The sequence below is a fragment of the Perca fluviatilis genome, chromosome 16, assembly GCF_010015445.1.
Source record: "Perca fluviatilis chromosome 16, GENO_Pfluv_1.0, whole genome shotgun sequence".
Classification (NCBI taxonomy): domain Eukaryota; kingdom Metazoa; phylum Chordata; class Actinopteri; order Perciformes; family Percidae; genus Perca; species Perca fluviatilis.
This window is the reverse complement of record NC_053127.1, coordinates 34,658,215-34,794,112: the sequence shown is the minus strand read 5'-3', so window position 1 is coordinate 34,794,112 and position 135,898 is coordinate 34,658,215. Positions and strand designations below refer to the sequence as shown.

The 135,898-nt window shown below is 40.0% G+C and overlaps 3 protein-coding genes across 38 annotated transcripts in view; all 3 read left to right on the top strand.

Moving 5' to 3' along the window:
* Positions 1 to 31,797: 31,797 nt before the first annotated feature.
* picalma (phosphatidylinositol binding clathrin assembly protein a) lies at positions 31,798 to 93,482 on the top strand. Of its 16 annotated transcripts, none has more exons than XM_039777176.1 (23): positions 31,798 to 31,928; positions 32,117 to 32,361; positions 65,607 to 65,749; positions 66,025 to 66,100; positions 66,217 to 66,319; positions 67,871 to 67,964; positions 70,823 to 70,934; positions 71,799 to 71,905; positions 72,013 to 72,054; positions 73,741 to 73,752; positions 73,924 to 74,009; positions 74,301 to 74,424; positions 75,108 to 75,241; positions 79,226 to 79,311; positions 80,398 to 80,526; positions 82,416 to 82,496; positions 82,999 to 83,109; positions 84,239 to 84,367; positions 84,580 to 84,610; positions 84,700 to 84,799; positions 87,343 to 87,402; positions 87,895 to 87,996; positions 92,059 to 93,482. In XM_039777176.1, the coding sequence occupies exons 2-23, from the start codon at positions 32,232 to 32,234 to the stop codon at positions 92,071 to 92,073; spliced, it is 2,007 nt and encodes a 668-aa protein (XP_039633110.1). In that variant the 5' UTR covers positions 31,798 to 31,928; positions 32,117 to 32,231; the 3' UTR covers positions 92,074 to 93,482. The 16 variants fall into 16 exon arrangements, with proteins under 16 accessions (XP_039633110.1, XP_039633113.1, XP_039633111.1 ...); XM_039777179.1 differs by having other exon boundaries at positions 80,395 to 80,526; positions 84,269 to 84,367; XM_039777177.1 differs by having other exon boundaries at positions 80,395 to 80,526; positions 84,248 to 84,367.
* An 8,379-nt stretch (positions 93,483 to 101,861) lies between these two features.
* sytl2a (synaptotagmin-like 2a) lies at positions 101,862 to 122,333 on the top strand. Its single transcript, XM_039776750.1, has 20 exons — positions 101,862 to 102,054; positions 105,821 to 106,191; positions 106,527 to 106,681; positions 107,271 to 107,373; positions 109,303 to 109,372; positions 109,465 to 109,582; positions 111,613 to 112,185; positions 113,047 to 113,443; positions 113,703 to 114,694; positions 116,516 to 116,617; positions 116,771 to 116,827; positions 116,983 to 117,071; positions 117,272 to 117,376; positions 119,002 to 119,171; positions 119,419 to 119,521; positions 119,631 to 119,792; positions 120,246 to 120,342; positions 120,422 to 120,527; positions 121,194 to 121,399; positions 121,818 to 122,333. The coding sequence occupies exons 2-20, from the start codon at positions 106,091 to 106,093 to the stop codon at positions 121,964 to 121,966; spliced, it is 3,855 nt and encodes a 1,284-aa protein (XP_039632684.1). The 5' UTR covers positions 101,862 to 102,054; positions 105,821 to 106,090; the 3' UTR covers positions 121,967 to 122,333.
* Positions 122,334 to 124,297: 1,964 nt separating this feature from the next.
* dlg2 (discs, large homolog 2 (Drosophila)) overlaps positions 124,298 to 135,898 on the top strand; it is a 245,639-nt gene continuing 234,038 nt past the window's right edge. For 11 of the 21 annotated variants that reach the window (XM_039778367.1, XM_039778361.1, XM_039778359.1 and 8 more), the window contains exons 1-2: positions 124,306 to 125,738; positions 126,438 to 126,569. In XM_039778367.1, the coding sequence (XP_039634301.1) occupies positions 125,720 to 125,738; positions 126,438 to 126,569 (151 nt within the window). In that variant the 5' untranslated portion in view covers positions 124,306 to 125,719. Of the gene's footprint in view, positions 125,739 to 126,437; positions 126,570 to 135,898 lie in introns of all 21 variants that reach the window. The other 10 variants (XM_039778365.1, XM_039778362.1, XM_039778358.1 and 7 more) reach the window with 4 other exon arrangements.

The following is a 135,898-nucleotide window of genomic DNA, read 5'->3' as shown; positions in this document are numbered from 1 at the left end:
AAAGAATAAATTCTGAAGTATTTCAGTGCAATTGTAGACATTCTGATTATTATTATTTTTTTTTAAATAGATTAGTTTTTTGTGACGAAATCAATGTTGCATTTCACAATCACTATGCCACGTTGGCACCCCAGAGACTAGCTAAATTGAATCCTGATATTGCATTTATTGTTTATTATATTAATACAGGTTGAACTGTATCCATTTATATAGACAACAAACCCATTGAGCACTTTGTTTTCACTGTTCAAACTATATATGCATTGTATGTACAAAGTAATGAGTGTCCTTGTCCTTGTGTCTTGATCTCATGACAACTCATCAGAGTGACAGTAAGTTTGTCAATTAAGATGACAATAACTCAAATCCATCCATGATGATATATTACAGTTTTTCTTGATTGCTTTGACCTGCTTAAGGAAACTGGGATCCACTCGGTTTTCATCATCACTGTCTCAGCAGAGCAGAAGACACCTCTCGGAAATGTATTAACCCTTTCTCATTGGATTGACACATTTTCCCCACCCTTTTACAGAACAGTTAACACGGATGTCATTCAAGCAGTCCAAACTCCATTGTTTTAGATATGGTAACCAAACAGAAACCATCTGTTCCTGACTATTAGAAACTACTTACATCAGTATGACATCACTGAAGCACCTGTTTGACACTCTTCACACAAATCTTCAATTAGAAATCAGTCTGCAGGGTTAGGCCATGTGGCCCCATAGATCAGTGTGCAGGGTTAGGCCATGTGGCCCCATAGATCAGTGTGCAGGGTTAGGCCATGTGGTCCCATAGATCAGTGTGCAGGGTTAGGCCATGTGGCCCCATAGATCAGTGTGCAGGGTTAGGCCATGTGGCCCATCGTCAAGACACAAGAGACAAGTATCAATAATGGCTATTTCTTATACTCTACAGTAATAGATGGTTATACTTTACTGTAATAGATTTGTTTTTGGTTTACATGTATTTTGTGTAATATTTACAGTATTTCAGTTTTCAGCCTCAGTTTGAAAATAAGAATCAATGGCATCCATAAAATTTACATCAAAGAATTTCTGATTCTGGATCCAATTCTTTGCAAGAAGGCAAATTTGTCAACAAATGGCACTTGCATGAAAGTTACGTACAGTAATAGCCAGATACAATTGAGGATCACTTGGTTTTTCTCATCCTGCAGGTGATGCGTCTGACACTGAGTTTTAAAGTGCCTGATGAGTAAAATCAAGTGCATCTGATATGCTTAGTGTTTTTTTATTTTGTACAATGGTGCACTGATTCTCACTGAGTGCTGTATTTAGTATTTTGTTGTCCACTGTGTAATGGTTGATTGGAAGAGCTCATACACTTGTTTGCAAGTTGTGTTTGAAGTTGTCATTTTGACCATGAGCGCCACTATTTCGGCCTGTGTGTTAACTGTTTTGAAAATGTGGAGTTTGAGTTCAAAGCAATCAAGAAAAACTGTAATAACCTCAGTTTTGGCAATATCCACTACCGCTACCACTTAGGTTTTTCCGTTCGCTATGACAACTTTTTAAATACTTTTAACAACTTTCCTAAACTCTTAACGCACCAACACACCTTGATGCAGCAGTCAACTCAAACTCCACATTTTCAAAACAGTTTTTCTCATTTGCTAAGACACACTAAATGAAACTGGGATCCGCTTTATCTTCATCATCACATTATTAGCACAGCAGAAGTCTTCTCTTGCAAATGTTTTAACACTTTTTCACACCCTTTGTCAAAACAGTTACCACAGATCTCATTGAAAGACCCCGAACTCTATTGGATTCACTGTGTTGAACAAAAGGAAAACATCTATTCACAGCTGATATAAAGTACTTGCATAATTATAAAACTCTATGTACCTGTGTGAAACTCATTTGCACAACTCTTCAATCAACAATCAGTCCTCATCCATCTATAAAAGATGCCACCTCTGTGTTGCTATTTGCAAGCATGGATCAAAGAGGCCACAGAGTAAGAGGCCATGGCAGAGGGGCCAGAGGAAGAGGAGCCCGTATGCGTGGTGGAGGAGCTGCAGCAGCAAGAGGACAAAATCGAGCTCAAGTTTCAAATGAAATTCGGGCAACAATTATTGACCATGTCATCAATCATGGCTTGTCCTTTAGAGAGGCTGGACAAAGGGTCCAGCCCATTCTGACTCGGAGCACTGTGGCATCTATTGTCAGGCTTTTTCGGAATGAGAACAGGTAATTCACAGTGTTACTGTAATGTATACCACTGGGTATTTCAGCTTTACTGTATTGCCCTGTTAGCAGAACAAACTGTGTCTACAGTAATGCAGATGTTTTATCAATCCCATTTATGTGACTGTCATACAGTAATGTCAATTTTGACATGCTTTTTGCTTTTACTTTATAGGATCCACACATTACCACACAAATGTGGCAGAGGAAAGATATTTAGTATTGAACAGGAGTCTGCCATTGTAGATATGGTAGTGGCAAACAATGCAATCAGACTGCGTGAAATCCAGGCAGCAGTAATTGCAGATCAGAGAGCATTTAGAAATATAAACAGTGTGAGTTTGGCAGCTATAGATTGAGTCCTTAAACGACACCATGTCAGAATGAAGCAGCTGTACCGAGTTCCATTTCAAAGAAACTCTGACATCGTAAAGGAGGCACGATTCCAGTATGTGCAGGTACAGATTTTATTGTAATACCTTGTTTACCATAGTTACATGCGACTGGAATACTGTAATTTGCTTTATGAATTTGCTCTTTTTCTTAGAGAATGGAGCTTGAAGCTGAAGGGGCACATCACAAATTCATTTTTGTGGATGAAGCCGGCTTCAACCTCTGCAAAGTGAGGAGACGCGGGAGGAACATCATTGGGCAGAGGGCCACCGTCACAGTGCCAGGTGAGAGGGGGGCGAATATCACCATGTGTGCTGCCATCTCCAATGATGGGGTCCTTTGCCACATACCAACCATTGGCCCATACAATACAGAACGCCTCATCACATTTCTTGATTCATTGAAAGAAATACTGATTCCACCCGAAGAGAGAGGGCTGTTGAGGCCTGGCATGACTCTGTATGTCATAATTTGGGACAATGTGGCTTTCCATCACTCTCGCCTTGTGAACGAATGGTTTGCAGCACAGCCTCGTATTATGATGCAATTCCTTCCTGCATACTCCCCTTTTCTGAACCCAATCAAGGAGTTCTTTTCTGCTTGGAGGTGGAAGGTGTATGATCACCGGCCATATGAGCAGATGCCCCTCCTGGAGGCAATGAATGCTGGTTGCCTGGCAATAGGTGCAGAGGACTGCCAGGGATGGATGCGCCATGCAAGGAGGTATTTCCCTCGGTGCATTGCAAGGGAATACATTCAATGCGATGTTGATGAGAATCTGTGGCATAATCGTCAAGAACGAATGGACTAAATGTGAAAGATAAAATGTATCTTTTTCTTTTTTTTTTTAAAGGTATTTCCACCCATAAGTTTCCTTTGATAGCTTTTTTCTTCTTTTTTTTCAGTATCCATTTGAGTTTGTAAAGTGTCATATTTCATATTGATGGCTGTATTTTGTATTTTGTTGTCCATTGTGTAATGATTGATTGAAAGAATAAATTAATTTGACCACAAGTGGTGGTGTTTGATGGAAATATTTGCTTATGTTGCATGCTTTTAATGTTTTGTGAGTGTTAGAGCATTTTGCTAACAAAATGAGTCATTTTGGCCATTGAGCTTCAGTTTTATCCTGTGTGTTTTGAAAATGTGATGTCAGAGTGGGCAAATGTGTTTAAGCAATTGAGAAAAACTGTAACACACAGGCCGAAACAGTGGCACTCATGGTCAAAAAACATTTTGTTTGCAAAAGGCTCTAATCGTGCCTTTAAAATATGCAACAAAAGAAACATTTTGCCTTCAAGCAACACAACTTGCAAACAAGTGTATGAGCTCTTCCAATCAACCATTACACAGTGGACAGCTAAATACAGAAAACAGCACCCAGTGAGAATCAGTGCACCATTGGTTGTCATTGTAGCCTATTACTGGACGTAGCATTCATGCCAGTGCCATTTGTTGACAAATTTGCCTTCTTGCAAAGAATTGGATCCAGAATCAGAAATGCTTTGATGCAAATTTTATTGATTCCATTGATTCTTATTTTGAAACTGTGGCTGAAAACTGAAATATTGTAAATATTACACAAAATACATGTATACCAAAATAAAATATATTAGAGAATAAATTAAGAAAATAAAATCTATTACAGTAAAGTATAACCATATATTACTGTAGAGTATAAGAAATAGCCACTATTGATACTCGGTCTCTTGTGTCTTAGACCTCTTCCATCCATGTTGGCAGAGAACAACACAGACGCTGCACCTTTAAGGCCTGCACACTGATTGCTAATTGAAGATTTGTGTGAAGAGTGTCAAACAGGTGCTTCAGTGATGTCATACTGATGTAAGTAGTTTCTAATAGTCAGGAACAGATGGTTTCTGTTTGGTTACCATAGCTAAAACAATGGAGTTTGGACTGCTTGAATGACATCCGTGTTAACTGTTCTGTAAAAGGGTGGGGAAAATGTGTCAATCCAATGAGAAAGGGTTAATACATTTCCGAGAGGTGTCTTCTGCTCTGCTGAGACAGTGATGATGAAAACCGAGTGGATCCCAGTTTCCTTAAGCAGGTCAAAGCAATCAAGAATAACTGTAATTTCATGCTCAAAATCACACATTGTAAACTAAACTAAAACTAAATTTCAAAATACACTAATACAATGCCAAAACAATGCAATCATGTCTCAAAATCAAATAATTCTTCCAAAACACTAACACATGTTCTCTTCCAACAGGAACATTTAGTCAATCATAGCCCAATGTCATACAAAACACTAACATCCCATGGAATTACAGAAACTGCATTATTTTACATGTGTCAGGTCTGCCCTTATATAACAGACAATAGTATATTGTATTGATCATAGATTGTGTTTTGCACTGCAGTTTCTCTTGAAGCCTCTCTACATTTTTGTTTTGTTGGTTTTAGTAAATGCATGCATATTTTTTTTCAAAGATAATTTTTTGGGCTTTTCCGCCTTTATTTGACAGGACAGCTGGTTGAGAAAAGGGAGAGAGAGAGGGGGGGAAGACATGCAGGAAATCGTCACAAGTCAGATTTGAACCCTGGACCTCTGCGTCAAGGTATAAACCTCCAAATAAATTTGCGCCTGCTCTACCCACTGAACCCACCTGGCCACCATTTTGTTTCTTTTGCTGCAGAGATTCAATACAAAAAATGATTGACCCATCTCAGAGTAGCTTTATAGAATGTACGGTTTATGAAAAAAAGGAGACAGAGACAGAATTGTCCTGGTACTCCTCTTCCTCTTCCTCGTGAAGGCATTGTTCTTATTTTCTGTGTTCATCTACAGTATATTGTTCAAATAGGTCCTCTTTTACTGTACTACCATATGATCATGGGATTGGAAGAACCTCAACACCTGAGTGTGTTTCCTAGAAGGGAATCAGCTGTGATCGATCTATTTGCATAACTTCAATCAGCTGTTTCTCAATAAATGCATGTATAAAATCCAGGGGATATATTTGAGTTTCAATTTACAATATGAACAGCTGTTCACTTTGACTTTAGCCTATGAGTTAGGTTTAGAACATGTTATCTGTTTAGACATACAGTGTGAAAGCATTTGTAAATTTGGCAATAAAAATCCATTGTTTTGGTCTTGGTTGAGATTGTGTGTAAAAGAAGTTCAAGCATTTTAAATTTGTGTTAACTGTATGCATTTTGTGTCAAAGCAACAAGAAATGTGTTAATTGTATAGCATACACAGACGGATGTTGTGCTAACTGTGTTAAGAGTTTAGGAAAGTTGTTAAAAGTATTGAAAAAAGTGTCATAGTGATCGTAAAAAACTGTAATAAGGTCACAGAAGACAGTGAATCATCTTATTTTTCCAAACTCTGGTATGAGATTTAAACTGTGATAAAACTTGTGATGATCTCTCTCAACAGAAAAAGATCTAAGGATCCTTTATCTGGAGTGGAATCAATCTAGACTGGGTGCCTTTACACTGATCTCTCTTTGACAGTTTGATTGGCAGATAAATCATTTTGCGTGTTTGAGAAAATGAAAGGGCAAGTCTCAGCTTTTGTTGGCTAAAATGTCATCACTTGGCATGCATACAAGTAGCCAAGTCTTAGCATCATTTTCAGTGTCCCTCAGAGAGTATCGCTGTATAAGCTTGTAGTCCCTTTTGAAATAGCCATTATATACATGACAAATACATTCTTCAGAGTAAGATGTATTGTCTGCCTGAACAATATAGCTGTCGCAGGACAGGAAAAGCAGTGTTAGAATGAACTAAAACATGGGCATCTTTTGATCAATTTGTATGGAATCCATTTATTCAATATTAAATAAATAAATACTAGGGCTGTCAAAATGAACGTGATAATAATGAGTTAACGCAAATTCCTCTTTACGCCACTCATTACTTTGACGTGTGATGAATGCACGCCTCAGGCCGCACCGTAGTTTGGGAAATCAGAAAGCTATGCAGCAGTAACAGCAGAAACTGTAAATTGCTCTGTGATAACATCCAGGGTATCACCAAACCCGCCATCTTTCTTGTGGCCCGCCAAGGCGGAGTGAAGCGAATCTCCGGTCTGATCCAAGAGGAGACCCAAGGTGTGCTGAAGGTGTTCCTGGAGAACATGATCCATGATGCCGTCACTTAACACCGAGCACGCCAAGAGGAAGACAGTAAGCGCCATGGATGGTAAACACTCTGAAGAGGCAGGCTTTGGAGGTTAAACCTGATCCTAAATCACAAATAAAAGAGCCATACACTTCATCTAAAGAGAGACTTCAGAGTGTTCTGAGTAATGACTGTAAAAAGAGTGGACAGAGCATCCACTGGTTTATGGATTGTCGCTTTGAGGCCTTGAGTTTGGCGATACGGTCGTCGCCATCCTGGTTGCATTACAACCGGATGTGATGATTTTATGGACGAGATGGTTGAGCTGGGGAGGAGCGAGGGAGGTATCTGACTGAAGCTGAGAACACTGTACACACCCACTTGCATCGCAACCTGGCTGCAGCTGCTGCTAAGAAAGCTAGCTGTAAGCTAAGTGTTAAAGTTATCTTAGTAGCTCATTGCATACATGTCAACAGTTATACATAGCTACAAAGGGTGACCAGACATCCCCGGTTTCCGTGCACAGTCCCCAGTTTTGGTGACCTGTCCCTAGCTGGAGCTGTCCCCGGAAATGTCCCTGGTTTTCACTGTGACTGACAGACCCAAAATTGGAATGAAAGAGAGAAAACATTGACCAAACTTATCATCGCGCACCCTACATGCGCAGGCTCAAGACAGCCAGAGGAAGCGTTGCTCAGAGCTCAACTTCGGTAAAGTTAGAAAGATATTTACAGATTCAAACTTCTGGGATCAATTACTCTACAGCGAAATGTTATAAAATCAAAAATGACACATATTTCCTACCGTAGTAAGGTTAACAACGAGTTACAAACTAATTTTCATCAAAATGAGCTGTCCTCCAACCTGGAGAAACAAAATTGGTCTCTACGAGCACCCGGCGGTGAGACGCATAGACTGTATAATATTAAGTGACAACGCATCCAGTTCGGCGAAGTGCTGCAAATGCAGAGTGCCTTAAAACTGAATTCTATCTGAATTCCAGCAGGGGGCGACACGTGCGGCTGCAAAAGGAGGTCGGTTTCTGTAGAAGTCTATGAGAAAGTGACCCACTTCTCACTTGATTTATTACCTCAGTAAACATTTTCATAATGAAAATTGCTAGTTTTAAGTCTTCTGCAACACAGAATGATGTTCATTTTTTGAATTATGGTCTCGAGTTTTTAAAATCGGCGATAAAGCAGGGGGTGTTTTAGGGCGTGGCTATGATGTGTGTTGCCAGTGAAAGTGTGTAACGTGGCTCCTCCCTCACTCCTCCCTCTCATCTAAAATCGTCACATCCGCAACCAGGACGGCAAACTCGACGACTCATAGCAGATCTCCACAAACCAATGGGTGACGTCACACGTGCTCTGTCCATTAATATTATACAGTCTATGGTGAGACGGCAGTAAGACTAGTGCTTAGGGACTGTCTACAAACTACAACACCAGAAAGAGATACAACAATATTTATTAATTTAATGATTAAATAAGGTAGTGTCTCCAAACTTACCTCAATTATAACTTGTCTTCTGCTAGTTGTACTACAGCACTTACTTTAAAAAAATAAGCATATTCATAATTTTGGGGAATATTTTGTTGGCAAAAACATTTAGTATTTTAATAATTAAATAGAGTTGTGTCTTTAAACTTACCTCACACATAATTAGTGTTCTGCTGGTTGTACTACAGCACTTACTTTTCAAAAATAGGCATATGCATAATTTTGGGGAATATGTTTTGCCATAAAAAAAATTTAATATATGTCATTATTAAAAAGAGGCATGTCTCCAAAACTACTCCACACATAGAAGCACCCCTGCTGGTTGTCTGAATTTCTTTTCAAAGTGCACCAGATTGATCCATTTAAACGTTAAAATAGACAACATTTTCTTACAGGGGAGCATTCCCATGGACCCCTCTAGGGGGGCTTGTGCCCCAGTGCAGCTCTAGGTTTAGTGACGCCCCTGGGGCAGTGTCCCCGTTTTAAGTTTACAAAGATAAAAACATTACCTGTTTTGGAGGTATTAACGCTTATGAGCTGAAAATGTCCCCGGATTTTGTCTCAGAAATCTGCTCACCTTATACAAATATGGGGAGTAATATTGTAAAGTACATTTATCAGAAGTTACAGTGTAAACTGTCTGTAACGTTAGCCACTTATGGTAAAACATGCTAACCTTAATTTTGTTTTAAAATTTGTTCTGCAAATCCAGGTTTACATTTCCTAACTTTAACTTTGTGTCAGCAAAATGCGGTTACAGTTTTTTCAGATCGCTATGACAATTTTTTCAATACTTTTAACAACTTTCCTAAACTCTTAACGCAACAACACACCTACAACACACAATTGACAAAACAATTAATTTCATACTCAAAATCACACATTGTAAACTAAACTCTAACACTAAATTTCAAAATACAACAATTCACTAACACAATACACTATTTACCAAAATAATGCAAACATGTCTCAAAATCAAATAATTCTTCCAAAACACTAACACATGTTCTCTTCCAACAGGAACATTTAGTCAATCATAGCCCAATGTCATACAAAACACTAACATCCCATGGAATTACAGAAATTGCATTATTATATATGTCAGGTCTACCCTTATACAATAGACAATAGTATATTTTATTGATCATATATTGTGTTTTACACTGCAGTTTCTCTTGAAGCCTCTCTACATTTTTGTTTTGTTGGGTTTAGTAAATACATGCATTTTGATTATTTTGCTGCAGAAATTCAATACAAAAAATGAATGACCCATCTCAGAGTAGCTTTATAGAATGTAAGGTTTCCTCTATGAAAAAAAGAAGACAGAGACAGAATTGTCCTGGTACTCGTCTTTCTCTCCCTCGTGCAGGAATTTTTCTTACTTTCTTTGTGTTCATCTTTTCCACACAAAATCAGCCCAAATAGTATGGGCTGAAATATGTGCCACCAGAAACTGAATTTGAATCATTTATATTTGAATTTGAATTGCTAAACTTGAATAATTGCATTGAAAAACTGAATTTGAATCACATAATTTGAAATTGTATTGTTTAATTTGAATCATTGCATTGAAAAATTGAATCTGAATTGTATAATTTGAAATTGAATTTATTCGTTTGTAACTGAAGTCTAATAAAATTTGATCTTCACTGAAAATTCAACTCTCTATATATCCTCACATTTAGTTCTCACAATTCAGATTCAGATCAGCATTTCAATTTCAAGTTACTGAGACAGACATCCGGGTACTTGGAGGATGAAGGAAGAGCAATCGAGCGCAGATCGATAGGTAGAGTTCAGTGGCGCAGGATTAGCTCTAAAGATGCCAAACTGTTTTTGGATGTTGGAACAAAAGAAATGACAAAAACCAAACAGCAAGGGATAACAGTTCACAGGTGAGAATGTGTTTTATGATATATATGCCGCCTTGGACCTGCAATCTGAGCTCCGGCGGCAGCGGGAGGTGGAGAGTTCCATGCCCGCTGTTCTAGCCCTGCTGGTTTCTACACTAACTGGTTTCCTGTATGTGATAAGCCGTCACATAATCACAAACATATTACTGGTGATTTTCAAATCGTTTCCCAGATCTACTGTCGCAAAAATGTTTGTCTAAGTAATCGCCACATCACAGCCACCTACAACAACAAAAAAAGATCTAAAAACAATATAATCATTTAAGTTCGGGTCGAGCTGGTTTCAATCTTGTGGCATAAATATAATAGTTAACAGCTAAGTTGGCAGCTCTACACAGTGAGCTACCAAAGCTCTGAATGAAGCTGCTTCCAGTCACCTATCTATTAGCTACGTCATCACCCAGGTAACAGTTTGATTTGAGCTGATCTAAAACAACTGGTTACCTGGGCTTAGTTGAGGAAATACCCGATGGTAGTTTTCACGTTTCTTTCCTCACATCTACGGCCATATGGACTACTACTACTTCATCACAGCCACCTACTAAGCTACACATTGGGACTGATACATATGTTTTAACTGTAACGATAACTCGTGGTCTAATATTGTCGATATAGGCTACACAATTGTTACCACCGACTCACAGAAAAGTGGTAGTAGGCTGCATGACTCAGTTTGAATGCATGGTCTTCATGATTTACAGTCATCGTCTCTCTTTCTGTGTAACCTATATGGTATGGCATATAGTAGCCTAATATATACCTCAGAATTTGCAAAATAACGGCTTGTAGGCTAATACAGTGTTAACCTACTTGAGTTTGGCCGCGAATTAACCAAGCATGTTAATGTGTCTCTAATCGAATCATTCATCCAAACTGATGTAAAGTTGTTCTGAAATCTAACTCCGACACAGCAAAGTAGCGATTAGTATTTTTTAATGAGCTTATTCATCTTTAGTGATAGGAGTTTCTCTCTGGGTTTAACCCAGTGCGCCCCTTGTGGACAAAATAAAACACCAGCATATTACAACATGAGAAACATCACATTCATAGCCTTAATTATTACAAGCCACACATGAAGTAGTAGTAGTCCATATGGCCGTAGATGTGAGGAAAGAAACGTGAAAACTACCATCGGGTATTTCCTCAACTAAGCCCAGGTAACCAATTGTTTTAGATCAGCTCAAATATAGATAGGTGACTGGAAGCAGCTTCATTCAGAGCTTTGGTAGCTCACTGTGTAGAGCTGCCAACTTAGCTGTTAACTATTATATTTATGCCACAAGATCGAAACCAGCTCGACCCGAACTTAAATGATTATATTGTTTTTAGATCTTTTTTTTTTGTTGTAGGTGGCTGTGATGTGGCGATTACTTAGACAAACATTTTTGCGACAGTAGATCTGGGAAACGATTTGAAAATCACCAGTAATATGGGTCAGGGCCCTAAAGTATAATCCGTTTTTCGTTTTAAACCAAAAACGAAAAAACAAAAAAACGGGTCGATATTTCGTTTTTCGTTTAAATCCAAAAACCAAAAAACGGAAATATGAGCTCCGTTTTCCCGTTTTTTCAATGTCCATGCAATTTGAAAATTAAGTGGAAAATTGCTCGTTTTTCAACTGTTGCTTTTTTGTTATTCATCTTTCCGTTTCAACCCAAGAGCGAGAATACGGGCTCATTTTTATAATGTGCATAATCATTGAAAATCTGATGGAACACAGGTCTCGTTTATAATGTTATTTTGGTCTTACGTCTTAAGATCAAAGTTGACTAAAAGAAATCCGCTCTGGACAGGAAGTAACATTAACGTGTCAAAATAAAAGTATAAGAGCTTTAATAACTGCCAGAAGAACAATGTACTTTAGCTTTAGCCTGTAGCTTGTCAGATTAAGCTACAGTTAATTATTTAGGGTTATATAAAGTATTTAATTGAGCAACATTCATTAATATAAGCCACAAAGGGAGTAAGAATGGATATTGTTTTAAAATAGAAATAGGATTATAATATTTTTTGCCAGAAGAATGAGGCACTTTATGAATACATTGTTTGCCTGTAGCTTGTCAGATTAGGCTAAAGTTAGCTATTTAGGGTGATATAAAGTATTTAATTATTAAATAATAATTTTTAAATCACATGAAATATGCATTCATATATTATTAGCCTATGTGTGGCAGTTATTGACTAGTTACTCTAATCTTACACCAGCCAGTAAAAAGGCATCTAACACTTGTGTTGTCTTCGGGTTAAATTTGTTGTGTTTTCAAAGTTTCTTATAAGAAATTTGGGTTTCTTACAACCAAATTAAGTAAGAATGGATATTGTTTTAAAATAGAAATAGGATTATAATAATTTTTAAATCACATTTTAAATAAAATCTGCATTCCCCTAGCATTATGTGTGGCGTTATTGACTAGTTTAGTCTTACATCAGCCAGTAAAAAAAAAGGCAAAAAATATAAGGGCTTTTATAAATTGCTCTGCAGAATATTGTATGTGACATGGTTGACCACATTAGTTACCAGTGAACATGTCAATGTGATGAAGAACATTTTTTAAATAAACAATTTAAAGTGTACTGGAGACTCTCTCATCCTCGTCTGGTCCCCTCAAGCCCTGCAGACTGGACCAGAGTTCATGGTGAGCATGGTAGACCTCCACACTGCTGGACCTGTGCCTGGATCATCCTGCTCGTTAGATGTTCACTGCTCATACTAAGCCCTTGAAACAGTAGTTGGCCAATATTGGATAATAAAATATAATTCATGATAGGTATTGTGTGGTTGAATTACAATAAGGAATGGTCAATGGTAAGCACTGTGGCCTCACAGCAAGAAGCTACTGGGTTGGAACCCTGGTGGCCCGGGGCCTTTCTGCTTGGAGTTTGCATGTTCTTCCCATGTCTGCATGGGGTTTTCTCCAGGTGCTCCGATTTCCCTCTCCCTTTTACTTAATTGTAAGTCGCTTTGGATAAAAGCACCAGCTAAATGACATGTCATTTAATGTAATGTAATAGAAATAAACAAGTGAACTAAAGCACATATAATAAGACTTAGAACATAACACCGTAATAACATAAAACTCAAAGAACTAAATAACAAAAATGATGTGCTGCTGTTTGCTTATGTGCTTTTGTGTGTTGTAAATTAAATAATTGGTACCAATCCTGACTTTGCAATGCATTATTTTTCTGATCAAGATAACTGACATCTCCTCGTAAGCAACATAAATATTTACTGCCATTGTATTGTTGGAGGAGAAGCAGATGGCACAGAATCATGCAAATGTTTAATGTTACAACCGAGCTCTCTCTCTCTCTCTCTCTCTCTCTCTCTCTCTCTCTCTCTCTCTCTCTCTCTCTCTCAGAACATACACTTTCACAAAGGCTGGTGCATGTTTATCATATATTGTATGGTGCTGTGGACTCAAGTGGCAAATCTGAATCAGCAAAGTGGCCTACTGTAATATTCTAGAAGTAAACCACAAGTGTGGTCCAGTCTGCAGGGCCTGATGAGAGAAGCAACATGGCAGCTTCCTCACTAATATGTTGAGAAGTTTGCAATGTGGCCCAGTTGTATCTGCAGGAGTTCTTCATCACACTCAAATTACAGTTTTTCACAATCACTAATTTCAGAACCATGATGTCATTTTTCAAAACTCTAGACACAAAACTCAAAATGGTCATCACTTGTAACACAGACTGTCCAATGTTCAAAACATTGCATTGTGCATTCATATATTTAAAGAAATATTGCACTTGCACAATCATCTGTTCAAAAAACTAATTGATTGTGAAATACCGTTGAAACGTTACTTTAGATCACCCACACACAAGCTACTCATAGTTTCACTGGGTCATCGTTTGTACAATCATCACAGCTTTTTACAATCACTTTGGCACTAATTTCAGAACCTTGACGTAATTTTTCAAAACTCTAGACACAAAACTCACAACCAATGATCAAAATGCACATTTTTCAAAACTCTTAACACTTTTTCAATTGCTTGGATACAACACACATAAAGCTGAGATCATTTGTTCATTTAACAAAGATCACCTGTTCATTATGACACAACATAACATCAAAGTATTTCAAAAAGCACTTCACACATTACAGTTCAGATGATTATCTATTCATTTCCTTACAATCATCTAACTATCAATTCATACAACTACACAAAATGATAAGTAACTGTTGCATTACTCTTAATGCATAGTTGTATGGAAACAGACAAACAATATTCCATTTTTAGATCATGAAAGTTTCTAGATAACAAGATTTATTGTCACCACTTAACGTGGAGCATGAACCAATTAGACTACATTATTTATGGATGTAAATTTTCATCATCCTTCTTTACTGTAATATACTACTGTTTATCAGACACTGTTGCTATGCTCCCATGTACCACCTTTAAGACTATTGACTGTATTGACAGTACTGCACTGTATGGATGCAGGCCCTTGGAATTGCTGGTCCAATTCCGCCAACTTGTTACTGATGATTGAGATATATAATTTATATATACTTTATATATAAAGTACTGTATGTGTGTGTGTGTATATATATATATATATATATATACATACTTGTACCACATTGGTCTGTAGTATTCTCTCTACTACTGCAGTACTTTTACTTGTAGTACCATAATGAAACATGTATCACCTATTTTGTACTACAATATTTAATGATTGTACGAACGATGACCCAGTGAAACTATGGGTAGCTTGTGTGTGGGTGATCTAAAGTAATGTTTCAATGGTATTTCACAATATATAATTTTTTTGAACCAGTGATTGTGCAAGTGCAATATTTCTTTAAAGATATGAATGCACAATGCAGTGTTTTGAACATTGGACAGCCTGTGTTACAAGTGATGATCGTTTTGAGTTTTGTGTCTAGAGTTTTGAAAAATGACATCCAGGTTCTGAAATTAGTAGCAAAGTGATTGTAAAAAACTGTAATGATAATTAAACAGTTACTTATCATTTTGAGTAGTTGTATCAATTGATAGTTAGATGATTGTAATGGAATGAATAGACAATCATCTGAACTGTAATGTGTGAATTGCTTTTTGAAATAGTAGTACTTTGATGTTAAGTTGTGTCATATTGAACAGATGATCTTTGTTAAATGAACAAATGATCTTTGGTTTATGTGTATTGTATGGAAGCAATTGAAACAAGTGTTAGAGTTTTGAAAAATTATCATTGGTTTTGAGTTTTGTGTCTAGAGTGACGTCAAGGTTCTGAAATTAGTGCCAAAGTGATTGTAAAAAACTGTAATGGCAGTTAAGTTGGTCAACCATGTCACATGAATATTCTGCAGAGTTGCAAAAAGAAGCCTTTTCATTTAAGTGGTCAAGTGGTTTAGCCCTTGTGTTGTCTTATAAATTGGGTCATTATAAATGTTATTGGCATAACTAAATTGACCATTTCATAAAGCATGAAGTAATTTATCACTCAATTCTGGGTTACCCCTTTTATCCAACTTCATTCCACTCATTAGTTTTACACTTATTTTTTGCATTCATGGTCAACAGACCTCATTTACATGAATTATACCTAATTTCTAAGTAAGATGAGGATATACTATTAGTTGTTTTGGATTATAACAGACTGGTATATTCAATTCACTTTTATTTATAGTATCAAATCATAACAAGAGTTATCTCAGGACACTTTACAGATAGAGTAGGTCTAGACCACACTCTATAATTTACAAAGACCCAACAATTTTGTGTATGTGTGTGTGTGTGTGTGTGTGTGTGTGTCTGTCTGTGTCTTGTATCTTGTAAATATATCTTCTGTAAAGCTCAATAGTGCCTTATTGCACTACCAGGTCAAAATTCACCCGGGAAGACCATAACTACTATAAATTTGAATAAAACACCCAAAATGTTATGAAAGTTGTGAATATTAATTTACTTGCAAAGAGCATTGGAAGGGAACAATGCATGTTATTTTTGGTTAATTTGGTTGAAAGAAACCCAAATTTCTTATAAGAAACTTTGAAAACACGACAAAGTTAACCCGAAGACAACACAAGTGTTAGATGCCTTTTTACTGGCTGGTGTAAGATTAGAGTAACTAGTCAATAACTGCCACACATAGGCTAATAATATATGAATGCATATTTCATGTGATTTAAAAATTATTATTTAATAATTAAATACTTTATATCACCCTAAATAGCTAACTTTAGCCTAATCTGACAAGCTACAGGCAAACAATGTATTCATAAAGTGCCTCATTCTTCTGGCAAAAAATATTATAATCCTATTTCTATTTTAAAACAATATCCATTCTTACTCCCTTTGTGGCTTATATTAATGAATGTTGCTCAATTAAATACTTTATATAACCCTAAATAATTAACTGTAGCTTAATCTGACAAGCTACAGGCTAAAGCTAAAGTACATTGTTCTTCTGGCAGTTATTAAAGCTCTTATACTTTTATTTTGACACGTTAATGTTACTTCCTGTCCAGAGCGGATTTCTTTTAGTCAACTTTGATCTTAAGACGTAAGACCAAAATAACATTATAAACGAGACCTGTGTTCCATCAGATTTTCAATGATTATGCACATTATAAAAATGAGCCCGTATTCTCGCTCTTGGGTTGAAACGGAAAGATGAATAACAAAAAAGCAACAGTTGAAAAACGAGCAATTTTCCACTTAATTTTCAAATTGCATGGACATTGAAAAAACGGGAAAACGGAGCTCATATTTCCGTTTTTTGGTTTTTGGATTTAAACGAAAAACGAAATATCGACCCGTTTTTTTGTTTTTTCGTTTTTGGTTTAAAACGAAAAACGGATATGTTTGTGATTATGTGACGAATCTGGTGACACAGGCGGACCACATCGGCAGCTGTAAACACAACATACGGAAACCAGTTAGTGTAGAAACCAGTAGGGCTAGAACACCGGCGGCCGGTGGACGGAGAGAAGCTAAAACGGGGCAGCAGAGTCCGTTTCCGGCTGCAGGATCTGGAGCTCACTGCCCGCTTCCTGGAAGCCAAAACCGACACCACGCTGCTGGAGGCCCGGGCCGTACTGCTGGGACGGCTGGAGGGAAGGGAAGCCCGGGAGAACTAGAACCAGGACTCAGCGGAGCAGACTGTCACAGCTTGCTGAAGTTTAAATCACAGGTCTCCTAAAGGGAGTCTGGCGGGACTCGGACTGTGGACGACGAAACCTGATTTTAAGTCTCGTTAAATAAATAACTACATGCAGAACTAAATGAATGAATAGTGGAGGAGTGAGCCTGGACATTTCAGTCTGTTTAAACTTCACTTTGAAGCAGAACCTCTTAGTTCAGAAGGGTGAAGTTTCTGTTTGGACTCAGATCTGTGAACTGATTATAATAAATATTCATTCATAGATATAATACATTACATTCACAGCTTCTAAATTGTACAACTTAACCAATACCCTAGCATTGTGTATTATCAGGCCAATAGCAACCACAACAATTAGTAGTTAGCTGGAAAATAATTTTTCCTAATAGACCATAATATAGCTACGTTATAACCTAAGGTTACCTGGGAGAGCATCGTATCTCTGCTCGGGTCCTGCAGGTCTCTACAGAGAGAAGACGATAATTAATACAGCTCCATTGAGTAAGGCCTCACGAAGAATACATGATTCCCATGGTAAATTATTAGCTCAGTAAGGTAGCCGGTGGCTACAAGTTTTAGATAACGTTAGCAGTATAGCTAACGTTAAATGCTAACTTAAACAGCTTTACTAGCTAGCTAGTAACTTAACACAACGAAACAACAAATGTCTAGTAACCATACTTGCAACGTAGATCACAGATAATATATATATATATATATATATGATCAATACTTACACTTTATTAATCTTATAGGAATCCCCTGTGGAGTGGCTTGTGTGTCCTCCAGACCAGACTCTGAGTCTCTAACGTTAGTTTACCTGCACTGAGGCTGAGCTGTCACTCAAACCTTCCCTTAACACTCATTAGCCAATGGGGACGCACCCCTGTAAGACCCGCCCACGCGAGATTTCTGTGTCAGAATCACAAACAAAAACTCAGAGGGCTAGATTTATCAAGCCGTTTGCGCCTGTTTCCAGGCGCTAATTGGTCGCAAAGACGGACGTAACCGATGCGGGCAATTTACAAACAGGGCGCACTTGGGTAAAATCGCAGATTGTTGCCACATGAGCGAGAAGAGACAAGTTGCGCTTTCAATATGTGTTCGTGGGAGGGTCGTGGGGAAAGTGGGAGTTCCACCCAAAAAGGTGGGAGGATAAGCGCAAAGTGCCCCTAATTATATATTCCGTGGTATTTACAAAGACTGTCAGTAAGAGCGCGCCTCTATTCTGCGGGGGAAATTCTCCGCCTCTTAAAAGCAGGTCTAAACCAGCCGCAGTCGAGTTTCCTCGTAGACCTTTATGCCGCTGGTGAAATGGCAACAGTAATTTGAGCTAGACGAAGACATAGGCGAGGCTGAAAATATTTTTAACACAAGAATCACACTTTGTCAGTGAACACAACATCATTTAGCATTACAGATCAAGCAGCCGTGCAATATTAGAGTTACTGGAAGAAATCAAAGATGAAACTGAATCTCCCACTCAGCGTTCACATCCCATTCCAGCAGTTGTTAAACTCCTCGCTACATTACAAATATTGGCATCAGGATCATTCAAACAGTCATAGCATCAGCAGTGGGAATATGGCAGTCTGCACTCAGCCGTATCATAGCACCAGTACCGCTTTGCTACAGCGCAATCTACAGTCTAGTGGGCGGAGAAAGATGCTGATTGCCTGATGGGTGTCAGGGTTGATAAATACTACGCAAAATGTGGAAGCATAGCGTGCGCTATTACCGAACTCGCATAAACAGACGCAGCGCAAACTGCGCTAGTGTTAGTAAATCAGGCCCAGGGAGCGCAAAGGAGAAAGCTGGGAGCATGACTGCAAACGTGATGGAGAGAGCAAAAGACTGATCATTGAGAAAGAAGCAGAGGGAACTGTAAACAAAAGGACAAAATATCAAACAAATAAAAGACCAATAGTTTACAACTACACAAATGTTTTGTTTGCACGTTTTAAGTTTTACCTTTGAGGTGACAATTTTTTTGCTTGAGTTGGTGTTTTTTGTTTGATACTTGAGAAGTTTTGCTTGGAATTAAAGTCACAAAACTAATCCCATAGCCGAAGAGGAGTCCTGTGTATCTGCGCCACTGAACTCTACCTATCGATCTGCGCTCGATTGCTCTTCCTTCATCCTCCAAGTACCCGGATGTCTGTCTCAGTAACTTGAAATTGAATTTGCTGATCTGAATCTGAATAGTGAGAACTGAATTTGAGGATATATAGAGAGTTGAATTTTCAGTGAAGATCAAATTTTATTGGACTTCAGTTACAAACAAATAAATTCAATTTCAAATTATACTATTCAGATTCAGTTTTTCAATGCAATGATTCAAATTAAACAATACAATTTCAAATTATGTGATTCAAATTCAATTTTTCAATGCAATTATTCGAGTTTAGCAATTCAAATTCAAATATGAATGATTCAAATTCAGTTTCTGGTGGCACATATTTCAGCCCATAAAATAGGTCCTCTTTTACTGTATGTACTACAATAACTGATCATGCGATTGAAAGAACCTCAACACCTGAGTGTGTTTCCTAGATGGGAATCAGTGGTGATTGATCTATTTGCATAACTTCAGCTGTTTCTCAGTAGCAATGGAATAAAATGGAGGGGGTATATTTGTGTTTATTTGTGAACAGCTGTTGACTTTCACTTTAGCCTATACGTTAGGTTTAGAACATGATGTTATCTGTTCTGACATACAGTGTTAAAGCATTTGCAAATTAGTCAGTAAAAAGTTATTTTGTTTTGGTCTTGGTTGAGCTTGTGTGTAGAAGTTCAAGAATTTTAAATTTGTGTTAACTGTATGCATTTTGTGTCAAAGCAACAACAGATGTGTTAAATGTATAGCCTACACAGACAGATGTGCTAAGAGTTTAGGAAAGTTGTTAAAAGTATTGAAAAAATTCGGTCTTCATTTCTATCATTTTACACGGGCTCGGGCTTGCGCTCCCGGGTTGCGCACCCAGTTGCGCTCCAGGTTGTGCTCCAGGTTGCGTGGTAAATGAGCGGTCAGGTGACGTGTTTCGATTAGCGCGAAAATGGATGTTGAGGAGGTGAAACGGAGGCTGGCCTCTGGAGGACTTATTTTATTTTTTTGTTCCAACTTCCAAGTAGCCTATAGCCGATGTTAGTCATGAATAAATGACGTTAAAAAATTTATAAATGACTCCTTCTTGACAAAAGGAAAAAGAGCTGTGTGCATGCGCAGCGCATATTTGAATAATGTCGGGCTGTAAACGGGTTTAGGCTTTTAAAAAGCTGTCAATCAAAATGTACTTGTCGGGCTCGGGCCTTGTCGGGCTCGGGCCTTGTCAGGCGTAACTTTTAAGGCCCGATTACAGATCTAACCAGAAGTAATAGTTACTTTTCTATTGCAATTTAATGTAAAACATGAACGTTTTAGCACACTTTTTGTACAACTAAGTATAAAAGTTTGAAACAGAGTTCATATTTCTTAATTATTATATGTAATATCAGTGTGCTGTTCCAAGAGCATTACATAGAGTGGTAGTTACTGGGACCAATTTAAATTCAAATACTTAGTCAGGTTGCCTTTTTTGTCCCTTGCACAGTGCCCCAAGTAAACCAAGAAATTGTTAGCATAAATAGACTTCAGAACAGTTTCTTCCCCCAATCTGTAAGCCTGCTACATGTAAAATGTCTCATAGTATAGTACATTTGGAGAGAAAATACAGGAAAGAGTGTCTTGTAGTCAATTGAAAATGTAAATTCAAATTCATTATAACAGAAAAGTATGATCACAAATATTAAAAAGGCATGTTAAAAAACTTATTCAATTACCATAACGGTTATGATTAAATTTAATTCATGAGCTTTACTGGGGGCCAGTGCCAGCTATTGAAGACTGTTTTTATGTGAATTTGGAAAACATTCTTTCACCTGTGAAGGTGGTGACTGCTAGAGTAGATTCATTTCTGCAGAAGAAGCTGAACTAAAAATGGTTTTCTGGCATCGTCATCACAACAAGTTTGAAAAACTAAGGATGTGGTCCATGCAGTCTGTTTTCCACAACCAGGTGAATGGCACCAAATATGCCTCTATACACGAGGTCTTCCTTCTGTAGGCACTGGTCATTCAGTTTTCAGTGTGGATACCTTTGTTATTACAGTAAAAGACAAACATGTAGTTAAGACATGGTGGATCACAGTGAATCAGAAACATATGAGCCTGTGAATGTATGCTTCAGTTGAGGACTTGCAATATTAAGTGAACAAACTCCTACATCAAATCTTATTCTAGACATTGTGTATTGTACACAAGAACACACTTTTTTGTGACATGTACATTTTGGGGAAAAACAGCATTTGTAAATAGATTGTAACGTGTATGTGACTCATCTTAAAACAGACTTCTGTGCTGACAGAAGGTTCTCATTTTGAATAGCAGACACAACTAAGTGGAAGAAAGACATTAGTGTAACAGCATCAACAGTGGTTAATAACTGCTGCAACAGTAGCCTATGCATGTTAGGTACATTAACAGTCATTAATGTATTTTGAGAAAATATCTTACATAGTGACACTCCAACATTGAACCTGGTGCTTCATACAGACATTTGGCTGCAGGACAATTGAAGATCTATCAAAGCACATCCCCATTTCCTGAAAAACACCCAAAGGTTGGTTGAACACTTTGCAAACTGTTACTCAAAGTGGTCTTGGTTTTAAGCCCACTCACCACGACAAGGTGCAGGCCAAGAGTGGGAAAACAAGACTGGAAATAAATGGCAAAATAAAAATAAAATAACATTACACATCAAGCACTCTAAACACACAATAACACATACTGCATTACTATTAACACAAAATATAAACTATATAATTAAACGCATCATTGAGACATTATTGAGGGTCACTGATGCCTCACCATAAATATTGCTATCCACACATTCCGATTAATATTTAATGTAAAGTTACCCCATTTTATGTTTTGTATTTCAGCCACTTTCACCACTAAGTATTGGTACATTTATAAAATTAAACTGTCATTAGTGCATGAAAATGAATGTCTACCTGCTTGTCTGTAAAGAAACTTACACTCAAAGTGTAAACTGCACAGACGTGACTTATTAGGGATCCAAATGCAGTTCTCGCTCCTCACGAGGCATCATCAGAAGGAAATCTGTTTGGAAAGAGAAGTGGTTAATGGTGTGCATTTAGAACTTACATCCAGAATTATGTATATATTGACAGTTTACACTAACAAGGCACCACATCTGCTATACTGTATCATCTGCAATGAAAATTACTGAAATGTATATTTATTAGATTTATTTAAGATGGGACAATAATGCATAAAAGAGCTTGGTCCATTGTGTAAATGTGCCAGATTTAGCCATACAGGCTATTTTCATCTGAAGTTGTTGGCAGGTTGATAACATTACGCAATAACAAACACTAACATAAAAATATGTTATGCTGAACTATAGCATGTCATTGAAAGTTTTATTAACAAAATGTATATTAATAGAGCACCAAAAACACCAAAACGAAACGCTTAACAAACATTAGCTTAACGGTGGTTAATTTGAACTATATATCAGGCTTTGATATGAAGAAAACGTTACCATTACATAAGCATCGATTACCAACACCACAACATATGATTAAAAACAGGTTAACGTAACCAGCCCGGGGGACCGTTTCGCATAAATAGACTGTAAATATAATTTGAATAATCCCTTTTTACAGTCTATGTTTGCATATCCACATGGGTGGCAGTCAAGGTCAGGGGTCTCGACGGATCAGACCCGGGCAGGAGACGCTGGCTCTGGGGACATGCAATGTCACCTCTCTGTGAGCCGGAACTGGCTCACCTCCCGGAACTGGTGCGGGAGGTGGAGCGCTACCGGTTAGATCTGGTGGGGCTTACCTCTACCTCTAGTCTCGGTTCTGGAACCGTACTCCTGGATAGGGGTTGGACTCTTTTCTTCTCCGGAGTTGCCCAGGGTGTGAGGCGCCGGGCGGGTGTGGGGATACTCACAAGCCCCCAGCTGAGCGCCGCTACGTTGGAGTTTACCCCGGTGGACGAGAGGGTCGCCTCCCTACGCCTTCTTGGAGACCTTGAGTGGAGTACTGCATGGGGCTCCAGTGGGGGACTCCATTGTTCTGCCAGGGGACTTCAACGCGCACGTGGGCAATGATGGAGACACATGGAGAGGCGTGATTGGGAGGAACGGCCTCCCTGATCTAAACCAGAGTGGTTGTTGTTGGACTTCTGTGCTAGTCATGGATTGTCTATAACAAACACCATGTTCGAACATAGGGAAGCTCATAAGTGTACTTGGTACCAGAGCACCCTAGGCCAAAGGTCAATGATCGATTTTATAATCGTTTCATCTGATCTGAGGCCGTAGCTGTCAACCGATCACCATCTGGTGGTGAGTTTGGAGGAGGCCCCTGTCAGACAGACTTTCAACTCACACCTCCGGCGGAGCTTTTCGTGCATCCCTGTGGAGGCTGGGGGCATTGAACCCGAGTGGACAATGTTCAAAGTTTCCATTGCTGAAGCTGCGACAAGGAGCTGTGGTCTTAGGGTCTTAGGTGCCTCAAGGGGCAGTAACCCACGAACACCGTGGTGGACACCGGTGGTCAGGGAAGCCGTCCGACTGAAGAAGGAGTCTTTCCGGGATATGTTATCCCAGAGGACTCCGGAGGCAGTTGCAGGGTACGGAAGGGCTGCAGCTTCTGCCGTGAAAGACGCAAAGCAGCGGGTGTGGGAGAAGTTTGGAGAAGACATGGAGAAGGACTTTTGGTCGGCACCAAGGTGCTTCTGGAAAACCGTACGCCACCTCAGGAGGGGAAGCGGAAAACCATCCAAGCTGTGTACAGTAAGGATGGGACACTGTTGACCTCAAATGAGGAGGTAATAGGGCGGTGGAAGGAGCACTTTGAGGAACTCCTGAATCCGACTAATACGCCCTCTATGTTAGAGGCAGAGCTGGAGGATGATGGGGGATTGTTTGTCAATTTCCCAGGCGGAAGTCACTGATGTAGTCAAACAACTCCACAGTGGCAAAGCCCCTGGGATTGATTCAATTTATCGCACCGTTGTGACGAAAAGAGAGCTGAGCCAGAAGGCAAAGCTCTCAATCTACCGGTCAGTTTTTGTTCCTACCCTCACCTATGGTCATGAAGTCTGGGTCATGACCGAAAGAACAAGATCCAGGGTACAAGCGGCCGAAATGGGTGTCCTCAGGAGGGTGGCTGGCGTCTCCCTTAGAGATAGGGTGAGAAGCTTAGTCATCTGTGAGGAGCTCGGAGTAGAGCGCTGCTCCTCTCGCCGAAAAGGAGCCAGTTGAGGTGGTTCGGGCATCTGGTGAGGATGCCCCTGGCGCCTCCCTAGGGAGGTGTTCCAGGCACGTCCAGCTGGGAGGAGGCCTCGGGGAAGACCCAGGACTAGGTGGAGGGATTATATCTCCAACCTGGCCTGGGAACGCCTCGGGATCCCCCAGTCGGAGCTGGTTAATGTGGCTCGGGAAAGGGAAGTTTGGGGTCCCCTGCTGGAGCTGCTCCCCCCGCGACCCGACACCGGATAAGCGGACGAAGATGGATGGATGGATGTTTGCATAGCAAAAGTTATTAATTAGCCCGCTAGCTTTGGTAGCAAGGTGCAACCGTAATTCACTTTAAGAGAGTCAAAGTTTAAGACGAGAACATGGACAACACCCAAAAACAAGTTCACGTGCCATGGATACGCTTTGCTAAGCGTCTTCAAAAAATTAACATCCTTCTTAATTGAACAACAGTTGAAACTAACGATTGAGACCATAAACCCATTACAAGTCTATGGTTCTGAGTAACAAGCAATTTTTAACTAAATCCATGATTATTAAAATGCAGCTTACTGTAAGACCCCAAAAATAGAAGAAAAATGTATAGCTGATCCGCAGCAATGATCAGGGCCGAGCTTTTTGACGAAGAAAAGGAAAAAGCAGTGGATGGAAAAGAGAAAGGAGAAAAATGGCAATGAGAGTTCTATCAGCAGAAGTGCTAAACAGAGACATTCCTGCTCATCACGTTGAGTATGCCCAAAGAACAGGCCTACTGTTTAAGCGAGGGTTGGTAAGTGATAAGTAGGTGATTTGAACTCCGAACTTCTCACTCTGAAAACCTTGATGAGCTACAGCTCCTCTAAGAAAACTACGGTAAGTCTCCAATCCCCACAGCATAATGCCAGAGTACACAGTGGAATGTAAACGTAGGACACAAACCAATAAGATGATCATTTCAGATAGGTGTGTTGATGCAGAGACGCATCTAAAACAAGCAGGGAAGGTGTCCACAGCACAATGCTTGATTAGGTGTAAGATGGGCATTTTGTAAGACTGGGGGCTGAAACTCACAACCTTTGGGTTTGAAGGCAAATGCTGATCTCAGTGAGTTATTGGTTGGGGAGTTACAAAACTAGTTTCATGACATTGAAAAGACAATGGACAGGACTGCATAAAAATGCAAGATTTTAAACTACCGCCAAAAATTCATTTAAAAATGTATTCATCATTGGAAATTTCTGAGAATTTGTGTACTTTGTCGAGACAACATATAGATGCCTGTACTTTATTTTTATTCTGGAACTGAACTAATGTTAATTTGAGTAGTCTTGTTCCCATCTCCAGCCCCCAGTGTACATACCAAACGAGAATCAAACCACTTATATCAGGAAAATGTCGCCGACATGTGCGCGCCAGTATGAGTGTTGTCTGTAGGGGCCCGCAGATCTGGAACGGGATTGATGATGGCCTCAAGGTGTTGCCCTCTATCTCCAACTTCAAAAGACAACTAAAAAATTATTTCTTATTAACCTTTATCTAATATAAAACTGTTCTTTCATGGACTACTGGGATGTATGTGTATGATTGTATGTGTATGTAATGTTATGTATGTACTGGTGCACTTTTTGCATGCATTTACTCATCATCATCTGGATACCGGTGGTAACTGTGTATTCTATCGTCTGTACCACTACCCTTTCATGAATCATGGGCCCCCACCTATAAGCTTTCCTAGCTTTTTTGGGGGACCCATTCACTCTACCCAATTTATCTTGTACCCCAACTGTATTATTGTAATGTTTGAAGTGGTATTGTGAATAAAAATAAACAAAAAAATCAGGTGTGTTGACGCAGAGACACATATATAACACACAGGGCAGTTAGTTAATTAGGTAATATGATTATTTTGCAACACTAGGGGATTGAACTCAGAACCTTTCACACTGTAGGTAGGTGCTGATCTCAGGTAGCTATTACCTGGGTGATGAAACAATTGGCTTCACAACATTTAGTAGACAATGGGCAGGACGTTTTAAACTACTGCCAAAAATGTATTTCTCACTAGAAAATTCAGAGAAATTGTGTACTTTGTTTAGACAACATTACAACGTTATTTCACAATGATCAATTAGTGACAAACTGCTGTTTAAAAAAGCTCTATTTTGCATTGACTGCAATGGTGTAGATGAGGACACAATTCAAACATTTTTTTTTATAATTCACTTTTTGAGATAAACTTCTGAAATGTTGTGATTTGTTTCCATGAACATGATTTGCAGTATTTCTTTACACAAAAAATGTGGGAGGAGATAGGCTTAAGACTTTTTGCAGTTTTTGAAAAAGGAGAGTGATGGACTTCAAAATTGCTACTGGGTAAAAGCAGGGGTAAATTTCTGCTTTATTGGGGCAGCAGTTTGACATAAGTTGCAACATTGTAGTATATATGGTTGATTTGTTATGAATTTTTAAAGTTTAGAATTTTAGATGGCTGCTGTAGCGCCACCATCAGGACTATTAGTATACAAATTGGACTGATTAAGTTTGGCACAGGACTGGACTTGTGTGCAAAGTCTGGTGAGTTTTCATGCATGGAAACATGGATTTCTTAGGAAGAAGAAGAATACCGGCAAAAACAATAGGGTCCCTGCAGCTTCGCTGCTATGTGACACAATCGTTAGCCTATTTTTACAAAAACGTCTGCTACGGAGCCATAACGTGAGGTACAAGGTAATGGAGCCTTTCATACATTGTCGTCTTTCTTTAGAAATAAACAATGTCGTCCATCTTTATGTACAGTCTATGGGATCAGACAATAGGGATCATGGGGATCAGACCATGGGGATCATGGGAATCATACCATGGGGATCATGGGGATCAGACCATGGGGATCTTGGGGATCAGACCCCAGCGATGGGTCTAATGTTAGCTGCTGCTGTTTTCTTCAGGTAGTAGCTAGCTAGCAGCTAGTTAGCTGCTGTGCTAGCGCTTCCGTTGGCCACCAGCCAACTGGGAACCTGGCCCAGGCGCTGGGGTTTCTGCTGGCTGAATTTGAGTTGCTACAGCCGTGAACTGATGGTCCATCTCATAGATTGTATAAAGAGGTCCATCTCTGGAGCTGGCATCCTCTCTTCCCTGCAAAGTTGTCTTGCGGGGGCGAGAGATGAAGTGAGGCGGGGAGCACAGCTTAGCTAGTTGCCTTGGTCTGAATCTGTGAGATAACCACGCCCCCTTCATTTGAATATATAAAATGTAAATAAAACCAGAGGGAAATAAATAAATGTGGACTTGAATAAAAGTCCTTTGAAATAAATAAAAGTAGTCAATTGAAAAACATAATTTTTTACATAAAAAATTTAACTATATTGACTCATTTATATATTTATATTTACATGTATTTATTTATTGCCTCCTTTGTTCATTTCATTGTATTTATTTATTTATTGAATATTGAATATAATGGCATACATAAATTTGATGGATGGGTCAGGTTAACATTTTCTTCATGATTGTACTGGTGAATTGGTGTCCTAATTATCACTAGCCTCACATATCTGTAAATGTCCCTTAATTATTGACTCTCTGATCAAATGTTGGAATGTAGCGGCACAATGATGAATTTAAAAAAGAAATATACATTTATATGAATTTATCTAATACATAATAATGTCAGTAGAACAAAATGTAGAAATGCTATATTGTAAACCTACATTAAACGTATATAAATACTTTTTGTATTTATATCTTTACTATGAAGAAAACTACGCTTTACTATCTTATTTTTGACTTATGTTCAATTATGCCATCTGTTTAGGATAATATTAATTGTAATGCAAAATATAGATTGAAGGTTTTTTTTAACCTGAAAACGGACTTTGCAAATATGTTTTTCAGCCCTGAGTAAAGTCTGCCCCAACAAACTTCACCAACAAGGTAGGCCAGGCTATCCTGAGAGGCAAGAACCTTTGTTGAGATTGTGTTTGTTTTTGGTATTGATCATGCCAACTTGGCAAAGTAGACAAAGTGGGCAACGGCCTCAGACTTTCAGGGGCCCTAGGTTCACTGTGCGGCATATAGTTTGTGGTAATTGAATTCATTTAGAAATTAACTGAAATGAAAAGCTCAACTTGTGTATTTGAAATCTCACAGCCATGTCAGTAGATTTTTAATCAATTTGCATTTAATCAATGTGTGACTAAACTAAGCTGGTGAACAGGTAGTGGTAGCAGGTTTATCAGCCATGGATTGTGCCTAAATGTCAGGGAAGTTTGTTTTCAGACAAAATCAAACACTTTGATTCATTCTAAAGAAACAGCTATAAGTGATGGTTGTTGCATTCCTAGGTCAATACACAGGTGCTGCAGTTTTCATGTTGACAGATTCCCAGCTCAGTTAGTGTCCTTTAGTTTCTAGACAAAATATTTCAGCAGACTAAAACACAACAGTAAATATTAGTCTCCCTGAAATCAAGGAGCAAGAGCCTCTTTCTACTGTAGATTCACTATTTTGTACCAATATACAACAGAGAAATTAATTACAGAAGAGGCTGTCCATGCAGTGCCGTAATTACAAATGTGTACCACTAGATGTCCTCAAAGTTATACCAAATGTTGTGATGTGGGCAATGTTCAATTGCTGTCAGACATATCATAACTAAATCTTTTAAGCAATAAGTAGCCAACACAGTGTTCACTGCTGCGGAGCTAAATGAGTTGTGATGTCATATTCATATCACTAACAAGTCATTATGGGAAGAGGGCACAGAGGCTAAGTCAATACTAAAAGTGATTCAACCATTGCTCTACCAGCTTCTTATGTGGCTCCCGATTTCAGGCCAAACAGGAAACATCCTGCAAGTCTTAATGCTTTATTCAGATTTTTTGCTCAGATCCGATTTTTTGTTTGGCTGTTCACATTATCTTTTAAAATGTGGCCTATATCAGACTCCAGTGTGAACTGTTTGCGGTTTCGAACTGACCTGCATGCACAAAAGAACAATAACAATGACATCAGACGCAGCACGCTGTTGCACTAAAGTTAAGGAGGTTATGGAGGAAGTCAGCATTTTCACTTTTATTTCAAAATGTTTGTGTAATTGCTGTAACATTAATGAGCAGGTGCAGAGGAGGAGAATAATGAAGAGAAAAAGAGCTTGATCCTTCTATTTTTGATTGAAGTATATATCTCCCCATACATTATTTAGGTCTAACACCTCCCTCTCCCTCCATTGACTTGCTCCATCACTGTTCTCCATTTTGTAAGCCTAGTCAAGTTTTTAATTTTACTGTCTGTGTCTAGGGCTAACTCCCGCCGGCGCATAATTGTGACAAATGTGGGTGTAGTAGGTAGGCAGCACGGTGGCTCAGTGGTTAGGGCTTCTACCTCACAGCAAGAAGGTTCTGGGTTTGAATCCAGGGCGTTTCGGGCCTTGTGTGGAGTTTGCATGTTCTCCCCATGTTTGCGTGGGTTTCCTCTGGTTTCTTCCCACCATAAAGACATGCATACTAGGACTAACACTGGTGCATTTACAGAAATGTTGATTAATGTGCATTGTCCTAATCCTTTGCAACGTTTCTTTAATCACTATGTAGTATAGCCTATGGTAGGCTGTAGAAATGAACATGTAGCCACGTCACTAAATATTTTCCATTGGATCCCAAAATAGCTCTGTACCACTTGACATATAAAACAGGCCAAATACAGCCCCAGAGCAAGGCTGTCTGACACAGGATCCTTTTGGTTACCTTGCATGGGATCAAAAAGCCCTAACAAAGTAGGTAATTTATGGAAGCAATCCACATTAGCGCTTCCTGTAGAAAACAAATGACTGACCCTACAGAATTGAAGTTTCATTTAATTTAAAGTGCTCATATTATGCTCATTTTCATTTTCAGGTTCAGAATTATATTTAGAGGTTATATCAGAATAGGTTTACATGGTTTAATTTTCATAAAACTACATATTTGTGTTTTACTGCACATTGCTGCAGCTCCTCTTTTCACCCTGTGTGTTGAGCTCTCTGTTTTGGTACCGAGTAAGGCATCACACTTCTGTTCCATCTTTATTGGGAGTCGCATAGGCATACTGCATTATACTGATATATGTTATAAGTTTAATAATAGTTGATACACTTCCAAATGGTTATGGGAATCCTGATACACGCAAACTGACCACTAGGGGCTATCAATCGCAAACGCACCTTTGATCTCAAATGATATGGATAATAAAGCACACACGTGACAAAACAGATGGGAAATGTAACAGAATTAGCCTTACTGTCACTAAAGCCAGGCCTATCCAATATTTTGCTAAAGGCATAATCTCAGATACACGCAGGGCAGAGGTGGAGGCACATCTGTATCATCTGTATGCAATTACAATGTGTAAACGTTATAAGAGGTTAAGATTGACCAGGAAATAGACCCGCCATTTTCCTTCAAAACCCTCAGTCCATTTAAACAATGATTTAAACCCAGCAGGGGGAGGCGCTGTAAAATACTGGACAGAGTTCAGCGTGGGAACCAAAGTAAGCGAGAACGAAAGTGTATCAAGGTAGACAGTTAATGGCGACATGACCGGAAGTGACATTAGTGTCCTCCAAAATAAAGCCTCGAGGGAACCCTAATCACACTGGTTTTAACATGAACCCATTACACTGACTAGCTTAATTCGTAGGAGCAGCCCACCAAGTGTGGGCTTGTGAAAAAATAGGCTACAAAAACACATTTTATTAATTCAGTTAAATTTGATTTATAGTGTCAAATCATAACTATGTTATCTCAAGACACTTTACAGATAGAGTAGGTCTAGACCACACTATAGAGTCAATTCAATTCTCCCGAGAGCATGCATTTGGTTGGACGGGTTCTATTCAAGGCAAAAACATCAAACCGAACAGTTTTTCTGCATTTTTTTTAGACAGGATGAAGGCTACCTTATTTTAGCAATTTTACACAGGTGAAAAAGGGCAGTTTGTTTTATGTGGGTGTTAAAGAATATATCCTGATCAAAGATAACTCAGGGCAATGCCATGCAGAGTATATATCTTAAGATAATGAGCTTCGGATGTCATAGTGGTTGTTCATTTTACATCACTTTTTTATTTTTCCACTTTCTAAATTGAAGATTACCTGCTATTTATATATGACTATAACATTGAAGGGGGAAAACATGCTAGTATAGTCATCTTTTCTTTTCCTCTTTTCTTGAATTTTCCTCAATTGAGCTTTTATTGTGGAAAACTGTGTCCGGAAGTAACATCTATTTTTATTCTATCTCTGCATTTACCGTTACGGTATGTGACTGAGAAAGGCTTGTACGTTACGGGAAGAGGAGAAGAGACTGTAGACGAGGGATCGATTATAAGACTGGGTTCGTATCTTTCAGTCATGGAGATTTTATGGATGGTTCTTACTGCAGATTCAGTCAGTGTCTTTAACTAAAGTCGGATGGAATTGTATCTCCCATCAGTTAGCTAGCCAGTTAACGTCAGCCTACAACGTAACGCCTGTGCTGCCGTCTCATTATTTCGTCTCTGTCGGTCTCTCTCTTGTCTCCAGTGTTTTCAGGTGGCACAAAGCCTTTGGAGATCGACACCGTCCACAAAACCCAAGTCATTCCGCTGGATTTGGAAACGTTTCTGTAACGGTGACCGTTTATTTGATCCGATACGGGATGTCTGGACAGAGCATTACAGACAGGATAACCGCCGCTCAGCACAGTGTCACCGGCTCGGCGATTTCCAAAACTGTGTGCAAGGCGACCACACATGAAATAATGGGACCAAAAAAGAAACATTTGGATTGTAAGTATCCGGTTTATTGGTTATTGATATAGCTGTTTTTAATTGCTTTTGTGATTTAACCTGAATCTGAATGATGTGTCTTGGTTATGAGGCCTGCACTTAAGTTACATGTAACTTAACGCTAACGTTACATCAGTGTAACCATTCTGAGGTAGTTAGTCTACTATTAAAACTAATATACGCGTTTCTGCAGACATTCAATAGATAGAAGTCGTTCATTTCATCTTAAATAGTAGCATGGCTAACCGTTTTGACAACTGACAAGCAGTTTGCCAATGACATTGTTAGCAGCTGGGGTCCTTCGTGCTGAGTCGTTTGTAACGGTACATTTTTTTTCTTTTAAATTATTAACCACATTCTCTAGACAGCCACATTATTTGCTTGGGCATACACAAATACTTTAATCCGAGTAGGAAACTGTGTTGGCTAGCTAGCTCTGGAGATATATGACTGATGGAAATACAAAATGTAGCAAGTTAACAAAAGAGTTAACTTACTTAGTTGGAAAGGGATCATAAGTTCAGCCTGAATTGTCATGAATCATACTTCGATTTGCCGTTAAGGTTCCACCTAACCACTCATATTTAAGTAATATTTCAGCTCTTAGAATGGCCAATAAGTCCAACTATCTTCTTCTGCTAAAACATGCAATGCAGCAGGTAGCAAGCCGAGTCTATTCTTAAGCTAGGCATTGACTTTAAAATAGTAGCTGCCTGATGCATAATTAACTTTGGCTTATTGAGTCGACTCCTATATTATAAAAGGCATACAAATTATGTTTTATGTATTTTGTTTGTGAGAATGACACATACTGAGGCATATGTGATTGTTTTGAGACTCTGATTACTTTGAAGTCAGTAGAATACTCTGTGTATGCCAGCAATTCTAGTGACTGTTGAGTATGTGCTTAGTGGCTGTGGGGTTGTGCACTTATACAGCTTTATCAAGAGCACACAAGCAAATAATCAGAAGGGTCATCAAGACCAGATTAATTGTTATCAACTTTAACAGTCATTCTCTTTCAGTGCATTTGGAGAGGTTTGACTGGTGGACAGTTGACACAGCCTTTGCACATCCTGACCTTTGGGTAGCGTTTGAGTCTGTATCTTTTCTCAGACCTGCATGGTGCTGTCAGGGGCTCCAAAGTCAAACAGATCTCATGTATACATTTCCCTGCTTATCTTTGGTATTATTAGTTCATACTCCGCATGCATAGGATCATGGAGCTTTTAAGTCCTAATACACATTGATGACTGGTTCCCCCATACATTTACTGTGAACCAGTATCGACAAGATTTGTCAATGAACTATCAGCTTAATTATAGTCAGAGCAGCTAAGTCAACCCTGTTTCCAATGTAAAAACAAGGACTCTCAGACAGCTGAATATGAATGTGCTGCTCCACTCTCTATAGTTCTAGTATACTTTTACCAAGTTGGTAGCACTTTGGTCCACAAACAGTAAAAGTGCAGTGCAACAACTATGCAAATTGCTCATCGCAGTTTAATTTGAGTAGCATCCATCAGTCAGCCTGTTGTATAAGGTTCTCAACTAATGCCTGTTCTACAGCCATATTTATATTTGAGTATTCTCATGTCAGTTGGTTGTAATTTGAAATGTGGTATTATCTATAAGCAAATATCGTGTTAGGATGATCATTGTGTAGGAATTGATGAATATATCATTTTTTTCATCACAGTGCTCTTTGCTGTTATATTAACTGCAGCCCCTTGGTACGATGTGGGATCCACCTCTATTTACCTTTTTATATGTTTAGGCCTAGCTTGAGCAAGGAGTGCCATGTTTGATGATGGAACATGGAACATGGGTGGGTTTTTGAATACCTCCACCGTTCAACTGATGGAGTATGCAGTAATGAGATCATGTCCCAGTGACCTTGCTGATTCCAGACAAGCAGGTGATGCATGGCTCCTCTGTGGAACTGCTGAACTGAAGCCTCTCCCTTAGGTTTGAGGTATTGAAAGAGGGCTGAGGGGTGCACTTGTGTTAGGAATGGCGGCTAGACACATCAGGGCTATACCTGGCTGCTCAGGAAACTCCAGTATTCCTCTTGTCTGGGTTGCAGGTGAGATATGGCCCTTAGCACAATCTTCGTTGAGTTTGCGCTGTACCACAGTTCACATTCTTTAACACTGGTATGCTAGATAAACTCAGTCACATAATGTCAGAGAGACTCTGCAGTTACCAGACAGGGGTAAGGGAAGGGTGAACAAATCATCCTCTGCTGCCAGCTTTAGCTTATTTACTTGCATCTTTGTTTAAAGTAAGTGTGACATTACTTGGACTAAGTGGGTTTAGTGCAGTTTATTCCCCCAGCAGTGTCTATGAAACTACAGACTTTTGGACATGTGTCTTTGTAGCTCTACCATTTTGTAATGTGTAGTATTTCCTACACTGAGAGTTTCTATTGGCTAGTGGGCAGCCCCAAGTGCATCGCAGCAATGTTTTTTTGTTCAGGTTAATTGCCATTATGTAAAGTTCATTACACACTGCTGTTAAAGTGCTCAAAGGTCTCTCATTGGGTAATGAATATATGAAGTCAGCAGTGGCTGATGACCTTTGGTACTGCCATAAACCTCTTCATTCAAGACAATTCCCACAGGATTTGTAGGCCATATGATGTCCTGTGGTCCGTGTTACATTATTTAGAAGCTGCAGGTACCCATGTGTTAATTGATATTGGTGTCACATGCTTTCCAATCTGATGTACAGTTGTAGTGGTCAGAGAGGCTGCCTAAAATGTTTTTTTCTGCTCTATACCCCAGAACTTAGCATTTCTTTCCCTCCTGCCTCCCTTCTCAGTTTAGTGGATATTATTAGAGGTAGACATCCAGAATAGTAGGTCATTTGTCAGTGTTTTAAAGTTTTGCAGCAGAAAAAAAACTCATGTTGGGACATTTGTTTAGGCAGATGTGAAACACCACTTCCTTTTGAATATTATGATTGGTTCACACACACACAAGCAGTAATGTCTCTAAGAACATTAGAGCGTTCTAAAGCTGTCCTGCTCATTATCGATTTGTGATGACTTTGTTTTCACTCGAGAGAAACAGCCTTGCAGTAGTGATACTTGCTAGCAGTTGTTTTAGATTTTAGTCAAAGAGTGCATGTGTGAAAGGGCTTGGTGATTGGAGGTTTATTACAGGCTATACACCTCCAACAAGACATTTGCACCACTTCCTGTTAAAGGTTACAGAGGGCTTGGCAAATTATGTATTCTGCTTACGTGGGTGGTTGAAATTTGTCATGCACATTGTTTCGTCCTATTTTTTTACATCAAGGGTCCATTAATGATTGAGACTATAACCAACTACTCAAACTGATCTGCTTTTGTATAAAATATATACATTCACTGACTAAACTTAACCTAGAAAAGCCCATGTATTAAAAGCAAGTAATGTTGAGAAAGCCTCACCTCTCCACCTTTGGGCGATCCATTTGTTTACTGTTTGACACACTTTGTAATCTATGAGGTTATTGAGTGAGGTGCTAGTCTAGATGTTCTGACAGTCCACACCCCAGGCCTACATGCAAATCTGTATGGAATGAAACTGCAGCGCTTTGAAAGCTCTCATTCATCTCTCACCTGTTTTGACTTTGATGGCTTGATTGTAGCCTTGGTTTCATCTGCTTCTCTGTTAGCTCCATTTAACTCTTGCCCACTAAAATTTGATGGCCAGTGAGGCAAGTTTACATGGCTGGCTGTGGTCTGACATTGTTGTTCTGTTAAACTACTTATAATAGGAATCTGGGTGTACTGAGTTTCTGAAATTGTGGTGGTAACCTAGGTTTAGGCCTACAGTGCAGTGCCAGATAATCTACTGGGAATGAAATGGTTAAATGTTTTGGCGAAGAATTTTAAAGGCATTACAAAAATGTTGACATGTTCTAGAAATAAAATGCAAAATCTCTAGTTTCTAGAGCAGGTTTATTTGAGGGGTCAGGAGTGACCGTTCATAATTGTAGTTTGGTGTTATTGCTTTACTTGGCAATTGTATTAGCACCTGCTTGTACAGCATGTAGTATTGTTAAATTAATGGAGGGTGCATGTGTTAAATCCCAGTATTGGGTAAATCATTAGCGAACAAGATGAGGGTGATAACAGTGCTTTGCAATTAAAAATGTTTCACCAGTTTCACATATCTTGGCCTCCCAACTGAGGTGACGGTGGTGGCCACTCTCTTTCTTCCCAAGTTTGTACTCCCTGGAACATCAGTCATGGCAGGCACACTAATATACATCTGTATGTGAGCACCCTCCCAGAGGCCCTACCCCCCAGCTTCACCCGCCCCACGCTAAATGCAGTGCCGCACAAGAAGCATGTGACTGCAGTGGCATCAAGTGACGGCCCTTAAAAAGAGTGCTGACACCCTGTCCACCAGGTGAGCTGAATGGAGCCCACTGTGAAAGGCCTGTGAGGTTCAATAGCATGACTGAAGCTAGCTGTCATGACGCGCTTGCTCCTGTATTCCACCAGAGCCCATTTATGTAGCGGAGCAGTTAACCGTAGTCGTCATAAATCCGCCGAATTTAAAATTCCATCACAAAGAAAGCGGAAGGAAACGGAAAAGACATGCATTCGGCAGAATATCCTGCAGCACCGGAGCAATCCTGGAATGGGAACACAAAGTATATAGACTAGTCAACATGTGACACATGTCTGTCATCTGATTCTATAATCTAAAATGTTTAAATTTCATACAGTATGTTTCAACACAGAATGCTTCATCACAAAATAATAGCTAGCGGGACACTGCCCGTCTTTAAAGTGGATTGCAGCACCTCGTTCGTTGGGTAGATTCGGTTTTCATTTTGGAATTTTGATATTCCTTTTTTGTTATCAATTCAGTAGAATAACATAATCCTTAAGTGTGTCCATTTCAGCTCAGTATGCTGTTGTGTACTGTCGCGTTTCTCTTCTCACACACTCATGCGCAGGTGTGGAGCTGAGAGAAAGGTGCAGTTATGACTCCATCGGCTGTCTGCTAACTAGTTGCTCTCACTACTATTATTAGCTGCTCTGTCTCAACAATGTCAAGCTGAAAAAAAGGTGCATACAGGCTGAAATTCGCTGTGGTATCGGGATTATGCTATGAGAAGAAGTGGGCTATCCCTTCCATCTCATCTGAGGAGAAATGTCTGGCTGAGTCGAGTTATAACTGAGCAGTCTGTGTGTAGAGGTCTGTATGATTATACTGAAGCAGCCAGATGTCATTTAATGAAGGTAGATGAGTATTTTTGGCGCATAGATTGTAAAAGAGAGCTTGCAAGCCCAGGGTTTTCTCTGGGATTTTAGAGCGCTTAGGTGCAGGTGACGTTGTAAGCTCATTTGCATATTTAGAGACGTCATCGCTCAATTATTTTTTGCACAAAGCTTAGTGCTTATCGGTTTCAGCAAGGGAGATATTTCTTTTTTTTAAGATTGTTTTTATTAATGTTTTTTGACAACATATGAACAAAAATATAAAAATCAACACCCAAAATACAAAGCAAGGGAGAGATTTCTAAAGCAAAATGTGGAGTAGGAGCTTGTCACTAAAATCAGTCCTTCCAGAAAAACGAGTTTTTTTGTGATTGTTGCGGGCAAAAATCCTTGATTATGTGGCACGTTTTCTTAAAAAATGCGATAGAATATGCGGGATATTTAAGCAATTTTATGCGATGAAATTGCGGGAACTTGCAAAAATTGCTGGAACTTGCAAAAACTGCGGTTTGATGAAAAAGAGAAAAAAGTGATTTCCCCAACACCCTGCTTTTTTTTTTTTTTAAACTTTATTTAAAAAAAATAGTTTACAGCTATTCAGTCATCACAATACGTAAACAAATAAGATACAAAAATATATACAATTAATATAATATGAAAGTAAAAATAAAAGTAATAGTCTAAACAGAGGGAAATAAAAGATACAAAAGAGACAGACTTTCAAAAATCGTTAATATAGACAGCAGGAGCACTTAAACAAAGAAATGTGAGTAGACCTCAGATATTAAGATAGCTTTCTGATACCAACTTAAGAGACTCAAAGTCAAATTCAACCTCCAACACCCCGCTTTTCGATGAAGTACACGTCGCATAATTACGTCACTTCATAACGTTCCCATGGCAACAGGGGAAAATGGCTGCTCTTGTGTGAAGTAAACGCAACATTTTTCAACTTTCTGCTAAGATATATGTGACTTTTGCAACAAAAATGCGGGGATTATGAAATCATGCAAGCACCGCATATTTAGCGTAGAAATCGGCAATTTATGTTGCGAAAGTGCAGCGTATTTGAAAAAATGCGGCCCCCGCATGAATATGCGGACATTGGCTGATTATGCATTGAATTATGCGATCGCATAATTGCGTTTTTCTGGTGGGACTGTAAAATGACAATAGTTTGTCCACCTTAAAGGTCAGCCCACCCTAAGTTACGGATAGTGTGTTCCATCAAAGATCCTCTATACTAAAGAGAGCGCATTTCAAGCAGCGCCAATGGTATGAAACGGTACACACTTCCTGTTCCCTAAAGGGGCGTGGCCTCGTTTGACCGTGTAGTGAATGTCGTGTGGATGAATAAAAAGCATTTGAATAATTTATTAATATGGTCTGTTGCTAATGTTAGATATTTACAGAGCTAAAAGACATATTTAGCATCACAGAGATTAGTTTTGTTAGGGCGTTCATAAACTTTAGCTGACGTTAGCTTCTCTGTGTTGCCGAGTCTCGCGAGAGTTTGATCCTGAGACAGAAACGGGTCTCAAACTAAGTTAATTTTCTCCTGATGTGTCCGTCTGAAAAATGCCATTTTAGTGTCAGAATGTTCTGGAGATATGTGGCTTGTGAGAAATGGGTCCAATATTTACTTTTGATCGCTCATAATCTGTGTTCACATTCACTTCTCCCATTGGAATCAACACACTCAGGACCTGCTGCTAGTCTCCTAAAGAGGCGTGGCAGTGGCGGAGCCCACGTGACAGATACAGAAAACTACCTCGAGTTGGGGCGTCTTGGTTCTAAACCGTCTCTGGTTCCATTTACTTCTGAAGTCAGAAGCTGGAGCTGGGAATGACGTCACACCCGAGTTGACTGTGTTCCATTTAACAAGTCTGAATTCACTGTAGGGTTAGCTCTAGCCAAGTTAGCCATTGTTAGCAATACCAGTTGATAACAACACATTAGGCTGTTTTGTGCATACAAACAGCATAATAGCATGTCCATGGATAGAAGTTGGACTGGACTGTGTGAACGAATGATTTAGTAAGACACAAATAAGACCGAAGTGCTAATAAACTGTATGTTACTACAGCTTTCACTACTGTTGATGCACGGAGCAGCCATGTTGGATTTTGAGTTTGGGGTACTGTGAGGTTGTCTGACTTTCCAACTCGGAATTCCGAGTTCAGGGGGCGCGTTTCAGACTTTGAACTAGGAAATTCCGACTTCCAAGTACAAATGGAACACACTATGAGCCTGGCTGGAGTTTTCGCTAGCTCAGTGGTTGCTATGCTATCCCCCTTCACTTCAACCAGCAGGTAGCAAGTAAGACACGGGAACTTGGCTTGGGTTTTAAGGAGTAGTAGCATTTATACAGATAAACTGTACACAGACTGCACTGCTACGTTCACAGCTATAGTGTCACTGCTAATGTCACTTATCAACACACACACTTTGCTCTCTCTCTTTCCCTCTCTCTCTCTAATGCACACTCACTAACGGGCTGAAGAGTGCACAGCCGTCCTGTTCATACCATTTTATACAGTCTATGGTTCATAGGCTTAGGCGGTGCGCAAAATTGCGTAGGCATCTATGGCGTCTATGCTGTATAATGACAACGAAAACCCTACAAAACTAAACTCACAGATAAAAACCCTGTTTTGGAGAACATCTTTTTATAGGTTATATTATTATATTATTACATAATGCAAAATATCAGAATTTTGCACTGATGTGGGTATAGTTTTAAGGGCTCAATGTGTGCTTTAGCCCACATTATGTTCAGAGTAACTGAATCATAATGATAGACGTTTCCTGAAGCTGAGAGTGTTCCTAAAGCAAGCCTTGGATTGCCAAGGCTAAACAGCCAACAGGAAGTCATTACATACCCCAACCCCTTTCCAGAGCAGGGGAGCAGAGCTGATCAAATGTGAGATTGGTTGGTATACGTTTGATGTATTTCCTGGCAATTATGCTGCTGATTACAAGCATACATAATTCCAGCAATCACACTTGGCCACTGGAATGCCTTAACTGTTATAATCATGTAAACATGTCATCATGCAAACATGTTATAATCATGTTATCTTGAAATTCCACAACATTTCCAATCTGAGCTGCATCTAGTTGAGAATTGCTTGGGCGTTATCCAAAAAGGAAGTACACACATTTCGCAAACCCGCTAAGTAAAAGCTTAATTTAAATGCTGACCTCTGTGTCATAAAGTGGCTTTTTGTACCACAGATCACTAATTAAAAGTCAGTGGGTCCTTGTATGGTCTTCTTTTCTGGTGCTTTGTATATTTTGCATGTGCTTCCTTAAACATGAAAAGCTTTGTCGCTGGTATCTAGCAAACATTTGTGAACCAACTTTGTTTGATGTGTTGTGGGCTCTGTTTAATAAAGCTTCTTATTTAGCAGATATGGTTGAGACTCAACACCACCTATAAAATCTGACTATTAAAGCCTTTAATGGAAGTTACTGGCAATATAGATTTATTTAGTTTCAAATGAAGGTATAACATCTGCTGTTTTGTTTCACCACTCAAGATCAAGATCAAAGTAAATGGAATTGGTTGATATTTTACAACAGTGCTGGTTTAATGTGGCCACTGTTTTGCATCATAATCAGAAGTCTATGGCAATGTCACTAACCCCCCTCCCCGACCCGTCTTTAAACACGGACCCTGTCTCGTTTACCATGCTTTGTAGGTGTCATCACTAGTGCTGCTCAATTATGGAAAAAATCATAATCACAATTATTTTGGTCAATACTGAAATCACGATTATTTAACACGATTAAGAGGTTGCATTTATTTCCATTTTATTTAATGTATCAAATCACAAATCACAAGAGTTATCTCAAGACACTTTACAGATAGAGTAGGTCTAGACCACACTCTATAATTTACAAAGATCCAACAATTTCAGTAATTTATAACTTTAAAAGCAGTAAAAACATCCAGAACTGTGCCCTTGATACTTTTCTCGTTTGAAAATTTTTCCTCATTCGCAACACAAGGCAATATAAGAGTTTACTTGCAAAACGTAATGTGCAAAATAATTGTTTTTTTCTGTTTCTGTGATCATTAGGAGCCAAAATCGTAATTGCGATTAAAATTTCAATTCATTGGACAGCCCTAGTCATCAGCATTCATATAAGTTAAAGGGGTGATAGAATGATTATATAGGGTATTTACGGTTTGAATTTCGTCACGCCACTTATAACATCATTCCCCAATGTCTTATAAAGCTAACCATTGTGTCCGATTTGATTTTAAGGCATTTTTACGGACGCGAGGCGTCTTTGTAGGACGAGCAGCTGCTTGTTATATGTCCCATTCATTACAATGGGGAAATACCGCAGCTAGCTAGCTACACTTTTGCCATAACTAAATTATATTTACAGTTTGAATTTCGTCACGCCACTTATATAACATCATTCCCCAATGTCTTATAAAGCTAACCGTTGTGTCCGATTTGATTTTAAGGCATTTTTATGAACGAAGGCGTCTTTGTAGGACCGAGCAGCTGCTTGCTATATGTCCCATTCATTACAATGGGGAAATATACCGCAGCTTGCTCACTTTCGCGAACTAAAGTATATTTACAGTTTGAATTCTCCCACGGCATGAATATTACAGGTTCCTCAAGGTCTTACAAAGCTTAGCTAACACTTGTCCGATTTCGGATTTCAATTGAATGTATTTTTGTGAATGTCAGAGTTAGGAGGAGGGTAGCTAGCTCTCATTGATGGACTCCATCTCACCGGGCTCTATCAATGAGACTTCGCGGACAAGAGGCGTTTATTTCCCGATTGTTTGTTTAAATAACTCAACACACATACCCATTATAAGATTAACTGGACGACCTCGCGGGGTAAGAGATTGCCGGGTAACAAGCTCGCTGACACACCGGTCAGGGGCGATGTTGCAACCCAGGCAGCACCAACACTGGCACTAAACTCCGACACACAGTCGGAGAAAATTTGCAATTAGCCATCCATTTTTCGTAAAGCGGCTCTTTTTGAGCTTTATATGGTTGATTTCTCGCATAAAAAAAATTTTCAGAAGTGAATTTTGTAATGGAATAGCAAAGATCTGCGTGATCTAGCTAGATTCAGAAGACTACCTGATCTCAGGTCAGTTCTGTAGCCTATGTAAATGTTGGGGCGTGACCGTTCTCTTAATACACCCATGGGCTGACAAAGGTTCCGGTTTTTGGGAGGTTGACGTCAACTTCCAGCTTTGTTGGGATTCGCCCGTTTTCAGCGGCAGTTTCAAAATATGAGATTTTCATAGTAAAGGGGTGTCAATGGGATTTTGAGCTTCTATGTATGTCCTATTTACCCACCGAACTGTCGTTATTCAACTATGACAGGGTAAAATCGGTTTTGCATTCTATCACCCCTTTAAGAACTTTATCATTAATTAACGCAATTCACTTGTTACAGCTCAACAGTAAAAAAAGCAAAGGAAAAAAGTGATTGAGTGGTAAATAAAAATTAAACAAGATAAGAATAAGTCAAATTTATACAACTTCACTTGCACAGGATATGTAAACAAATTGTTTACAAGAACCCGAGAAGCCGAGTTGCCCTTCTTGCTGTTGGACTAGTTAGTAATATTTGCTAGCTTGCTATGTTTTGGGTTGCACTTGCTTGGTGTTAGCTTGATCACTACTGCACAGACTTTGGCTCCAAAATTACAAGATGGCAGCGCCTGTATCCGGTATATTTTGGCTTAGCTAATGGATATTTAATAGAATTGTAGCCCTCCGTCCGCCTGAAGGGTCGACTCGTCGTTTTTTTTTGCAGCAGATCTTGGCTGTGCAGCCCCACTGTGAAGTGACGGACTCTTCTGCAGTTGGCGCAGACAAATGGAGAGGGGCCTGGTAGAGGAGTGGAGGCTGCTGCTCACAGTTTCCTCTTCTGTCTCTACTCCTGCAGTACGGAGGAGCGCCTCTCCAGTCTGCTTCCAAATGCTGCGCTCATTTGCGGCTTCCTCTAGTTGTTGGTGTCTGCCTGCCTACTTCATGTAGCGTATGCAGACATCTTTAAAGCACAGGCACGGGTGACCGACAGGCATGGAACCTGTCGGCAGCTCGCTGCCAGGGTGGCTCCAGCGAGCCAACCGGGGTCCATCCTGTGGACGTGGCCAAGCCAACTGAGACGACGCTGGCTCAGTTAGGTTCTTGTTGAACTACACTCTTTTTGACAGTGACAGGTTGCTGGAGACTTTGTACTCTAGATATGTGAAGGTGTTCACACAATCAAGAGTCCTGTTGTTAATGGAGATGGAGGGTGGGGTTTTGAAATCCTGGCAGATGACATTGGCCTTCTTAATGCTTCTTAATTTTTTTTTTAAAGCATGTGAGAGCAGTAGCACTTACTTCCTATATCCTATTTGGGAAAGAGTTTACTCATAGCTTCCTTTTCTCATGTTCTCAGTGGACAGTCAGCATGCTCTATCTGATAAAAGCAGCCATCCTCACTGGGCTACTTAAAGGGAAATTTCAGCTGAATATATCTTTAAATTGGGTCACTAATGTAGTAGAAATGTGAAAAGAAAATTGAAATTGGTGCCTTCTAGGCCGAGATAAGCCAGAAAATGTGTTTTTGGCTCATATGGGTGAAAGACACCAAATCCCAGAATGCACTTGCTTTGCTGCTGTATGAGGCCACTCCCAAGCCACGCCTACCCTTTACAGACAGACAGTGAGACGATCAACTCAACAAGTGTGTTTTATTGTCATTTCAACAATATACACGAAAAAACGTTTCACCGTGGCTCAAGTGGTGTTACACATTTAAAACATGCTTTTTTTTGGCCACAGCTGATACATTATCCGGACTTCTTTCAGCGGATTGATTGATAGCTCCAGAGTGAACCGAACTGTGTCCATGGCAACCCTCTGCTATGCATGGCAACGGTGTGTTATCCTTAGCAACGGTCTGTTATCAAGAAATAACAGACCGCATTCTACATTAGAATTCAACCAAGCCATGTAATAAAAGAAGACTAACACATAGCTACTAGCATTAGCTCTTGGTGGGCTGTGTTATAAACATTGAGTATAAACACAGCCGTACATTTGCGTGGGACTACATCCCACGAATTGCATCCCTAGAATTGTCGGGATTTTACAGTCACAAACTCCACCAGCAGTTAGCAGTTAGTTGGATACAAATCACCCCATTTCTGCAACAGGCAGTCCGTGGTAACACAGCCCACCTCCACTAGTAGTCTTACCCGGTGACCGAGCAGCAGGCTGGATTGTCCACAGCAATATTTCCACAACAACAAAAACACAGCACAGCAGTCTCTGAACTCGCGTTGGGAGTTTCGTTGAAGTTGGATGTAGTCCAGTTTGTTTAATGAGCGGACACTTGCAAGCAGGATTGGTGAACAGATGGCTGGCTAGCGTTAGCTTTCCACCGGCACACTCGTTCAACGCTCCCCGCTGATGAGGTCACTTTACCGGCCACAGGAATCGACCACCACCGCTGGTCTCCGTGCAGGCAAAGCTTGCGTAGTGTGTGGAGTATTGCGTCTGTAATAAAGTGTCCTGCATATTCTCCGATGTGTTCCAATGTATCCCGGTGGTACACGTGTGCAGTAGTTTGAATGCACATAATTGTTGTTCTAAAATTTCCGTCGGGATGAACAGTTTCTGCTCCTGCTGAGAAGCGACGATTCAAGATGGCTGACACCTTTGTTTTTTTTCTTTTTCCGCGGCAATTCCGAAAAAGGTCGCGGACCAACCCCTATGGGCTATGCGGAAGTGGATCCTAATACAGGCTGTAGTCTTCTGCCTCTGGGCAAAAAAAACTCAGATGATGCAAAAATCGTCATTTTGCGTCATCTGAGGCTTTTTTCCAGACCCACAATACAGAGATCTCCCCTCTCAGGTGGACATGAGGGAGGAAAGCATGGTCATTCAAAAATACTACCAGGTTTCTACTGCTACAAAGCTTAATGCTAATCGGTGAAGTTTCCCTTTAAATCCCCTATCTTGTCATGCTCTCCTGCATGAACACAAACCCTCCCAAAATCCTGAGAACCCTTCATTTCACAACGAAGCCCTTGTCGGAGTTCTACCAGCTGCCTTGTTTTACATTAACTTTCTGTTGTAGGTCATGTTTTCTCAACCTATCACATGTTGACCTTGCAACCAAAATCAGTTAAGCGATCTCGGAGATGTTGGCGGAGCTCATAATGGCCACCAAGATGCAGCCTACCATGAGCTTTCTTGCTGCAAAGTGCTGCATTAAATGTGCTACCATCCCCTTTGTTTAGGACTAGCTCTATTGTCGGGTTGCAAACACATGTTATCAGGATTTATTTCCCTCTTTCCCTTCTAGTTTAACTCCAGTTAAAAGTCCCCACTCTACAGTAAACCCAATAAGTTTATGAATTTCCAAATGCCTGTATATGGTATTACTAAAATTATAAATGATAATGAAAAATGTTCAGCTAATATATATATATATATATATATAGCTAAAATGAGCCTGCTGGCCAGCTAAAATGTATGCAGGCCATTCCAGCCCACAGGTTGTGTGTGGGTTCTATAAGCTTCTTGTTACAGTGCATTTGATTACTTTTTATTGTGTGCTTTTAGTGGCCTAGCCAACAAATGAAAGAGAGCAGGAAATAATGTTCTTTTTGTCTTATCTGGCACACTGTGTTTCAGGAATTTTTGCTGACAGAAGACTTTAAATGCCAAGAGCTATGTTAATGTTGTCTTTGGAAATAATTGCATAAGGATGATGATTTTTAGAAAAGCTGCCTTCAAAGAAAATGTGTTTTGCGTAGGCTTTTAACAATTTCACTTCTGTTTCAGTAAGCATACATTTTAGGGAAGTTGGTGGGTTCCACACAATGGCCATTTCACAACGTTAGTTTGACACATTCTCAGAATACCACAAGGTAGCTCAAGCCAGTCAGCGACATTTAGCAGCAGAGGCAATTATGAGAGACAGCCGTAGAAGAAACAAGCCGCTGCTCTCTCTAACCACACTCAATGCTGCAAAGTGGAGCTCTTCCTTTGGGTAGATAACTCTTTCAGACCTTGTTCAGCAGAGCATATTTGACCCATATGTCATTCACACTGCAGATTTCTGATGAACTTAAAGGTCCCATGACATGGTGCTCTTTGGATGCTTTTATATAGACCTTAGTGGTCCCCTAATACTGTATCTGAAGTCTCTTTTATATAGACCTTCGTGGTCCCCTAATACTGTATCTGATGGCTCTTTTATATAGGCCTTAGTGGTCCCCTAATACTGTATCTGAAGTCTCTTTTATATAGACCTTAGTGGTCCCCTAATACTGTATCTGAAGTCTCTTTTATATAGACCTTAGTGGTCCCCTAATACTGTATCTGAAGTCTCTTTTATATAGACCTTAGTGGTCCCTAATACTGTATCTGAAGTCTCTTTTATATAAAAATTAGTGGGCCCTTAAATATTATTTATAAATTTTTTTTTTAAATTTTTTTGTCCTTAAATATTTATTTAAATTTTTTATAAATTTTTAATTATTAATTTTAATCTGATGTCTCTTTTATATAGACCTTAGTGGTCCCCTAATACTGTATCTGAAGTCTCTTTTATATAGACCTTAGTGGTCCCCTAATACTGTATCTGAAGTCTCTTTTATATAGACCTTAGTGGTCCCCTAATACTGTATCTGAAGTCTCTTTTATATAGACCTTAGTGGTATCCTAATACTGTATCTGAAGTCTCTTTTATATAGGCCTTACTGGTCCCCTAATACTGTATCTGAAGTCTCTTTTATATAGGCCTTAGTGGTCCCCTAATACTGTATCTGAAGTCTCTTTTATATAGACCTTAGTGGTCCCCTAATACTGTATCTGAAGTCTCTTTTATATAGACCTTAGTGGTCCCCTAATACTGTATCTGAAGTCTCTTTTATATAGACCTTAGTGGTCCTCTAATACTGTATCTGAAGTCTCTTTTATATAGGCCTTAGTGGTCCCCTAATACTGTATCTGAAGTCTCTTTTATATAGACCTTAGTGGTCCCCTAATACTGTATCTGAAGTCTCTTTTATATAGACCTTAGTGGTCCCCTAATACTGTATCTGAAGTCTCTTTTATATAGACCTTAGTGGTCCCCTAATACTGTATCTGAAGTCTCTTTTATATAGACCTTAGTGGTCCCCTAATACTGTATCTGAAGTCTCTTTTATATAGGCCTCAGTGGTCCCAACACATACACGCACACTAGGGCTGACCCGAATGCTTCAACACTTCCATTGTTTTAAAATGTTCCTGTTATATATGCATTACCCCCTAAATCCTGAATTAGGCCTGTCGCTATAGTCAGTAAACCAATTAATCGCATGATAAATGAAAATGAGCTCCATAATTTTTCCAGCCGCGATAGTTTCCATTTGCATACGCACAACACGGTTTCCACTATGTACATGCAGGGCGCACCGCTGCTCCTTCAGCTGTTTATGAAAACTCATAAAGTCGTAATGACACGACTCTGCAGAGCAGTCTGCTCTACTGAACTCAAGCGAACTCATCCGCTCTCTCTCCCCTTTAGTGTGAGCAACTGGAACAGTGACAGGACGTCATCACTCGTGAAGTCATGGCAACCAAATAAACAACAGGGCGAGTACACTTGTCACTCAATCTTAGGCAAAGGGACAAACGGCGACGAAAGCTGCGACAAGAAATCCGCACTCACGCGATCCCTCTGCCTTTGACTCCCTGCTGCAGGAGGCTCTGTATTCCTCCGACATGCTGTATTAACGTTACTGTTTTAAGACCGGTTTCCAGGGTGGGAGTGGGGGTGCACACCGCTCAAAACCAACATGAAAAACGTAGCTAGTAATGTTCACTCAGCATTTTGTTTTGTTGTTAAACTGTGTGTAAAATGAGCGGTGACCTGAAATTACCGGTTTCAGGTAACGGCACCCTACGGACTATGGTACTGTCTATTTGCTTGATGGTTTCAAGCCAAAGGTCGGTGGCTAACAGCAACGTTATTGTTCATATTTTGGCACAATTTTTCTGACCGTTGTAGTGGTCATAGTGACTGAAAGTGTGATGTGAGATGCTAAAAAGAAACATATTTCAGGTAACATTAACGTTTTGATTGTGTTTGGCGTTTTAAAATGGTCTCTCAACGACAATATTATCGTTTATCGCAATAATTTCTGGGAGAATTTATCGTCCAGCAAAATTTGTTATTGTGACAGGCCTGTCCTGAATAGCCAATGAAATAAGGAATAGTAATCCCACATCATTCATTTATGTATAAACATTAATTAGAATTCAGATTTTTAGGCGGAGCGCTGTTTGTTGTGTCTGTGGGGGTTACCAGCACCGAAACTGAAAGTTTGACCATGTGAGGGCTAGCAACTCAGCTGCAACCATGTCTGGAATAATTTCAGAATTTGCAAAGGTGACGCCCAAAAAGCCGAGAGCCAGATATACCAAACGAAACTGGTATATCACAAATCTACAACGATTTTGGCAAATCACCAGGGGCCTCATATATAAAAGACTGCGCAGCTTTCATACTACAATATGGCGTACGCACAAAACTTGAAAAGTACGTTTGCACAGAAATGTTCACATGTCTAAAAGCGGGCATGTGCCAGGTCCTGCACACATTCATACATCTTCCTTCATACATCCCAATCAACATGAAATAGAGCGCACGTGAACAAAAAACTGGTGACAGGGCGGTAAATGCCGTGGGCTCAGAGAATCGAACTGCGGCAGAAATAAAAAAAGATGCTGTCTGATGTCAAAGTAGAAATCAGGAGAGTCCAGCAGTTGTCCACCTGTGAGCAGCGGGGTACGCACAATAGCTGTATACAGATGGTGACTCTATGCATTTCTTAAGTGGATTTTTTATTTATTTCATGTTTAACAGAAGTTATTGGCCTACAAATTAAACAGTTAATAGTATTTCCTGTTTGGGTTTTGGCCTTTTGATGTGAAACATTATCTACATGAATGATCAAACGTTTATGGTATATCAGGATGTAATTTTTTTTCATAGACGTATGACAGTAACTGTAGAGTAAACTTTATTTTGTAATATTTGGTGATTTTTGGCACTTGTCAGCTTGAATTTGCCCAGTTACAGAGCCAGACAAGGCTTTGCGGTCGGCCCCGCACATTTTTTTTAGGGCACGTTAACTTTTATATCCCACGTGTGTGCTTAAAAACCAGCGTACGTAACCTTTTCGTGCGTAGGCCCCAGAAAACTGTAAGTAACCGCTTAGCCTTCATAAAGTATTTTGAGTTATATTTATATTTTTTTTTATATAATTTGGTTGATGTGATTGTCCAATCCATACTGACTTATAAATACTTACCAAATACCAAATAGTTTTCATTTCAGCTCCATGGTAAGAAATCAACACTTCGAGTCGGAACACTTACATAACATAAGGTCACTTGGATACAGGAAAATAGGGAAATTTAGTTTCTACTTGTCTGTACATCAAAAGACTTTTCCTCTTGCCACTCTCATTTCAGTTTATCTGTGCATAATCAGTTCAGTGGCTTCAGTCTAGGGCTGGGCGATATGCAGAAAATCAAATATCACGATATTCTTGACCAAATACCTTGATGTCAATATTGCGACGATATGGTAGGATTGACAGTTGGTGCTTTTAACAAAATATTATTTGCACAATGAGATTTTTGCTAAATAATCATCAGAAATGTAGATTTAATGGGAGACACGTGACCTGCAGAGAGGATGGCTGCTTAGCTCTTTCGCTCCCGCTCCTATTCCCCCATTTCAATGAAAAATTACCTTTATATTTAACTTAACCTTTATTTTTGGGCGTGTTGTGGCATTTAAATGTCCACCCTGTGAGATGCCGAAACCAAAAAAGTCCGCCAAACCTCTTTACCCCAACCACGAGTCGTCTGATGAAGACGAAGGGGAGCAGGGTAACGAGCTGACTGCCATGCTAGAGACGGCCATGGAGAAACAGCGAGAGTTTATGGCGGCGCAGTTCGCTGGACTAAATGGAAGGCTCGACGAAATAAAAACAGAGATGTCTCGTTGCACTAAGGATATTGCCAAGCTGCGTACTGACTACAGCGACATTTGCAAAAGACTCGGCAAGACGGAGAACACCACCAAGAGCAACGAAGCTAAGCTAGCGGCCTATGAGGCTAAGCTGGCGCACAACGTGCGTATACTGGGCATTCCTGAGGGCGCGGAGGGACCCAACGCCACCCAATTCATCTCCACAAACCTCCTAAAATGGTTCCCTAACCTGGGTGACCAACGGATGGAAATCATGCGAGCCCACTGCGTCGGCCCTCCGGCTACTGGTAATCGAGGCCCCCGGACGCTAATATGCAAAATGCTACGTTTCACCGACCTGGACAAAATACTCCAAGCTTCGCGGAAAACACCTGTCAAGCTCCAGGACCGAGAGATTCGCTTCTCTGCCGACTTCAGCAGCTACACGGTAATGCGGCGACGGGCTTTCTCCACGGCCATAGGAGACGCCAGGAAGCGAGGGTTCCAAGCCTTTTTACTCTACCCGGCCAGACTGAAGCTCATCCACGGGCAAGATCAACACATTTTCGACTCAAGCACTGAGGCCGAGGATTTTCTCAATACGAAACAGGCGAATAGGAACGACTGAATGGCCGCTGGACAAGATCTAGCTGAATGAACATGCCCAGGACTGATGGCAGACCCTACATGTTCAACTTTAACTAAGCCCGTCTATCAGAGTGTAAGTTCATGGACGCTGACGTATGTTGCTCAACATATACATGCACTGTAAACCCGAACGTTCAAAGTAATTAAATAGATTAAGTAGTGTATACTCAAAGTTTTAGAACAAGTTCTACTAACTTAATTTTGTCAAGTTGGTGTAACATGTTCTTCCTTTTTGAGTATTGTTAACTAATATTTTTTGATTAAATGGAACTATTTTGTGTATAAGTAAGCATAACTTAAAAACATAACTTAAGTACAATGTAATAGAATTGAGTAATAACATACTAAGAATGATAAAGTCCTGTTATTTCTATTGTTTAAAATAGGGATGATTTAAAAATAAACTGAATTTATATAGCACATGTTAAAATACAATAAAATCTCAAAGTGCTTTACCAAATAAGTAAAATCGATCATAATAAATAAATTGCAATAGCAAATGGTCTGAAATGCATTAGACATTAGTGGAGGACAAAATGTTTTTATTTTATTTATTTTTTGCTTCATCAGTTTAATGTAGCCTATATATTCTTTTTATTTTTATTTAAGCAGCTGCAGGGATAATTTTGTATGGAGAGTTAATCTCTGATTCAACCTGCGAAGCAGAAGGTGGCGCTAATTTGCACACTACACTGATTCCTTACCGCTCTTTGGAAAAACACAGAAGAAGAAAAGTTTGAACAACGCAGCAAGGCGGGAAGCAGCAGACAGTAGGGTTGCAGAAACTACCTCGCGCAGCAGCAATCAGGCTCACTGGACTTACTGTAAGTTTTGAATGTTAATATTCATTGCCTTTTACTTCTTTTATACATTTTGTATGTGTTTGTCTCAGAGAGCGTAGACCTTCTCCAAGCCCCCGCCCTTCACTGGCTTATCAGGGAGTCTTGTAGGGATTGGCAACTTGTCAGATATAGGTTAGCTGCTAAAGAGCTAGCTAGCCACTTAGCCGCGACCAATAACGTTACCAGAGACTATTTAGAAGGACTTTGGCACGTTCACGCCTCCAGCAGCACAACTAGCGACCTAGCTACCACTAACCGACTCCCTGAAGAATTTGACGACGGATGAATCTAGTAATCACACGCTCATTCCCCGCTTAAAGGTGGTGTTAGAAAATTAGTTGTTAGTAGAAGCACTAACAGACACCTCATTATACGATAGTTAGTTTTTGTTGCTGGAAACTTTCAATAGTGCACAAAAGAGCATAAACGCCTCAAACTGAGTTCCTACACTGCAAGTCGCGCTTCTCTGTGTAGCTTCTAGGAGGCGCTAGTTTTAAATTCTGTGTGAGCAGACTGTCTGAGACACGGAGATTGCTGTTAACAGAACGAGTCAACTGCCCGTGCCTGCCTACTGTTGCCTCGGTTTTAAAACAAACGACCCTGCTGGAGGCAAGCTGCTTTTCATGACAAAGATGAATAAAGTAAAAACCCTTAACAGTAAAGCTTTGGTTTGTAGAAATGGTATTATTGTTGATTAACCATGCACTAAGGTTCAAGTGTGGCTGCTTTTCTTTACAGTAATGTTAATTTTGCTTGATGGCTTTAGTAACTTGACACTTATGGGGATTAAATGAAAAGATCATTAACAGGGAACATTTATAAATGGAAGTATTTATAATTTGACACTCTTTGAATCTTTTAATTGTTCAGTTTCAGATCAGTTTATGCCTTTGCATCTTGCTGTTCCAGTTTCAAGAAGTTAAGGAAGATAACTGGAGATGTGATAACGATACCAGGTAATCCAATGAATGTGAATTCTTCTATCACCCCCCCCCCGCCCTCTAAATACCAATAACTTGAATTGTTGTTTTTTTCTCAGACAAGGTTTTAGTGTGGTAACCCCAAATCATACGCACTCCCACATACACACATCATTGTTTTTTCTACTTGCCTGTTTGATCAAAATAAAGTGTTTTGCTGTATTTAAGTCAACAAATAATGAATGTGTTCTGTTCACGAATACTACTAATCATATTTTACTTAACTTTGTATTTGCTTGCAAAAATTGTTGAAGAAGACTGAGAAGAAACGGCCCTCATTAGAAAGATGATGGAGACCACATTTCCCCTCGCGCGACAGACCATAGTGATGTCCTGCCCACCAGTGAACGACCTCATGGACCTCTGGCTTGCTCTTAAAATAGAGTCTGAGGTAATATGGATCAGCTCTCTCTTTTTAAAAGTGAAAATTGTGATTCTTACTCATTTGGCTGATATTTTTGCTTTATGAATGTGTGCAAGATTCTTCAAATTGAACTGTTTTTTAATAAGTGTTGTTGCTGTATTCTCCTCTGGCTGTTATTTCTATGTAGTTGTATGCAGAGTTCCAGCCGGATTACAAATCAGAACCTGCCCAACACGTGCTATGCTGAGCTTGACCGCTATCTTCCTCGACTGATGACCTTATTCAGACGGAAGGCATCAAAAACTGGGAAGACAGCAGATGCTCTGGCTGAAATTTTAAAAATCCACGATGAACAGGTAAATAGATTTTTACACATTTCATAGGTTGAACCAGTAGAACATTGAACAGGTTCAATGATTGAAATGAGCTTTTGACTTTTGCAATTAGTCCACTTTGTTTTGCCATTTGTCTGATTGCATTAAAGATGTTAACAGGTTATTTGTGGACATATGTTCTGTTTGGACTGTTTAAAATCAGCTTTATGTAAACTCTTCAGTATATGCAATTCTGTTTTTATCTGAATAGGAAATCCATGACATACACACAACCGCACTACTGTTCTCCACGTCCTTCCTGTGTATCTGCGTAAGGACGTCTCTGGATGTTTAAGAACCTGCACAGTGAGTCTCCTTAAGTCACTAACAGATTCTGCTGTGTATTATCTAACCCGTAAATATTAACATTTTATTCAATGTTCAGTAAAACATTTTCTTGTAAATGTCCTTGGTTTCAGTCAGCACTTAGATTCTCTGGTATTTTGGCTGATTCATGTGTGCAGAACATGGATCTTATGTTTTCAACTCTTACAATGAGACCCAGGTCTCTTTTGTAAAAGTGGTATTGGATTTCAATGGGACTTGGTTAAGGAAAGACAAATTATGTCATCTGTTCTGTTCCATGTGTTAGTTTGTGATTAGTATCTCTTTTTCATTCATTCAGGATGAGTCTGATGAGCCAGAGCTTGATGGTGTTGCAGTGGGCCTCATTACTTTCATCGGTGACCATGACGCAAGTCCAGTTCACTACCACCCTGTGAGAATCACTGTCGTCATTGAAAGTGATGCCGTGGTCAGCCTTCCCAGACTTGGCGATGCCTTCCTGGTAATCTGTGGAGTGATCTATGCACTACACCTCAGCTATCCCAAAGCACTGACCAACACTTTTGAATTCACTCTAAAGATTTAACTTGGTCTAGAAAGTGGTAAACTATCCCCGAGGTTGCAGACCCTCAAGAATGAATTAATGATGTAGAAAGTCATCTGAAAAAAAGGCTGCAGGGTAAAGCATTATAAAAGGCTAGTTCAAAGTTATCTCCTTTTGTCTAAATAATGCCTCAAAAAGTTACTGCACTACTGCAGGTGTTCAGCCAATAGGCCCAAACTACTCAATATGCCTTTGTTCTTATTAATATAATGCAAAAGTAGCGCTAATGTTTTGTATGTTTTAATGTTTTTCTTAACCATTGTGGGCTGCGCAAGATGACTCACATTTCACTGTGCATTTGATATGGTTTGTAAAACCATTTAATTTACTTTAGAGTTTTAAGTGAAAATGTTCTTAAACTCTATAGAATATTTGAAATTTCATCCAAATTGCTGCCCTGTCGCCTTACTCAGGAATTAGCAAAGGAAGCCAAAAGCAGTGTTTTTTCTTTTATAGCTGTAACGAACGATAACTTCATTTTGGTATTATTGTTTTTGATTACTCCGATTATTTTCCTGACTATCTGATTAGTTGTCTGGTCAATATCAGAAATGTGTGGTAAATATTTATTTCCTAGGGCCTTAAAGAAACATGCCTACCGTATTTTCCGGACTATAAGTCGCTCCGAGTATAAGTGCATCAGTCAAAAAATGCGTCATGAAGAGGAAAAAACATATATAAATGCGCCCGGACTATAAAGTCGCATTTATTTAGAAATGTATTTCACAAAATCCAAAACTACACAATAGCACCCAGAACAACAGGCTGAATACGTTAGGTGTCCGGTATGTTAACGTAACACATTAACAGTTATTAAACTATACAATAGCACACAGAACAACTACCAGGCGTGGCGGCGTAGCAAGCTAACTGCACCGTTGACAAGCCTCTCCCAGCAGCACGTTGTTCAAGCACCCATGTGTGACTCGTTCCTCCAGCTCTGGCCATCTTGCTTTCAGCCCGCGATTAGCCGATTAGCTTTCTTTGTTTTCTTCATTGCATAAGAGTCACCTTTTCGCCAGTCCCTCACAAGTTTCTCCCTTGTTTCAAACTTTCTTTCTGCTGCTTTCGATTACCGTTTTCGGCTGCATATTTTACTACCTGCAGTTTATCTCTTTTCTCTTTCTCAGTTGTCTTTAGGAGCAGCATTCTAGTTGTCACAAGCATATAAAGCCCTCTTGCGGCTGTAGATGGTAATGTGTTCAGTATGAATTAACATTTAAAAACATGTTAAATTATATATATTTTTGATATACAAAGTCGCACAAGTCACAGGACCAGCCAAAGTAGGAAAAAAAGTGCGACTTATAGTCCGGAAAATACGGTACTTATTGGGATTTATTCACAGTATCCCCCAGAGTTAGATAAGTCCATACATACGCTTCTCATCTGTGCGTGTCGTATCTCTGTCTGGCCGCCCCATGCCTAGCTTAGCACAGATCCTGGAGGTATCTGGCTCCATCTATGCTCCTAATAAGTCACAAAATAACGCGCAACATTTTTCCTATTTACATGTTGTGATTTGTACAACATGTGCTAAGCTGACGCTAGCAGTGGGTGCGCCAGACAGAGTTACAACACACACTGAGATGAGAAGGGTATTTATGGACTTCTCTAACTCTGGAGGATACGGTGAATAAGACAAAGTCCCATTAAGTCGTGTGTTCGTTTAAGTGACCAGGAACACATTTGGAAGGATAGGATCAGAGAATTTTGAGTTTTTCTTCTTAAAAATCTCTCAAATGTATTTATTTATTTAATATACAATTAAAGTATATAAGTATATTTTAAAATTATTTTTTATTTTAATTTATAAATGTTTTTCTATTTAATTTTAACATGTAACTGTTCAAAAGCAGACGTTCACGACTTTAAGATATATTAAGTTAGTTAAACTTAATGTAAGTGAGGCAATCGGTTGCCTAAAAAATTTTAAGTTTTGAATCACATGTTTTTAAGTAAACAAACTCAACATATTTGACTAATGTGTACTTAAAACAATGACAAAACAAACTAATAAACATTGAGTTTTATTAACATAAAAATTGTGTGGTTGTGTACTTATTTTTTTAAGTTCTGTGAACTTATTCCTGTGGTTTGAAAACTCAAAACTGTAAGTCATAATAACTGAAAATAATTGAGTTCCCTTAACAGAAAACTAAGTCATATTAACTGCAAATATTTGAGTTGAGCTAAATGAGCACTTTTAATTTAACTGTTATCAAAAGGTACAAGTAGCAATTCAACCAACCTTTTAAGTTCGGAAAATTTTGACTTTTAAGTTAATCAACTTAAAAAAAGTGAGGCAACTGATTGCCTCACTTTTTTTGAGTTCTGGTAACTTATTCGGGTTTACAGTGTGTTAATGGATATACTCGTCTCTCTGCTGTGTCGTTTTTTCCTTTGTAATGGCCTAGCTTCCCTGCTCACTACCAATATACAGTGCATGCAGTGCGTTACCTTATTTCTATCTAACATTGTTATACATCTTGACTTTGAAGGTGAAGCTAACTCTTGCAACTAAGTTCATGGCCAACTTTGTGCGGCTCCTATGTTTTGTATAGCCTTTACAATCTAAGGTAATTCATTTTTAACTGCCAGTATCTGACAGCTATTTTCTTTAAGGGGGGATGGGCGGACCCGACAGACAATTGCCCGCTCTCTCAGTGCCAAGTGCCTGATGTTGTTAGGGAGAGATGTTTTTCTTTTTGTTTTTCTTTTTTGGTTCTTAACTCACCTGGTTCTCGGTGTGAGTTTTGGGGTTGTTGGCGATAGGGTATTGGGGGGGGCTAGATCTTCTTACCTTTATTGTAGCACAGCCTTCATCATCTCTATTTGTGTCCATGATACAGGCTTACATGTTCGTACTAAATTGCTTAATACATTGTATAATGCTCAGGTCATACTTGCCCCACAATTGAACCATGACAACTTTACAGTTAGCTAGTTGGAACACGAACGGATTGAATGGGCCAGTTAAGCGTGCGGCCTGTTTGGATTTACTCCGTAGAAATCACATTGACATCGCATTTATCCAAGAGTCCCATCTTAAAGCATCTGATGTACAGCGGTTTGCTAATAGACATTATTACGTGGCAGCATCAGCCTCTGTCGACTCTAAAACCCGTGGCTCTCTTATCGTTTTGAAACGCTCTCTGTCCATAACCATACTCGATAAATTTGGCAGTGTAGACGGCCGCATTTCTTACATAACAACTATAATAGCTGGGCGCAAGTTAGCATTCATGTCAGTATATGCACCTAACCAAGTCGACCCTATATTTTTCACCACACTAACTGAAATTATGTCCAACATGCATGATTTTGCTATAATCATGGGTGCGGATATGAATGCGGTTATAAACCCGGCCTTAGACTGCTCGAGCCCTGCGGGACACTGTTCTCACTCTCAAAGCTCTATTTCAGCTTCTCTGTCCAAATTTATATCTGACTTCAGCTTAATTGATGTATTTTGTGCGGTCAATCCTACGGTTAGGCAATATAGTTTCTATTCTAATAGGCATAAAACCTACTCCCGCATTGACTACATCTTAACCTCTAGCTTAATCTCAGAGATCCATAATGCAGTGCTTTCTCCTACTCCACTGTCTGACCATAGCATAATTTTAGTTAAACTTACATTACTAAACACACCTACCAGAGCAGCTCGCTGGCGATTTAACACGACTCTGCTCAAGAATGAAGAATATTGTGTCTATTTCCGAAGAGAGTTGGGCAGCTTTGTGGCTGAGAATACTGGTTCCGTCAATGACCCTCAAATATTGTGGTGCGCCCTGAAAGGATGTATCTGGACCACCTCGATAGCCTTTGCCTCACATCTTAGTAAGACTCGGCTGGCTAAAATAAATAATCTTGAATCTAAAGTTACTTCTTTAGAGCATCAACAGCAATTCTCTTTCTCTGAAGCCAGGAAACAAATCATCGATATGACAAAAATTGAACTGAATTCTTTGCTCAGACAAAGGGCGGAATTTTTAATCCACAAGACCAGAAGGACATACTACTTTCACGGCCCTAGACCTAGTCACCTTCTGTCGCTCAGGCTCAAGCAAAGTGAGAAATTTGCAAACATAGCAACTATTCGCTCGGGGTCATCACAGACCATTTTGACAGAGCCGAAAGCTATCAATACGGAGTTTTGCCACTTTTACTCTAACCTCTACACTTCTGAGGTTAATTTGGACAGTGACAGATGTAGACACTTTATACGGAAGGCCAATCTTCCAACCTTAAACCAAAAGGAGACAGAAGATCTGCAGAAGCCTGTCTCATTGATAGAACTAAAACAGGCCATTCAGATGATGAAAAAGGGAAAATCACCGGGGTGGGATGGAATACCCCCTGAATTTTATTTGTTTTTCTGGGAGGAGCTGAGTAAATTCATGCTGGATATGATCCACGCAGCTGTGGATAGGGGCTCATTTGACCGGGACACCAACTCTGCTATCCTCACCGTTCTCCCCAAACCGAACAAAGATCCCTCCCTATGTAGCAATTATAGACCACTGTCACTTTTAAATTCAGAAATAAAAATATATGCTAAAGTCCTGGCTTCACGGATTGAGACACTTATGACTAAGTTAGTACATCATGACCAGACTGGGTTTATTAAAACGCGCCACGCAGCTGATAACTTACATAGACTTCTCCATACGATATATTTTTCTAAAGATATTAAGTCCCCATGTGCTATTCTATCATTGGATTCGGAAAAAGCCTTTGATAGACTCGAATGGAACTATCTCTGGCAGGTCTTGGAAGCTTTTGGTCTTGGCTCTGGCTATATTAAGATGGTTAAGGTACTCTACTCTAATCCCTCAGCTATGGTCTTTTCGGGCAATATATTTTCCTCCCCCTTCCCAGTATCAAGAGGCTCCCGCCAAGGCTGCCCTCTATCTCCTCTTCTGTTCGCTCTCTCTCGAGCCTCTTGCGCAGACAATTAGGCGGCACCCCTCTCTCTCGCCCATTTCCTTCTGTAACACTTCACATCACATATCATTGTTTGCGGATGACATTCTGTTATACATAAACAATGCGCCGGTGGGTATTCCAATACTATTGGAGGTGTTTGAGGAGTTCAGCACTCTCTCAGGATATAAGATTAACTGGACAAAATCATCGCTGATGCCCCTTAACTCATCTCTCGACACTTCCTTATTGCCTACACACATACCAGTGGTTGGGAATCTCAAATATTTGGGCGTGGATGTCTTCCCCTCCCTGTTCTCCACCTCTTACAAAAATTTCCAGGGTATTATGAAACGGGTGGAGGTGGACTTGGAGAGGTGGACGCGGCTCCCAAACTCCTTACAAACGCGTGTGTCCATAATCAAGATGGATGTCCTTCCTAGAGTGAACTTTTATTCTAATATGATACCCCTTCCCCCACCTAAAGGTTACTGGGACAAGATGCATAGTATGATATCGAAGTTTATCTGGGGTGGGAGACGTCCACGCGTCAAACTAACCACCCTTCAGCGCAATAAACGGAATGGGGGTCTTGCTGTCCCTAACTTTAAATTTTATTCTTGGTCCTATGTGCTACGCCCGCTTTCCAATTGGCTGGACCCCCAGATACAATCATCATGGAAACCTATAGAACAACACTTGGCCTCCCCTCACCGTCTGCAAGATTTAATACACTCAGGCCTTTCCATTAAACGCTCCAAGCTAAAGCTGGGCCCCATTATGTCGTTCCTTTTGACTGTATGGCATTCAGTGGAGAGGGTGACCGGCTCTGTGCTGAAGTGGCATACACAAAGCACTATTTTTCATAACTATTCTCTACTCACTGGCGGGGTGCCTTTTTTCTTTCAGGGAGTGGAGTGGGAGAGGGGTTAACGTTTTGTCTGATGTCTGTGATGATGGGTGTCTGAGGTTGTTTACTGATCTGCGAGCTACCTATGATATACCAGGTACATCTTTTTTCCTCTATTTGCGCCTAAGATCTGCGATGCGAGCGTACGGCGTGCCCTGGGGTACCCCCCTCCCCACTCACAAGCTACACACGTTGCTAGATGCAGGAGTAAGATCGAGAGGCCTGATTTCTGCTCTATACTCTTTTTTTACTAACATCCTCTTGTGGACCTCTGGCAGTTCACCAAGTGTGGTCCAGTGACCTTGATCTACCCAGTGGCGACATATGCTGGTTGACTGTCTGGAACAATCTAGACGAAACATCAAAGAACCTTAATCACAAACTTATACACTTCAAACTCATACATAGAATGTATCTAACGCCAAGAAAAAGATACTTCATGAAGCTAGTACATTCGCCTGTTTGTGATCTATGCTCTCTGGGTCGTGTGGGATCATTCTTGCATATGTACTGGGAGTGTCCTGATGTGGCGTCCTTTTGGAGATTAGTATCTTCCACTTTATCAGACCTATTGGAGGTAGACATACCATGTTCTCCTAAAATACTGCTTCTAAATGATACCTCATCATTGAACCTGCCCTCCACTCGGATCCGCATTTTATTAGCAGGGTTGACTGCAGCTAAAAGAATGCTGGCCTTGCGCTGGAAGCCCCCCCACGCACTCACACGCACCCAGTGGTCACAATCATTTTTGAGCATACTCTACATGGAGCTGTCTGTAGCAAGAATGCATGGAGCTAGCCAGAAAACAATCCAAACCTGGACCTCTGCGGTGGCAGCGGTTAAAAATCTACTAAACTGAGCTGAGGAATATGCCTTTATTTGTAATTGCTTGTTTATCTCTGTGCGCTCACTTTGGCCTATAGGACACTGATATGACCTATGTATTATGTGCTGTATCACTATGTGTACTGTGTGCAATATAGAAGATCATGTTGGGATATTGAGGGAGGGGGGATGTCGCTATTCTGGGGTTTTCTGGAGGGATGGGTAGAGGGAAGTGGATGCTACTTATTGGTTCACTGTCCTTGAACTGTACCATGCCCTTCTCTTTTGAAAATAAAAAAATAATTGATCACAAAAAGAAATGTCGATTTAATGACAAAGCGTGTAAAGGCAAATAATAGAACAGCTAGAACAGTCTGTTGAGTTCAGAAAATTATATCACTTTACTCTAATGCAGTCTTTAAAACCAGGAAAAATCCACACTTAATGTATTACGATTTTACTATATCCAAAATCTAAGACGATATCTTGTCTCATATCACGATATCGATATAATATCGATATATTGCCCAGCCCTACTTAATGCAGAGATATTTTAAGTTTACTATAACTTGTTTGTCTGATGAGCAAGAGCTGCAAGTTGTTATGATTTGTCTTACATACAAAACAAACTTCAGGAACAACCAGTGGAGAAAGTTGGTGGTGTGTTTGTACTGCCCACAGCCATTTCAGTTCTGCTGAAAAGGCCTTTGTTGTCACATGGGTGGCCTATTGTGTATGTAAAAAGCAAAAAGCCTTTTGTGTGGCTTTCAACAAACCCTGAGGAGGATTCATAGACCACCAATTTAAACAGCCCTCAATGGGTTACACAGCTGCCTCATACACAACAGTTAACATTAACTATTAACTTAAAGAAGCTATTTCTATCGTTTCATGGATGTGGCTCTTTAGAGTGAGACGGTTGGAAAGATTTCTGCCTAAGTAGTGACAGTTGTCAGCTGGCCGCGGACTACAGCTGGAAATTAGTCGTAGAGGCTAAAGCTGCTCCTTTTTAATTTATAGTAATACCACAGCCAATAAAACACAATTAGAAACATGCAATGGGGATTTAGAGTGGAACTTGTAAGTGTTGCTCTTATTTTTACATCTTGTGGAATCGTTAGGGGAGGAGAAGATCATTAATCTCCCTTCAAATCCTAAATTCACAGTGTTTCCTTTAGGATTTATTTTAGCAGTGGGGAAATTTGAATATCAGGACGATGAGCTGACTGACAAGTTGAACATTGTCCAATTAGAACGGACCCACCGCAGTGACGTTTTTGGTGGAGCTGTTCGTTTAGTAGTCGACTCGGAACGTTTTGACAATAAACTACATCAACACAGCACAGTATGTGGAGTTAAACTGGACGTCCCAATAAGCCAATGCGCATTATGTCGGCAGGATAATTTAAAAGGCAACTGCGACTACATTGTTTGTCAGCCCTATTTCTGATACCGTGGTGGCAGAAATTTTGCCATGGCGGGCCGCCACTACAAAAGCAACAGAGAAAACATTGATTCACATAAATCTTTATTTGCATTGTCTGCCAAGCCTCTTTTTGGTCATCTGATGGGGATGGATATTGTATAACTGGGATCATTCACATGTTAGATGATTTCTAGAAGAGGACAAAAGGCTGTCAAACAATTCAATTTTTTTAATTGCGATTAATCGCTGAATTTCTATAGTTAATCGCGATTAAAATCATATTAACAGTGGAAAGCAATTCTTACCAGTGTATATTGATTGCGAATCAAATGAATGCAAGGAAAGTTACTTTATGAACTTGACTTTAAGATTTGTATTTGTTTATTTATTTACTGTAAACAAAAGAAAAATGTGTGAATCTGTCATTATTGCACAATTCCTCCAACTACCTAACTAAAAAAACTAAAAATCCCTATCCTTACCAGAGTCAATATAGTGTGCAGTAACTCCTAAATAATTTTGATTACAGTGATCACCGGTTCATGAGACAGCGTTTGCACTTTGCAGCAGTTCCAGTTGGGCTGCTTTCTCCGTGTCCTACAGGCTGGCCCCCTCGATGGCAAGGTATAAGACGGGTCGGAACATGCCAACCATAGTACTTCTTTAAGACCCGAGTCTTCTACGATGTGGACAGGTCTGCAGTTAGTTGCCACCCATTTCGCAAGAGCTATAGTAATTTTTTGGGATTTGGTTTCATCAACAGGTCGGCGAGTAGCACTCTCCAAAATAGTGCTTTGCTTGAGTCCACTGCATCAACCTGAGTCACGTTAATTAGCTCATAGGTGGTAGCTCAAGCTTGACGTACTACGGTGATATTTTAATTTGGCTTTACACAATGTGCATATGGCTTTCGACTTGTCTAATGAGCTGCCCAGGAGTTTTGGAAAATAAAAAGCACCATTCAGAATTGTCTTTCTCCATCATGCCTGCAGCAGTAGGTTGTGTTCGGAGGAAGTATGACAGCTTGATGATAAGTAAAGGTGCGGCAAAGGGTCAAAATAGTAGCCTGTTAGGCACGACGTGAAGCTGAGTGAAGTGTAAAATAAATGAAATGAATGGCAGCATGCGATTATTAAAAATTAACGCGTTATGCTCGGCCCTTAATCGCATCGCGATTAACACATTAATGCTGACAGCCCTAGACAAAATAAATACATAATATCTGATTATAACTGACCTGTCCTGGGACTGTAGAAAGCAGGTAATGTCGTTCAGGAACTGTCAGGGTTTACTGCTCAGGACGTTTTTGATTCATCACATGAGTTTAGCTTCATTGCAGAAGAATGTCTCTTGTTTCTGTTTATTTGCAACAGTATATGGGCACAGGCCCACGGTGTTTCCCACAGAATTAGATGCTATTTGTGGTGGTATCTGACAACCTTGACCACCCAGCTGTGTTCTATAGTTTAAATTATAGCTATCCTTACTAGCTAGGCTCCTTACATGCTTGCTAATAACTTAATTGAATTAGGGCTGGGCGATATGGCCTAAAAACAAAATCTCTGATATTTTTCACACACTCAGATCTGTACAGAGCACCAAAACAAAAACCCGGACACATCACCGACACTAAAAGGGGTTCCGTGCCAAGTGAACCCAAGTTAAAGTGAAAATCAATTTTAATTTTTAAACATCGTCCTAAACCAAATTTAAAATTAATTCATGATGCCCAGCTCTAATTTTAAAAAGTTGGGTCTCTGAGATTATCAATGCTGTGTTAAGAACATAGATAGACTAACTTATCAGAGCCAAATTGAATGCATCAGTTTGGGTGTTGGGTTTATGTGTTCATGATCCTAACCATTTGTGAACTTCAAATTGATTCTTCTTGGGAATAGCCAACAACAGTCCTTCCTCCCGTGCATGATCATTTTTTGATTCAGAGTGTGCACGGAGAGGACGGGCAGTTCACAGACGGGTCTGTTGCCAATGTGTTGGTGCGAGAGCGGGGCAAGGAGCGGTTGAGCGTATCAATGCTCTGCATGCAGCTCTCCTTTTTGAAATAAGATTTTACCCATTTTAAATGGTAAAAAAGAAATAGAAAATCAATATGTGACAGTCAATGGTAATATTTTGGCGGGCCACTACAAATATATCAATGTATTGGAAACACTGTGGCTTCATAGCTTATCATCCAGTTCAAGATGTGCAGTTAAGAATGGGCACACAGCAAGGAGAGGCAGGGCTCTGTGTGCGTGAATATATATTGCTGGCTGTATGATAATGCATGTGTTTTGAATTTGGTGCATTTTGTAAATACGAGTAGCCTGTGTAAATCCTGACGAACTTCCGGCAAATTTTAGATTTCCTCTGCAAGTCAGTCTGGCAAAGAGCCCATTCAAACCCATTTCCAATGTCCCCAAAATCGAGGCACCAATCACAACCGTTGAGCCGGTCTTTACGCGACGACGATAGCGCAGCGACGGCGAGCAGCTTTTTTTTTTACTTTTACATTCAACATGTGCAACACACAGAGAGAGGAAGCGGACACACACACAAACAAACGAAGCTCCAAGCAGCAAAGGGAGTTCCGAAAAGGGATGTTTTTTAAACGGGCACTGCACTAGATCTATCAACTGTTGTCAGCATGGTGTTATGAAAGAAAACCGATAAAAGACAATGAGTACACTACATGGATAAAATCTCAGCTTTCACTGAGCAGCAAATGTGTGCGCTTCCTCTAAGGTGCTGTGCATTGATTGCCTCAAAACTCCCATTTTCCTTTTCTCTCTTTCTCCTCCCTCAGACTTGATTCAGTGCACAAATGAGATGAACGTGAACATCCCTCAGCTGGCTGACACACTGTTTGAGAGGACCGCCAACACCAGCTGGGTGGTTGTGTTCAAGTCGCTCACCACCACACACCATCTGATGGTCTACGGCAATGAGGTCAGCACTTAACTGTTCTCCACCTTTGCTTGGATGGAAATATATAAGGATTTTTGTTAAATAACTTATCTGATAAAGATTTCACAAGTTGACAACATACAGTATGTTGGCATGGGGTATGATATTGTTCTCTCATAGTAGTGCACTAAAAGTTACATGCCCAAAAGTAAAGCTGTTCATTGCACAACAGTTAGCTGTTTCAAAAGCCTCATTTTTGGTAAACTCCCCTTTTGCAAGAATACGGAGTTCCTCATATTATATTTGTTTTTTTGCAGAGATTTATACAGTATCTGGCTTCAAGGAACACACTATTCAACCTTAGCAATTTTTTGGACAAAAGTGGCCTACAAGGTATATTACCAACACTGTACACATTCTGCAGCAATAAGCCTTTGAATACTCAGCCAATATTTGTCTGTGCTGTGACATGCATCATGACCCCCTCACTTCTTTTCTTTGTAATGTAGGCTATGATATGTCAACGTTCATAAGGAGGTATAGCCGCTACCTGAATGAGAAGGCTGTGTCCTACAGACAAGTTGCTTTTGACTTCACTAAAGTGAAAAGAGGGTAAGGATTTTTCACTTCTTAGCTTTCACTGTGACTTACTGGGGGTGGTGGGCTTGACTTGTATCTGAGCCACAGAGCTTGATGTTAATGTTCTTGTTCCAGAAACTTGACACCCCAGGGAAGGGCATCCTTTAGAATGAAGGCTGGTAACACTGAAAGTTAACATTGCAATACTTGTATTTCCTGCCAAATATATTGTGACAGTTTTGAGTTGCATAAGCTCATCAGATATATGCCGCTTTTTATCAATACCGCTCCATTATTCAGAAAATATTTTGCTTCACATCATCATTTTTAAGCCAAAATACTCCCGTATATAAACACATTGAACAGGGCCATATGATTCATACTGCACTTCTACTAGCCCTGAGTTAAATGTCCATTGCAACACCTGACTAATGTTTACATTCTAGAATGATGGTGACTACTCTTTAACAGCAAGCATTCCATTTGATAGATTTGGTAGTTTATAGCAAAATGTTTAAGCTGTTGTAACCGTTTCATGTATATATCTGGAGAATGTTAAAACCATTAGCGCCATGCTCCATAAATATATAGCAAGCGTAAGGGTTCATACGTTTTGAAAAAACCTGGAAAAGTTATGGAATTTGAAAAATGCAAATTCCAGGCCTGGAAAGGTTTTGGAAACATAAAAAGTCCCAGAAAGTTTTGGAAAAGTCATGAAATTTTTTTTTAACACAGCATAATAATATGTCATTAATAAATGTATTTTCACGTCGTCTTAACCTCAACATTCTATTTAGGGAGCGATATTATGAATCCCACTGTGAACCACATAAATTGTCATTCATTTAATAGTTAAACCTCTGAGGGTAAACTTTAACACAGATTTGTATTTGTTTTGTATAATGTCGACTGACATTTTCAGGAACACATAGTCATGGAAAGTTGCCGAAATGTCATGGAAAAAGTCATGGAAAAGTATTGGTTAAAATGCGTATGAACCCTGAAGCGTGCTGATGACGTGGTGAAGAAGTCGTGACGAGGAAGTAGTGTGATTGGACAACAAAAACGTGACACAAATTCCATTAGCCCTGTTTCACCCTAGTAACTTTCAGCCCCGTGTTTAGTCTATTTTCTGGGGATAACCCCGCAAACTCAGGGCTAACCCTGCTCCGGACCATGGCCAGCAAGCCCTAGGTCAAAGAGGTTAGCCCTCTTAGAATGTGTCAGGATTGTGCCAGTGTGAATGCTTTCTTAGCCTAGGGCTAAGTGTAGTGTGAAAAGCCCAATAGTGTACCTTATTTGACTGATTTATTATGCATCTATTGCAGTGTAACTATAGTTATTACTCTACTCCTTCCTGTGGGACAGGTGCAGATTTGTACTTTTCATTATCAAACATCACTCTACACTGCAAGGAGAGATAGCTTCACTGATACTGTACATATGTTTTTGTGTTGAGTCAATGACTTAGAGATCATAAGGATCAGCCATGTTCATTTACAGCACAAAATCCTCAAATACAACCATCAAGACTAGCCCATTTGTATCGGTGGTGTAGCATTCTCTTTCCTTTTCTTTCCACAGGGCTGATGGAGTGATGAGAACCGTGAACACAGAGAAACTCCTCAAGACCATCCCTATCATCCAAAATCAGATGGATGTGTTACTTGATTTCAATGTGAGTGCTCAGTATTTTTTTATTTTTTTTATTCTTTATTTTATAAAGGACAACACCCATTAATTAACATTTCTGTAAATGTGCCAGTGTTAGCCAGCCAGCTAATTTTCAACTGTAGTCCTTTGGCCAGATGATTTTAGACCAGAGCAACAGGAAACGGCAAGACATTATTACCGGTTAAACTGTACAGACAGAAGTCAACAAGACACATACAGACAGCTAGAGCATTTGCATTACTTTTTTCACTTGTTTTTTGAAAGTCAATTTGAATACGAGGATGGTACTGGCTGCACGGTTTGGCTAAAATCTATAAAAATCTTTAACTGACACTTGAAATTAGCATTTTTGTGACCTAGTGGGTATTCAAAATGGTTGCCTCCCACAAACTTCTTATTTTTTATTGGTGCAAAGGGCAGGACACAAAACAGAGGTGTTGACATACAAAACATAGGAATAGTCAGAAATGGGAATGTAGACGAAATGAGACGGAACAAAGCCCAACAACATTATTATTATTATGAATATGCAAATCAGTCGTTGTTACTAAGGGTGGTTATGTAGGGCACACGTTATATGTAAAGAAGAAACCGAGGGAGGGCACACTGAGCAAATAATAAAACAAAATGCATAATAATAATAATAATAATTATAATAATAATAATAATAATAATAATAATAATGAGGTGCAAACTTGTTTTTTAATATTGTTTATATAATAATCATAATAATAATGCCATGAAAGATATTAATGTGATTGTGTAGGTTTACATGTACAATTACATTTCATTTGTCAAATGGAAGTTAATCCCACAAGGAAGAGTGCAGAAAGATATTGGGTAGCAGCTAGTGGTTGGGCTTTGGGTGGAGGCCTTAACGATGGGTGGACGGTGGATGGTTGTTGATTATATGTGACTGTGAATGAGTGAGTAATTAGTGAGTGAATATTGAACTGTATATGTTTAATGCCGAAAGGGTAATTTGGGGTTCTTTCAAATCTGTTTTCCTATGTTTGTGTGTGTAAGTGACGGATAGGAAGATCAATTTTTTAAATTGGTCAAGTGTTAAGCGAGAGCACTGTAACTTGCAGCCGCAGCCCGGGCTGCAATGTAACCCTATGGGGCAAATGTGCATCTTCAATTTGGTCCACTAAAAGTTCTGTTTTTGCCGCTGACAGACTCAGATTAATATTCTAAGTGTCTGACAGCATTATGGAAAGAATCCCTACAGAGATAGACTTTTTAAAACAAAAAAACTCTTTAAGACCTTTCTGTTTAACCAGAAACGGCTCATAGGTCACTAGCGCTAAACCCACCAGACTCCATTTAAAGGGGTGATAGAATGATTATATAGGGTATTTCACACTGATCCACTCCTGTTTCCTGGGCTGAAAATGGCCCGAGTGCTATTTTATGGGTCCTAATAAAGCCCTGTGAATTGGCCTTAGAATGAACGACATGTTTTCTGCCTTATATGGTATGCTCATGAATATTTAGATGAGCTGCACGCTGATTGGTTGGTTGCACACACACATACACACACACACACACACACACAGACACACCCACAGGCACATGTAGACAGTGCTGATCATGCACACACAGACACAGACCGCACGCACACACACACAAGCACACACAGACAGTGCTACACACACACAATCCCTTTTTTTCTCAGACACGCCCAGCCGCCGCTGGCTTCAACTAATGTTACTATACAAAGCACTAGATACGGAGTTTCGTTAGTTTATCCATCCTCCAGTGTGTCGCACACACACACCTATGCTTTCGACACTGTGTTCCCCGAGGATCCATTTTGGAAAAAATAAAGTTAACGTACCGTGAACCGCTGCCGGCAGGCAGCTCCTGCGCACCACCCATTGCGAGTCCACTGCGCCACTGCATTAAATCCACATGTCCCGCTCCATTGTCCGATGTCTACTAAAGATAGAGACTAGAGCCAAATGAGGAGGAGCCACCGAGTTGACATCAACTCGGTGGCTCGTTTCAAATTGTGAGATTTGCAGAGGAAAGAGGTGTCAATGGGATTTTGAGGTTCTATGTATGTCCTATTTACCCACCAAACTGTTGTTATTCATCTTTGACAAGGTAAAATCGTTTTTGTATTCTATCACCCCAATACTTTTAGCGTGTATAGAGCCAACATATTTTCACATGTAAATCGGTAAACTATGTGTTTATTTCAACTTGTGATGGTTGGGTAAGTGGAAAGACAACCCAAAAAAGCTTTTTATAGTTTTATTTTGTTTCTGTCGACTTTGATTGAAGTGTATTTTACGATGCTAAAATTATTGTTTATTTACATGGAGTCTGGTGGCTTTAGTGAATGTGATTTTGCAGATTTTTTTATATTTTAAAAAAAGGATCTTACTCTTTAACAGAAAGGTCGACCTCCTCAGAAATCCTTTCCATAATGTTGTCAGACACTGAGAATATTAATCTGAGTCTGTCAGTGGCAAAATTAGCACTTTTGTGAAGGTAAATACAAGCTGGACATTTGCCCCATTAACTTGCATTGGAGCTTGTTTCGCCGCTGCCGACTGCAGAGATCTCGCTTAATACTGGCTCGCTTAAAACATTGTCAAAGATTGTTGTTCCTAGAGCTGGGCAATATATCGATATAATGATATGAGACTAGATATCGTCTTACATCGAGGTATTTGGTCAAAAATATCGTGATATTTGATTTTCTCCATATCGCCCAGCCCTAGTTGTTCCCATCAGTCACTTAGACACAAAAATAAAAATAGGGTCCAGGTTGAAAAAAACCGAAGTTACCCTTTAATAGAGTGTCTTATATTTTTAAACTGATTGTGCTCAACAGCTTCACCTCTCTTCCAGGTCAATGCCAATGAACTGACAAATGGTGTGATCAACGCAGCCTTCATGCTTCTGTTCAAAGATGCCATCCGACTGTTTGCAGCATACAATGAGGGCATTATCAACCTCCTGGGTAAAAACAAGCATTTGGGTTGGCGTGCCCTTGCAAATTGAATATTTGGACTGTGGGCTTTTCCTTACTGTCCTGTGCTGTATGCTTGAAGGGATCACTGCAGATGATGAGGGACTGTGGCCATGGGGCAAAAGTCTAAATGAATTACTGCAGACGTTCTTGCAAGTATTTAATTCTTTGCATTGAGCTTTGAAAGCAAGGATGTGCTTATTGAATGTTCGCTAGCAGTCCCACAAAGTTCTTGTGCGTCTTTAATGAAAAGAAAAATGATGGACTGATATACTGATGGCTTCCTGGAACTGCAGACCTCTAACAAACTTATTCCTAAGAAAGTTTAGGGGGCTGTTGCAAATTATTTCCCAGCATACCTCATGAATTCTTTTCTGATCCTAAAAGCAAGCTTTCCTTTCTCCTGTTTTAGCATGATGAGCATGCACTGCTCAGCTTCTACCAAGGCTTTGTAGTTTATAGAAACTGTAGTTGTACAATAGTCCCCAATTCTCATGATCATACAGTGGGACTTTAATATTTACTTTGCAGATCTCACAACATATTAGTATGTACAGTGATTTTATTGTTTTCTTTTTCCTTTGTCCTGAGTACCAAGATGGATTTTACCAGCATACATCAATGTCTGCGGAGACACATTAACTTGAGAGAGATCTATCTGTCTGTCTGTCTGTCTGTCTGTCTGTCTGTCTGTCTGTCTGTCTGTCTGTCTGTCTGTCTGTCTGTCTGTCTGTCTGTCTGTCTATCCTATGAAGATACTGTACCAATTAAATTTTGTTTTGAATATATAAACTAAAAACGTCCAAGTAACAGAAATACGAGAAATGATTAGCTTTTTTCTTGTTCTGTTAACAGAGAAATACTTTGACATGAAGAAAGTCCAGTGCAAAGAAGGACTTGACATCTACAAGAAATTCCTTACACGAATGACTAGAATCTCAGAGTTCCTCAAAGTTGCAGAGGTAAGTTAGGACCGCAGATCAGACCAGTGACGGATTACAAAGGGGCCTGGGGTCATATAGATTGGTTTGCTATCCTAAAGCTGATGGCCTTTGTTCTTTTCCTGCAGCAAGTCGGAATCGATCGAGGAGACATCCCCGATCTGTCGCAGGTAAGCCGAGATACAAAATCTAAAGATAACCATTTGGGATCTTTGCAACAACTTGAAATAACCTGGCTTAACTTTACACCCCTCACCTCTATACTGGCTTTGCTTAACTAAAAAGAGGAGAATAGCCTAATGGGGGAATTATTTAATAACAAACAATATTTGTATAATGTTTAAATATTGCTAGAATATACGATGTGACCTGCATGTATTTGCCATGAAACGGCACATGAATGGGTTTTTCCGTGGCAGATCATCATTGGCTGACTTACAGAATACCGTCAATGTGCAGTAGTACCTGCTTAGTCTCATTTGAGTAAGAAGTAAATATAGCTGCTGCAAGTCCCCTATCTAATGTGCTAGTATTAGTGAAATACTCTAGATATTACCATTGCTATTTTAAAGGTCAGTGTACCAAAAACAGTTTTTTTTTAATTTATTTTTGTTGCATTATTGCAATAACTCGGGTTAACTTAGTAAGATGTAAACCGTTGTACTTTTAAGAATATACCATTTAATGCAGCATTTAATTTTCGGTTTTAAGTATATTGACACACCGTAGTATTTGCTAGCTTTCAGTACATATCCTTTTTGTTTAACCAGAAACAGCTGCAAAATGGCCAGACTCAACAGACTCCATTCAAGTAAACTATACTTTTAGCATGTATAGAGCCAGTTATCTACACATGTAAAAGGGTAAGTTAAATGTAAATGGAATGTATTTATTTATATAGCGCTTTTCTAGTCTTAACAACTACTCTGAGCACTTTGCAATTGGGGGTCGAGTGTCTTGCCCAAGGACACTTGGGCCAGGGATCGAACCACCAACCTTCCGCTCTTACCACCTGAGCCACAGCCGCCCCTGGTTAAGGGTTTTATTTCAACCAAACCAGAGTGGTAAGGTGGAAAGGCGAACCTTTGTCGACGTGTGTTTTACAATGATAAAATTACAGTTTATTGAAATGGAGTCTGGTGGGTTTGGTGATAGCGATTTCAAGGAAGTTTAGCTTTAAACAAAAAGGACTTTAGTCTTTAACAAAAAGGCTTATCTTCTGTAGGGAGTCTGGTCGTGTGTTTGTATTTCACTCTCACATAGATCATACATTAGAAGCGCGTGATGACGAATGAAAAACGCCGCCTACAGTCTTTGTCTGTGTGCCAAAGTTTAGTTTTTCTATCTGCTTTATTTTACCGTTTCATGTTCGCTTAAACGAGTCATCATTCAGTCAACATTGCCATTATTTTGCTGCTTCATAAAAAAGCTTTTTATTTAACAACGGGAGACTTTTGTTTTGAAGCCTTCCCAGGCTGCTAACCCCTGCAGCTTCTGGCCTAACGCGTTTAAAAATAACTGCTGTGCATGCTAGGCAGGCAATGCATGTGCCCTCTATTGCAGCAAACACCTTCCAACTCACACTCACTCCTGACCTCGTACAGCAAATAAAGGTGTGTATCAAGGGTTCAGTGTGTGTCATATGATAGGACCATCTTATATAGACCAGTGACCTGCGAAATGGTACATTATGTACAAATACACTTATTCAGAGGTTCTGTTCATTATGTATTAGATAGAACTGTAGCAGAATATCCAGAATTGGAGAGCTTTCTCCAAAAAGTTTTCTTAATATCTTGACTGTTGCCACCTTTATTTTCTGCATTTTTCCCTTCCTTCTATCTCTCCATTTTCAGTTTACAGTTTGTGTAAGTATCTAAACCTTTTCTCTCTCTGTATTTGGGAGTACTGTATCTCTGTTTGTGGACTCTTGGCAATAACTCTGCATGCTTCAGTGTTTTAGTTTTTTATTGAGATGGCATCTTGTATTAGGCTACCTCAGTCTTTGAAACTTATTGTGTCAATGACATTCACACTAGGCCCCCAGCAGCCTGCTTGATGCCCTGGAGCAGCACTTGGCCTCTTTAGAAGGAAAGAAAGTCAAAGACTCAACAGCAGCCAGCAGGTAGGTCTGCTTCACTTGATCTGGCTCGCTGCCATCCAGGCTCAGAGCAGAGGCTCATGTTTGCTTCAGCAACTTGATAGTATTGGACTGATTTTGAAGTTGTTTTTTTTCCAGCATGCAAGATGGTAAGCTGTACTTTTCTCAGAGTTACAATCTAGTTACTAACTATTCATTTATGTCACAATTTCACAGAGAGGTGAAGCAAGAAGCTAAAATGTATATGTGCAAGTTTCATAGCCCTGAAATGATTCTTGGTTTGTCACAGTTTTCTGTGTCTGTCCCTCGATTCAGGGCTAGCACCCTCTCCAATGCAGTCTCCTCCCTGGCCAACACCGGCATATCTTTCACCAAAGTGGACGAGAGGGAAAAACAGGCCGCCCTGGAGGAAGAGCAGACTCTCCTAAAAACACTAAAAGTACATTTTCCTCACTCACTCATATTTCTTTCAGCTTGGTCTTGGTCTGCAGGCATTTTGCTATACCTTGAAGTTTAATGAAGTCATGTCATTACAACTCCCTCTAAGTGATTATATCAAATGAATAGCCAAACAACTGTTACAGATTTTAAGTAGTGGGATGTGTTTTAGTGGTCTCTTTCCAGGTTTCTTGACTATCTCTACTGTGAACTGCCAAATGCCAAATACTTAAAAATATTTGGAAAATATTCTGAATAGTATCATACTGAGTAGTTGGATACAGATTAGCCTCCGTGTTGCTAAAGTCGTTATTACATATGAACTTTGGACTATGTCATTAGACATCTGGGTCTGGAGATTCCTTTTCACAGATTCTTCCACAGAAGATGGTTTTCTTCTGGTTTTGCACACATCCTCAGCATGCCGCCTTGCTTGCTGTGAATTTTCCCATACTCTGCACAATCAGAGATTACACAGAGTTTGTACTAGGGTAGTTTGTATCAACGGACGTTTATTTCCAGGATAGTTGCCTGACATCACGCTCCGAATGTCCCTCGCCTTCCGCTCTCTGTGTGTTGCCATTTTCAAAATCCTTTGGCTTCAGGAAACAACAACAAATTTCAAATAATTTCCAGTTTGCAGTGGATGTGTGAAAGTGGCTTACACTATCATAATTACTGTAGGAGCAGCGTCTGAAAGAGCTCCAAAAGAATCCTACTGCAGCAACCACAGACTCATCCCCTGACTCCACGATGGGCGGGACCATAAACTCAGCTCCTGCCATTGACCTCTTCTCCACCCCCAGCTCCACCAACAGGTGAGGCACAGGACTTCTCTAACTAGGTTTGTCATTCGCATAGCTGGAGAACCGTTGGCAGGTATATTGATAGTGACCCAAAGACATGTTGTGTTTGATTTGTTGAGATTTGGCCAAATGGTGGTGCTATAGCAACATACTTTACATACATGTTTTGGCCTGTGACTTTTGAACTGCAAGTCTCAGAAACAAAAAAAATGTTTTCCTGGATTATGTGGGTCCAGATGAATCTATCCATACTAGCCACGCCCATTTGTGTCTAGATACATTTTTCTGCCATGTTGAATTGTGTCCAAATCCTTTAATTTCTTTTCAGTATTCCTACAAATTTTGAGCAATCATCACCAAATTTGGTACAGGACATCTCTTGAACAAGCCGCAAAAGTTACTTCTTTGGATTTTTTATGTTCCATACCTCAAAGTGTTAAAAATTGTCCTGAATGCTTAGGGCTATTGCAACCACATTTGTTCGACATGTGTAGATATGATGTCTGAGTGACCATGTCATATTTGGTGTAATTTGCCCATCACCTTATAAACTATAAAGGAAGGAATCTGTCTGTGTATGTATGCATGTACATATGACTGTCCTTCGTATATAAGAAGCATTCATCCTATCAACTTCACACTCGGCAGGTGTATTGCTGAGGACCCAAGGGAGTGCAGTGTCAAGTGTGAAGTCAGAAGAGAGTTTCTCGAACACTGCTAGCAACGCTTTCGGGGGCCAAGCAATCAGCCCTTTCTGAGAGTGCACCCCCCGAATTGCCACTGCACTAGTATAATCTTAGACCACACTCTTTTGCAGATGTTTCAAAACTGGGGAATAAAAGCTGAAAAGGAGATCTGATAATTATGTAAATGACAGTCTAACTTAACCTTAATTCTACTTCTCTCTTCTATTTCTTCACCTTAGTGTTTAATAAACACACACGTCACTCTTGTCAATTACTGCAGAGAGAGGGGAGTGCGTGCATGTGCACGCTAGCTGCTATGTACAGTGTGCTAACCTCGTCAATCCAGCTGTATTCGAACGTTAACTTACAGCCTTACTAGCTAGGCTCCTACATGCTTGTGAATAACTTACAATACACAAACTAAATCACTAAATCAAATGTGTTTGCGAAAGGGGGGGGGGGGATCAGCGAATCAATGTGCTGCGCGCAGCTCTACAATAGAATTAGATTTTACCCCTTTTTAATAGTAAAACTAAAATTGAAAATCAATCTGTGGCAGTCATTGTTGATATTTTGGCGGGCCACCACAAATATATCAATGTATGGCAAATGCTTAATAAATGGCATGAATTAAAGTTTGGACATTTGAAGACAAATAATGGAATTAAATCAATTTTTTTTGTTTTGTGTCAACTGATGAGTTTGAGCTTTTCTTGTTTTTGAGTTTTTTGTGCCTGTTGCAGCTGAAAGGTTGGTAGATTGATGTTGATTAATTTAGTTGGAAGAATTACTTAAAGTTGTTGTCCGTTATATTGAGTTAGGTTGTTTCTAGTGGCAGCTGTGGCGGTAAGATGTAATTACAGACGTGCCTCTGGGACCTCATCTCCCAGAGTTCCTTTTTAAAAAGAACAGTGTTGACTGTATGACATCTGTAGATTGGCAGCTTTCACCTGTGAGATGCGGCATGATGCGTAACATTCTCCAGTCCACACTGATATCAGTTTAGTCTAAGATGAGAGCAGTGTAGCCGTGGAGATAAGAGTTGGGGAGGCAGCAGTTAGCTAACTGTGCTAACACAGTCAACAGTGCTAACGCAGCACTTAGCTGAGCGGGGGGCTGAAATAACCTTAGCTATAATTTTATTTATATAGCACGTTTAAAAACAACCATAGTTGACCAAAGTTCTTAACAAGGTCCAAAATCAAATAGATAAAATATACAAACAATACACAATACAAAATAACCAACCATAGAAAAAGGTCCAGATATCAAAGCTCAACTTGAATTGAAAGCCAATGCATAGTAATGGGTCTTTAGCAAGGACTTGATTGTTTCAATGGTCCGAGCTGTTCTTACATGAATAGGTAGACTATTCCGGAGGTTTGGAGCAGCCACTGCAAAGGCTCGGTCACCGTTGTTTTTTAACCTGGATCTGGGCACATCGAGGAGCATCTGATTGGAAGACCTCAGTGCTCTGTCAGGTGTGTGGACATGTAAAAGCTCCGATGGATAAGAAGGCGTCAACCCATTTAAGATTTTGAAAACAATTAATACAATTTTATATTCAATCCTGAAACAAACAGGAAGCCAGTGAAGCGTGGCCAAAACCGGTGTAATGTGGTCACTCTTTTTGGTCCCGGTTAAAAGTCGAGCTGCTTCGTTCTGGACTAACTGTAACCGACGAAGGGATGACTGATTCAATCCAACATACAAAGAGTTACAGTAGTCTACACGGGACGTAATAAATGCATGTATGACTCTTTCAAAGTCTTTGCGTAGCAGGTAAGGCTTGACCTTAGCCAAAAGGCTCAGCTGGAAGAAACTGGTTTTAACAACAGAACTAATCGGTTTGTCAAATTTAAAAGCACTGTCAAAAATCGCACCCAGATTCTTGGTAAAAGGTTGAATATGGGAACCTAAAGTACCAAGAGCATCTACACAGGCACTAAAATGTACAGCACGACCAAACACAACGATTTCAGTCTTATTATCATTGAGACAGAGAAAATTCTGATCCAACCAACTTTTGATATCGCTCAAGCAGTTCAAGAAGAGGCAGAGGAAGAACGGGCAGCACGCACCGCCTTCTCCTTATTGGCCATGGTTCATGTCCGCTGTGGCGGTTTATTTTGACTGCAGGGATGCCTGGCTTCCCAGCATTGCCTGCTAGTGGGCTTGCCACTAGCAGTTATCGGTTTCTCTTCACTGAGCACTGACAAGCGAAGAAAACAGGCTCCACCCTCCTACAACTGTGATGGCTGCACCTGATTGGACGAATGCTACATATGGGGCTGTCTGCAGACCAACATGGCGGCTCGTTTGGAAACTATCTTATTTTATGAAAATAGTTAACCGAAATGTGTTTCTGAAAAGATTTTATGTGAGAAATAAGTTGCTGAATCTGTCTTAGTTTTAGATCAACAACGGTCAGTTTAAAAGATTTTTCGTGAGTTTTCGTTAGGCAGCGATTGAGCTGGACACCCCTGATTTGCATAAAGTAGCCTGAATTCAACTTTATGCAAATGAGGAGCAGGCAATTCAACACCCCGCTTATCTGTATTGCACGGCTGCTCCCATAGACAATGAATGGGAGGCGTGGCAGTGGACACGACCCGAGTGCGGGGTTTGCGCCTCACATTGCTAACATTATTAGCTGACACAACATGGCTAACAGTGTAAAATCTGAACCAACCTGAGCATCAGAATGTGCAGTGCTTAAAGAAGAAGGGGCCATATACATTTTACGCCCCTTTATTGATAAAATCAATCGAGCGTTGTAGGTGGTGCCGTCTCCCGAAGATGGCGGCACGATCCAGCCCAAAGCCCACGTTGCGGGGATTGTGAATTCTGACATGGACGTACCGTTTCTTTGCATTTTTCCTCATCAGAAGTTCCCAATTTCCAAGAACAATGAATGAATGAATGAATGAATGAATGTCATCAGTGACAAGCTAACACCGCGTGGCGGAGGACGCAACCTAATCGGAAAATGGTTTACAGTACCTGAGTTCTCTAAGATTAGAAACTTTGATTCCTGTTTTATAAACTAGGGCGCTGCAGCAGCACTACTGATAACTTTAGATGCACAAGAAAATGCGGGGGGGGGAGGGAATATACTTATGCAAATAGGGGCCAACGTAACCTACTAACAACAATTTTAAGACCAGAATTTGTACACAGAGATAAGAATGAATAAAAAATATCTTTGTGTTACCCTTCATTGCTCAGGACAAAACTGCAGTCATATAGTTTTTCTTCTAATAGCAATGTTTTTTTTCCATGCCCATGGTTTCCTGCTTATTCCCTCCAGCACCTCCAAGGCAGCCAATGAACTGCTGGACCTGCAGCCAGCTTTCCAGCAGCCACTGACTCTCTCAACCAGCAACACATGGGGAGGTGAGAGCTTCACTCTTCTTCACAACACTTCAGTCCTGCCCGCTTCCACATTTACAAACACGCATACACGTCACATACTTGTTAGCACACATACATATCTCTGACATTCCCCTCAGTACACACATTCCGTAGTATGATTCCTATGTACCTATGATTAAATATAATGTATATATGAATACAGAAGAACAGAATTAAAGACGAGCGGAGAATACAACTCAGGTATTAGTAATGGTAAGTTTAAAGTGTTTAAGGTGTTGGCCATATATTTTGAACTATAGTTGATGTTTAACTTTTTCTGTTGCGTGCTTTTTGACTCCAGTGTCATATCATAAGGTATGTAAATACATGACATATGACAGCAGTGTTTGCCTGCAATTTAAGATATTAATGAGCAGACTAAAAGTAAAGTTTCAGATTAGGCCAAAAAGTTTATGCTCATTAATTCCACGTAACTTTAGTTATTTATTGTAGGGGGAAAGCTTTTCCAAAGTAAGAGTTAAAGCACATTTGATTCTTACTAATTATTGCCTGACAAAGATCAACATTTTGACTCTTGTCAAATGCAATAAGAGCTTGTAAGTAAATGGCAACGCTATATATTTACAGTATCTACCATATGATTGGCTTGTTCATGTTTGCACTTATTGTATTATTAGTAACAGGTAACATTGTAAGATTCTCCAAATTGACACTTGTTCTGAACACAAACATCATATACAGCATATAGTGTCTTTGGATATCAGCCCGTGTGCTGGACTCTGACCATTCTGATAATGACGACTCTTATCCTGTTTAAAGCGGTTGTGATAAAGCTGATTGTCAGACAGGAAATTTGGGCCAATAAGAGCAGTGCAACAGAGTGCATGACATCACCCTGTCGCTGTATCTTTAACACTGTTTTAATCCTTCTTACCTGCATCACTGACATTTTTTCCCCTTGTACATCATCTTGCATGCACTTTTTTTCAACTTCTCTTAAAATGTTCTCATCTTCCTCTCCACCATAATCTCTCTGTTCCTTCTTTTTAGCTTGTCTTTCTTTCACCCCCTTGGATAACTCAGAACCTTTCACCTCTGCTGCAGAAGCTGTGGAGGAATCCATTCCCAACTCAAACCCTTTCCTCACACTACCTATTGTCGATGCTGTCCACCTGTCCACAGCGTCCTCGGACGCTGGCAACCTGTCCTCTAGGACTCCTAGCCATGAAGTGTTTGGTGGGATTGTTTTGCCGCATCTTCTTTTCTTTTACAGACTAGATTTCATTTTGTGTCCACACATGTTAATGTGCTGTACTGACAGGCTGATTGTTTTATGTAATTTAAAATAGTTATGGAGTTAGTACATAGATGTATATTTCAGAGCACCAGGGTCACTGGTCAAAACATTGCCTGACACTTTTCTCACATTCATCCAAGATTTGGCATGCTGCCCCTACACCAAATATGTGTTTCCTTCCACAATCAGGCTAACTCTCTTTGATTAAGACTGTTATATCTTTTATTTGCTTTCTGTCTTTCTGTTTGTATTTCAAAGGCCAAAACTCTTTGTTGCATGAATGTCCCTCTTTATCAGCAGAATTTTTGGTCTTTCTCCAGATCATTACGATACCTTTTTTGACTCAAACTTTTCTCTGGCATTGTTTTTTTTTTTTCTTCTTCTTTTTTAATCAGATTTTCAATTTGTAAATACAGTACATAATAATCCACCCTCCCTACCCCATTCCCTGCTGGTTGTTTTTATATACTACAATAATAATAACGTTGTGTTAGCTTGCATTACAATCGTGTATTGTTGTATTTAAGATTGGGCACTATGGGAGTCAGAGAGTATAAATGTACAGAAGCACATAACATATACCCACAAAAACAAATACATTTTAAGAAAAAACACAAAGGAGAATTTGAATCACGGGGCAGATACACAAATCATTTGTGCTGCATTCATGTGTTGTCGGAATAATCGGGAAAGGTAGTTCCCGACTCAGCAGCTGGGTCTGGATTGTGTCTCACATGTAGCACACAAAAGGAGATGGTCCATGCCAGACACATTCTCGCTTACTAGAAGTGCTCTGTTTGGGTAGAGCGTACAAGAGGCAGGATATGATGACGCGGATTACACCACGGTCATGTAGCCAGTTTGTAATTTGGTCATAAACAATTGAGTCTTTTGCCATTTGTTGAATTTCTGTGGCAATTTTTGGCGTCGGCCCTTACCGACAAAAGTTCCCGAATCTCGTCATCGTTAGACATTTTTGTTCATCTTCTTCTTCAATGGTTTCACACCGGCTTTATGATAGAAATGTCATCAACTCGCTCGCTGTGAACTCTCCCGCATAATGACCTGCTCTGGTCACACAATCGGACATTACACAGACTTTTTCGTGGCAGGGTAAAGTCCATTTAATGTCCGCTCCAACTGATCGGGACATTTGCTTTCTCACATACAGCTCCTCCGGGTAATGTTTAGATAATTTCAGCTTTGCAGTGCATGTGTGAAAGGGACTTTTAGTTATGTGAAAGAACAACAGAGAGAAACGAAAAGAAAGAGAAACTTATTCAAGATGCAAGCCATCGATGGCCATCATTTTTGCAGGTTTTTTTTCTCAATAGTAACAATTATTACAGGTACAGACAACTGTCTGGCTTCTAGATCGCTGATGAGAGTAGTGAGATGTTTTGTAACATTTGTGAATTGTCATGAGTAGAACTAGATTGACACGGTGTCTTATGCTGGGAGTCAAGAGTGTTAACACAGAGCATTCCTGCTAAACATGCCGACTTTCTTCCTCTCTGCTTCCTGCAAGCCTATGATTGTGAGTCTGCATTGTTTTGTGGTAAGCCACTAGTTGTACGCTGCCCTGAATTTTGCCCTGTATTTAGTCTAGCCATGTGATGAGTGCCGGCTTCCTGCGCTTTTGTCCTGCAAATCCTGATCTTTGTTTTTCCTCTGTTAGAAATTCATTCCCACCGTTGCTTGGCTTCCTTGCTGCCCTTTCACTGCTGTAGTTTTTCTGGTCTCATATCTTCATAATCTTCTCCTCTCTTCCTCCCTCTTCTTTCTCTGTCTGGATCTTTGCATGTCTGCTGTTGTTGCTGTGTGTCAGACTCCTTCTGTGGGCCAAGCCCTTACAACACCACTCCACTCTTCCAATCTGAGTCCCCAGCTGTTGCTGGTCTATTCAGAGGTAGGTATTTCCAGGTTGATCAAGGTGTTCCAAGTAGTGATGTCCCGATCACAAGTATCAGATCAGAGCCGATATGGGCATTTTTTTTAACTGATCGAGGATTGCATTCACCCCTATTACCTTACTCCGATCATTTACATCAGATAGTGATCACTTCCTTTAATCGCACACGCCCTGCGCCACAGACAGACCGCCAGACTGTCTGGATGCCGGCACTTTCAAACCAAGGGGTAACGAAGTCTTTCTTAGTCTTCCATGTTACAGAAGCGGACTCAAATTACTCTAATTCTTGGAGTAAACACAAGAAGAAAATCCAAGATTGACTATTAAGCACAAGAAGCGTCACTAAGTGTAGTTTTTGTTGTCCAGCAGGGAACTTGAAAATGTTTAATTTTTGGTGGCGATTTTTAAATAGCATTGCGCTTTCCTAGTTGGAACAGATGTATTGTGAAGTCAATATTTGTATACTGATAGTTATTTTTTATTTTTTTTGTCACAACAGGGTTTACAGCCTCCCCAACACTCCAGCAGCCACAGAACCCTCGAGGCCTTAATGTCGACTTTGAGTCAGTATTTGGCAACAACACCAATGCTAACAACCTGGATTCTACAGGTAAGTGTTGTGCTCCTACATGCACTGCCATTTTATCTTCCCACTGGCCTTTAGGAGCCAGCAGACCTCATGTACTCTGCTGCCACCTGAAGTTCGGGTGGACAGATTGCACATTCATTGACTTATTTTGAGGTGATGGAAAATCAAATGTGCTGGACTTTGATTTGTTTGTGTGGTCCGAATTAGTCACTAATTTGATCGATTATTGTGATTTGACTGATTACTGACTGAGCGAGAGAGAGATACAAATATCTAACTTCAGCGGTATCTGCTGTCTTACGTTAGACACACAGCTCCACTCGATCAATGCAGCAGCTTTGACCGTCTGTGGCACAGTAGCCTACAGTAGTGTTGATGTGACGTGTAACCAATCAGATATTGCTGTGGGCAGGACATTGAGAGAGGCTGTAGAGTGGAGACTACAGACAGAAACCGGTGGCTGCATCAGCATCGAAGTAGCACATCTTTTACTTAATATTATTGGTAATCAGATAAGAAAATTTCAGAAATATTCCTAAATAATTGTAACAGTGAAAACACACCGGACGCGTAGCACAGCTATTTTCATTTCAGCTCCCATGTTATCCAATCTGTCCGTTCATACCGGCCACGTAGCATCCGCGTCGGCCCGTGTGCTGCAGCGATCGTTTCGGCGTCTCCTCTATTTCTTGCGCGAGACGCGAGCGAATATGTCAAGCCAGACAGGTAATCCTATACAGGAAGACCACACGGATACACACACTTACCATTTGTCACCTTGAATATCTTACACACTTATTGTTTGTACTGTAACCCTCACTGAGTTCTAGGCTGCTCACGGTCTCACATCCATTTTTTTTCTCTTCTCCCTTGTTCTGGGGTTAAACACACTTTCTGGGGCCTTGGCTTATTGCATGGCATATGCATGACTGGGTGAGTTGACTCAACACACACTCCTCTCACACAGTCTTGGCTTGATGAGTTTTTTTCTGCCCTGCTTCCTGCCTCATCAACGCTAAACATTCTCTCTCTCTGTCCTTGTGTGTGCCATTTATGTACCTGTGTTTGTCTTTGTGTGTTATTGTCTGTTGTATTGTCTTCACCTGTTCTGCCCCCTTCTTTCCGTTTGTCCTGCCCCCTTTTGATTAAGATGTTTTAGGTGATATCCTCAAACCCACAGTGGCATCCTCACCCAATCAGGGCACAACCCTGAACGGCCAACAGGCCCACAAACTGGTATCCAGTGACCTGGACTCGTCACTGGCCAATCTCGTCGGCAGTAAGTTTTTTTTTTTTAGACCATGACTGCAAACATTTAATAAATAGAACTAATTGTGCTATAAGCAGACTATTAGAACATAAATATCACATGTGTCAAATTTGCATAAAATGTAAAGAGTACAGGGAAAATGTATCTACATTTTATGCCTTGTGTAAATTAGGTGTGTTTTTGGGACTGTTTATTCATGCCATTTCTTCTTTCGTCTTTAGATCTGGGAATTGGCAACGGAACGTCAAAGAAGTAAATGCACTCACATAATATTTAACTTCCTATCCCTAATAGTGCATATTATACATAAATGAATGAACATTTTTACTTCACCTCTGTAGTGATCTTCACTGGAGTCAGCCTGGTGAGAGGAAGCTGACGGGTGGAAACAACTGGCAACCCAAGATGGCTCCTAATACCACCTGGAACCCTGCACCCATGGTAGGGTTCTCACCTATCTGCACCTGTCTGGTTTAATCCCCTGGAAAACAAATGAGTTGGGCAAGAATGATTTTTATGCCGCCTTTTATAGCAGTTGGTCTTCTTTATAGTCCTGTAAGTCATACGAATATGGCACTTTCAGTTATCAGTAATTCAAATGAATCAAATTACAGCCATTTTGACTGTCACAAACTTAACAAATCATAACCTGGAGCTTCCCATAATTTCAGCTTTTTAAGAACCTGGAAGACTTTTTGTGCTAGGTCCTGCCTTGTGTATTTGTGGTGTTTTACAAACCAAAACGTTGAGGATATACAACACCAGAGGCCTGTACTATGAATCCAGATCAACATGCCCTGGATTTATTTCAGTTACCTGTCTTCACCTGACCTAAGAACCGCGGTCCCTCATAAGCTGTGTCACGACGGTGGTTAACAACTAGTTCAATCAACCCAGGGTTTCCCAATCCAATGGCGTGTTCACATAAAAGAGGCGATGTTTGACCAATCGCAAACATCTACCAGAGCTGCATATTTTACATAAGAAGAGCTAACTATAATTCTACATAAATATGAAGAACACGGACACAGATCAATATCACTTCCCCATCAGTCAGGCACAAGATCTGACCATAATTACACTTGTGCTTTCCATAAACTGTCGTTGGTTTAGCCTATTATTTCAGTTGCAACCCTGGCAGTGGTAAGCGATCGTGAGAGCAAATAAAAAATATAAAAATATAATTAAAACCGATGTGCGCGTTGGCAAGCAGGTTATGTGTTCAGCATAAGTTACCACAGCGATTGAACCCGGTAACAAGTGATCCACCGTCGTGATACACAAAACCCTGGGTTGAACCTTAAGTTACCTCGGTAACCCCAAATCTTGCTTCGTAGTACAGGCCTCTGGACAGACATAATCATTTTCTGAGTGAGTGAGTTTTTGACTGCTGCAAATTCAGAATCTATTGCACTCTAAGGACATAGTATACAGTCACGAAGGGCATCGGAGTAAAACCTATGGCAAATCAAACATGCGGATCATGAAATCCGATTTTCCTATACCAACTAGATGGAAACAGATGATCTGCTGTTTCTAGTGTTAAAATGATAACCCCTAACATGATGCAAAAGAACCAGCCTCATCATGTCATTATTGACCATCTGAGGAACGCTGAGTGAGATGTTCCTCAAACAAACCAAACATTGTCAGTGGGGAAGAATTCTGAAGGAGAGCCATCGATGCCATGAAACAAGCACAGTCTGTGATGAAAGCACCAGTTTTGGCACCAGCGTCATGTCTGACTCACTTGTGCCTCCCTTGCCAATGACTGAATAGTTAATGAAATGTATCCTTCCCGAGAGGGCTGAACGTTAGACAAATCTGGGTTTGTTATCACTGCAGGGGCTGTTGGAGAAGGAAGGGAAAGGAAAGGGTCTGTACTATATTCTCTCTAATCTCTTTCCACCAGGAGCACCTGCCAGTAACCAACTTCTACCAGGACTCATCCCACTCTCCTTTTTGCTTTCCTTTACCTCTGTCTGTCATTCTCCTGTTAAAGAAATCTTAACAGGTTTTGGTAGTAGTTGACACATTTTCAGCAGAAAGTTTCACTGTCTCGTGGCATACATGTTGTTCAGCCTCTTTCCAACAGTTTGGGGTTAATACTAAATATGAAATACATGATCAGACAATAATGTATGTTCTTGAAGGCATTTGGTTATTCCATAGGACTAGTAATAATTGATGCTACAGTAAAGGGGGTGTATGCTTATCAAACTAAGTTATTGCTATTGTTTTTAATTGATGTTAGCTTTTTTTCACCTTGAAATGGCTAAGTACCATTTGTAGATTATTACGAAAAATACATTGATTTATTGAATTTAATTCCAGGTTATAGGTCAACATAATCTGACAGTTGTTCAAGGGGGTGTATTCATTTTCTATTGCAGGGATCAACATTAAACCTGGCCCGTGGCTTCAAACAGGTACTCTGTGGCCACCAAATATCCCCTGTGGGTGGCCCACTTTGGCCACCAAGGTTGATCAGAATGAGACCCGAGGACGTAGCGTCCCTTTTAATCTCAACAGCGTTATCGGGAAAGCCACTGTTGTTCACGTGAAAATCATTATGTTGCAGTCCATAATCCATTCATGAGTGGTGATCCACAGCTTAGGTTCATCCATTTTGTTCTCCAGAGACCGTACATTGGCGAGGAAATGACAGCCAATAAGGAGTTAGCTTTAGTCAAACGTTAGCCCCCCTCTCTTCCCTGGTCTATGTTTACGGTCTCGACCCCGCCTGCGAGCACTTCGGGCTGGCGGACGTTGGTCGGTAACCCCCGTCAGTGTTGCAGTACTCCATCTTGTCACAGAATCAACTGCATTGAAGACATTCCTGAATATATTAATTTTAGTTACTGTATTAAAATGCAAGCTGAAGTCTAACTTGAATTTGATAATCTAATAATAAACTGTGAGTTGGGGTTGGCGGTGTCCTCATTCTGTAGAAGGAATCATCTTGTCTTTTTATGTCACCTCAGGCACCATCTGTCATGGCATTCCCTGCAACCACACCGACAGGCATGATGGCATATGCAATGGTAAACACACACACACACACACACACACACACACACACACACACACACACACACACACACAGACGACTCTGGCCGCATGCAAGGAGATTTTCTTATATATAAATTGGTGTGTGTGGTGTGCAGTATTCTGAAAAGTATTCAACATGTACAGTATTTATTTTATCTTTAAAAATGAGTGTTAGTACTTTCATGTGCTGTCTTTGAGGGAATAAGTCAGTATCTGAGAGAGGAGTCTGTTCACTGAATGACAGTAAATGTGTCGCCTTCTGCCAGCACGACGGGCTGAAATGAGTCCTTTAAAGACTACAGCAGGAGTGATGAGTGATGATGCTCAGTCGTGTCATCCTCACTGAACAGGCTGGTTTCCTTCAGTACCACATAGTTTTCAGTGCAGATGGAAATGTCAGCAACTCCCTGTTGAACCCTATTTTGGGAGGTGTTTTTGTGGGTTTAGGTTGTATAATCCATCCTTACTGCATTCTCTTTTCTCAGCCTCCCCACATGGGCTCCATGATGATGACGCAGCCCACTATGATGTACACCCAGCCTGTCATGAGGCCAGCCAACCCCTTTGGCCCCAATCCAGGTGCACAGGTAATGGATGTCCACATCTACAATGTCCCACTCCTTCCATCTGGGCTCAGTGACCCAGCCTGTCTGAACCAGAGAAAGTCAACAGCAAGTCAAATATTCCTCCATAGGTTGAGAGTTTATTTGTGTGGGTCCAAGCTCTCAAATCTAACCCTCTCCGTTAGGCATAGAATCATATATTTACAATTGAATGTTGGTTTTGCCGACACCAGCAATTATAAATAACTTGCAGAACTAAAAACAGACTACAAAATATTTTAAAGGGGTAATAGAATGATTATATAGGGTATTTCACACTGTTCCTTAAGGTCTCCTAATGTGGTATGTAACATTGGTTGGGTTGAAAATTGCCCGAATGCTATTTTATGGGCCCATAACTACCCTGTGAATATGGCCTTATTTGTAACAAGAGCTTTTCTTCCAAATATGGTATGAACATGAATATTTAGATGAGCTGCGCGCTGATTGGTTTGAGCGAACCACATAGAAACACATTGGAGACTCGACAGCAGGTCTCATATTCCAGACATTGCAATGTTTCGTTACTAAATTCACTTCTGAGACTTTTTTACGCGAGAAATCAACTATATTTCTAGCTCAAATATGGGCCGTTTTACGAAAATGTATGGCTAATTGTAAATTTGGTAAGACGTGTTGGATTTCAGGAGGTCCACCCAGTCTGACGAGACAGCGGCAGCCCTGCTGCACTCCATACCCAGGAGAAAGTCACCGTTTATGGGTTAGCTACTGGACAACCGGGGCTTGGGGCTCCACGCAGCTGTCCGGCTGCCGGCATAACTATAATATATTTACAGTTTGAATTTCATCACACCACTTACAGCTACCCTAAGGTCATATAAAGCTAACACTTTGTCAGATTTCAATTTAATGCATTTTTGTGAATTTGAGGGGTTTCGTTAGCTGCTGGTGTCCCTTCAATCCTATGGGTAAAGATCACGGCTAGCTGCAGGCCCTGGAGCTCCGTCAGGGCCTCGGCATGTAGTAGTCCAGTAACCCAGAAACGGTGACTTTGTGTGTATGGAGCACCGCGGGCTTCTGGTCGTGACAGAGATCCATTTAGCTCACAGCGAGCCGGATCTATGAATGATGACACGCTGTGTGGCGAGGCAGCACTGGCCGCTGTAACGTTAGCCTGCTGAGCTCCTGCTGAACTGCGACACAGTCAACTTTCGTAAAACGGCCCATATTTGACCTCTACATAGTTGATTTCTCGCATAAAAAAAGTCTCCGAAGTGAATTTAGTAATTAAATAGCGGACCTCTGGAGATCTGCGTGACCTAGCTAGTTTCAGAAGACTAAGCTGACCTGAGGTCAGTGGTGTAGCCTATGCAAATGTTGGGGCGTGACAAAGACTAGGAGTTGGGAAGTTGACGTCAACTTTTAGCTTTGTTGAGATTTGCCCGTTTTCAGCAGCAGTTTCAAATTGTGAGACTTGTAGAGGAAAGAGGTGTCAATGGGATTTTGAGCTTCTATGTATGTCCTATTTACCCACCAAACTGTCGTTATTCAACTATGACAGGGTAAAATCGGTTTTGCATTCTATCACCCCTTTAACAGTAGAAATGTGTTTATTCACCCATAAACTGTTAATAATCAAATTCGGATAACAAGTAACTTACTCAAAATCGATGGATGAAAAATGTTAACGTTATTCCTTGACACTAAGGGCCCTATTTTAATGATCTAAGCACACGGCGTGAAGCGCCTGGCGCAGATGCATTTAGGGCGTGTCCAAATCCACTTTTGCTAGTATGACTGCGGAAACAATGGTCCGTGCGCATGGTTCAAAAAGGTTGTACTTAGTGTCTTCATTAATCATAGGTGTGTTTTGGGCGTAACATGCAATAAACCAATCAGAGGGTCATCTCCCATTCCCTTTAAAAGCCAGGCGCGTTTGGACCTTGGCACTTTGCTATTATGATGCACTGTAATATTTTTAATCTTTTGCTGCTGCGTGTGTGTGTGTGTGTGTGTGTGTGTGTGTGTGTGTGTGTGTGTGTGTGTGTGTGTGTGTGTGTGTGTGTGTGTGTGTGTGTGTGTGTGTGTGTGTGTGTGTGTGTGTGTGTGTGTAACAAGCATAGTGTGCCCGTGCTGTGCATAAGCCTAGGCACATTTTAAAAATGCTCCTGTTAAAATAACAATGAAATGCTGCGTTATTGACTTTAGACCAGGTTTTTGTTGGTCAATGGCGCAATCACTTCTCGCTGCCTCAAGATAGCAATACTCCCAGAATGCACCTGAACACACCTCCCTGTAAGACCAGCATGCCCAGAATGCACCTGAACACACCTCCCTGTAAGACCAGTACGCCCATGGGCGCAGGTGCATTTGCTATTTAAACGACGTGGGCACTGGACGGGAAACAAAGGACTGCCTTGGTCTTAAACTAGCAAAGACACTTGCGTCCGGCGCTGCGCTGCGCTCCCTATGACGCCCCATGGTGGCATTTCATTGGCATGCTGTGATATAACTCCCCCCACCCCCTCTGACTCCTACCTATTGGCGATCTCGGGTAACCATGATTGGACGATATGAAAATAGAAACGATTGCACGACCCGACTCTCCATTTCTCTGCTGTTTTGTTTTCATCCTCTCGTCTTTGAAAAAACAGCTTTCACACAGCTGGTTCAAGGCAGGACTGTTGTGCAGTCATTCCGCCTCGCCTTCTGTATAAATGGCACCGACACAGAATGGGGGACAGGTTTGTTCTGTCGTTAAGCCGGCAGGTAAGGACAGAGCTGAATCAACCTCTGTGTAAAAGGGAAAGCTAGTACGAGAGGCCTCCACTCACACACACACGCATTAGACGCAGACGACGTTGTTACATGTCAAGCCTCTTTTGCTTCTGCAATGCTATCTTAAATCACACAATGGGGTAGCATTATGCCAGCATTGTTTGGCTCAGTGTCAAAAAGCAAAGCCCTAATAGCAAGTGTTCTTTACGGCAGTGTTGCGGAATCTCTTTTGTAAAAGAGGCTTCAGTCACCCGCAATCCTAGTCCTTCCAGTCTCAGCCCCCTCAGAGCTGCAGGGAAAGGACCTCTCTCTGCAGAATTTCTTATACCGCTTGTCGTCTGTATGTAATTGCAACTCCAGGTCCCAAGTGTGTCAACAAAATGCATATTTATTTCTATTTCGTTTGAGCAGAACTGGCTGTTAAATGGCTGATTTTGGTGCCAGTCACAAACCTTTCCTGTGAGATGCCATCACACTTGACTCCCCAGCTGGCTGCTTTACATCCTATGCATCTATTTCTTGTCTCCTGCAGGAAACCAAAGCGGTAACACTTTACTTGAAGGTATCTACATAGAGTGACATGACACTGTCATGAACACATGACACTGTCATGACACATGAACCCTAACCCTAACCATAACTTGTCATGACAAAAACTGAATCACACTTACTAAAAGAAGCGTTATGTCATAAACGTTTATGACTTGTTTATAATGTGATGACACATTCATGACAGTGTCATGTCACTCTTATGTAGATACCTTCAAGTAAAGTGTAACCACCAAAGCTCTACTTGCTCAAGACTAGTGTCATGATGAAATGTGACAGTTTGAGAATTATACTTGTTCCACACAGGCATGAATTCCATGTCCATGGACTTATTAAAAAGTGAAGTTGTTTGTAACATGCCTTGGCGATAGCAATACATAGCAACAGGACAAAATCACAATGTCTGATTCATTGTCTGAAACAAAAAAAGGCTGCCGTTGATGTGATTCATCAGGTGATATTACAGACAAATTTTTCTAAGAATAAATATTACAGATTATCTGAGAAATGAACTTAAAATAATCAGCAATACTAGTCTCTTGTGATTTTGGAGCTATTATTTTGCAATCCAAGCTTCACACGCCATCTTTATTTTGCCTTGTTGGAGCATTTTAGCATTTTATTCATGTACATAGAGAATTAGTTTGGAGACGCATTAGATGTCTGGATACTGGTCTTGCATTACTGGGACTGCAACTGTTTTTCAGGTTTAAAAAAAAAAGAGAGTTGACTGTTTTTTTTTTGTGTGTGTCCTACCAGATGCAGTTTATGTAACCTGAAAGGTGAGGGGGGGTCTTTCCCATCTGAAGATGATTCACGACAGTCAACTACCCAAGCAAACCTGCAGTTTGCTTCTAATGAACTTGCTCTGAGAATAAAAGGCCCAAATAAGACTTGTTGAATAAAATCACAGTGACTGGGAGCAACTCTGACCATCTCAGAGAGGCATCACAGCGGACATTGTGCCCATCTAGTCATGTCGAAGTCACAGAAGGAGAAGAAGAGTGCGTGCTGCCATTCAAAACCATGTGGACAGGAATCCGCCCCTACTTGATAGAAACGCAACAACCGAGAGGAAAGAGCTATCTGACATCACGGTTTATGTACCTGGGGAAATAACAAAGTCAGGTTGTCAGACATACACACTGTTTGAGTTGTCTTTTTTTGTTCCTCTTTCTCCAGGTGCTGGGAGAGTCACTTATTTGATTATCAATCATGATTACCTTCTTAAAGCATCCCCAAATTAGGAAAACAATTGCAAACTCCTCTTTATACCACACTTTTGTATGTATTGTTTGTAGTAGACATTCCTTGTGTATTGCTTGTATTTATTTATGATTACCTACAGAGAAGATGACAAAAAAAGTAAATGTAACTAGTCACCGACCTCCCCCTTGTGGAAGGTCTTCAGGTTTATACATGGGTATGATTGATTGTAGAATTGGATTTTGAGTGATTGAGATGATTTTTGTTTTGTTTTGAAAAGAGGTTAATATAAAGTTTAAAGAGATGACACATTTTGCTGTTGGGGCACTAAATACTCTCTGTACTCGCATGATGCATTGTACAGTTATCTGTGGCTCCAGAGGTCACAATGAGGATGTTTATGAACGTTATAATTCATTAACACCGTCAAATTGGTGGGGTCAATTTCTACAAATTTGGCAAGGGAACATTTTTCACAACAGCAGAAGCACTACATTTTGTGATCGAGGCAGCATAATCATTGGAAAGGAATCTGCATTTATGCTTTTGTCGCTTTTGGCATGCCATTTATTCTTACATTTAACAATGCTCCTGGCTGCCGTTTTCCAACCTGAATGTGCAGGGCCCCTTTCATGCTCAGATCATGTTTCCATAGGCGAGCACTGGGGCATTTAGGACAATGTGGGGGCAAAGGGAAGCATCGGGTGTAGGCTCGGGTCAGAATGGTAACCGAGGGGTGGGTGGGGATGGGCTGGTGTAGAGAGGTCTAGTTGTTCAGGAGAATAGAGCACTGTTGATCGGTGCTTTGTGTATATAAAACTTTTCCTGCCAATCAGTGGTTGAGTGCAGGTATGAAAGATGGTTTGAACATAAAAGTGGCCCTGGATCCATTAACTGAGCACATTTGCTGCATTGTCCCTGCAGATTATATTTTTGTTTGTTTGATTTTTCCAATAAAGTGCAAGCTTCCATACTTATTTGGCTCCGTATTAATCTATCAAAAGAAAGTCTCTTATGAAATAGATGTGTTAATAGGGAGAGATCAATTAATAGTGTATGTAATAGTGATTTGTCCTCAGACTAAACAAATAAAAAACTCAAAATCAAACAGCCACTGAGGTACCGAAGGAATGTATCTCACACAGAGAATAAAAACGTTCATTGTGCAGGCAAGCATTTTGTTAGGTTTATTTCACCTTTTAAAGCAAACAAACAAAGAACAATGGCGTCTCTCTTGCCCTGGTAAAAAACCATAAGACCTCTGGGTGTCTAGTACTATCCCTGCTTACCCATACAGTACATGGAACTTCACCTGGTGGCTCAGGATGGATCAGTCAGTCTGGAAGGTTGCCCTAGTCAAACTCCCTTACCTTTGGAAAACAACAACAAACTTCAAGCTATATGCTGAAAATGTGAAGTTTTGAAGAAAATTTGGATCTTGCAACAAGCGGGGTCTGCTTGGTTCTTTCAGGGAAAAAGTTTAAAGATTTACAAAGACTATGTTTACACGTGTCCTTTCTAACTGGGATGTTTTGGGACTGATGGGTGGGATTGCTGTAGACAAAGTACACACAATGATACGCTGGTAAGAGCCAATGAGGTTTAACCATGTATCCAGCTAATTTAAATAGCTCACATTACTGTATTGTGTCAACAGTTAACTTCATTTAATGTTGGATGTGACGTTTTCTTGTGCGGGGTGCAAAAGTTCCTTCCCGAGACTATTTTGCAGAGCCACCGTCACTGTGTCCAGAGCTTAGCACCGCCCAAGTTGACTGTGATTGGTTTAAAGAAATGCAAACAATCCACATCGTTTTTTTCTCCTATCCCAGAATGCATCTGTGGTGTACCTTCTCCACAGCGCTGTGGAGATAGGTCTGGACATGCGAGACTACTTTAAAACAAAAGAACTACAATATTGATACTGATGTCATAATCACATTTATTAAGCTTTGTAATTCAAACAAAACGGCAACAAAATAAAGAAGTAAATATGTAATTCCAAATAAGTCCTTTAACCTTGGGGAACCAGACAACGGGCGTTTTAAGTTTTATCCCAGATGAGAAGTAGTTGAGGTGATTTGTGGGATCTTCTGAGTGCTTGGCAGTGGCATTCACTGCTGCTTCTCTTTTGACCTCTGGGTCATCATCGGCTATCACAACTGGATCCACGTCAGGTATAGGCCACTCCTTCAAAAGACCTCAGACCGCTCTGAAACAAACCTTACTCAGACCTCGGGAGGTGTTCTGAAGATCATTATTGTGTTATACACAATCTAAGTGAATATGGAAATGATTTCTTGAGGTGAAAACATTATATATAGCTGTTTTAATAAAATTCATAAATTAATTTATTCAAATTTTGACATTGCTTTCAACTGTTCATCTGAATTCTGCATTCTAGTGTCTCAAAACGTTGTGGAGAATGCACAACTGTGTGGCTTTTTGTCTACACAAATGGTAACTTCACCACCGCAGATACAGCGCAGCTCAGAGCCGCTTCCCCGAGCTTTGCAGTGGGAACCAGAGAAAAGACATCATACTGCATTCTATTTTTTCAAAATAACTGGAGGTGCATATGCAATTAATAAAACAATTTAAATAATAACTTAAGAAATTAGTGGTGGAGATCATTATAGGTAATCAATTAAGCATTATGGACATTCCTTTGAGTGGTTGTGCAAAATTAGAAATGCAGTTGTCAAGCATTACAACACATTTTAATTGAGAATTAATGTCATGGGCCAAATTTAATAAAACCAAAAATAGAAAATTTGAAAACGAGAAGGAGAAAGGGCAGGTGCAGAGGCGGAGCCAGACATTGGGGGGGGGGGGCATGCTCTATTTACGGCAGCTATTTGCACTATTTTCACTTGAGATAATAGAATGCCTTAAATCTGTACATCTTTTGGGAAAAACCCGATCGTTGCAGAGGAAAAGAATCAACCTGTAAAGCCGACATCCTATTTTGTATATAACTGTTCTCCAACTGTCTTCATCATTCTGAAACCAGAAAACAACAAATGTTAAGGATGACTCATTTTCACTCCTGCCACCTACAAAGAGGCAAAAATTGTCAGATTTTTCTATTGTTAAGTTACAAAACATAGGTAGGGTAGGTATTTGGCGTAAACAGTATTACTAATCTTGAAACCTATTTTTAGTAGAGTTCACCGAATGAATGGAGATATTTCCTCTGTAACAGAACGTTTGCTCCATTGATTTGCCGGTCTAGTCAGAGAGACACAAAGTTATTTTAAAAACCTAAAAGATTCAGGGGTTTTGAGAAAACATTCAGGGTTGGAGCCCCAGAAGTTCCGCCCCTAGGCAGGTGCTTGAGCACCACCTCGGGTCTATCGCATGCTTGGGGGTCCTTGATCCTTGGGGACGCCAGAGTGTCCCCCTTCATCATTATGGCATCTGCTCTAAACCCACAGGTGCATCCATGTCCAACACACACACACACACACACACACACACACACACACACACACACACACACACACACACACACTAACAAACACAGAGAAGGACCTTGATATAAAAGCTACATCCTGCTTGGCAAAGCCTCTCCACCAGCAATGAGAAGATTCTTTGTTGTGCTGCCACTTCCTCTTAGTCTGGATGCAGCAGTAGAAAGATGCAAGTGTGTGTTTGTGTGAGACACTGACTTTTAATGATAGAATTAATTGGCAAGTTAATAAAAGCTTTCCTGTTTAACTGAGGCCTTCTTTTTCACAGCTGTACAGACAGTTAACTGTATCAGACTATTCCCTCCCTTCCAAACTGAGTTGGACTGGAAAAAACTTTTCCCTCTTCTCGGGAAAACTGAAAATGTATTTAAAATACAAAAACATGTATTTAAAAGAGCTTTGATTTCAACAAAAGTATGCAGATATTTCAACAGGCATTTGAAAGTCTGAATGTGCTGAAAGTCATTATCAATAACATGTAAACAGGATTACAGCCCCTTCCAGATGCAGGTGGTGGAGGGTTTGCTTTGGTGTCAATGATAAAACAAACACTAATCATGATGCTGCCTTACACTAGACCAAGTGTTCTGGCTTCCATTAAGAAGCTGTTAGATGCTGGCTAAATTAATGATGAGAGAATGGCCACTGGCAACAGAAGATGTGCATTCCCTGTGCCAAAATTACAAATGCATCTTTGAAATATCTGCAAATGTACCTCCTGTATCTTAAAAATATGTTACCAGTTTTCCAGCTTCATCCAGGCTACATGGGGTCTTTGTCTAATGTATAATTTTAATCATTCATTACTATATGTAACATACTGATAGGTTGGTTATGTCTGAAAATAGTCATGTAATGTGAATAACAATCATTCAATGAGAGTTTCATAAATCTTTGCCAGTGCGCTTGTAAAGAATGGAACTATTCTGCCACCTTGTGGTCTACAGGTGCAGCTGATGGAAGACCTTTGTATGTATGTGTATGTATGTTTAATATTGTGTGCTACTGGTCTTATGTTATGTGTGTTCCTATTTCTCTGTGGTTATTTATATGTCAATAGATTGATTTATTAGATGTTTGGCCACTTGGGGGCAATGAAATCAAGTTGTATATTATTATTACATTACATGTCAATTAGCTGACACTTTTATCCAAATTGACTTACAATTGCTATATGTCAGAGGTCGCACGCCTCTGGAGCAACTAGGGGTTAAGCATCTTGCTCAGGAACATATTGGTGGATGTATCACAGTGGGAATCGAACGCAGGTGTTCCACACCAAAGGCATGTGTCATATCCACTGTGCCATCACCACCCCAAGTTGTCAATTTAGTGTCAAATCAGTAAAGAAGTTATCTCAAGACACTTTATACAGAGCAGGTCTAGACCATACAGGGGCAATAAAAAAACTCCTCTTTAATGGGAAAAAATCTCGAGCCGAACCAGAACGGCACGGGGGAGACACTGACAAGAACAATAACAATAATAACACTAACAACTCCCCCAACCTCCAAAAAACGTTTCTCCATCTTCTCTAACCTCCTAGATTTCCCCAGTCCACCTCCTCCCTCCTACCAACCCACTTTGTCAACTACTTTGTAAAAAAGATAGATGACATACGCTCTGCATTCTCGATCACACTTCCTGAAATCCTCTTTCCATCCATCACATCCAGTACTCTTTCCTCCTTCACCCCTCTCCAAATCAAATTCTTACTTTGATTACCTCCGCCCGCCCATCCACCTGCCCCCTTGATCCTATCCCTTCTCACCTTCTCCAGTCTATTGCTTCTGACCTTCTTCCTTTCCTCACCCATCTCATCAACATCTCCTTGTCAACTGGCTGTTTCCCTGACAACCTCAAAGAGGCAAGGGTGACCCCACTACCCAAAAAACCAACACTTGACTCGTCTGAGGTAAATAACTACAGACCCGCCGTCTCCCTTCTTCCATTTCTATCCAAAACTCTTGAGCGTGCCATTTATAATCAGCTCTCTACTTATCTCCACCAGAACACCTTCTTGATCCCCACCAGTCTGGCTTCAAGGCTGGCCACTCAACAGAAACTGCTCTCCTTGCTGTCACTGAGCAACTTCACATCACTAGAGCAACCTCTCTCTCTTCCGTCTTCATCCATGATGGAATGCTCTAAGCTGGTTTAAGTCCTATTTCTCTGATCGATCTCAATTTGTTAATGTTAATGATAAATCCTCCAAGTACGCTAAAGTTAGCCATGGTGTTCCTCAAGGCTCAGGGGCCCTAAACACCTCAGAACCTCATTATCTAATGACATAGCTACTCTGGATGGTATTGCCCTGGCCTCCAGCACTACTGTCAGAAATCTAGGGGTTATTTTTGATCAGGATATATCCTTTAACGCCCATCTAAAACAAACCTCAAGAACAGCCTTTTTTCATCTTCATAACATTGCCAAAATTAGGAATATCCTGTCTCAAAACAATGCTGAAAAACTAGTCCATGCATTCGTTACTTCCAGGCTGGACTATTGTAATTCCCTACTGTCAGGTTGCTCAAATAAGTCCCTTAAGACTCTCCAGCTGATCCAGAATGCTGCAGCACGTGTTCTCACAAGAACTAAGAAAAGAGATCCTATTTCTCCTGTATTATCTTCTCTGCATTGGCTTCCTGTAAAATTCAGGATTGAATTTAAAATCCTTCTCTTGACCTACAAAGCTCTAAATGGTCTAGCACCATCATATCTAGAAGAGCTTCTAATACCTTATTGTCCCACTAGAGCACTGCGCTCCCAGAATGCAGAGTTACTCATGGTACCTAGAGTCTCTAAAAGTAGAATGGGAGCCAGAGCCTTCAGTTATCAGGCTCCTCTCCTATGGAACCAGCTCCCAATCTGGGTTCGGGGGTCAGAAACTGTAATCGCATTTAAGAATGAACTTAAAACTCTTCTATTTGATAAAGCTTATAGTTAGGGAGTGAGGAGTTGCAGTGTCCACCTAACTGGCCCACCTGCTTCTCTTCAAAATTGTTAGATTAATAATATATAACAAAGTAGAGGGAGGCAGGCCAGCACAGCCCGATCCGGCAGGGGAGAGATCAAAGCCTGAACAAGCTACCTCTCCTTATGACCTGTCTCTCTTAGTTACGCTGTTATAGTTCTAGACTGCCGGGGGACTTCCTTCCTTTGACACACTGAGCTGCTCTCTCCTCTCCCTTTTTATTACCATTTGTGTGTATCCCGTCCCAGAAATGCTTGTTATTAATCCTAGCTTCTGGGGAGTTTACTCCCCGGAGTCCTTATGTTTTTTCCCCCAGCGTATTTCCTTGGAGAACGTTGGCACCAAGATCTTGGTTCCAGCTGTCGCCGTGGGCCTGCTGCACTCCCTGCTGAGCTCAGCGGTGCCCTGCAATGTCATGCTGCGTCCTGCTGAACCCTGCTACTTCCTGCTGAACCCTGCAGCTTCCTGCTACGTCCATCCATGCTCTGCTGGGCCACGTTACATCCTGTAACGCCCTGCAGCGCCCTGATATGACATGAACTACTACGACTACCATTTGAAGTCACTGTTCCATTATTAATGTGAATATTATCGCCACTGTTCATCACATCCCCAACCGGCCCGTCAGACACCGCCTACCAAGAGCCTGGGTCTGTCCGAGGTTTCTTCCCAAGAGGGAGTTTTTCCTCGCCACTGTCGCACTGACTATGAAGAGAAGCAGGTGGCCGGGCTAAGCGGACGCTGCAACTCCTCACTCCATAACTATAAGCTTTATCAAAGAGGAGAGATTTAAGTTCATTCTTAAATGCGGTGACAGTTTCTGCCCCCCGAACCCAGACTGGTAGCTGGTTCCACAGGAGAGGAGCCTGATAACTGAAAGCTCTGGCTCCCATTCTACTTTTAGAGACTCTAGGCACCACATGTAACTCATTCTGGGAGCGCAGTGCTCTAGTGGGACAATAAGGAGAAGGATTTTAAATTCAATCCTGAATTTTACAGGAAGCCAATGCAGAGAAGCTAATGCAGGTGAAATATGATCTCTTTTCTTAGTTCTTGTCAGAACACGCGCTGCAGCATTCTGGATCAGCTGGAGAGTCTTAAGGGACTTATTTGAGCCACCTGACAGTAGGGAATTACAATAGTCCAGCCTGGAAGTAACGAATGCATCGACTAGTTTTTCAGCATCATTTTGAGACAGGATATTTGTAATTTTGGCAATGTTACGAAGATGAAAAAAGGCTGTTCTTGAGGTTTGTTTTAGATGGGCGTTAAAGGATATATTCTGATCAAAAATAACTCCTAGAATAATGTAGCTGTTGAACAATTAGAGGAAACAAAGCTTCTTGGTGTTTTCTTAGATTGTAAACTGTTGTGGACAAGACATATAGATTATCTTGTTGCAAAGATGAGGAGGAATATATCTGTTATAAAAAGATACTCAGCTTTTTTTAACACTACACCTGACCAAAAAAGTCCTACACACTCTAGTTTTATCACATCTAGACTGTTGACCAATGATATGGTCAAGTGCTGCAAATAAAGATCTAGGAAAACTGCAGCTGGTTCAGAACAGAGCAGCTCATCTTGCCCTTCAATGTCCACTTAGGTCTAATGTAAACAACATGCATGTCAAACTCTCCTGGTTGAAAGTTGCGGAGAGACTTTCAGCATCACTCGCTTTTGTTAGAAATATGAATGAATTAAAAACTCCTGTTTGTATAGTCAACTTACATTTAGCTCTAACACACATAAATACCCCACTAGACATGCCACTAGAGGTCTTTTTAAAGTTCCTAGAGCCTGAACACAATCAATGCAACGTACAGTATTTTATCGAGGGATGGTTGCTTGGAACTCACTTCCAGCAGAGATTGCCAAAGCGCATAACAAATCAAGTTTTAAAAAACAAGTAAAGGATCATCTAAGGGCCCTTAGACTGTAACCATATTTTTGTACTTAGTTTATGTATAGGAATATTGATATGTAAACAAAGATGTTGTAAGATTGAACTTTTTCTATATTCTGTGCTTATGTATTTATTGTGATATTATATATTACTATTAGAATACATGGAAAGGAATATGTATATCTATATGCAAGGAAAAGAATACTAGCTATGCTGCTCTTATTTTTATATTATAGGACTGTTTTGTCTGAAAATGTCTTATTTTTTATAGTTTTGTTTGTTTTGTCTGAAAATGTAATGTTTTATGTTTTGTGTGGACTTCAGGAAGAGAAGCTGATGTTCTACATCAGCTAATGGGGATCAAATCAAATCAAAATTCAGGACCTTTCTGCTGCCTTTGATACAGTGAACCACCAGATCCTCATTTCGACACTCCAGGATTTGGATGTCTCAGGTTCTGTGCTCTCTTTGCTCACATCTAACCTGGCAGACCGAATCTACTGGGTAACTTGGAGAGGATCTATCTCAGAACCTTGCCCACTCAAAAATGGGGTTCCTCAGGGATCAGTCCTGGGTCCCCTCCTCTTTTATCTGTACACCAACTCTCTTGGGTCTGTCATTCACTCGCACGACTTTTCTTATCACAGCTACACAGATGACACCCAACTAATTCTCTCCTGTCCGAAACTCAAGTAGCAGCATGGATCTCGGCCTGTCTGACTGACATTTCTTCTTGGATGTCCACACACCATCTGAAACTCAACCTTGACAAGACTGAGCTCCTTTTCCTTCCAGGGAAGGGCTCTCCTACCCAGGACCTGACTATAACAATTGACAACTCTGTGGAAGTCCCCACCCAGACTGCTAGAAACCTGGGTGTGACACTTGACGACTAACTCTCCTTCACTGCTATTCGTTGAACTTTAAAGTATTTTGTAAAAAAAAAAAAAATGCTTTGGGCCACAGAGAATCACTGCCTCATACAACCCCTCTTCAAAAAAGCCAAACTATCCCTTTATGGTGCTATATATGTTTCCAGTGAGACAGGCTGACTTGAGACGGATGCCTGTAAAGTTGAGCAGGGTAAAGCAGCAGGAGACAGAGCTTCCAGCTGCTCTCTGCTGCTCCTCCCACCTGCAGCAGCTCAGGATCCAGTTGCAGGTTAGTTTTCACCCAGTGAGGAGCAACATCGAGAGGTGAGCTGATTGATTTCTGTCTTCACATTTGGAAAATAGTACTGTCTTTTTTGTAAATGAGTTACTCCACTTTCCTCTGTATGATGTTGTTTTTAGTGCATTTGGGAGGAAAACTTAATAAATACTGAGAATACTTAGTGAATACTTAGTAAAAGGAAAGATCTAAATGAGCATGTTTATCAGCCAAACATTTCAGCTGGGTCATCATTGAAAAACTATACATTCCTGTTATTGAAAACTGGTACCATAGCAGATTGCAAATGTAACAACATACTTTAAGATCGGAATAATAACTCAGTTAAGTAATGTTAAAACTCCTGTTGTGTGGATTCATAATTAGCCTTCTCCATCAGTAAACAATTGAAATAGCCTTCTAACTGCCAGTTTTAATTTCTTCAGTTTTCTACTTACAGAAGAGGAATATGGTTGCTTAACAACTAACTTAAATCCATATCATCCATTTAAATCCAGTTGAACTCAGACCCCAGCCAGACTTGTTGGGCAGCACTGGACTGTTTGGACAGAAACATGCTGTTTGATGTTTTAACTCTCATAGTATTTGAATACGCAATCATATTTTAAGTCATATTCACTGAACATGATATGAATTAAAGCCCTCTTTCTACTTCTAAAAGTCTGCAGTCATGCATGTTAACCAAACGTCTGCCTGAATGTCACTTTCTTACAAAGATAGGATTAGCTGAAGACATAGCTACATTACTTTTAAGAAGTCTTTACATCACATGAATGCATTTTCATACCTATGAACTGCAAAGTGAAGTCACAATGACGCAGACTTTACTAGAACCTTGAGTAGTTGAGGTTTGGTAGTGTTTTGGTAGTGTAGTGTTTTTATTTTTTTCTGTAACCTAGTGGTCACCATTTTTAGATCACTGTTAGTCGTTTCTTTTTAATGCTTTATTTGGACTCAGTATTCGGTCAGTGCAAATTACAGTATGTCGGGATTTGTGTCACCACTCCAGCTTTGAATCATTGAAACCTGGTGCTACAGAGACAGGAAAGATACCAGGCAGAAGTTAGTTCATTAGTTAGCTTGTCAATAGTCACTGATACAGTACATGGTTTTGCAAAACCAAATAATCCAGCTTGTTAATTTTTTTCTGAAGGAAGTCCAACAGTGATGAGGAAATTATTAATCACTACCACAAGGAAATAAGTCATCTGTCCTTCAGCTAGACTTTTCCCCTTTTAGAGAAACAGAACATGCCACATTCTTCTTTGTAAATAACTTAAGTACACCATAAACCAAAAACCTTTTTTATCGAAAATTTTGGAAAAATGTGTATTTCTGCAGCTGCAGTCTTTTCTGGAGGCACATGGCATCTTAGATACTTTTCAGTCAGGTTTTAAAGTATTTCATAGCACTGAGTCGGCACTTTTAAAGGTTTTTAATGACCTATTTTTAATGACAGATTCTGGTGATTCAGCCATTTTAGTGCTTTTAGACCTCACTGCAGCTTTCGACACAGTTGACCACAAAATTCTTTTATCTCGTTTGGAAAACTGTGTGGGAGTCAGGGGGACTGCCCTAAAGTGGTTTGAGTCATATCTTTCAGGGAGATGCTTTTTTGTTAAAATGGGGGACTCTACTTCATCAACTGCGCCTTTGAACTGTGGGGTCCCCCAGGGATCAATTCTTGGTCCTATACTTTTTGCTTTGTACCTTTTTAAAAAGCATGGCATCTCATATCATCTTTATGCTGATGACTGTCAAATGTATATGCCAATCAGAAAACATGAGGGCAGCCCCCTGACACCCCTACTTGACTGTTTAAATGACGTCAAAGAGTGGTTGGCCCGAAATTTTTTAAAACTAAATGAGAGTAAAACTGAGATTATGCATTTTGGCCCCACTAATCAACAAATAAATGCAATAGTGAAATCTAGTTTCTATCATCTTCGCCTTTTAGCCAAAGTTAAACCGTTTTTGTCTTTTAGCAGTTTTGAATAAGCTATACATGCTTTTATTTCTTCTCGTTTGGACTATTGTAATGCACTTTATATTGGTATAAATCAAAACGCACTCTCACGCTTACAGTTAGTCCAAAACTCTGCAGCCCGACTTTTAACAGGAACCAAAAAGCGCGCGCATATAACTCCAATTCTTGCCTCATTGCATTGGCTCCCTGTTAGTTTTAGGATTGATTTTAAGATTTTATTGTTTGTTTTTAAAGCTGTGAATGGACTGGCCCCAACATATATTTCGGACCTCATCCAAATTTATACGCCAGTGCGGACACTGAGGTCAGAGGGCCAGCTCCAGCTTGTGGTCCCCAAGTCAAGACTTAAGACTCGGGGGGACAGGGCCTTTTCTGTGGTTGGACCTAAACTCTGGAATGCCCTGCCTCCCCATGTCCGAATTGCCCCTACAGTTGACTGTTTTAAGGCACGTCTAAAGACACACTTTTATTCTTTGGCTTTTAATTCTGTGTGAGTTATGTGGTCCACTGTGGTGTTTATTCTTTCTATATTTTATATATTTTTTATGAATTGTTTGAATGTTCTGAGTCTTCTGTGCAGCACTTTGGAAACTTTGTGTTTGTAAAATGTGCTATAGAAATAAAGTGGATTGGATTGGATTGGATAAACCTGCATGAGCTTACACAGGAAAAAATCATGTTATCAACAGCTCAGTCTTCATGCAGCCTTGTACTTGAGAATAGAAGGCGATTACAACTTTCCTAACTTGGGTAATGAATAAACAATGGGAGCCAACAACAGTGGAACCACAACTACTTCTACAACAAAGTCACAATTACATAACTACCAGTTACAGTACTACCATTCTTTAGCAAAGAGAACATTTAGCAAATATAGGGGTGCTCATTTAAAAAAAAAGAAAGCATTTTTTCAACATGAACCTCAAACTGATCAAGTCAAGTTTCGGTTACACTTTACTTGAAGGTACCTACATAAGAGTGACATGACACTGTCATGAATGTGTCATAAACATTATAAACAAGTCATAAACGTTTATGACATAATGGTTCTTTAAGTACGTTTCATTCGGTTTTTGTCATGAAAAGTTATGGTTAAGTTAGGGTTAGGGTTAGGGTTGGAGTTAGGGTTAGGTTTCATGTGTCATGACTATGTCATGACAGTGTCATGTCACTCTTATGTAGATATTTTCAAGTAACGTGTTACCGAAGTTTCTTATAACTTCCCACAGCACTCTCTAATGTGGGTGGACATGGACATTGTTAGAACATGCAGGCATTCCGCAGAAAGATTTTTTTTTTTTTTTATCTTCTCTTAAAGGAAGAGCAGAGCTCTGCTGAGATTAAAAAACAACAAAAACAACTGAAGTTGTAATCTATATATAAATATCGATTTTCTCAAAACATTCAATCTATAAAATGTAATAAAATGGAGAAAAAATTCTTGGACATACTCAATTTGCTTATTTGTTGAAACCTTAAGTATATTTAATATATTATCACAGAAGACTGAGAAAACCAGCAAAGATTCACATTGGAGAAGCTGGAACCAGTGAACTTTAAGCATTCTTGCTAAAAAGGTGATTTAAATAATTAATCATTTATCAAATTTGTTGCTGACTATTTTGCTATTGATTGACAGCTTTTCTTTGACCAATCCATTAATCATTTTGGCTTTAATACCAACAGTTGTTGGTACTATTGTATGCTGTCTGTTGAGGGATGCTTCAAGAGAAAGAGACTTTCTTCTGTAAATATATTTCTTCTGAAAATATAATCACTCCTCGGCTTTTCTTTTTTTCTTTTAGGGTCAAACTGGTCTGGAAAGGGTCAGACATGGCTGCAGAAAACAACCTTAGCTAAAGCAAAATCTATCCAAAAGAACCTTAACCACCGTTTCAATATATGATTTTATACAATGGATAAAGCACACACAGTTTGTGTTAACAACTGGCACTGACTTGACTTGGAGGAACAGAACCAGAACCGTATGAACTGAAGCAGTGATCATGTTGAGCCACTAGACACTAACTCGAAGCAGTGGAAAGCTGAGGACGCAGTGAGCGGCAGCAGTCATCATGATCGACCTGAGTTTCCTGACGGAGGAGGAGCAGGAGGCCATCCTGGCTGTGTTGAGAAGAGATGCTGAGCTAAAGAAGGCTGAGGAACAGCGAGTCCAGTGAGTTCCTTGTGTCACTTGTTCCATGTTTGAAGCTCTGGGTCAAAGCCCAAACTATCCCTCGCTGTTTAAGTTTGATCTGTCACAGAGGCGATTGTGAACAATGGATACAAATGTCTGTTCTGAATCAATAAAGTACATTTATTTGCTACCTAGATACAGGGGAAAATGTTGCATCCAGAACAGCAGAGGTTTATACATTGCAAATTACAATACATTACATTTGCAAAAGAATATAAAAAAATATTGTATTTTCCTTTACCAAATTGTTTAAATGAATGCTCTGAATAGTGAAGTAGTGACTTCACATTTCCCACTGATGTGTCTGCACTCAGGAACCTACAGAAGACTGTGAGTGACAAGGGCCAGCTGCGGTACATGACTGGAGAATGGTTCTACGAGACCAAGCAGCTTCGTCATCAGGATCGCATCCATGGCTCCGAGATCATCAGGGCCTCCATGAGACACTCACATAAACCCCTGACTACATGTAAGTCTTCCACATCCTGCATTGCTTTTCTCTTGTATGAAGATTGTAAAATGAGCCTGATCCCTTGAAATGCAAGTTATTTGTGTGTGAACTGAGAGAAATATTTCTATAAATAACTTGTGTTTACATCAGTCAACCTTTTCTGCTATTGGGATAGTTTCAAGTGAATGGATTGTTGAGTATCCTGGCAGAGTGAGAGTGAGGTGATGCTGTGGCTCAGCCCAGGAAACTACCACATCAGTTCATCACAGGTGGCCCTAGTCCCACTACATGTAGCTTATGCAAAAAAGAATCACACTGCAGTTAAACAGAATGTGTCCAAAGCGGTCCAAATATCTATTTTTAAAGTTATTATGTTCCATGAAGCTCGATAATCAACAAGACCAACAAATGATTACAATTGAATGAATGCAGGCTCTGTTGGAGCTAGCTACTACATTTCTTCTGTTTAGGATGGAGACTTATAATTACATGTAGGTTGTCTGTGGGGTAATTATATTATAACATTATGTTGTAATCAATATAAACAGTGTGTGTTACAGTGAATGGTTAACTTCCTTAAACAGTAGATGTGTGTTGTGCGCTGCAGTGGAGCTCTCCCAGATATGGCCTGAGAAGCCCAGTTATGTCAGCAGTGAAAATAAAGACGTGTTCGCCCCACCTGTACTCTGTGGAGTCCTTCAAGAGCCTGAGTGAGTATAGAGAACCAAAGCAGCAAATAGACTTGGGTTTACATAGGATGTTTCGATACATGTTTCCAAAAGGTCGGATATTTGTTCTGATCACTCGTCATTTTAAAAAAGATAATATGTAATACTTCTGCATGACGTTGTCTTAAACTGACTACACCTATGTTATATATATAATTTACAACAATTCTCTGGTTTATTGGCATTTCTTTAAACCAATCACAATCGTTTTGGGCGGTGCTAAGCGCTGGACAGAGCCACGGTGCCTCTGCTAAATAGCCTCGGGAAGGAACTTGTTTTGGTGGAACATGTGTACGCTCAAAAGTAGTTTTAGTCGTGCAACAGAAAACTCCGATTGGACAGATAGTCTAGCTAGCTGTCTGGATTTACCCTGCAGAGATCTGAGGAGCAGTTAACCATAGTCCTCACAAATCCACCGGAGGTAAGGACGCCAACACAAAGAAAGAGGAAGGAAACGGATATCAGGCCTAAATGTGTAAAACCTGGCGGAATTTTCGTCGGCAATGGAGCAATCCCGGAAGTGGAACAGACAGGATATAGACTGGTAGTCAACTAATCTATTGCTAAATTAGCCAGCTAGCGCTCCCCGGTCCGTCTGCCTCACTCGCCTCAAATGTTTTCAGAAACATATTTTAGTGTACTTTTTAGATATAAAAGGAGAAAGTGTGTAGCAAACAGTTGAGGCAACCAGCAGGAGCAAACTTTCTAATTTTACAGCTAAACAGTACACTAAAATGTGTTTCTGAAAACATTTGGCAGTTAGCTTGGAGTTCACGAGCAATGTTGACATTGCGTTAGAGACTCCTGTGCTCTGATTGGTTGTTTACCTTATGCCACTAGCAACACCACGAGAACGTGACTTTTTCACAGATGATCTGTCTCATGTAGTAATAACAGGATATAATGACCGTTTCAGCAAATATGACAAAGACTTTTTTTTTTATAAAAGTTACCAACCGTAGCTTTAATGCACATTTGGTGCTGCAGTGAGTTTTTCTGAGTGTATATGTGATTGATGGTGTGGAACATTGATGAAGCTCTATGGATACACACACAATACTTGTTATTAGGATCCATTCATTGTTGGCTTGGTTCTGTATGTGTGATTTGTTGTTAAAAAGAGACATACCGTATATAATTTCACCAGACATATCCTGAAATGTAGAATAACAGACTTTACATAAACGACATTTTACCCAATGTATGGTCTTCATTTATGGTTAGCAAGTTTAAAACGTTTGGTTCACATAAAGCAAGTGTATATTAAAAAATCTTGCCTCCTGCAGCTTTAAATAATCTCAGAACTACAAACGTTAAACTCTGTCTGTCTGTAAACTCCACATAGTATAAAGAAAACATATGATCTGTGTAGTCTGTTTTGAGCACCATCACATGCTGCACTTGTAGAGTAGATTATTTAGGTGTGACTGTCAGTGAGTGGAGTTGTGCACACACTAAATGGAAACTTAGTAATTGTCCCCCAAGTAATCGTCTTACAAGGTCAGGTCTCACATGTTCATGTCCACTGCTTCTGAGGAGCGATCAGACTTATAAGGATGGAGCACATTCTGCACTGCCTTTAGTTGGGACAATTTACCTGCCTGATCCTGATAGCAACTAAAACTGTAATTATTTGTCTACACGTTACAACACGTTAGATGAGGAGTATTGTTGCAGCTTGCAGAGCCACTTTCAGTGTCAAAAACAAGAGAACAGGCATTTTTTTGGAGTTTTTTATTTTATTGACTAAAACGTGCATGTTGTATAGAAAGGAGTGTAATGCACTTACAGGAACATGCAGATTTTTCTAATCAAGATCAGACTAATTATTTTTGAAAGCCCCAGAATGTTTGAAGTTGCACTTTTTCAAAAATTGTTGACGCATCTTCCCATCCTTGTTTATTCTAATAGATATCAAAACCAGAAGCCATATGAAACACCTCAAGATACACCAAATCCAGTGTTACAGTCACCCACAAAGGTAGGATTCTGACTGGAGAAATTAAATAATTCTAAAAGTTGAGTGAGAGTCCATGCTTCAGTGTTATATTTACAAATGTTCTTTTGTTGAAGCAAAGGAAAAATCCATTCAACAGTGATGTCATTACAAATCACCCTTTTGAAGAAAAGGACAGTCAGTTATTGGACGGAGCGGTGGATCAAGTCACCGACACCCAGACACTGAATGAGGGTGAGTTTTCAACTTGACTCACATCAGTTTGTGCTATTTTAAAGCAACTACAAGGAAGACGCCATGTCGTAAAGATCTTGATGCTAGCCAGCACGTGCATTTGTTTTGCGAGGGAAAGAAAGACACAACTTATTTGTAATACTATTTTTAGCATAGCGATGAGGTCATGCCTCTATTTGTGGCTGTAAGATTAATAACTGTAAAATGACGATCGTGAAATGAAGTCAACTTTGTTTTAGTACCGTTCATACAACAAGGTTACATGTAAGTCTACAACTGACAGATTCAACTGCTCTGTAATAGTAATTTTGTTGATAAAGCTAAAGTTATCAACATTTTCATCATAATGTTTTCCCTTCATAACAATAGGTCAACAGCAAGATATAGCTAGCAACACCAACATAAAATGTTTTCGTTATAAGCCAGTTAGCTAGCTTTGTTTTAGCCACCAATTTATTAATGTAAAACCAAGTCTCGCAACGTATTTCATGAAGAAAATAGACATATTCCATACCTGTCTAGGAGGAGGAGGGTCAATAAAGGATCGGTTTTGAATTCTTTCAAATCCCACAATTCTCTTCATTTGTTGAATGACCAACCAATATGTATTTTTGCCTGTGTTCAATCATTGTCCCTTTTAGCTTTTTTGTTCTTCGGTCAATTTTTTTTCTTTTCTCTCTTTGCTTATCCTGCCCCAGTTATAACCACAAACCATAACTTCAAAGATAAAATTCTTTTGAGAAGATCTCCTCCAGCTTCCTTTAACTGGCTAACGTATGACTCACTGCCAAACTTTGCCTGGGAAAATGTAAACATACATGTAAGCTCTGCGTGCCGTACATCGTTTCGTCTGATTTTGCAGGTAATCGGACCAGGGAACAGACCTTTAGAATTACTAAATAGAAATAGCCAATCATCTTGCTGATGGTCTCGTTTGCTTATGTAGGTCATATAGAGGCACCAGTAATAACTTGAGACTGTTTCATAACCAGTTTAAAACTCCTTGTAGTTACTTTAAATATGTACTGTGAGCGTGAATGGATTACTTGACTATCTAATTCTATATCATGTGTTGTGTTTTCAATTGAGTGGACTGCTTGATGAGCATATCATGAAAGCAGTTACAGTACAAAGCAATGTAAGTCTGGTTCTAGCAATATGTTTGGCATCCAGGTGTGTGGGTCCTTACGCTTGAGCTGTTTCAACCTTTCCTGTGAACAGCATGTTGGCATGAGCAGTGGTTGCATGGCAGTGAAAAGCATTTCCTGGCTTGTGATTTCTAACAATTTTATCATCTGTCGTCATCCCGTCTTGTTTTTGTTGCAATTTCAGAAGGCATTTTTACAGAGTGCCACAGGAAACGTGACAAAATTCAATTCCACATAGGTCCTTGGTGTGCTAACATATTTAATAGTTCAAGAAACTCAACCATAAGAGATATGACTGTTATTTAATCAAAGTTTTACAGCTAAAGTCTTTGTATTTCTGACAATATGTCTTAGTGTTTTCATCCTGTCACTGTGAAATGAGCCAGTTAGATGGGACCACAGATTTTCCCAGGGGTTGGCAAAGTGAAGAGAAGTCCAAATACACAAGGCTGCCAGACTAGCCAGAGGATTACACATAAATACATTCCAATGCCTTAATCTTTACCGCATGACTTGTGGCTGCTGGAACTATTTCACAGGGGCTATGAAAACAATGTTTTTGTGGAAGAAATTATAAAATAAGAAGGAAACAACCAACACAAATAGTGACAGTTTAGACAAGGCACAATAGGTCAATTGGTTACCTAATACCTATCCATACTCAAAACTTTCCCCCCGTGTTAGACAACAAGCTCTTGACATACCTAAATAGACTTCCCAACATATAATGTGTGAAGTGAATCTCCTAAGCAAGAGGCGATGCAGGATTAAACAGAGGCTGTGATGGTTTAAGAGTTGTTGAAGGATACCAGTGATTAAACACTCAACAGAAACACACAGCTGATGTGTTGTTGGTTGAAATTTTTGTTTTGTTTCTTTCAGAGCCTTTACCATCATCTGATAGCTGCATTTCTTATGCTAGTAACATTAAACAAGACCATAATGACAGCCCGAACGCATCTGTTCCCATGTCAATGCCCGAAAACAGAGAAGTGATCACCCGTTCTCAGCCCTGTTTTGTTGAGGAAGACGGGCAAGGAGATCAGCAGACTAACACCGCTGCTCCGAGGGGCATCCTCAAGCGCTTGTCCACTTCTAGCTCCACAGACTCTCTGTTCTCTCGCCTGGACCTGCAGAGTCCAGTTAGCCTGGATTCTCTCCCTGAGACCTGGATAGACAGGAAGCAGGTGAGGTTCAGCTCTACGGTCGGTTGGAGCGAATTGGAGTGGCAAGATGGGAAGGAGCTGGGAGAGCACAGTTTGCTGGACGTCGACTCCGTCACTCCCTCTGAACTGGAAAATAATAGTGACCTTGACCATACTGGTAGTACCACTGTTGGCACACGTAGGCCTTTACTCAGACAGAGCCAAGTGGATTCACAGGAAGGTGAACTCAATTGCAAAGATGAGGCAAGCCTCCAAGAGCAAGAAGCTGGCCAACACCCGGTTCTTGGTGGTAAGAGTTTTATTCAAAACCAATGAGTCATCAAACAGCCAATCAATAAGTCAAACTAACAGCCAATGACTTCAGTATCTACACGTTAATAAACATCTAGACATCAGGCAATCACATACAAAAATAATTTTCACATTTATCCTGCTTGTGCATGCTCTTGCATGTAGTGAAATGTGCATTTATTATAACTGCTTGTAGAAACTGGTGGATAAGACAACAGGAAGAAAATGTCTGTTTGATTGTATTATTGGGTTTTACTGCACATGATTGCTTTGGCATTATGGTCTGCAGCTTTGCTATTAATGTCTCATGCCATGTGTTGGAGTTTTCCATTGGTTTATTATATTAATGTGAAATGACGTGTGGCATTGCTAATCCCCAAAAAGACTATAAATTGGGCTAAAGTAAAGCCTTGATAATCTGCTAATTTAATTTAGTCCACAATTGGAGCTCATGGTTTAATTACGTATTATAATGCAATTTTTTGTAGATCATTTGTGTTTTATAGCTTATTTAAAATGATTTGGATGCCATAAGTGTGAGACAATTGGTGAACTCTGTGTGTTGCAGTCATTTCATTTCAGTGTACCTCGGTTAGAAAATGGTCATTGCTATTTGCCATGGTGTAGTACCACTGAGGGATGTCAAAGTTGCAAATTTTCTAATCCTATACAATGGCCTTTAAAATGCTGTCACGCTGGCATTTTGCATGTAGAATGCAGTTACAATATTAAGTGCCCCACTTCATTTGACAGTAATACACCAAGAAAAGCCCTACACAGGTATGTTTTATTATACTGTGCAGTGTTTAGCAGATATAATGTGCATGAGTGATCCAATATGTGGTTGCTGTCTTTGCAGATGTCTCTGAGCACTGTCATTCAGAGGTCCTAAGCCATGCAGTGCCCAAACTCGTTTCTGCTGAGCAGGAGTCAGGTAAGCCTGTTCACCTGGAGACAGAGCCTGAAGAGGAACAGCACTCTCAGGCTGAGGCCACAGACTGGCCAACTGGACACAACATCCATCCCCAAAAGCTGCCTGAACAGAGAACTGACATTTCTGTTGAGGTCACCTCAGACACCAAGCCGTTTAATGGCAGACCAAAGGGTTCATCTCATGCTGTTTCACCAAAGCCTAGACACATTTTTGAGAAAGAGAGAACTGCTGAAGTACAGAGTCCACAAAAAGAAGAGGTAAAGGTACCAAAACAAAGTAAAAACCAGCAACACCCAAAATTCCCCCCAGGGGCCTTTATTCCGTCGGAAAAAAAAGGAGTAAGTGTTTCAAAAGGTCAGACAGCAACATACCTCTGAATGACAGAAAGACCACTACCACTTGAAACAGACACTGCAGATTACAACACTTAATCAACATCTGAAAATGCTTTAAAATGAAAAATTGAATTATGTCTGTGTCCTACAAGAACAGTCTGTTTATTACGAAAACAGATGCATCTTTACATAGATTTATTAAAAAAAATTCTGTGAATATAAACAGATCCTAGGGTAACGCTAAAGCCCTCTACACAGTTCAACACTCAATAACAAAGTGGTTTCCCCACAAGCTGATCTGAGAACATCCATATATAACAGAGACAAGTCTGAGGAAGAGGCACAAGTGTCTCCATACAAAACCAAGTCTAATGTTGTTTTGAAATCATTAAAAGTGACAGACAAGGGTTTTGTCAGTCAGAGTTCAGACAGGTCACAGCTGAGGAGTCTTGGTAGTACTGGGGATGTCCAGTCAACATGTCACCAATCCCAAGTCAAGGCTAATACAGAGCATCAAGAAAGACCCCTCAGTCCTAGTAAATCCCAATCTCCGAAATCAAAAGACCAGGATGACGAAGTCAGGAGGAGTCCATCAAAGACCTTCCATCCAAGGGTCCTACCTAGAGAATCATCCAGTCCTAAGATATCCAAGCTGGAAGGCTCTCCCTTGAAAACCTTTTCAATAGACATCGACCCCCAAACTAAGGTGGTTGAAGAACAAGAAGTGAAGGCGACACCAGTACCAAGACAGAAGAAGAGTCCCTCACACGAAGCTAAGCAGACAGTGCAGACAGACGCTATCCCTACCACAGACATCACCTCTCGTCCTCTCCCTTTACTTCCAGAAGACAGAGCAGCTTATTTTGGCAATGTGAATACACAACAAAGTAGTTCAAGCTCCTTTACATCAACACAATCCAAAAAAGCTTCAGAGAAGAAGTTGGGGACCTTTGCACGCCTCGCCAGATCTCTCATCCCTCAGGATTATCAGCATTACCTTGGGCCACAGGAGAAGGCCCATGTCCCTCCTTTTCACCAAGACAGAGCTGTTGCGGCAGAAAAGGAAGTGGAACACACACCACAAAATGCCCTCAGAGACTTTGTGGGAAACCAGAGAGACAGTTCCACTGTTGGGAATCCTCCCGCAGTCACTTCTTCGATTGTGCAAAATAAAGACGGATACTCCAGCCAAAACACATCAACCAGGGCCGGGTCTCTGTCTCGGGCAAGTTCAGGAAGTGAGCTTTTGAATTTTCTCTACATTTATATTTCTCCAAGTGATTGATTAAACAAATCAGTTAACACGTTAACATTTATGAGTCTCAAATTTCTGTGTTGTGCAAACTGCTGTTGACCTTAATTCTTCTTTTGTATTTCATCTTCAAACATATCTATACAAAACTGTAGAACAAATGTTTAAGTTTAGTTGCCAGTTTAACCTATAGAAAACTTTTTTTTTTAGTTGAAGAGCGTTTTGTGATTAAAGAGCTGCTGATAGATATGTGGTAGCTACATTAAAGGTCCCATGGCGTGAAAATTTCACTCTATGAGGTTTTTTAACATTAATATGAGTTCCCCCAGCCTGCCTATGGTCCCCCAGTGGCTAGAAATGGTGATAGGTGTAAACCGAGCCCTGGGTATCCTGCTCTGCCTTTGAGAAGATGGGCTGATCTGGAATCTTGCTCATTATAAGGTCATAAGGAGCAAAATTACCTCCCCTTTGCTTTGCCCGCCCAGAGAATTTGGCCAACCCATGAGAGAGAGACATCATAGCTTTCAAAAACTAGCAGTTGGTTAAGGGCCACACCCTACACCTTGCCCCCCTACCTTGCCCCCCCCCCTCCTCCTCAATAGCTTCAGACACAGAAATGGCACATCCTGAAAGCTCATTGTGATACTGGCTCTAGTGACTAATTTTGCACCAAGGCTGAATTTCGGAAGAGACTTCAGATACAGTATTAGGGGACCACTAAGGTCTATATAAAAGAGACTTTCAGATACAGTATTAGGGGACCACTAAGGTCTATATAAAAGAGACTTCAGATACAGTATTAGGGGACCACTAAGGCCTATATAAAAGAGACTTCAGATAAAGTATTATATAAAAACAAGAGCACCATGTCATGGGACTTTTAAAGCTCCTATGACATGCTGCTCTTTGGATGCTTTTATATAGACCTTAGTGGTCCCCTAATACTGTATCTGAAGTCTCTTTTATATAGGCCTTAGTGGTCCCCTAATACTGTATCTGAAGTCTCTTTTATATAGACCTTAGTGGTCCCCTAATACTGTATCTGAAGTCTCTTTTATATAGGCCTTAGTGGTCCCCTAATACTGTATCTGAAGTCTCTTTTATATAGACCTTAGTGGTCCCCTAATACTGTATCTGAAGTCTCTTTCCCGAAATTCAGCCTTGGTGCAAAATTACAGCCACTAGAGCCAGTCCCACAATGAGCTTTCCTTAGGATGTGCCGTTTTTATGTCTCTAGCTATTGAGGAGGAGAGAGGGCGGGGCAAGGTGGAGGGTGGGGGTGTGGCCTTGACCAACTGCCACTTTTCTCGTTTGAAAGCCATGATGTCTCTCTCCCATGGGTTGGCCAAATTCTCTGGGCGGGCAAAGCAGAGAAAGGGGAGGTAACCTTGCTCCTTATGACCTCATAACAAGCAAGATTCCAGATCAGCTCATCTGAGCTTTCATTTTCTCAAAGGCAGAGCAGGATACCCAGGGCTCGGTTTACACCTATGCCCATTTCAAGCCAATTGGGGACCATAGTCAGGCCGGGGGAATGCATATTAATGTTAAAAAAAACTCATAAAGTGAAATTTTCATGCCATGGGACCTTTAAACCTTACCATAAAGAGTCAAGCTGCTGTTAGCAACAACAATAATCCTGTTGTTCATTTTCATCACAATAGAATGAAAACACAGTGGGGTCATATTCCTTGTGTTTACCATGATGATACAGTAGCAAAACATGGATGGTTGCTGAGTAAGTCAGAAATTGTGTAACATCTGTGGTGAGTCTGTTTTCCAGAGCTGATTTTGTTTCATTCGGCAGGTCATGATGACAGTTCTAGTCCCATCATTTCAGCCCTTAAACAATTATCTTCAAGGAACATATCCTCATCCAAAAGTCTGGAAAACCTCACCTCACAAACAAGTAACACAACTCTTTCTTCTTCAGATAGGCTGCTGTAGTTTTTTAATACAGATTGAATACAGCTATAATGTATAGCCAGTGCATTATTTCATGTTACATGATATCATGAGAGGTATGTAAATAATGCTGCCTCTTGGCCCTATTTCTTCTTAGGAGAAGAGAGGACCCAAAATAACTCAAGAGAACAAATGAATCAAAGTGTGGATAACGGTAAACGTGGTGCTCTCTTCATATACACATTTATCAGGACATACACAGGCTGGGAAATTATTTAAACATGAAATCAGTATGCTGTCGAAATTCAGATATTATTATATATTATATATGGTCATTGTAAGAGATTCAAAGTCATATTTGTTTTCCAGTTTCTTTGCTTCCACCATCAGCCTCTACTCTCCCCAACTCAAAGCAGATGAAAAGCAGTGTGTCAGTGACTGTTCTTCAGCAGGACGAGGTAAATAACTCTTCACTGACTCTGGTATATTGAACTTACAACAAACTTATGATATCCAGTGTTCAACATCTGCACTGCAGCCAGTAAACTGATACATTTGCCTCTCACATAAGAGCTAATTGATTGGATGCTCTCTGGCTTCCTCTCTGACTCTGTCATGTTTGTGTTTTTAACTCATTCATGCTTTTCTCTGATATCAGACAGATAGTGACAGCACTTCTGAGACCATCTTGGGCTGGAGAAGAAACACGGGCAGCTCCACATCTAACTTAAGTCTCTCCTCAGGAATGGCCTCCATGTCGTCTGTATGTCAACATGCAGCTCACTAGATTATATATGTTTCTGATAAAAAAATACACTGTGCATATAGCTTGTTAGCTGTGGAAAGTTGAATGTTCACAACAAGATTGTTTTTTAACCTAATTAGTCTGACTCTTTTCAACAAATCCCATGAAAAGACCAATGTGACAGTTCATCCTTCAATACTTTCTGTCTGTGGCTCTCAGTTATAAGTCCCTACTTTAGACTTTAAAAACAACTCCTAAATATAAAGAATAACAAAAAAGGCTCAGTAATTTCCTAAAACAGCTTGTTACTGTAGTTTTTATCAAACATTATTGGTTTTGGTTTTTTAATGAGATTTGTTGACTAATAAATATAAAGAGTAACACCATACTGATCTTTTAATTAAAGAAAATGCTTCATGTGGGGTTTATATGGAAGCCCTGAGAGACAAGCTAGACAGGTTTTTTTGGGGTCTTTTTTTTTAGTTTTTTTTTTTTTTTTTTTTTTTTTTTTCCTCAAATTATTTGTATTGCCTTTTTTTTTTTTTTTTTTTCTAAATAGGACTAGGATGTTTTCTTCCAGTATTAATTTCGCCATGCTCTGTAAACACAAGGAAACAGCAGATTATAACTGAATGAAATACATTTCTAGCCAAAACAAAGACGTGACAGCAATGTTATAACTTGCTACCCTGGAAATCCAGAGTTCTCGCGAGAGCACTATTTGAATTTGCTCAGCGTGTCACTCTGGCATTCAGTAATGATGCTCCTTAACTATGCCCTTGTAGCCCTGCTGCACCAATAACATCGGTGTATCTGATATAGGCGGGCCAGTGGCGAGCTAAACAGATGACGACAGTTTAATCTACCAGTTAGCTCAGCTGGTAGCTAAGTATATGGGTACGCTCTGGATACGTCACCCTGTGTATTGTTGTGATTGGTCGTAGTGTTATCCAATTGCGTGCAGTGAGATTTTCAAATGCATAATTGGTGCCGTCCCTCAAGCTGGGCCATTTTCATTACTCAATGCCAGACCCTTAATCATCATGGGTCTGGATTTCCAGGCTAATAACTTGCTAACACACAATATAAATGTATCTTGTGTTTAGAGTGCATGGAGAAATTAAAACTTACCTGTAAGAAAACATGAATAGTTTCAGTCCTATTCAGAACAGAACAAGGGATAGTGGTGCAGTGGCCGAAATGAAACAACGAACGGTTACACTTCACTTGAAGGTATCTACATAAGAGTGACATGACACTGTCATGAACGTGTCATAAACATTATAAACAAGTCATAAACGTTTATGACATAACGCTTCTTTTAGTAAGTGTCATTCGGTTTTTGTCCTGACAAGTTATGGTTATAGGGTTAGGGTTAGAGTTAGGGTTCATGTCTCATGACTGTGTCATGACAGTGTCATGTGTTCATGACACTGTCATGTCACTCTATGTAGATACCTTCAAGTAAAGTGTTACCCAACAAACAAACTGCTTCTCAGGGCTTCTGTAGGTTTAGGTTCTAAAGACAAATAAAAACAAAAGACAGACAATCAAGGCAATTAATGTGATCATTTTACAAAAACAATGAGTTACAACTAGAGAGGATGGTGTTTTCTCTCTTCGGTGTTATTATGAATGAGCAGGTCAGCGGCAGCATGAGCAGCATTCACCCTGCAGATTTTGGTGATGTGGAGGTCCAGGGAAGCATCCAGTTTGCTGTGAACTACATCCAGAAGCTTGGAGAGTTTCACATATTTGTGGTGCACTGCAGGGATCTAGCCATGGCCGAAACTAAGAAGAACTGCACTGACCCGTAAGTGCTTGCTATATCGGTATGATCAAAATGGCAAAGTTTGAACAAATGTCATATCATCCAGTGATATTTGCGATGTAGAGGTTGGAAAGGGAACTGGCAGATCAGAAAAGAGGCTGGAACATTTGAAATGGAACAGAACATTTGTCAAACAGTTGCCTCTTGCTGTCATTTAAAGAATTTTCAAAATGTCACTCTATATGCTCTAGTTGAAAGTAAGAAAAGTAACTCTACTGTCTTTTTACAGATATGTGAAATGTTACCTTCTTCCTGACAAAACCAAGTTGGGAAAGAGAAAAACCACTGTAAAAAAGAAGACTTTAAACCCAACCTACAATGAAATCCTCAGGGTAAGAATTGCATATTTAGTAGTCTTTTACAGATTATTCACTACATGTAGTCTATTTTCTATTTTTCATATGTTACAAACATCTGTGTTGGCTTCTTCCCCTTTCATAGTTTAAAATCATAATGGAAGTGTTGAAAACTCAGAATCTGAACATCTCGGTGTGGCACAACAACACTTTTGGGTGGAACAGTTTCCTGGGCGAGGTGGACCTGGATTTATCAGAGTGGGACTTCAGCAACACTCACATCAATGAATTCCCACTAAAGGCCAGGGTAAAGGCTTCATTTCTGTACGCTGTCTGCAGTGGTGGAAGAAGCATTTAGATAGTTTACTAACAGTATTTTAGTAAAAGTAGCAATACTACAGTATAAAGGTAAAAGTACTAAAAAGGTATTTGCATCAAAATATATGTACCTAAAGTACCAAAAGTTAAAGTAAAATTAAGATTAATAATATGAATCTTAATTAACTTTTTATATTATTATTATATTATATATTATATCACTGGGTTATAACTACTGATGTAATAATATGTACCTCATTAGTAAAGGCGGGGTTAATTTGAATGACTTTAAATACTGCTGGGTAGCTTAATTTGATATATCGTTATTGATCAGGTGATTTATATTTTGTCAAAATTGTATTTACTTGAGTAAATGTACTTAGTTACTTTCCACCACTGGCAGTTTGATTTGGCGTTTACTCAGCTCAGCTCAATCCTTCAGGTCTCAGCACAAAGTCCAGCACCGTCTCCCCTGCTAGTGATGGACAGCAGAGGACAGATGAGGGTCGCCCTGAGATTCCTGCCGCAGACGTCCCACAGTGAGCTGATGACTCCTCATATTTGATCAATTCTTCCCTTTGGGTTGTGCAGCTTATTGTGGTCTGACTGCATCCACAGGTAAGAGGACAGCTAGGATAGAGACTGGTGAGGTGCAAATCTGGGTGAAAGACTGCAAGAATCTTCCTCCAGTCAGAGGAGTTATTATCGACCCGTTTGTGAAATGGTAGGATGTCCTGCAAACTGCCAGCTCACTGAGTATGGTGACACAATGCATTATATAAGTGTGAAATAATGTAATACATTTTTAAACACAACTTATTATTATAAAATGTTATTTCATTTTTCTTTTCTTTTTACACTAATAGAGTTTATACAGGATGAAATTACATTTTGCAAATGCATTTCATAATTTCATTGTTATATGATATATGTTATATGATGACGTTATATGGTTATATTTGTCTATATTTAAGTGATACATTTGTTTCATACTATCTTATTTATTTTCAAAGAAAAAAAAGGATCCAAATTATTATAAAAAGCCTTTATTTAGATGGCTATTTAATAGCTTCAGTCTTCTTCAGAAGGCTGCTTTGTGCAATACACGTGGGTTGCTGCCCAGCTCTACTTTTAATGTAAGATTTTGATATGAAATAGCTATCTAAATAAAGACTTTTTATAATAATTTTCATAAGAAGAGTGTCTTGGATCCTTTTTTTCTTTGAAGCTTTTGTTCCCTTTCCAAAGAGCACCTTCATAATTTGTTTTGAACTTCTGAGCACTCCAGACATTTTTCTTATGATCTTATTTATTTATTTAGTTTTTAACCATTTGTGTTTCCATACATGAATAATTGCATTTTTATCTCCCTCCTTCCCTTCTGCTGCAGCACTGTGCTTCCTGACACGAGCCAGAGAAGCCGACAGAAGACGCGGGTGGTGAAGAGGACCGCCAACCCGATGTTTAACCACACCATGGTGTACGACGGCTTCCGACCAGAGGACCTTAGAGAGGCCTGTGTGGAGATCACAGTGTGGGATCACGACCGACTCAACAACCACCACATTGGCGGTCTGAGGCTTGGGTTAGGGACAGGTGAGATTCCATGCCACTGTTATTATTTTCAACATGGTTACAACTGCAATCTGGATACCTCTGATATATGACCTGTGTGTGATCTGAATTTGTACTCAGTTAACACTGAGTTAAGATATACTGTCCAGATAATGAACAAACCTGACATATTATTACATATACACCATTGTTTGCATCCTCTGGAGATGGTTTGGAATATCTACTCACACTATCACAGTAAGGGTTGTTTGCATTTCTGTTATTAATTTGCCTAAATAAGACATTCTGACTGCATTTTAATACCAGGTGTAAATTGGGTCTTTGTTTCTGCCTCACATACAAAAATTAAATCATTCTACCATTAGTTTCAACTATTCCTTTTTTTTACTCAATTATTACCTTCATATTAATACAATTATTTCTGGGCCTTTCTGTGCAGGGAAGAGTTACGGGTTGGACGTGGTTTGGATGGATTCAACGACAGATGAAGCAAACTTATGGGAAAGGATGTTACAGTCTGATGGTGAATGGGTGGAGGATGTTTTACCTCTGAGAATGTTGGTCATGGCAAAAAGCATGTCAAAGTGAGATTGTATAAAATGTGTGGAAACGTTATGGGAGCACACTGTATGCACATTTGGATGGATCTACAAAGTATACACTATGAGTGGAAGTAGCAGCCTTAATGAGCAATGTGTATGTATCTGTATTATAAATAAATATGCATGGTACTTAAGTTTGTATAGTACAAACAACATGTTAAATCTGTATTCTCAAAAAGGTTAATTACTTATAATATATATGATACAAAATAGGGCTTAGAATACAATCTAAATTATACAAATTACAGATTGTTTCGATCTGAGCACCAATGATTTGTATATAGTCCTATTGTTCTATTAAGTAATTACTGCATTAAACAATTCTCTCTTCAATAAACAGTATATTCATCTGACTTGTGATTTGGTGTTATTATAACGGGTGAGGTGTTTCATTTATGTTAGAAAAGTCAACACTTGGAAATAGACATTATACTTAATGTTATTGACATCAGATAATAGCTGTCATCAAAATCATAAATACTCACCCCAGAAGCAGCTATACATTATTAGATTTCTAGTAGTTCAGCCATGTGTGTTGCAGATGCATTATCATTTTCATTTGTGACTCTCTTTGGCAATAACTGCAAATTTTGAACATTATTGATCAAGAGTAGATAGTAGCTTAACATGGACTCTGAAGCTTCTGGAGAGACAATAATCAATAGCCAGTGAGACAGTCTTGTCTAACCTTCTAAAGACAGAAAGACTGCAAGGGCCAGAAGCACAATCTAGAATCTAAGGCTGGCTAATACCTCAGTTTACTGTCACTGTTCTAGCTATTATATATTTATGCTTTGATTTGATTATTCATTCTAAACTGTATTTTCAAGGTGTTGTTATATTCACTCTTTTCAATTTATAGTTCTCTTCAGCAGCATTAGCTGCACTAATATTAGATGTATTATTATCTTCATTGACCACTAGAGTCTGCTGTTGAGCCACAAATGACAACAACTCTTGAGAGAAATATTTTCAAGCCCTGCCACAACTCATATTTACTTGTACTTAGACACAGGGTTGAGGCAAGTCTTGCCCTATTTTGAAAGAAAACATTTGATCTTGTTATTCGACATACCAGAGAAGTCTCTGTAAAATATAAATATGTAACTTTAATAAAACAAGAGAGAAAACATATCCATCTTCATTTATATACGTCATTTATTTAAATTTGAGATTTCAAAATTTTTTAGTTCATGGTTTTAAAAATGACTAAAATTCACTAAACACTACTACTACTAGTGTTTAGTGAGTAGTACTACTACTACTACTACTACTACTACTAATACTAATAATAATAATAATAATAATAATAATAATAATAATAATAATAATAATACAATGCTCAGTCAGTGAAGTCAGAATAAGCATTATTAGAATTAATAGAATTATTTCCGACAGTACATTTAATGCAGCAATATTTCAACTCTCACCTTCGCACATGTCTAAAGCTTTGTCATTGGTTGATCCGCCCTGATGCGACAAGAAATACCCCTATACGATTGGTTGTCGCGTCATGTCAATCGAGACGGAACCAGCAAACCAGCGACCAGCCTTTGCGTTGCTAAGGTAAGTTAAACAGCTACGTCATGCTCACTACATTCCGCCCTAAAGTCAGGCGATTCTACCTTCAAAATAAATTTCGGAGCGTGCCACTTTTGGAAAATAAAACGTTGATGCTGGCTATTGGAGTTTTCAGATGAGCCAAAAGCATATCATATATGTAGTTTGTTCCTGGGGTAGAACTCTCATGCAATGAAAGGATAAGGAATGCCGCCAACGCCACACACCCCAAGTTTCTGAGGCTTTGATTTGGCAACAATGAAGTGGATCAAAGCGACGCTTGATGCAAGTAATGCTAATAATGTTGCTATGAAAGCCATGCATAGACGGAGTTAAATTAAGGAGTGCTTTTTTAATTTATGTATTTAACCTATTAAAACACACTCAAAGAGAAAGCACTTGGTTAAACCTTGCAATTACTTTACTAATATGGTTCCATGTTGATGTTTTTAAAGCCGTAATTAACAGGATGGCCTGGCTGTGGGAATTACTTTTTTATGTTTAGAACATCACATTCTTATTGCATTGACTGGCAATTCAATCACTTCAATAATTTGTCGCTTCATTACACATTATACCCATAAATGTAAAAATATAGACAGCCTGTTAGTTAAAGCTGCAATTCTGTTATATAAAGCTATTCAAAAGTTATCGTTATCGAGTGTATTATTGTGAAAGTAATAAACGGAAGTCTCGTTTCTCTTTGTGGCTAGCTTGTTCCTGGCAGTAGAAACTGTTGGTGATGCTGTCAGTTGTTCATATGGCTAGCGCAACTGTAACGTTACAGTACCTGGTAAAAGAATAAAGAGATGTGGCAGCTTGAGGACAGTGCTGTTTTTTTATCAGGGAAATGTCCGGCGAACGCACAGTCACCATTTTACTGAATATGAAAATACATGGAATCATTTGAGAGCCATGCGTTTTCTCCCACAGTTGGCAGAGAGGTATTTTCCTACAGCCAGGCGTCGCACTGGGAAAGCATTTCATTTGGCACCGCAGCTGGCTGGTGATTTAGCATGAATGCTAGCTAACTAATGAACAGCACGCATGCTTGTTTATCCGTAGAAGCAACGTTTACCGGCAGCGTTAGAGTTTATTTAAATGTTATGAATTGTCGTTATCTTCTTCATTTGGGGTACGCACATGTCCCTCCATAAGTCAAAACCTCCAGACATAAACTCTGAAGTGACTGTTACATGTTAGCTGGCATTTCCTAAATTCTTAAAAGAAAACGCGGGGACAAGTGACATGTTTTTTAAACTCGACATTCATTTGGCGTCGAAGTGTGGTGGGCCCTCCTCTCCTGAGTTTTGTCTTGTAGGCAGGTAAAAGAAACTTAAGGTATGCACTTTCAAGCAGGATAAACGATGTGGAGCAGCTCTTCAGACAGGACCGACCCAGGACTGTCGCACTACACGGGCTGTGTGTCACTGTGGACGGAGCTGAGAGTGTTAACCCAGGCCAGCCCTCAGACCTGACAGCTCCTCGTCACCATGGGACACTAATGCGTGTTTCAACTGTATGGTACGGCTCGACCCTGCGCGACTCAAATCAGCTTTTCTACACACTCTTCATCTGACTGTGAGGACTTCGCTGCTTGTGTCGCTAGTTCTGTATTGTATCCCATCTGTCTGCGAGAGGATGTTTGGACCAGCAGTGAATGGTCTGCCAGCTCCTCAGCCAAAGGATGTTCTTTTGAAGTGTGCCCAGACAGAAGTAATGTACAACCTCACGTGCAGAATGTGTTAAAACCAGGGGTTCCCCCGCGTTCTCACACCAAGGACCTTTGAATTACTGTACGTATACAGAAGGGTTGATGAGACATTGCTACAGGGGACCGTATCTGTTCTTTTTGTGGATTTACTGGGACTGTCATCTGAGACAGAGACAGATGTGATCACATTATTTCATTGTGCTAAAATCTAGTCTGCGGAACTATAACCTTAACTCATTGGACAAAGACCCCCTGGATACTCCCTCAGGGCCTCCCTGGTGGTCCCTGGACTCCACGTTTAGAGCCTCTGGTTCAAGTTCTCTTCAGAGTGCTGCAAAGGAGCTACGTTTATCAAAACCCATCTTGTTTTCTGCCATCCCATCAAAAAAGAGCAAAGAACTTTTTAACCATGCATTGAAGACTGAGCTGGGAGCCTTAGAGAGTCAAGTTTACACGGAGTCAGCCATGCCTATCAGAAAAAAGGGTGAGTTCATGTATGTGCCACATATGTGCTTCCGATCCTCCAGCTTTCAGACCCTGTAAATACCAAATGTGAACGTTATGGATGCTGTCACATTGCCAACATTGCATTTGTCCACAGTTTATAGTAACAGTCTAAAGTCAAGATTGGCTGTTCAACCTTTTGGTTTCCATTATACAAACGACATAGACTATATAGTCAAAGGTATGCAGACACTCTCCACATACATTTGTCCTTGTCCCTTTCCTCGTTAAACATGACAATACCCCCTGCACAACAATTTTGGGAGGAGGTGTAGCAGTGATTGCGAGCCATATCTTATCACCCAACATTAGTGTTGTGGAATGGGATCAAATCTCTGCAGCCAGGTTATAGGTTATAGCAGCATATTCATGCCCATGGTTTTGGAATGACATGTCCAACTGTCACATAAGGCTGGAATGCCTGGGTGTCTACATTCTTTTGACCACATTCTGGCATCTTCTATCCTTTTCTGATAAAATGTGAGCTGGGGCTGCGGCTGCTGTAGAGGGGGATAAACCCACCTAAACTCAGTTTACTCATCTCTATATTTACACCCTCTGGACTGATGTACTTTTTATATTTTTTTTTTTTTTTATATATATACTCTGAATTGTATTATATGAAGAAAACAAACCAAATAAGCACCAAAGTCTGTCTTATCTGCCCCCTCATCTGCAGACACAGCTCGAGTCCTGGGGCTTTTGGAGGAGTACTGCACTAAACTGAGGGAGCCGGAGGAGCAGCAGCTCAAAACTGCCATTTTGAGAGTAATGGGGATTTTCAAAAGCAACCTGTTTGAAGCTCTTCTTGGTAAGTTAGTAAAACACAACCAATCCTTCAAGCAACTGGTATTTTCTGTTAAGTTTATATTGTAGCGGTTTTCAGAAAAACTAAAGAATTTGAAAGCGGTGTCACATTTTTGAAGTACTAATACTGTGTACTCTGTACTAGCTCACAGAACCTTACATTATCTTTAATAATTGGTTTATTTTGAAAGATAACTTGTGATGATAAACAATAAGCAGATATGTTTAAAATCACAGTGACTAAACAATGAAAACACGCAACTTTCAGATGCAGAGGATTACAGCATGACTGCAGTCTTCCTAATGTGTCCACAGTTTGATTAGTCCAGTCTTTACACCACACAGAAGGAAGGCAGTCAGAGTTGGGGGTGCAGAAATAAACTCACTGCATTTAATAATTACTAACTTCCTACTCAATGCAGCAATAATAGTTCTTATATTTATTTAATTGTCTTGTGTAATTTATGTATTAACAATAATGCAGCCCTTTCATAGAACATTTTATAAAAACAGTAAAACAAAAAGCAAACTTGCACATTACATATACAGTAGGCTGATTTCAGAACAGCCGCAGCATCGTACAGAACGCTGCAGGCCGCTACTTGCGCCAAAACGGACTGTGATCTGGTTTCTCTCTTAGCCTCACCTTAGTTCTTACCATCTTCATTTTGTTGATCAGATTCAGCAGATTTTAACCTTAAATCTTTAATCTTCTGAGTTTTAACAGCAATTAGTGATCAGATCAGAACTTACCTTGGAACTTTATTTGCTTTGTTGTGCAGTCTGCACTTGAGCGGGGGTGTAATACTACAGACCAATGGTTTACCAAACTTTTTTGTTTTTGTTTTTCTGCCTTTTGTGGATACAGATATATTATTTAAAGTATTTTCGAATTGTGGTCACCACTTTGTCATAGGGGTTTCACAGAATAGTCGACTATTCAAATATTTGATTATCAAAACTACCTACTATCGATGCGGTGCATTACTGTCGAATATTCCTTTGTCTGTGGTTTTAACATTGTGCAGTAATGAAGTAGTGGCAATGTATCAGATATGCAGCTTGGGGCGGTGTGGGTAACAAGTCATAGTTGTTCTTTGTGACTTAAAGGAACACGCCGACTTATTGGGAATTTAGCTTATTCACCGTAACCCCCAGAGTTAGACAAGTCCATACATACCCTTCTCATCTCCGTGCGTGCTGTAGCGCTGTCTGACGGTTCCAGCATTAGCTTAGCCCAGCACAGATCCTGCAGGTAACTGGTTCCTACTAGCCTACTGCTCCCAATTGTGACAAAAGTGACAAAATAACACCAACATGTTCCTGTTTACATCCAGCGTGTACAAAAAACAACGTAACATGAGACACAGCCATCTTCTAACCGTAAACAAACCGGGAACTATATTCTCAGACAGGCTTGCTGTGAGCATATCACTCCGCCCAAGTACTATATTCTTCCGCCTGAGAATATAGTTCCCGGTTTGTTTACAGTTAGAAGATGGCTGTGTCTCATGTTACGTTGTTTTTGCTGCTGTCAAATCCCAACATGTAAATAGGAACATGTTGGCGTTATTTTGTCACTTATTCAGAGCAGTAGGATTTCTGGAACCATTCACCTGCCTGATCTGTGATGGGCTGATGCCGCTGGAGACGTCAGACAGCTTTACAGTACGTACGGAGATGAGAAGGGTATGTATGGACTTGTCTTACTCTGGGGGTTACAGTGAATAAGCTAAATTCCCAATAAGTCGGCGTGTTCCTTTAAGACACTGCAGTGCAAAGGCGGTAAAGCAGCGGACATTTTATTGAACGCTAACCAGAAGTGCAAAATGAGGATTATAGATGAGGACTGTAGTGACAGCTAGGAAGTGTCAGTTTATCAGGGACACACAGATGTTGGATATTTTCTATTATTGCACTTTCATTATGGCTTTTCAGTAGGCTACCTTCTGAATTTCCCTTTGCACTGTTTATAGCCTATGTTCTGTTTAAACTTGCCATCTGAGAAAAATGTGTTAATAATCTGTGTCTTTATGACAGCTCATTGTGCTGTGTTAGCCACTATTGACTTTTTTCAATAAACAAATAGCATTCATAAACTGCATGAAATCTGTGGACATTCATGTGTGTTGGCGAGATTGCATATATACGTTTACCGGCATTCCTTTCACAAACTTGTCATAGCATAACCATGCAGGTAACATTTTACTTTATGGGTTGTGCATAAGACTGACATGACACTGTCATAACCATGACATGACACCTGTCATGAACATGGAGTCTTTTTGAATGTTCGTGACTGTTGTCATCAAGTGTCATTCGATAAATGACACTTTTAATGCTAAGTTAGCATTGTTTGAGATGTAGGTGTTATGACAACTTGACTTAACCTAGCTGTCATAAATATGTCATAGCAGGCCTTATTATCAAACTTAAAGAAACTATTTAGCTTTATGTGTTAACATTACATCAAACTGTCATAACAGCCTCGGATACTGATGGAGGAGGCAATTTTTACAACAGTGAATACAGTACCGAGACGTTTTTTTTTCTGGGTTTGGCCCCTTGAACCCTGGGGCTTAGTCAGCTGTAGAGCTAACCGGGATAACTAGCTAATGGCAGATAACTACGGTTGGCGGTTACTTTTGCAAAAAGTAGCTTTAGCCTTAAGCTAACATTATCTGTCCAAAATTCCTTAATCACCTATGTACTGTATTCATCATGTAGTCATCAAACTGGTCCTATAACTTTTATGACATATTTATGACAAGTCCAAATGGTTACACTTTACTTAAGGTCAAGGAAAAATATTCATGACACAACTATAAAAGCATTTGACCGTGTAATCAAACATCATGACATCTTTATGACAAGTTAACGGTAAAATTTCTGCTGCCACGGTAACAGAAATAGGACAGACGCACAACAGGGTTTCCGCTATGTACACAGCGCACCACCGCTCCTTCAGCTGTTTATGAAAAGTTATAATTACACGGCTCTGCAGAGCCGTCTGCTCTGCTGAACTCAAGCGAACGGTCATCAGCTCTCTCTCCCCTTTTAGGTTGAGCAACTGGAACAGTGACAGGACGTCATAACTCGTGAAGTCATGGCAACCAAATAAACAGGGCGAGTACTACTTGTCACTCAATCTTAGGCAAAGTGACAAACCGCGACAAAAGCCGCGACATGAAATCCGCACTGACGCGGGTCCCGTCAAATATGACCGCTAGCTACAGTTTATTGGAAAATAGCATTGTGGACACTGAATTTGATGAATTTACTATTTATCGGTGTTGTATTAAAGTACTAGAAAGCAATACTTAAGTAAAAGTACAAGTATCGTACTAGAAAAAGACTTTGGTAGAAGTGAAAGTTACCTTTTAGAATATTACTTAAGTTAAATTCTTAAAGTATCTGATATATACTGTACTTAAGTATCAAAAGTAATTTTCTGATATTTAATGTACTTAAGTATTTGAAGTAAAAGTAAAAGTTTTTTTTTTTTTTTTTTAAAGCAAGCGGTTAGAACTTTTATTGTGAACTTTATTGTGGCTTTCTTATAGTAAAGCATAAAGCATATTCAGGGTTCCCATAGCTTCTTAATCTCACTCATCAAATCAAAATCACATTCTTTTCTAGGACTTTTCAGGCACAATTCTCTTAAGTTCAAAGAACAAACAGCATATTTTTAGAGCTGACATCAATGTACAGAAACATTTCTTGCAAATACGGCCACGCTGCCCTGCAAAGGCAAAAGACCTTAACTCGCTAGAGTGTGAAACTGAGAAAAATGACTTTAAAGTTTCTGTTTTGTCCAGACAAAAGTATTATAGGTAGGACTCCCAATATTTGACAACTAGTTTCTATAATGAAGAAATGCTTGTTTGCAAAAAATCTTGAGCTCAAAATTGTGTACTGTACTGTACTCTGCCTTTAAATCATGTGCCAAAAACAAGCAGTCATGCAAAGGCAAAAGGCAGTAACTGACATATAATCAATATTGGCTTGCTGTTCACCATACTTCCATCCATTATAAGAACACCTAACCAAGGTCTAGTCATCATGGTATTTGTTTTAAATTATATAGAAGACATTTGGTTGTTCCTATTTAGTGCTATAATGATCAGGATAGTGTGGCAATACTAACACAGTAGAACAGTATGACAGATAAGTTACTTTGCAGTACAGTATACAATATGAATAAATACAAGAAATATTTTCTCAATAAAGATAATTTAATTATAATTGAATACATAGGTATATTTATTCAATTCAATTCAATTCAATTTTATTTATAGTATCAAATCATAACATAAGTTATCTCGAGACACTTTACAGATAGAGTAGGTCTAGACCACACTCTATAATTTACAAAGCCCCAACAATTCCAACAATTCCAGTAATTCCCTCAAGAGCAAGCAGTGCGACAGTGGCGAGGAAAAACTCCCTCTTATTGTTTAACAATAAATATATTATGTTGAACACTTTTGCAAGGCACTGTATCCGTGTCATATTCTCATTAGGGGCTGAGCCCCCCCTAAAGGTCTGATCCCAGAATCGTCCCTAGTTAAGGTCCACCAAACTGCTTAAGATGCACAGTCAACAAACTCGACTTGGATTACTACTTTTTTAATTCTGAGATAACATTCAGGTTAGCCTACTTTGTACGGACGTATAAAGTAGGACGTATGCTATTATGGATTTGTGTAAGATTTGATATGAACACCTGCAAGAAGGAAATATTGCTCAAACACGTATGGATTGTTTTGGATACAGCAGATGACGTGCATTGCTATGGATTATATCTTCCATGGATTATATCGGATTGCATGGAAAGTTAGGATGCCAGCTGTGTATTTAATAACTGGTTTTCGGCATCTGATGTGAGGCTCCGCCAAGTGAGGAGGTGTGTCAGCATCACCGTTAGCGCTACGTGACACAGATTAAATTTAGCTAGCTCCGGGCTGTCGCTGACACTGACAGATCTGAACCATCGGCACTTTATTTTAAAGATGTGTTGTGCCTGGCTAAACAAAGTCAGAACACCTGAACTCAACTTCAGCGTGCCGTAACAGCTGTTAGGGCGTTCTGCTGTGGTTTCTCGTATGGTTTTGGATGTTACGGTTGTCATAGCCCTTTATTTTCTCGTTAAAACAATCAAATTGACTCACGATATTTATTCACATGATAAAGGAGGTCTCCAGTAACCCAAAAGTGACATTACTGTGACATACTAATTTTTGCCCAAATATGATGTTAATGGCGTTTCGCCTTTGTAGGGCAGCACGGGTATATGACCTTATCTTCACCACTACCCTGTTCACCGAGTTCACCACTATCGTCGGGGTGGTCGTCTACGATAACGGGAGGTCCTCCAGTAGATGCTCGTGCTTCCGTGGCGTTTTCAGTTGTGCACCGTCCTCCTCCTCCTTTAGCAACAAACAAGCGCTGAAATAGAGCGCGCGGCGTGCGGAGAGTGCGTAATGCAATCTAGGAGCAGTGATTCGCCAAACCTCCCTTATTGCAGTCGCACACATTTCTTCTAATTTTATTTTTTAATAACGAGTAACAAAGATGCTTAGTGGAAATACAGTACAGGCCAAAAGTTTGGACACCTTCTCATTCAATGTGTTTCTTTATTTTCATGAATATTTACATTGTAGATTCTCACTGAAGGCATCAAAACTATGAATGAACACATATGGAATTATGTACTTAACAAAAAAGTGTGAAATAACTGAAAACATGTCTTATATTTTAGATTCTTCAAAGTAGCCACCCTTTGCTTTTTTTTGATAGCGCTGCAAACCCTTGGTGTTCTCTCAATGAGCTTCATGAGGTAGTCACCTGGAATGGTTTTCACTTCACAGGTGTGCTTTGTCAGGGTTCATTAGTGGAATTTTTTTCCCTTATTAATAAAAAAGCAAAGGGTGGCTACTTTGAAGAATCTAAAATATAAGACATGTTTTCAATTATTTCACACTTTTTTGTTAAGTACATAATTCCATATGTGTTCATTCATAGTTTTGATGCCTTCAGTGAGAATCTACAATGTAAATAGTCATGAAAATAAAAAGGAAACGCATTGAATGAGAAGGTGTGTCCAAACTTTTGGCCTGTACTGTATAACGGAGTAAAAGTATACATTTTATCTAGGAAATGTAGTGGAGTAAAAATGAAAGGTGACATAACTTTAAATAGCAAAGTAAAGTGCAGATAGCCTACGTGAAATTTCTACTTAAGTACAGTAACAAAGTATTTGTACTCCGTTACATTACAACACTGCTATTTATCAGACCTCAGATGAGACAAGAGACAAGGCCAAACAAAAATAATTGTTTGGTTCCGGTTTTCCAACCGTCAATTTATTTTATGAGCTTGGAGGAGAAATGATACGAATTAAATAAATACACAAATAAAAAGTTTGAGGCGAACTGTAATTACATTTTTGTACAGCACTCTTGCGATGCAAGATGCATGTTGTCCTCCAGCAATGCTGGAAGAGGACCCGATGTTGCCGCAGCGGCACTTAACGTTGCCGCGTCCAGTTTTACGGCAGCAGCAGCAGCATGAGGACGGCTCCTTCAAGCAGCCGTCACCGGCCAGCTACAGCGCTACTGCGCCGCCGGGGAGCTTCAACACGTTAAACAGGGCAGATGAAACCACTCATGAACTATATGTTGTGTTTAATGTCGTTCAAGAGGATGGCAAGGTAGCAATCAAACACGATCAAATGAAAGGTAAACACTCTTTAGAGTGCTCTAACGTTACAGCAAGTCCCTGTGGCTCAATGGAGGTGGCTAAGCTAGCAGTGAAGCTAATGACAACTTCTCAACACAATTCATTTGGATACAAGCGTAGCATTATGGAAGATAGACGGGATTCTGAACAGCGATGCCCGTGTTGCGCGCGCACATACACACATACACATACACACACACACACACACACACACACACACACACACACACACACACACACACACACACACACACACACACACAGCAGAGCCAATGTGTGTGCGTTACTTCACGCAGCACATGTAACTGATTGGAAACGATACAGATTATACATTATTTACTGCCGCTGGCGCAGATGAACTAATGCTACACTCGTTACTGTAAGTAGCCTACAATAAACCCTCCATGATTAAAAAGTCAATACTTATCAATACCCACCTACCTGTTCTACAGGCAGAAACATGTAGAAACTCTGTAGAGTCTGCTCTGTCTGCGCTGTCCACTCTTGTCCACCGCAAATAGCAACTTTTTACAAACGAGCTAAAATAAAAGATGTCAGTTTACTGTTTATCTTAGTTTGCAACGAATCTTGAGTTTTGGACAAACTCTTGTAAACTTGGCTGCTGTCTAAACGAACCATCCTCTCCGCTGGAGTGGTAAACCTGTGGATGTATAAGACCAAAACAGATACATGTGGCTACTTAATATGCACGTGAATGACGCCTCACCATGTTTTCAATTTACTAAGCGACAGCTGTACATGTAGTAACAGGTAGGCTATGTTATACAAAATCGACCCATGACCTCAACTGACAACCAACCAGAACCAAACAAATCTTTTCTTTATGCCCAAGAAGCTAACGTTAGTGAACGCTGCGGTCCCTCTGCCTTTGACTCCCCGCTGCAGGAGACGCTGTATTCCTCCGACACGCTGTATTAACGTTACCGTTTTAAAACCGGTTTCCAGGTTAGTGGGGTGCATACCCCTTTAACCAACATGAAAAACGTAGCTAGTAATATACATTCAGCATTTTGTTTTGTTGTTAAACTGTGTGTAAAATGAGAGCGGTGACCTTAAATCACCGATTTCAGGTAACGGCACCCTACGGTACCGTCTATTTGCTGGATGGTTTCAAGGTAAGGGACGGTAGCTAACATTAGCAGATAATCCCGTTGACAGAACAAACCACTTATGACCGTTTAATGTAATGTTAACACATAAAGCTAAATAGTTTCTTTAAGTTTGATAAATAGGCCTGCTACGCTGTATGCCATATTTAAGACAGGTTATATTGTCTTGTTTAATGTCAAGGTGTCAACACAAACATCTAAAACAATTCTAATTTTGCATTAAAAGTGTAATAATATTTTCCCTGGTTCCATTTTCTTTTCTACAGATATTATATTAGGCTATATAATACAGGTAGTTTACCTAAAATACACGTATGAAATACTGGAGTATAAATACAAACTACAAACTACAACACCAAAAAGAGATACATATTTATTATTTCTTACAAAATTTTTTTTTTTTAGGTGTGTAACAAGAGATTTAAAGTGAGAACACTTTTTTTAATTTTTTTTTTTTTTTTTTTTTTTTTTTTTTTTTTTTTTTTTTTTTTTTTGTGTTCCATTACTTATTTTATTACTCCATTCTCTATTTTTGTTATACCTTTTTTGTGTTTTTTTTATTGTTTTTCTTGCGGGGTCTTCACTGCTCATACCTGCCATCTCAGGCAGGCTTTTATAGCTGGCGACAAAAGCCATCAGGCAAAGTGTTTTTATATTGGTGTACAACTGTGGGGGCCAAGGCCTTAAGGGAGTGTTTTTTTTTTATGCGTAACGTTTGGTTCAAACACTCCTCTCCCTCTTTCTCCCCGGCTTTTTTCATGTGCTTCCTTGTTGACAGTACCTATTTGTACTACTGTAGTAGGGTTGTCTACCTTAGTTGGTGCCGTGCGGGCTGTATAAGTGGGGTTTTACGTTTCGAGACACCTTTTGGATCCATTGAGGCGCCCTCAACCATTAAGTAGGTGGTTGATAGCATACTTTCCTATGTTAGACCAAAAAAAAAAAAAAAAAGCTTGGCTGGAAGGGTTGTTTGGAGGGAGGTCATAGTGAAAAGGACCCTAGGGTGAAATTACTCCGAACCATCACTTTAATTTGTCTCCTGTCACTGAGTGATGAGTTGGAGTCTGACTGACCACTCACCTAATAGCCACTTGACACTGCAGCAAACATTGCAGCTGGGACTGTGTAACCCAAGATACAGACTGTGTCACTGTTTCAGTGAGGAAGTGTCTTTGTTCTCTGCTGGGCTGTGGGGTGCTATGTGTGCTATGGTCAGGGTAGTGTGGCGGGGATGACGAAGTGTGGGGTGCACGGATGGTGGCTTGAGGGGGGGGGGGGGGTAGTGTGTGTACACTGGTTGACTTACTTGACATCATTTTATTCATATAATACTCTTCTATCAATCCAGGGCTCCCTGATGTTGCTCCCCTCCTGTTCCTCACTCATTTGTAGTCAAAAGCGGGGCCCCTTTGTTTTCTTATTTATTCAACAGGGGGGCGCCTTGGTTTTTTTTTTTTTTTTT

What these genes read in the sequence shown, in the direction of transcription:
- picalma (XM_039777174.1), top strand. Translation starts at nt 32,232, where the DNA reads ATGTCTGGACAGAGCATTACAGACAGGATAACCGCCGCTCAGCACAGT. An exon ending in GACTCAACAGCAGCCAGCAG is followed by an intron (nt 74,010 to 74,300) that starts GTAGGTCTGCTT and finishes CCCTCGATTCAG; the next exon opens with GGCTAGCACCCTCTCCAATG. An exon ending in GCATGATGGCATATGCAATG is followed by an intron (nt 87,403 to 87,894) that starts GTAAACACACAC and finishes CTCTTTTCTCAG; the next exon opens with CCTCCCCACATGGGCTCCAT.
- sytl2a (XM_039776750.1), top strand. Translation starts at nt 106,091, where the DNA reads ATGATCGACCTGAGTTTCCTGACGGAGGAGGAGCAGGAGGCCATCCTG. An exon ending in CCTACAATGAAATCCTCAGG is followed by an intron (nt 119,522 to 119,630) that starts GTAAGAATTGCA and finishes CCCCTTTCATAG; the next exon opens with TTTAAAATCATAATGGAAGT. An exon ending in CCTGCCGCAGACGTCCCACA is followed by an intron (nt 120,343 to 120,421) that starts GTGAGCTGATGA and finishes CTGCATCCACAG; the next exon opens with GTAAGAGGACAGCTAGGATA.